The 114,954-nt window shown below is 49.8% G+C and overlaps 1 protein-coding gene and 2 long non-coding RNA genes across 5 annotated transcripts; 1 reads left to right on the top strand and 2 right to left on the bottom strand.

The window, feature by feature from the left end:
* Positions 1 to 2,739: 2,739 nt before the first annotated feature.
* On the top strand, positions 2,740 to 74,099 carry COMMD7 (COMM domain containing 7). 3 transcript variants are annotated; one of them, XM_049100520.1, is made up of 9 exons: positions 2,740 to 2,899; positions 11,821 to 11,874; positions 11,969 to 12,071; positions 21,792 to 21,848; positions 21,931 to 21,968; positions 22,413 to 22,503; positions 22,838 to 22,887; positions 73,500 to 73,574; positions 73,808 to 74,099. In XM_049100520.1, exons 1-9 carry the CDS (start codon positions 2,816 to 2,818, stop codon positions 73,868 to 73,870), a joined length of 615 nt encoding a protein of 204 aa, XP_048956477.1. In that variant the 5' UTR covers positions 2,740 to 2,815; the 3' UTR covers positions 73,871 to 74,099. The 3 variants fall into 3 exon arrangements, with proteins under 3 accessions (XP_048956477.1, XP_048956476.1, XP_025325499.1); XM_049100519.1 differs by having other exon boundaries at positions 73,805 to 74,099; XM_025469714.3 differs by lacking the exons at positions 73,500 to 73,574; positions 73,808 to 74,099 and adding exons at positions 23,662 to 23,710; positions 24,242 to 24,973 and having other exon boundaries at positions 2,741 to 2,899.
* A 7,410-nt stretch (positions 74,100 to 81,509) lies between these two features.
* Positions 81,510 to 87,486, bottom strand: LOC125753561 (uncharacterized). The gene is made up of 3 exons (XR_007405674.1): positions 87,384 to 87,486; positions 82,072 to 82,173; positions 81,510 to 81,640 (listed from the first exon to the last, which is right to left on the bottom strand). It is a non-coding gene; the product is annotated as an uncharacterized LOC125753561 (long non-coding RNA).
* Positions 87,487 to 108,499: 21,013 nt separating this feature from the next.
* LOC125753551 (uncharacterized) lies at positions 108,500 to 114,179 on the bottom strand. The gene is made up of 3 exons (XR_007405642.1): positions 113,965 to 114,179; positions 108,814 to 108,882; positions 108,500 to 108,660 (listed from the first exon to the last, which is right to left on the bottom strand). It is a non-coding gene; the product is annotated as an uncharacterized LOC125753551 (long non-coding RNA).
* Positions 114,180 to 114,954: the final 775 nt, after the last annotated feature.

Genomic DNA, 114,954 nt, shown 5'->3' with positions numbered 1-114,954 from the left:
GTGAATTTCTCTCTCTTTCTCTCTCTTCTGTCACATGGACTAACTCACTTCCGCAAATATTTATTGTGTGCTTCAGCACCAGGCACTGTGGGAGCAGAGATTAAGGAAATCCAGTGGTTTCCTCTAGGATTTTTTTTTTTTAGTGTTAAAAATAATTTAAAGAAACACACTTTTTTTTTTTTAGATTTTATTTATTTATTCATGAGAGACAGAGAGAGAGAGAGAGAGAGAGAGGCAGAGACACTGGGAGAAGCAGATTCCATGCAGGGAGTCTGACGTGGGACTCCATCCAGGGACTCTGGAATCATGCCTGGGCCAAAGGCAGGCGCTAAACCACTGAACCACCCAGTCGTCCCAAATTCTTTAAATTTTTTTAAAATTTTTTAAAAATTTTTATTTATTTATGATAGTCAGCACACAGAGAGAGAGAGAGGCAGAGACATAGGCAGAGGGAGAAGCAGGCTCCATGCACCGGGAGCCCGACGTGGGATTCGATCCCAGGTCTCCAGGATCGCGCCCTGGGCCAAAGGCAGGCGCTAAACCGCTGCGCCACCCAGGGATCCCCCCCTTTTTTTTTAAATGATAGTCATCACACACACACAGAGAGAGAGAGAGGCAGAGACACAGGCAGAGGGAGAAGCAGGCTCCATGCACCGGGAGCCCGACGTGGGATTCGATCCCAGGTCTCCAGGATCGCGCCCTGGGCCAAAGGCAGGCGCCAAACCGCTGCGCCACCCAGGGATCCCCCAAATTCTTTAAAAATACATTTTTTAAATTAAAAATGTCCTGGAGGGATCCCTGGGTGGCGCAGCGGTTTGGCGCCTGCCTTTGGCCCAGGGCGCGATCCTGGAGACCCGGGATCGAATCCCACATCGGGCTCCCGGTGCATGGAGCCTGCTTCTCCCTCTGCCTGTGTCTCTGCCTCTCTCTCTCTCACTGTGTGCCTATCATAAATAAGTAAAAAAAAAAAAAAAAAAAAAATAAAAAAAAAAAAAAAAAAAAAAAAATAAAAATGTCCTGGATGGTGAATCAGGGGGTCTGAGTTCAGTCACTGTCAGAAGACTTACTCTCTTCCAGGTACCCTGGACTTGGCCAAGTGCCCTGCATACATTTTCCAAGTACTTTGTTCTTCTTCTTCTTCTTCTTCTTCTTCTTTTATATATATTTATTTATTTATTCATGAGACACAGAGAGAGAGGCAGAGAAACAGGCTCCCCTTGGTGAGCCCAATGAGGGACTCCCAGGACCTGGGACCCTGACCCGAGCGGAAGGCCGATGCTCAATCGCTGTACCACCCAGGTGTCCCGCACTTTGTACTTCTTGACATCAGTTAATAATTTTACAAGCATGTGAATTTCACATGCGTGTGTCTGCTATCTTTACTAAACTTGACTTTCCCCCCTGGATGCCAGGCACTGCATCCAGTTGTCCTGTGGCGTCCCAGCACCTAGTATGGTATCCACTCCCCAGTAGACACTTGATATTATCTGTTGAATTAGTACATGAATGAAATAATCACCAAAGGAGAGGCGTTTGGCCTCTAGGTAGAAGACATTTTGTTCATACCCTTCCAGAGGGATTTTTTTTTTTTTTTTTTTTTTTTTTTTTATTCATGAGAGAGGCAGAGACCTAGGCAGATGGAGAAGCAGGCTCCCTGCAGGGAGCCTGATGGGGGACTGGATTCTAGAACTCAGGGATCATGACCTGAGCTGAAGGCAGATGCTCAACCACTGAGGCACCCAGCTGCCCCCAGAGGGATCTTTAATGAAGGGTAGAAAAGAAAGCCTGGTAGGGAAAAGCCAACCAATCCTTTCCACAATCCCCCACCCCAGGTTTCTAGGCACCCCCTCCCCACCCTCAAGGCTAAGTGTGGGGTAGGTGAAGCTTTTGGGCTGGGGGGGTCATGTCCTAGATTCCATGGAGTACCTCTGTTTTCTCATCTGTTCAGTGGGGATCAGGGTAATGGTTAACCTGGGGCTGTGAGAGGTCCTTGGAAAAGACAATACAGGGGTGTTTCAGGTTAAAGTGATCATCACTGTCCTGATAATCTCCCTGCATGGATCTGAGCACCACCCTCCATGACTATCCCTGTCCTCACACTTCTTTGGGTCAGAGGTTCTCAGAGTGTGGTCCCTAAGAACTCGTTGAAAATGCAAATTCTCAGGCTCTACCCTAGACCCTTCTAGATCAGATACTCTGGGGGTGGGGCCCAGCAAGATCTCCAAGAAGATGCTAATGCAAGCCCAAGTTTGCGTCCTTCCTGCTCTGCTCTGAATGTAAGCTCTCCTAGGGACGTTTGGCCTGAGATGTTCACTTCTGTATCCCCAGGGCTGGCGTAGTAGGTGTGCAGTGTCTGCTGAGTGCCTCATACTACGTTCCTGGCGGCTAGCCGTTGGCTGAGGACCCCCGCGTGTCAGGCTACCTTCTCAGTTAAGCAGCCACCCCCGGGATCATTTTACAGAGAGCGAAACTGAGGCTCAGGGAGGCCACGCCCGGTGTTGTGGGGTCACCCAGAGGGGATCCCCTAGGGAATCCCACGTTGGGCAGCTGGGCTCCGCCGGGCTCTCCAGCGGTGGCAGCGGCACGCGCCTGCGCGGCGCTGCGAGGGCGCCCCCCCCCCCGCCGGGGGTCCGCGCGCGTCCGCGACTCCGCGAGGGCGCCCCGCCCCGCCCCCGGGCTGGCGGGGGGAGGAGCGCGGCGGCGGCGGCGGCGGCCCGTGGCGAAAGTGCGGCTGCGGAAGCGCGGCGAGGCGGGCGGCGGGCGGCGGCGAGGGGGAGGCGGGGAGGCGGCGGGCGCTGCGGGCCGCGCGGACGCCATGGGCCGCCTGCACTGCACGCAGGACCCCGTGCCCGAGGCCGTGGGCGGCGACATGCAGCAGCTGAACCAGCTGGGCGCGCAGGTGGGCCCCGAGGGCTCAGGGCGCGGGGGGCGCGGGCCGAGGGAGGGACTGGGCCGAGGGCCGACGGGCGTGGGGCGTGGGGCGTGGGGCCCGCGGCGGGGCGCGGGCGGTGGGGCCGGGACGGGCCGAGGGGCTCGGGGGCCTGCGGGGCGCGTGGGGGGCTCAGCGGCGGGACTAAGGGCTAGTCCTGGAACCAGGAGAAATTGAGGTGCCTTAGCAGACGAACTGGGAGGAGTCTCCCCAGGGCTGAAGGGAGTTTGGGGGAGCTGAGGCACTAGTGGGAGTTTGGGGAGCTGTGGGATCGGTGGGCCAGGCCGGGCCGGAGATGTTCCGCAGCGAGGCTGCAGGGGGGGGGGGCTGCGGGGGGTCTTGGCGTCCAGTGGGGGCAGGTGACCCAGGGTGGCCAGGCCGGGGTGGGGGGGCTGTGGGGGCCCCTAATTAAGGGGAGTACCTGGGAGCCCTCCAAAAAGCGAGCCATGTACCCTTCGCAGTGTTGGGCCCCCCTCCGCACACACACCCCTTGATAGTAGGGGAGCTGCTGGCAAAGCCTTTTTTTGTTCATTCCAGCAGCAAATGCCAGCCTGCCAACTTCCTGCCCCTGTGCTGGTTGGGATGCCCTTTTCAAAGCACCCAAGGCAGCCAGAATAAATAGGTTAAAATGACACTTCTCACCACCATGGTAAAGGTGCAGCTGATTCTCCCCACTGGGTTGTGACTTCCCAGGAGGTGGGGTCCTTCTCCTTCATCTCAGCATCCCCCACAACTTACTGTTTTCTCACTAACTGACATATTCTGAAAGCCCCTTTGTCACATAGAAATAAATAAACTGAAAGTCACACGTGTTATTCTACATTTTCTAGTGGTCTCATTTAAAGATCAAAAAGAGGGCAGCCCTGGTGGCTCAGCGGTTTAGCACTGCCTTCAGCCCAGGGCCTGATCCTGGAGTCCCAGGATCAAGTCCCACATCAGGGCTCCCTGCATGGAGTCTGCTTCTGCCTGTGTCTCTATGTCTCTTTCTCTCTCTGTGTGTCTATCATGAATAAATTAAAAATAAAAATAAATAAATAAAATAAAATAAAATCAAAAAGAGAGGCGCCTAGCTGCAATGCTGGACTTTGAGGTCATGAGTTCGAGTTCCACATTGGATATAGAGATTACTTGAAAATATCATCTTTAAAAAGTAAATAAAAGGGTGCCTATGTGGCTCAATCCATTCAGTGTCTGCTTTCTTTCTTTTTTATTTTATTTTATTTTTTTTAAAGATTTTATTTATTTGTTCATGAGAGACCCAGAGAGAGAGAGAGAGACACAGGCAGACAGAGAAGCAAACTGTCCACAGGGAGCCTGATGTGGGACTCGATCCTGGGACTCCAGGATCACACCCTGGGCTGAAGGCAGGCACTAAACTGTTGAGACACCCAGGGATCCCCTTTTTTATTTTTCTTTTCTTTTCTTTTTATTTAAAGATTTATTTATTTATTCATGAGAGACACACAGAGAGAGAGAGAGAGAGGCAGAGACACAGGCAGAGGGAGAAGCAGGCTCCATGCAGGGAGCCCAACATGGGACTCGATCCCGGGTCCCCAGGATCAGGCCCTGGGCTGAAGGCGGCACTAAACCACTGAGCCACCTGGGCTGCCCTTCCTTTTTTTTTTTTTTTTTTTTAATAGCGTCTGCTTTTAACCCAGGTCCTCATCTCAGGGTCCTGGGATCCAGTCCCAGATAGGGCTCCCTGCTCACCAGGAAGTCTGCTTCTCCCTCTGCCTCTCCACTCAACCACTTGTGCTTTCTCTTTCTCTAATAAATAAATAAATAAATTTTTAAAATATCTTACTTATTTATTCATTAGAGACACAGAGAGAGAGGCAGAGACGCAGGCAGAGGTATAAGCAGAATCCATGCAGGGAGCCCCATGTGAGATTCGATCTCGGGACCCTGGGATCACGCCCTGAGCCGAAGGCAGATGCTCAACCGCTGAGCCACCCAGGCATCCCAATAAAGATTTTTTTAAGTAAATAAAATAATAAAGAAACAAAATTAATGTTTTCTTTAATCTATATTAAAATATCATTTCAACATGTAATTGATACAAAAATATAAATGTATTTAATTTATTATTTATTTATTTAATTTTTAAAGATTTATTTATTTATGATAGACATAGAGAGAGAGAGGCAGAGACACAGGAGGAGGGAGAAGCAGGCCCACGCCAGGAACCTGATGTGGGACTCGATCCCGGGACTCCAGGATCGCGCCCTGGGCCAAAGGCAGACGCTAAACCGCCGAGCCACCCAGGGATCCCCTAATTTACTTTTTTTTTAATATTTTTTTAATTTATTCATGAGAGACACAGAGGGAGAGAGGCAGAGGGAGAAGCAGGCTCCATGGAGGGAGCCCGACGTGGGACTCTTTCCCAGGACCCCGGGATCACGCCCTGAGTGGAAGGCAGACACTCAACCACTTGAGTGTGTCCTGATATTTTACTTTTTGATACTAATTTTTCTTTCTTTTTTTTAAGAAAAGATTTTATTAAGGTAGAGCAAGAGAGATCATACATAAGGAGCAGAGGGGTGGGCAGAGGAAGAGGGAGAAGTAGGCTCTCCATTGAGAAGGGAGCCCAATGCAGGGCTCAATCTCAAGACTCTGGGATCATGACCTGAGTTGAAGGCAGATGCTTAACTGACTAAGCCACGTAGGTGCCATGATAATATCTTTTCTGATTTTTTCGCACATTTTACATTTATAGCACATCTCAAATCAGAATAGACTTTTTCAAGTGTTTAATAGCTACATATGGCTAGTGGCCACTGTTTATCATACAGCAATTCTAAGTGCTTTTATGTATATTATTAAGTCATTGAGTCCTTAGAACCACCTTAGGAGGTAGGTGTTATTATTATCCCCATTTTGTAGATTAAGGAAACAGAGTCACGGAGTGGTTAAACAAAAGTAGCTGTTGTTTATTGAGAATGTACCGTGTGGTAGGCATTGTTTTCAGTGCTTTATGTGTAGCACCCTTAAAAGGTAGGTGCTGTTATTATTCCCATTTTACAGATAAAGAAATTGATGTGTTTAAGATTAGGCAGTCAGGAAGTTGTGGAGCCAGGAATTCAGGACCAGATGCTTGACTTCAGATTCTGGGGAGTGAAACATACAGAGTAGAGCTTTGTAGATGTTCTCCCCAGGTAGGTAGCTTAGCTTTCACTTGTTTATGTGGTGAGATTTTCTGGAAGATTTTCATTTGGAGAATAAAAAAGATTCTACTGCTAAAAATCTTTTTTGAAGCTACAGGATGATAGGATCTCTAAGGTTACCTCCAACTTGGTATTCATGGAAAAAATATAAACCGCATCCTTTAAAATAAGATCTTGCCTTCATATTCTAACTTTGAAACACACTCTGGGAAAAAACACACACACACTCTGGGGGCACCAGGTGCCTCAGTCAGTTGGGCGCCTGACTTTTTTAATTTTTTTTAAAGATTTTATTTATTTACTCATGACAGACACACAGAGACAGACATAGGCAGAGGGAGAAGCAGGCTCCATGCAGGGAAACGTGATGCGGAACTTGATCCCAGACCCTGGGATCAGGCCCTGGGCCAAAGGCAGATGCTCAACCTCTGAGCCACCCAGGCATCCCAGGAGCACCTGACTTTGGATCTCAAGTCAGGTCTTGATCTCAGAGTTGTGACTTAGGCCTGTGTTGGGCTCCACGTTGGACATGGAGCCTACTTCAAAACAAAACAAAACAACACTATGAGATCTTTACCTTTTTTTTTAAAGTTTGTTTGTTTGTTTATTTATAGTACTCCATACACCCATTGTGAGGCTCAGACTTACAACCCTGAGATCAAGAGTTGCATGCTTTGAAGACTGAGCCAACCAGGTGCTCCTTTCCTTTGTTTTTTTTGTTTTTTTTTTTTTTTAATTTTTTATTTATTTATGATAGTCACACAGAGAGAGAGAGAGAGAGAGGCAGAGACACAGGCAGAGGGAGAAGCAGGCTCCATGCACCGGGAGCCCGATGTGGGATTCAATCCCGGGTCTCCAGGATCGCGCCCTGGGCCAAAGGCAGGCGCCAAACCGCTGCGCCACCCAGGGATCCCCTTTCCTTTGTTTTTAACACAGAAAGCTTTTGCCTGGTGAGCAATTTACCAGAGTCCTTTCCCTCCCTTTCATTTGGATGATCGGATTTCTCCAAATACCCACTCTATTAGCTAAATTTATTTTGAAGTCTGAGGCCTAGGCATCAAGGAGAAAAAGAATCATTGTATCAATGTGAGCATCACCATTTATTGCTCACTCAGTGTCTATTTTCCTGAATCCCTACTCTACACCAAATAGCCACTAAACCCAGTGAGATATACAAAGGCTTGATGGACACAGTCTCTTATGCTGGATAAGTTGTGATCTGCTAGAACAGGTCAGAAAATGGAGATCCAGCACAGTACTAGCACAGTGTACCTAGAAGTGTTCTCTGATGCCTGTGGCCAGTCCTGGGTAATGTGCATCCTTAAGAGTAGAATTTAAAAAACAACAATTTTTAGAATGGGTATGAGAGAGGAAATTCAGAAAAATATAAAGAAGAAAACAAATGGTCTACAGTCTTTTCACCTAACTGTAAATGAAAGCAACACATACAGTTAGAAAATTCAAACAGTATTCAAAGGTATAAAATTAAAATACCTATTTTGCTTATCTGCAGAAATTGTCATTTTTTTTAAAGATTTTATTTATTCATTTACAAGAGGCAGAGACACAGGCAGAGGGAGAAGCAGGCTCCATGCAGGGAGCCCGATGTGGGACTCGATCCCAGGACTCCAGGATCACACCCTGGGCTAAAGGCGGCGCTAAACCACTGAGCCACCTGGGCTGCCCTAGAAATTGTCATTTTAATAATTTCTTGTGTTCTCAATAGGAAAAAAAAAAGTCTGCATTTGCCTGTATATATATGAGTATCTGTTAGAATTTTTAAGATTTTATTTATTTATTTTTTAAGATTTTATTTATTCATGAGAGACACAGAGAGAGGCAGAGACACAGGCAGAGGGAGAAGCAGGCTCCATGCAGGGAGACTAATGTGGGACTTGATTCCAGGACTTCAGGATCATGCCGTGGCCTGAAGGCAGGCACTAAACGGCTGAGCCACCCAGGGATCCCCCTAGAATTTTTTTTTACACAGAAGGGATTGCATGGTATTACTTGAAATGGATTTACCATAATTTATTAACCAGCCCTATATTAATAGACACTTAAGTTGCTTTCAGTTTTTTGTTGTTATGAACAATGCTTTGTGTAAATATGTCTGGTTTACTTTTTAGAACGTATCTGAAGGGTATACTTCCTGCAATGGAATTACTAGGTCAAGAGATACGAGCATTTAAAAAATTAGATAGGACTATCGAATTGCCATCTGGAAAGGTTGCTCCAATTTATCCTCTCATCAACAGTGTAAGCATGTCTGTTTCCTGGTACTTTCACCAGCACTGGTATCATCAAACTTTTGTTTTAGAAGATCTGATCAGTTAAAAAGTGGTATTTCCTTATTTTGCTGATTTGCATTTCTCGTCTGGAATGATCTTGAACATCTTTCCAAATATTTATTGGTGAGCATAGTTAAGATTTTGGTTTCATGGATGATGATGGGCAGGTGAGCATTCCAGGGAAAGACAGCTATCCAGATACAAAGGCGAAGAATGGGGAAGGTGTTAAGGGAAGATTTATTCAACAAATACTTAACTGCACACGTGACAATAACCAGGTCTCTGTGACCATACAAAGGCGTACAAGGAACCTTCTCTGCTAAGACAAGTCCGTATTTCTTATCAAGATTTAAAATTCTAAGTGCCCTCAGGCAAGGTTCCAAGAGGGAGCCTCAGAAGTTAAGAATCTGGGTAGGTCACTTTCTTGTTGGGAGGGTCATGGAGTCTTGGCAGCAGGGCTTTAAAGGATAAAGGGTGGGTTGGAAAAATTGAGATAGGGACGCCTGGGTGGCTCAGTATTGAGCATCTGCCTTCAGCTCAGGGTGTGATCCTGTGGTCCCAGGATCTCCCACATATTAAAAAAAAAAAAAAAAAGGAAAAGGAGATAGGGATGGGGCTCATCATGGCCTGCAGACCAGATTAAGTTGAGGCCCCTCTTGAGAGGAGACATAGGGGGATGAGGCCTCACGGGGAGATTGAGCCTGAATGCTAGGCTGAGGCTTGAAAATGGAAAAGCCACTGGAAGCCTCCTTAGCTGTTCCATTTCTGAAAGGACCCAAGGTGACATAGGAAATACACTTAGCCAAAGATCTGATGGTCTGCAGATTTCAGGGGGAAAAAAAAGAAATGAAGTAAAAGAAAGCTCAGTTTGAGGATACAGTCTGAAACTAGTCCCTCACTTTTCTTGTTTTTACTATATAGAATCAGCAATTATGCAAGGCTGATACCCTATATCTTATGACACCTAATATCATGAGTACTGCAGAAAGACAACCCCAGGATCAACCTCGGTTAAAATGTTTCCAGGGAATATCCATGAACTTTTGAGAAAGTAGATACCTCTATGCCATTGGCAGGTGGGAGTATAAATCCATGCAATTTCTTTGCAAGGCAGTTTGGCAACATTTTCTCAGAATTTAAAATGCATATATTATTTGACCTAAGATACATTTTTAAAAAAAGATTTTATGTATTTATTAGAGAGAGAGTGACCATGCACAACCAGAGGAAGAGGGAGAGGGAGAAGGAGAAGCAGGCTCCCTGCTGGGTTTATTCCCAGGACCCTCTGATCCTGACCTGAACTGAAGGCAGATGCTTAATACACTGAGCCACCCAGGTGCCCCTGACCTAAGATACATTTTAGAAATGTATGTTATAGACATACATGTCACAAAGAGATATGTGGAAGGATATTCATTGCAGTATTATTTAGAATAACAACAAAGCTCGCACACATGCTAATGTATCTCTAGGGAGCCGAATTACACTAAGTCAATACAGCTGAATGCTGTACAGTTGTTAAAAGAATTGGGTAGGGGGTTCCTGGCTGGCTTGGCAGAGGAGCCTGCTACTCTTGATTTCAAGGTTGTGAGCTCAAGCCCCAAGGGTGTAGGTTCACTATCATCTTGTTTGTATTTAAAAGAAAGTAAATTCAAATACAATTCTGGAAAGGCCACAAAGGTGTTAGCAGTAACCACCTGTGGACACCTCCAACTGATATTGAGGGGGGCGAGCAGGAAGAATCATTTTATTACTTAAAAAAAAAAAAAAAAACTTTAAAAAAATAAAAATTTTAAAAATAAGAGATTGTTCTCTTTTTTTTTTTTTAAGATTTTATTTATTTATTCATAGACACAGAGAGAGGCAGAGACACAGGCAGAGGGAGAAGCAGTCTCCATGCAGGGAGCCCAGCGTGGGACTCGATCCCGGGTCTCCAAGATCACAGCCCAGGCTGAAGGCGGCGCCAAACCGCTGCACCACTGGGCTGCCCAAAAGATTGTTCTTGAACAGTAGATAATAAAGTGTAAACTTTACTGTTTTGTCATATACATAATAAGATTTTATTGTAGGAGAGAAACCCAGAAAATATAGATAGAAGAAAATAAAAATCTGGGGATCCCTAGGTGGCTTAGCAGTTTAGCACCTGCCTTCAGCCCAGGGCATAATCCTGGAGTCCCAGGATCGAGTCCCATGTCGGGCTCCCTCCATGGAGCCTGCTTCTCCCTCCGCCTGTGTCTCTGCCTCTCTTTCTGTGTTTCTCATGAATAAATAAATAAAATCTTATATAAAAAAAGACAAGTTAAAAAAAAAAAGTTAGAGGGCTGCCTGGGTGGCTCAGATGGTTGAGCGTCTGCCTTTGGCTCAGGTCATAATCCCAGGGTTTTGGGATGGAACCCCCAGTGGAATCCAGCTCCCTGCTTAGTAGGAAGCCTGCTTCTCCCTCTCCCTCTGTCTGCTGTTTCTCCTGCTTATGCTCTCTCTCACTGTCAAATAAATTTTAAAAATATTTTTTTAAATATTTATTTATTTATGATAGTAACAGAGAGAGAGAGAGAGGCAGAGATACAGGCAGAGGGAGAAGCAGGCTCCACGCACCGGGAGCCCGACGTGGGATTCAATCCCGGGTCTCCAGGATCGCGCCCTGGGCCAAAGGCAGGCACCAAACCGCTGCGCCACCCAGGGATCCCAAAAAATATTTTTTTAAAGATTTTTATTTTTAAAGATTTTATTTATTCATGAGACACACACACAGAGAGAGAGAGGCAGAGATCCCCTAAAGATTTTTAATTATTTATTCATGAGAGACATGGAGAGAGAGGCAGAGACATAGGCAGAGGGGGAAGGAGGCTTCTCGAGGGGAAGCCTGATGCGAGGCTCAATCCCGGGACCCTGGGATCATGACCTGAGCCAAAGGCAGATGTTCAACTGCTGAGCCACCCAAGTGCCCAATAAATAAAATCATAAAAAAAAAGACAAGGTAGAGAAAAAGTTTATATATAATATGTTAACATTTATGTGGGGCAGAAAAAAAGAAATCACATATTTGGGTTGGCTTAAATTTAAATAATAAATATGTGGATATATAAGCAAAAAGAAAAAAGCAACTACTATTAATCTTCCAGGGATTTTCCTCTCAGGCCGTGTGTATATGTGTGTGTGTGTGTGTACTTGGACCCTTCAGATATATATACTTGCAATGTCTCAATATGTATCCCCACATATGTGTTCCAATAAAATATATGAGTTTTTCAGACAATATGGTGATACTGATATATTGATACTGAGTAGTAGGTGCTGTGAATATTTGAACCTTAAGATGATCAAACAGGTATCCATGCTTGTGTGTTCTCTCTTAAGGGTCTATAGTTGGATGGGATGTGGGAACACAGACCCAGGAATAGAATTTTACTGATATTCTGTGTTGTTCTCTTTACAGCAGTTCTCGGCCTTGACAGAAGTGCTTTTCCACTTCCTAACTGAGCCAAAAGAGGTAAAGTACCTTATGATAAGGAAAGTTCCCGAGTGTGGGTCTACAGCCCTGAGATGCTAAGGAACTGAAGGCCTGGTTTGTTCCCTCTCTGCAGGTGGAAAGGTTTCTGGCTCAGCTCTCTGAGTTTGCCACCACCAACCAGATCAGTCTTGCCCCCCTCAGAAGCATCGTGAAAAGCCTCCTTCTGGTTCCAAATGGTGAGTAGCCTTTCTTAGCAATTGAGGCCAGAGATGTTACTTGAATTCTTCCAGTCCACAGAGTCAGCAAGCATGCTCTGGGCACTGAGCCAGCACATTCAGTAGAAAACCAGACCAGACGTGGGCAGGACTCTCAGTCTAGGGAGGGAAGCCAGGTACACAGATAACTGCAGTAGAATGTAATAGGGGTGCAGCTCAAAGTACAGTCTGCATCCCAGCTTCGGTTCCCAAACTGCTATCTGGTCCTCTGCATGGTAATTACAGAAATCAAGAGTAAGCATTTAGAAGCTTTTATAGCAATTTGGCAAAATCTTTTGAATCCACTGATTTTTTTAATGGGGCTTGTATTTTTTTTTTTTTTAAGATTTTATTTATTCAAGAGAGACATACAGAGAAAGGCAGAGACATAGGCAGAGGGAGAAACAGGCTTCCTGTGAAGCCTGGTGGAGGACTCGATCCCAGGACCCTGGGATCAAGACCTTAGCCACAGGCAGACATTCAACCACTGAACCACCCAGGTGTCCCTGTATTTTTTTTTTTTTTAAGATTTTATTTTTAAGTAATCTCTGCACCCAATGTGTGGCTCAAACTCACAACCCTGAAATCAGGAGTTTCATGTTCTACCGACTGAGCCAGCCAGGCACCCCATGGGCTTATATATATATATATTTTAATGTGGTAAAGCATACATAATGTAAAATTTACCATTTTGACCATTTGGGGCTTATATTTTGTATGCAGTTTTTAAATTTTTTTCATCGTATTTTATAAAAATATCAGTCCACAATGGATTGAAATTTTAAAAAGTCTTTCACTGTAGATAGTTTCAGGAAGTAATTTGCCTAGAGTAATCAGGAAAAGTTCTAGCCAGGAGGAAGGTGAGCACAAAAGCTTAGCTATAGGGATATCCATTGTAGCACTATTTTGATGACATAGAAAAATCAGAAACAAATTGCCCAGTGGTTAGAGATTAGTATAATGCACTATGGTCTGTTTTTACAGGGTAAGATCATGGTCAAAAATTCATGGTCCTAAGTTAGGTAGATGTGGGTCTGTCACTTGCTGAGTAGTGTGGTTTGCACATTTACAAATTAGCAGTAGGCTGATTTTCCCAAGCTCTCACCCAGTGGTGCGCTGAAAGTTGGGGGCTTAATTTGTTTGTTCCTGTTGGGTGCCTTCCCACATCTTAATGCAGGTCCTTTCCTTTGAGTGTCTATGCTCTTGATGTTCTGGGGGCTTGCATCAGAACATCCCGAGGTTTCCAACTGTGAAATTTTCTCACCCCTTTAGGTAATTCTTGCATTTGTTACCCTCGTGGAGGGTTAAAAGCTTGTAAACCAAAGGCTGGAAGAGAATGTGCAGTCTTTGTAACACGGGAATAAATACTCATTGCAAAGCTACAACAGTACAGAGCAATTGGAGAGCCAGAAGTGAAACATCTTCTTCTACCCTCACGCCACTCTTGTCTCCAGACACCATCACATTTTTCTTTTGGTGTATGTCCTTTTGTATTTTCGCATACACTGGCAGATATGCACATAGGCCTTCATGTAGTTCTGTTTTTCATAAATGGCAGTAAACCATAAAAGTGCTCTTGTGGCTTGTATTTTTTCACACATGGTACGTTGTGGAGATTTCTCCACAGCGACTTCATTCTTCTGAGGGCTGTAATGGGCCATGGACTGGATGTCTCTTCAGTTAGTCATCTGTTTCCTGTTGTTGTACGTCTTACTCGTAACCTTTCACTCTTAGAAACAGTGCCGCAGTGGACGTCCTTGGGACACTGTGTGCTCCCTGCTGTGAGCATTTCTGTAGGCTAGGTGCCCGGAATGTAGATCCAGAGTCTTCTCTCTCATTCTCTAGCTTAACACCTGTGGAGATGGGTTTGTCAGTGGGGGAAGACCTGTCTACCCAATAGCTGTTGTGGGCACTGATTTTCTAGGTGGCTTCTGTCTCCCGGTACCCCTGCCTCCCTTCTTTCCTGTCTTCCCTAGCTCTGCTCTCCACCCCCCTCAATCCTGTCAAACTGCCTCAGTCCTCCCCAGCCAGGACACTTGGACCCCTGTGCTATCTTTCAGAAAGCCTTCCTAAATCACTTCAATCTGCAGTGACCTCCCTTCCTCTCAGCTCCCAAGAGATGGTTTTTATCTGCAGTTATCATTTTGGCCTGTAATGGTTTACAGTTTGCTATTGTTCATGCTGTTTTACATGTGTCTCTTTTGTGGCTTTAACAGAGAGCTTGTTCTTTGAAGTCAAGGGAGGATCTTATACTTCTTTCCTGAGCCAAGGTTACAAGTTAAGTAATGACATAAAGCAGATGCTTAGTACATGCTGCATGAGTTGAACGGAACTTGGAAGATCCTGTGACCCTCTCAGGGGACGTTGGGTATATATTTTTCAGGCAGGATTGATTGTCATTGTTTATAGCAGATCATTTTCTATAGGTGCAGAGAACCCTGAGGAGGAACTCATAGCATACCATTTAAGAGGTGGGCTTTGCAGGCTCACATGGATTTGAGTGTTAGTCATATCACCTTTGTAGCTCTTCAGCCTTGGACAAATCAGAATTAGCCTCAGTGGGACGCCTGGGTGGCTCAGCGGTTGAGCATCTGCCTTGGGCTCCGGGTGTGATCCTGAGGACCTGGGATCGAGTCCCACGTCGGACTTCCTGCATGGAGCCTGCTTCTCCCTCTGCCTGTGTCGCTGTCTCTCTCTCTCTCTCTCTCTCTGTGTGTCTCTCATGAATAAATAAATAAAATCTTAAAAAAAAAAAAGAATTAGCCTCAGTTTCTTATCTGAAAAACAGAATTGTAAGAGCAATATGGTTGTGGCTTTAGGAATGAATAAGTTAATATATACAAAGTACTTAATACAGTGTTGGCTAAACTTTAGTTTTATGTATCGATAGTTCAGTTAGTTGTAGTCAAGTGCCTTCTCAGATTATGAGGAATAAGCATCTGAGGGTATAGCTCATAAGTCACTTGTTCTTTTCCTCAGCCCAGAACAAGTTCTTAGTACTTCCTGCCTAATTGTGACAGTACTATCTCCACCTTTACTCTCCTTTTTTTTTTTTTTTAAAGATTTTATTTATTTATTCATGAGAGACAGAACAAGAGAGGCAGAGGGAGAAGTAGACTCCTGCGGGAAGCCTGATGTGGGACTTGATCCCAAGATCCCAGGATCAGGCCCTGAGCCAAAAAGGCAGATGCTTAACCGCTGAGGCACCCAGGTGCCCCTCCACCTTTACTCTTCCATCCCTGGTTACAGCCTGGCCTGGAGTACACTTCTACAGCACAGCTAGCATCATGATGCACTTAATAACTATTTACTCTGCATGGTGAGGTCCATAATCCTCAGTGTGGCATTCAAGCCTTTCCCAATCTCATCTGAAATGTAAAGACCTCCAGGTCTTCACCCACTTCCTTGTCCCTCATCCTGGACTTGCCTTGCCAGAAGACCTCCTTGTAGAAGTACAGTTTGTTAGAGCTGGAGGAGCCTCATCCCTTCAGATCAGTTGTCCTCAAATTGGTGTTTTTATCCAGGAAAGGCTTCTGTGGTCAACCAGAAGCAAGAAATACTGCCCCTTCTCTCTCCCCAGCTTTGGAATCTTGGAGAGACATACTTATTAGCATATCTCAGGCTCTGTAAAGTGCCGCAATAAAGACCTGCTTATCTAGTATCTGAGAAACAGTTAACCATGAAACCCTTCTCCTTCTCCTCTTCCTTGTCCTCCTTCTCCTCCTCTTCCCCCTCCTTTTTCCCCACCTCCTCCTCCTTTTTCAGGGAGAGGATCAGGTAAAAGCTTTTTGTAAGTTCTGACCTAGTCTAATCTTTGTCTTACCGATAGAGACAGAGCCCTAGAGAGGGAAGTGACTTGCTTAGGATCTTAGTGGAAAAGCTGGGACCAGTACCTCTCTTGGTTGGCGTAGAGCCCAGTAACTTGTTTTTGTTTTTTAATGTTTTTCTTTCACTATTTAGTATGTAATTCTTAAAAACACATGACTTCATTTGTTAACCCATAGACAGATTGTTTCATCTATACCTCTCCCACTTTTCACTGGTGTCCAAACTGGATTATTTTATTTAAGTTTATTTATTTATTTTTTAATATTTTATTTATTTATTCATGAGAGACACAGAGAGAGGCAGAAACACAGGCAGAGGGAGAAGGCAGGCTCCTTGCGAGGAGCCCAATGTGGACTCGATCATCCCAGGATCCTGGGATCACGCCCTGAGCCGAAGGCAGATGCTCAACTGCTGAGCCACCCAGGCGTCCCAAACTGGATTATTTTAAAGCAAATCTCAGAGGTCATTCATTTCATTTCTGAATACCTAGTCATTATCTCTGAAAGATAAAGGCCCTTTTTCCCCCTTATCAAACCACAATGCCATTATCATATCTAAAATTAAAATATGCAGTGTTCACATGTCCCCATTGTCTCATGCATTTTGTTTGTCTATAGCTGGTTGCTCTCATCAGGATCCAGGGAGGGCCCTCACATTGCATTTGGTTGCTGGATGGCCTTGTTTGCATACTTGTCACCATGGCTACTTTTAACAGCTTTGAGATCTTAGAGCCAAGTTACTGAACAGGAGTTCATACATCATTATAAGAATAGAGAAAGATATTGAATGTGAAATACTTCAGTGAGCAGTACACTGCTGCTAATACTATGATTGTTTGCTAGATACAGATAATTCCTAGATTGCAGATAACTTGACTGTAGGGCTACTATTTAAGCCTGGTTTTATTTATTTTTTATTTTTATTTTTTTATAATAAATTTATTTTTTATTGGTGTTCAATTTACCAGCATACAGAATAACACCCAGTGCTCATCCCGTCAAGTGCCCCCCTCAGTGCCCGTCAACCATTCACCCCCACCCCCCGCTCTCCTCCCCTTCCACCACCCCTAGTTCTTTTCCCAGAGTTAGGAGTCTTTATGTTCTGTCTCCCTTCCTGATATTTCCCACACATTTCTTCTCCCTTCCCTTATATTCCCTTTCACTATTATTTATATTCCCCAAATGAATGAGAACATACAATGTTTGTCCTTCTCCGATTGACTTACTTCACTCAGCATAATACCCTCCAGTTCCATCCACGTTGAAGCAAATGGTGGGTATTTGTCGTTTCTAATGGCTGAAAGCCTGGTTTTATTTTAATACTTAACAAGATATCTGGCCCCTGTAGGTCCTCAGTAACTGATTGTTCTTTAAGAAAAGCTGCTAACTCCCCTTCTCCTCTCCCAAAGAAGTTCTTTCTGGCTGGGCAAAAACAGAGTAATCAGAACTGAACAGTAGTCACAAATGGTATTTAATCAGCTGTTGAACTGAGTTCCCTAGGATTCCCAGCCTCACCCCACTCTCTTCTCTCTGTGGAGCTTTTCAGTCATTCTCCATATGGCTCCCTTCCTTGTTACCTGCTTGGTGTGGTCTTTTGCTTCTCGAATAGAATGTAAGCCTCATGAGGGCAGACATTGTTGTGTGTTCATTGATGTTTCCCAGCATCAAGCATCGTGCTGGCACCTAGCAGGTCCTCAGTAAATGCATGTCCAGTGACTGTGACTTCTATCTTTACATGAGCCTCAGAGGAGTGGATCCAGCAGGGCAGCCTTCAGGGTCAGTGATCGCTGACTGAATGTGGCTTACCCTCTCAACCACCTGCTTTCTTTTCCTGGAGTTTTAACCAATGCTTAGTTATGTTCCTTGGGTTTCCCTTATAACACTGATGAAGCTTTGGCTAGAAGATAAGATTTTTTGGCTGGAAAAACAATATGCTAATTTTCCAACTTTTCTGGCAAAAGTAAAACCCTCACCCTGGACATACACCTTTGTGTTGTTCCCCATACTATTTGATGGCAATAAGGGTTTGCCTAAGGCAACTGTTCAGTGAGAGTTAGTGCTCAAGGACTTTATAAACCTTGTCAGATGCTTATCCGTGTTTAAAGAAGGACATCCTCAAATTTCCCTAAGTGGCATATTCTAGGGACTCCAGCCCTGGATTTACAGTTCTCTTTCTGTCTGACATAGAGTCAAGGCTTCAGGCCTATCTTGTACTTAGGACAAAGGAATCAAAAAAAAAAAAAAAAAGGACAAAGGAATCACCAAAACAGAAAGCTAAAAAAGAAGAGCTATAGTTAACAATGCAGTATATGTAAACTTCAGAATTGCTAAGAGCTTAGATCTTAAAGGTTCTAACACAGAAAGAAATGATAATTATGTCATGTGATAGACGTATTAGCTAGTGCTACAATGTCAATCAATTGTCAGATATAAATGTATCAGGGCAGCCCTGGTGGCTCATCGGGTTTAACGCCGCCTACAGCCTGGGGCCTGATTCTGAGACCCAGGATCGAATCCCATGTCGGGCTTCCTACATGGTGCCTGTTTCTCCCTCTGCCTGTGTCTCTGCCTCTCTCCTCTCTCTCCTCTCTGTGTATTCTCATGAATAAATAAATTAAATCTTAAAAAAAAAGATATAAATGTATCAAATCAACATATTGTACACCTTAAACTTGCACAATGTTATGGGTGCTCATAAGCAGGGGAGGGGCAGAGGGCGAGAGAGGATCTGAAACCGATGCCCCACTAAGTGTAGAGCCAGAGGGCTCAATCCCAGGACCTGGAGATCATGACCTGAGCTGCCCAACCAACTGAGCTACCCAGGCATCCATATGTCAATTATATCTTTTTTTTTTTTAAGATTTTATTTATTTATTCATGAGAGACACAGAGAGTTAGACATAGAGGGAGAAGTGGCTCCTCACAGGGAGCCCGATATGGGACTTGATCTCTGGACCTGGGATCACACCTTGAGCCGAAGGCAGACGCTCAACTGCTAAGCCACCCAGGCATCCCAGTTATATCTTAATAAAAAGAAGGGAAGATTAATAAATTAAGGGCTTGAAGCCTAGCATGATGTAAATATATTTTTAAAATACGGCTTTGGGGGTAGCCCGGGTGGCTAAGGGGTTTAGCGCCGCCTTCAGCCCAGGGTGTGATCCTGGAGACCCGGGATCGAGTCCCACATCGGGCTCCCTGCGTGGAGCCTGCTTCTCCCTCTGCCTGTGTCCCTGCCCCTCTCTCTCTCTCTCTCTCTCTCTCTCTGTGTGTCTCATTAATAAATAAATAAAATATTTTAAAAAAATAAAAATAAAAAAATATACGGCTTTGGGGGGATGCCTAAGTGGCTCAGCAGTTAAGTGTCTGCCTTTGGCTCAGGTCATGATCCCTCGGTCTCTGGATCGAGTCCCACATCGGGCTTCTGCATGGAGCCTGCTTCTCCCTCTGCCTGTGTCTCTGCTTCTCTCTCTCTGTGTCTCTCATGAATAAATAAATCTTTAAAACAATAAATAAAATATGGCTTGGGAACAACAATGGGCAAAACAGACCAAGTCCTTATTCTCGTAAAACTGATATTCTAGTGGAAAAATCAACAATAAATACATAACATGAAGTTGGATGGTTAAAAATGCATTGCAGAAAAATACAGCAGTAGAAGGGTGCCAGTGAAGAGCAACTCCACTTGAAATAGGGTAGCCAGGGTTCCTTTTCGAGGCAAGATTCAAGGAGAGGCTGGAATGATATGAAGGCCACATGCAGATTTGAGGAAGAGTGTCCCTAGCAGAGGGAATTGCAAGGGCAAATATCAGGAGATAGGAACCTGCCTGGCATATAGGAAAAGCCAAGTAAGCAAGACAGAGAAGAGTTTAGGGGTTCTAGAGGCGGCCAGTTCCTGCAGGGCATTATAAGAGCTTTGGATATTATTGTGAGTGAAGCTGAAGCTATTAGAAGGTTTTGAGCAGGGCAGAGACATGCATGGTCTGACTTAAGTTTTAACAAAATCACCTTGGCACCCAGGCTGTTGTGTGGATGCACCAAACCAGTGCACTGTACCTGACATTTTATCTTTAGTACCGACATTGCTAAAAAGCTTCCTATGGATATTTCAGTGTGCTCTTGGGAGCATATCTGTTGGGTGACTTTTGGCAGTGCAGTTGTTGACTATGTGGCTTTGCCATATTCTCTCCCCAAAAGCTTAATCTTTCTGATCTTTAGTTTCCTGGTAAATTAAAGGTTTCAATAGTAATCCCCACTTCAGAGTATTTTGGGATCATCAAGCAAAATATCAGATTTGAGCTAGATGTAAATGTGGTAGTTATGAATTAATTGAATTGGCTAGGAAGTGGCTCTTGGAGGGCCTTCATGGCCAAGGTTTCCTGGTGTCTTGCCTTTTTTTTATTTCCCTATGGCTTCCTTGCTCAGTCTGATTTTGGCGATAAAAGATTTCCTCCCTTTGTTGACATGGTTTATTTTGCAGGGGACAGCCAGCCTTTAGGATTGTTTTTCAGGAGTGAGCTGGGGTGGGGAGTTGGTCTTTAGCATATTACTCCAGGGCCCTCCCTGGATGGTGGTAAAGGTCTCCTTATTCTTTAATTAGTCATCTTCTGGAAGACTAAGAAGTGGAAAATTTTAAAGCACTTGCCAAATTGTGATTCTGGGCTGTAGCCTGATGTTAAATGTTGAAAAGCCCAGATTGCTGGCAACACTTTGTTTTCAGGAATTGGACCTCAGGGAAACAGAACAAAGCAGCCCCCACGGGGTGTGCTCTTGGGGCTTGCAAGGGGAAGCTTTACTAGACTCCTCTGGAAGTGACTTGTGAATTGTAGAGGCCAACTGTTAGCATCCTTCATTTACTTCCTGAAAGCTGATTCTCTGGCACCGCTGTCCAATAGAACTATCTAAATGGTGGAGGTGGTCTCTGATCCAGTACCCTGGCCAGTGGACCCATGGGGCTATCGACTTGAAACGGTGCCACTGAGGAACAGAATTTTAAATTTTGTTTGATTTTTTTTTAATATTTTATTTATTTATTAATGAGAGACACAGAGGGAGGCAGAGATGCAGGCAGAGGGAGAGGCAGGCTCCCTGCAAGGAGCCCGATGTGGGACTCAATCCCAGATCCTGGGATTAGCTCTGAGCTGAAGGCAGACTCATAACCACTGAGCCACCCAGGTGGCCCAAATTTTGTTAGATTTTAATGAATTAAAATATAAGGGAGTGGGCAGCCTGGGTGGCTCAGCGGTTTAACCCCTGCCTTCGGCCCGGGGTGTGATCCTGGGGTCCCAGGATCAAGTCCCACATCAGGCCTCCTGCATAGAGCTTGTTTCTCCCTCTGCCTGATCTCTGTCCCCCCCGCCCCCCCCCCCGTGTCTCTCATGAATAAATAAATAAAATCTTAAAAAATATATAGATAGATATATATAAGGGAGTGCCAGGAGAAAAATAAAGTTTAAATAACCACACCTCTTAAGTGGTTATGTATTGCCCAGTGCAGCTCCAAGCTGTTGCCCTTATGCCCAGCCTGACATTGAGCTCCCCCACTCTGCTCCAGGAATCCGTGGCCTTATTCTTTTCTCACATCAGGTACCCCCAACCCCAAGTCCATAAAGTCCTTTCTGCTCTCTGACTTCTTTCATCCTTTCTGGAAGGGTAAACACTTGTGTTGTACAATAAATAAAGCATGCTGTCCCATTCTCCAGTTGTTTCCTATGGGCCTTTTCTCCATAGCTGGATTGAGATTTTTCCTGGAGCTAGCCAAGTCTTTTGTGTATCATCCCCTTTGCCCTCTCTGTCATATCAGTTGTGTCTATTGATACTTACTGCCAGTTGATTAACTGATACTGCCTTTTTAACTGATTACTCCCCTGTTTCCCAGGTGCCTTGAAGAAGAGTCTCACAGCTGATCAGGTCCGGGCTGATTTCATAACTCTTGGTAGGTCATCACCAAGGTTGCTCGGGGTGACAGGCCTGGCAACTTTTTTATTATGTTAAAGTCTCTTTTTGTTCTCTTACAGGTCTTAGTGAGGAGAAAGCCACTTACTTTTCTGAAAAGGTATCATAATTCCTCTTAATCAAGGTTAAGATTGTTTGCTTTTATTTCATGAAAAGAAACAAATGAGAATGCTAAGGAAAACCATCAATAATTCTATGTCATTTCCCCAGCTTAATAGCTTTCATGCAAATGACATACATACAGCATTTAAATTGCACTATTTAGTGCATCTTTGAGTTTTTGCCTCTGATTTGATGGACTTTAATCACCACACAGTTTTTGTCCCAACCTGGGACTAAATCTTGGAATGAAAGAAAACGTTGATATCATCTTCTACCCCTCTTTACAGCCCTCATCCCCCAGATCTGTACATATAGGCCAAGCGCTCAGCTGTGCATTCTTCCCCTTGTCTGTATAAATACTGAACATTGCTGTGTTGGGGGCAGAATGAAGAGGGGGTATTTCCCCCATTGTTATGACTTTGGCTTTTTGCTTTTGTTTCAGTGGAAGCAGAATGCCCCAACCCTTGCTCGATGGGCCATAGGACAGACTCTGATGATTAACCAGCTTATAGATATGGAGTGGAAATTTGGAGGTAACTAGTTAGAGCCAGTCCTGGGTCATTTGGGAGATGTAGGGTGGGATTGCAGAGGCTTTCCATAGGGAGGACATGTTGCATAGTTTCCATAGGGAGGACATGTCCTGAGTCCTCACAGGCTGTTGGGACCAACAACTGCTGCCTCTCTGTATTGCCGCTGGCATTTGGCAGCTCATTTCTATCTACGGCTCCCTGTAAGTTGACTTCCTGAAGAGCATGTTTTGCTGTCCTCATACTCATCTCTACATGGCTTCTGCTGGACAGCCTGCAAGATTGGGGTGTTCAGAATAGGTCCATTGTCAACCCGCCCCTTTTCTCTTTTGTGTCACAGTGACATCCGGAAGCAGTGAACTGGAGAAAGTGGGAAGTATTTTTTTACAAGTAAGTCTCCTGATCTGTGAAAATGGGTAGAGTTTTGACTTGGTTAAAAATTATTAAATCAACATTGGATTTTTTTGAATACCCAATTTAGTGGATGTTCACTGAAATGCCTTGTGTATCTCAGAGCAGTGTTGTCAGCCAAAAATGTGGTCACTAACACACCTGCTCTCAGATTAATAGGATCCTGATATTGTTCTTTTTTTTTTTTTAAGATTTTATTTATTTATTCATGAGAAACACAGAGAGAGAGAGGCAGAGACACAGGCAGAGGGAGAAGCAGGCTCCATGCAGGGAGCCCTATGTGGGACTGGATCGCGGGTTTCCAGGACCACGCCCTGGGCCTAGGGCAGGTGCCAAACTGCTGAGCCACCCAGGGATCCCCCTGATATTGTTCTTAAAAGCTAGATTGTTCTGTAATCATGCAGATAGTTAGAAGTTTTGGTGATTGTGGATCCAGAACCAAAAAACCTATTTGTGTGTGTGTATATGTAAGATTTTATTTATTTATTCATGAGAGACATAGAGAGAGGCAGAGAGAGAAGCAGGCTCCATGCAGAGAGCCCCATGTGGGACTCCATCCTCCAATTCCAGGACCACGCCCTGGGCCAAAGGCAGGTGCTAAAACCACTGAGCCACCCAGGGATCCCTCCTGTTTGAATCTCAAGTCAGAAGCTGGATGCTTTGATGTTTAAGTGAAAGGATTTTGAGAATTTCTTTGCCCAGTTGTCATCATTTTAATTAAATTTTTTTATTTCCTTTGTTTTTTTTAATCAGTTAAAGTTGGTGGTTAAGAAAGGAAATCAAACTGAAAATTTGTACATAGGTGAGTCTGAATTCCCACTGGAACCTTTTCACTTTTTCCATGTTCTCTTTAGTCAGTGGGCTTGTGAAGCACCACAAATCATTTTTTTCTGGGAAATAAGTCATACCTGAGCTGTGGAGTAGCCATTCCACTGCCTCTCCTCTCATAAATAATAAGCCATCAGCAGGCTAGAGACCCCACAGTTGAAGAGCCTCTTTGAAAACGGAAAGCTCAGGGAGAAGGGATGACGAAGACTGAAGAGCAAGCAGCTCTTGCTGCAAAAGTCGTGCTGAACATCCTGAATAATGCCCTTTCATGTCTTTGTGCTGTGGAGTTATGCCATTTTTAAATTTTCCGCTTTTGTATGGAGCCGAGAACCTTTCTATGTTCAAGGCTTTCAGTTCTTTATTATGGTCAATTACCCATCAAGAGCTGCTTAGATGTACGAAGTCAAAAAAGAAAAAAAAAAAAATCTCTGGGTGGAAATTCATTTTCTTGGATGATTCTGTGGAGTTGGAAACATTTACCTGAAGCTGAATTTTCTCTCCCCAGAATTAACCTTGCCTCAGTTCTACAGCTTCCTGCACGAGATGGAGCGAGTCAAAACCAGCATGGAGTGTTTGAGCTGATTCCTGGCCCCTTCCCTGCTCCCTTCTCTTCCATGGTGGCTCCTCAGAGAGGCGCCTCACTCACAGGCCTGTGGGGTGCTGATATGGGGCCTGCTTGCTTCTTGGGAGCCCAGGTGCAAAGGTTTCTGGAAAACAACAGGATTAAGTACTTAAGGAGCCCCACACAATTACTCTGTGAATTCTTTGTTTAGGGGAACCTCCACCACCTATCTCCCAGGATGCTTCTTAGCTATTCAGACAGGCTGTTGTTGCATCTCAAATTCAGGGGAGGAAATTCAGAGGTTACCTCCCCATCAAAATTTCAGAGTAAACAGATGGTGCCATCACTCAAGATGCACGCTGATCACCCTCCCCTCAAAAAGGGAAAGACTTATTTATGGCTGACACACGTGGGGAGCCCCCAGCGATTTTTCTACGCCCTCTGCGTTTGTGGTGGTGGTGGTGGTGGTGGTGGTGGTGCATTGCTAATCAGCTTTTAATGGGGCACCTGTGTATAAATACTTGCTTCCTCTGTTCTGAAAAGAACTGAGGCCAACCTCTTCTCATTTTGGGTTGTGCCCTATGTTGTGTTGTAATGAGGCTATTTTCACTTGTTTGGGTTCAGGCTGACCTTCTCTGTTGGTCAGATGATGAATAAAAAAGGTTCTAAAGAAAAGGTCTGAATCCAGTTGTCTCAGTGCATGAAAGAGTCATCCCTTTGCAAAGTGCTAGTCCTCTAATCTTCCAACAATTATTTTCCTGGTTTTGGTGAAGGCCCTGAGTTTTGAGTGAAATTAGCTGTGGTCCAAAGATAGAACTTGCAAGAGCAGTTCAGGGCAGATTCAGGTTAAAACATCATGAAAAGGGCAGCCCTGGTGGCTCAGCGGTTTAGCGCTGCCTTCAGCCCAGGGCTGGATCCTGGAGACCTGGGATTGAGTCCCATGTGGGCTCCCTGCATGGAGCCTGCTTCTCCCTCTGCCTGTGTCTCTGCCTTCTCTGTGTGCCTCGAATGAATGAATGAATGAATGAATGAATGAATGAATGAACAAATAAATAAATAAATAATCTTTAAAAAAAAGTCTTCAAAAAAATTCAAAAAAATAAAAATAAAAAAAAATTTAAAAAAAAGTCATGAAAAGCATAGCATATGAATGCTTCGTGTTCCTATGACTTTAGGCCCCCACCTAGCATGTGATTTCTACTCCTCTTACCTCTTCCCTCCTCCTCAGGAATTTTTAAAACTTTTGAATAGATAATACATGCCCATGGCTCAAAAGGTGCATTGTTTTTGTTTTTTTAAGATTTTATTTATTTATTCATGAGAGACACACAGAAAGAGAGAGGCAGAGACATAGGCAGAGGGAGAAGCAGGGAGCCCGATGTGGGACTCTATCCCGATCCCGGAATTCCGGGATCATGCCCTGAGCCAAAGGCAGATGCTCAACCACTGAGCCACCCAGGCGTCCCCACTAGACAGATTCTGATGAAAGAGCTCCTTTCCCTGCCCAATTCAGGCCTTCCAGCCCCGCCTGGGTCACAACAGTGGCTTCCTGATGGCCCCACCCATCTTCAACCTCATAGCTTCTGCAATCTGACCTGTTTCCTGTGGGAGCATTCTTATGGGCAAGTCTCATGTGAGCAGACAGATCCAAATGCTCATAACTCTGCATGATATCTAGGGTAAAGCTCAAACCTCCCTCTGCCTCTGTGTGTGTGTGTCTATCATGAATAAATAAATAAAATCTTTTTTTTTTTTTAAGATTCTATTTATTCATGAGAGACACAGGCAGAGGGAGAAGGAGGCTCCATGCAGGGAGCCTGACATGGGACTCAATCCTGGATCTCCAGGATCATACCCCAGGCTGAAGGCGGCGCTAAACCGCTGAGCCACCAGGGCTGCCCATAAATAAAATCTTAAAAAAAAAAAAAAAATGGAGCATCCAGAGCACTTCTGAGGGCCTCCCCTGACATCTCCAGGCCATGATAAGGAGATCTGGCCTCAATTAATACATCTGCTACAGAACCCGAGAGTGAGGCTCTGGAGTCAAAATGCTCGGTTCTAGTCCTGCCTCCTCTGATTTCCAACTGTGTGACCCCAGGCAAGTTCCTGACCTCTCAGAACTTAAGTTTCCTCATTTGTGAAATGGGTATATTTCTTGCCTCACAGGGCTATTGGGCAGATCCGGATGCCTGCTCAACTAAGTGAGCTATTCATTATCAAATTGTCATTATTTCTTTCCAGGATTCCCTTCCCCCATAGGCTGTGAGCTTCTTGATAAGATTTGTTTTTCAGCTCAGTAACCCTAACACTTGGCATCAATAAGCTCCACTACTCCCCACCCCCACCTGGTCACTGGTCCTGTTGACCAATGAAATGAAATGAGGCCGTGTGTAGATCCTCCATGGCAGGACTGTTAACGCATCTACCTAGCTTTAGAGTACATCTGGGGAAGTCAGTTTGATCATTGGTTAGTTTTAACAGAGATCATACAGGTAAATCTTGAGTATAAGGCAGCCAGCCACTCTGAGCACCCATCTTCCAAAAGCCATCTTCCACCAGCAGCTGAGTTCCTTGGTCTGTGATTCCACAAACGCTCTTGTGCCAGAGCTCTGTTCCTGTGGGAGTGGGGCGATAAACTGCGTGCACAGATAACTGACACTTTATCTTTTCAGCACCTCTATTTCTGTGCAAAAAGAGAGTATATCCTCACTCCCATTTGCACTGGTTCAGATTTCATTATGAACTCCAGGAACCCCTCCAGTCACTTTTATTGTATTGGAATCTTGTCACAAATATAATCTATTGAATCACGGGTATTGATCAGGGCCTTTAGATGGTTAGGTAGGGATTTTGCTGCAATGCTGGGGGATTTGAGCAGGGTCTTCCTTAGCATGAGCACTTCATCTTCGCATCGATTCACTCTTGTTCCTATTCAGCCTCGAAATCTGTCTGTTAGCCTAGTTTTTGGCTGCAGGTCATTCTTATTTTGTATTTTATTTGCTTTTGGAGCACAGTGTTCATTAAGATGGCAATGGTCAGACCAAGAGAAGATCAACCAGAAATACTTGTGTTCTTTCCCTGGAGGAAAAAGGACTGTCCTGGGGTAGAAGAAATATTTACAACTTGGATCTGACAGAGTTTCTTTTTATTCTGGTGATTTAAACAACAACAACAAAACCAAACTGGTGATGACCAGGAAAATCCCCAAACAGTCCAAGTGGTCAGCTGCTCCACAGTGGGAGCAGCTGCCTCACACAGGAACATTTGCTAGAGTGTAGAAATGGCCTTTCCAAAGGGCAGATAACCCAACAATAGATATCTTCCTTTTTTTTAATATTTTTAAAATTTTTATTTATTTATGATAGTCACACAGAGAGAGAGAGAGGCAGAGACACAGGCAGAGGGAGAAGCAGGCTCCATGTACCGGGAGCCCGATGTGGGATTCGATCCCGGGTCTCCAGGATCGTGCCCTGGGCCAAAGGCAGGCGCCAAACCGCTGCGCCACCCAGGGATCCCCCCCCCCTTTTTTTTTTAACAGATATCTTTTAACTAAAGCATATTTAGTCTTTTCTGGATTGCATTTTTTTTTGCATTTGTTATATTTCACAAAGATACTTCAGAATTTCTATGAAAAGCATTACAGATAATGTCTGATGGATGAAACCTTGTATTTGGATGGTACTATAGTTTTGTGTTGCCTCTTTTTTCCTTTTTTTTTTTCTTTTTTGAGGGGAATCAGGTTTTTTAAGGCATAACTTACATGCAGTAAAACTCTTTTTGGTGGGCATCCTGGGTGGCTCAGTGGTTTAGCACCTGCCTTGGGCCCAGGGCGTGATCCTAGAGTCCCAGGATCCAGTCCCACATGGGGCTCCCTGCAGGGAGCCTGCTTCTCCCTCTGCCTGTGTCTCTGCCTCTCTCTCTCTGTGTCTCTCATGAATAAATAAATAAAATCTTAAAAAAAAAATCTCTTTGGGGCACCTGGGTGACTCAGTCACCCCACTTGTGCTCTCTCTCTCTCATACTCTCTCTCAAATGAATTAAATCTTTTTAAAAACTCACTCTTCTTAAGTGTGCAGCTCAATGAGTTTTGATAAATGTATATAGTCGTGTAACCATTACCACAGTCAAGATATAGAATATTTCCATCTCCCCAAAAAGTTCCCCCATGTTCTTAAAGGGCAGTCCCCTCCCTTTACCCCTAGTTTTGTTCAACCACTGGCCTGATTGCTGTCCCCATAGTTTTTGCATTTTCCAGAATATAAATAGAATCATTCAGTATGAACTCTTGTGCCCACCTTCTTCTGCTTAGCATAATGTTTTTCAGAGTTGTCTGTGTTGGGCAGCCCAGATGGCTCAGTGGTTTAGCGCCGCCTTCAGCCCAGGGCCTGATCCTGGAGTCCCGGGATCAAGTCCCACGTCAGGTTCCCTGAGTGGAGCCTGCTTCCCCTCTGCCTGTGTCTCTGCCTCTCTCTCTGTGTGTGTCTCTGATGAATAAATAAAATCTTTAAAAAATTATATATATAAATATATATATATAAAAGATTTGCCTGTGTTATTGACCATCAGTAGTTTTTTCCTTTTTATGCCTGACTTATATTTCATTGTACGCATACATCCAGGTGTTCTGTTTCATTTTTGTCCTTTTACTGCTGACCCATGGAATGGGTTGTTTTCTGCATTGATGATTATGAATGAAGAACAGTAATATAGTTTCCAGTATTCATTCCTTCCTGTCCATCATCTCATCTGAAGCCCAGGACACCTTTCAGAACTGGGAGTTGTTACACCAGGTCTGAGAAGGACTCCTGAAAGGTTATGCTTGCATGAGGTCCCAGGGCAATATTTGGAGCCTGGGTCATCTAACTCCCAGCTAGAAAGGATTTTTGTTTGTTATTAAGAGAGAATCCACATTCCATAAAATTGGAAAGCTTTTAACAGAACTTACATAAACTAGGAAGTATTATACAAGCTAATTCCTACTGAAACATCTCCAATAATATTTTATTTCCTTTTTAAAAAATATTTTATTTATTTGATAGAGAGCACAAGCAGGGGGAGCAACAGGGAGAAGGAGACTCCCCGCTGAGCAGGGAGCCCTATGTGGGACTTGATCCCAGTACCCTAGGATCCTGACTTGAGCTGAAGGCAGATAGATGCTTAATGGACTAAGCCACCAGGTACCCCAATATTTATTTTAAGATTTTTTTCTGGGGCTATCCCCGGTGGCTCAGCGGTTTAGCGCCCCCTTCAGCCCAGGGCGTGATCCTGGGGACCCGGGATCAAGTCCCACATCAGGCTCCCTGCATGGAGCCTGCTTCTCCCTCTGCCTCTGTCTGTGCCTCTTTCTCTGTGTTTCTCATGAATAAATAAATAAAAATCTTAAAAAAAAAACAAAACGATTTTTTTCTTTTTCTTTTTTTTTTTAAGATTTTATTTATTGGGATCCCTGGGTGGCGCAGCGGTTTAGCGCCTGCCTTTGGCCCGGGGCGTGATCCTGGAGACCCAGGATTGAATCCCCTGTCGGGCTCCCAGTGCATGGAGCCTGCTTCTCCCTCTGCCTATGTCTCAGCCTCTTTCTCTCTCTCTCTCTGTGTGACTATCATAAATAAATAAAAATTAAAAAAAAAGATTTTATTTATTTATTCATGATTGACACACACAGAGGAGACACAACACAGGCAGAGGGAGAAGCAGGCTTCCCGGAAGGAGCTTGATGCAGGACTCAATCCTGGGTCTCCAGGATCAGGCCCTGGGCCGAAGGCGGCGCTAAACCGCTGACCACCGGGGAGACCCTAAAGATTTTTTTCTTAAGATTTTATTTATGTATTGATGAGAGACACAGAAAAAGAGAGGCAGAGACACAGGCAGAGGGAGAAGCAGGCTCCATGCGGGGAGCCCGATGCAGGACTTGATCCTAGAACCTGGGATCACACCCTGAGCCAAAGGCAGATGCTCAATCACTGAGCCACCCAGGCATCTCCCCAGTATTTATTTCTTATTCTGTGATAAAGTGGGAAGAATCATTATTTATTTATTTATAAATTTTATTTATTTATTCATGAGAGACACAGAGAGAGAGGCAAAGACACAGGCAGAGGGAGAAGCAGGCTCCATGCAGGGAGCCAGACATGGGACTTGATCCCTGGTCTCTAGGATCACACCTTAGGCTGAAGGCGGCATTTAACCGCTGAGCCACCAGGGCTGCCTGGGAAGAATCTTTAAACAATTTTTTTCCCAATTGGGTTTTCTTAAACCATGAGTGATCCTATTATGACTAAAAGGTAATAGTCCAAAAATAAACTGAAATTCATAATAGCAACTAATTGAGAACAAATTAGAATAAGTAATAGAGGGCAGCCTGGGTGGCTCAGCAGTTTAGCGCTGCCTTCATCCCAGGGCCTGATCCTGGAGACCCGGAGTCTCACGTCAGGCTCCCTACATGGAGCCTGCTTCTCTCTCTGCCTGTGTCTCTGCCTCTCTCCCTCTGTGTGTCTCTTATGAATAAATAAATAAAATCTTTTTTAAAAATTAGATAATAGAGGATCAGTTATATACATTATGGTATAGGTATAGAATGTGATAGCATGCAGCCACTGAAGCTGACATTAAAGAAGACAATATTATGAAAGGGATCATGGTCATGATGTATAGACAAAAAAAAATCAAGTTACAAAACAGAGCAAAGGGAACTCTTATAAAAAATGTTTATTTTTAAAAAAATATTTTATTTATTCATGAGAGACACACAGAGAGAGAGACAGAGACATAGGCAGAGGGAGAAGCAAGCTCCATGCAAAGAGTCCGATATGGGACTTGATCCCGGGAATCCGGGATCCTGCCCTGAGCCAAAGGCAGATGCTCAACCCCTGAGCCACCCAGGGGTCCCATAAAAAATGTTTACATAGTGGGCAGCCTGGGTGGCTTAGCGGTTTAGTGCCGCCTTCAGCCCAGGGTGTGATCCTGGAGACCTGGGATCGAGTCGCATTTTGGGATCCCTACATGGAGCCTGCTTCTCCCTCTGCCTGTGTTTCTGCCTCTCTCTCTCTGTGTCTTTCATGAATAAATAAAGTCTTTAAAAAAAATGTTTACATAGAATTACAGGTTTTTAAGTTTTATTTTGCTTATTTGTAGTTTCTAAGTTTTTCATTATAAACAAATTAGTGTGTTCTATTTATACAGATAATAACATGAAAGGTGTACAGTTGAAAGTTCAAACAGCTGAAAGTGGTGAAAATTAAAAACAGTTCTCTTCCTTGCCCCCCAGATTGCTCTGAATATCTATTATTTTTGTAAAAAATGTTCCAACCAAAACAGTTGAACTTTCGCCATGCCAACCATCTGAATTAATTCTCAGTGCCTTGTCCCTAATAATTCCATGATGGTTCTCCAGGCTGGTGAACCCATAACCTGGGGATCTTCCTTTCTTCTAGCTGATAGTCCCACTTCTCTCCCATGGCCTCTCTAGAACCAGCTCCTTACTATTTCTTTCCATTGTCACTCCCCTAGATCCAGCCCTGAACTTTTTTTTTTTTAAAGATTTATTTATTTATTCATTCAGAGAGAGGCAGAGACACAGGCAGAGGGAGAAGTAGGCTCCATGCAGGAAGCCCGATGTGGGACTCGATCCCGGGTCCCCAGGATCACACCCTGGGCTGCAGGCGGTGCTAAACCACTGCACCACCGGGGCTGCCTCCAGCCCTGAACTTTTCTTTTTAAGTATGTATGTATGTATTTTAGAGAGCGTGAACCTGAGGGAAGGGAGAGGAACAAGCAGACTCTGGGTTGAGTGTGGAGCCCGACTTGGGGCTCAATATCAGGACCCTGAGATCATGACCTGAGCTAAAAACCAAGAGGTGACATGTAACTGGCTGAGCCACCCAGACACCCCGAACTCTGAACATCTTGACAGTACATTCGATTCAGAACAGCTTTCGTGTAACACTACTGTTAATAAAATCTAGAAGGAAGGGAGGGAAAGAGAGAAAAAAAAAAGTGGGACAGAGAAGGGTAAAGACACAAAGACAAAGCTTTAGTCCTTTGCTTCACAGAACTTGTATGACCTTTAAATGCTTCCGGCTGACGTGGTGGAATGAATTGGATCTTTGGAGTCCGACTTGGATTCAGATCTGCCTCTTACCATCTGTATTCATGGATACACTTGTTTGGTGAGAATATGCTGGCCACCTGCTGTGCACCAGCTCAGGTGCTAAGTGCGGGTGACCTTGAGGATGTTTGCTTCCCCTATGTGCACGTTTGGGTTCATCTGTAAAATTGAGAGTGTCCACCTACAGGGTAATTGTAAGAATTGAATGAAGTAGACACCAAGCACAGTGCCTACTTCAGAGTGGTTGGTGCACTGTCACCACTATCAGCCGTCTTTGGGTTGTTAGCATTCAGAGGAAAAGGGAAATAAAGCAAAATCATTGGCACTGGGTAGCTACACCCCTCCCCTAAAATTTTCATCCTCAGACTGAAGGAATAGACCAGTGGTTCTCGAAGTGTGGTCCCTAGACCAATAGCATCAGCAATACCTGGAAACTTGATAGGAATACAATCTTACCCCCCACTCTAGACTTACTGAGTCGGGAACTCTGGGATGGGACCTAGTGATCTGTGTTTTAACCAGCCGTCAGAGTGTGATTATGATATATACTCCAATTCAAGAACCATGGATTGCATATACCATCCCCTGCCTTTGAGAGACCCCTAAATACATCTTTAATAAAGATGACAGAAGATGACCAGCCCAGTGGGGATCCCGCCGAGATCCTACCTCTGACAGAGATGCCTCTGGAACATTGGTTGTGGAGCCTTGAAATTTAGAGATATCCCTTAGGGGGATCCCTGGGTCCTCAGCGGTTTAGCGCCTGCCTTCAGCTCAGGGCGTGATCCTGGAGTCCCAGGATCGAGTCCCGCATCGGGCTCCCTGCATGGAGCCTGCTTCTCCCTCTGCCTGTGTCTCTGCCTCTCTCTCTCTGTGTCTCTCATGAAAGAATAAATAAAATCTTAAAAAAACAACAACAACAAAAAAAAAACACCTTGCTTGGCTTCTCCCAGGAGTACCTTATAACTCAGTCACCCTTAAATTTAGTGAATAGTTTCATCTATTGGATTAGGGGGTTCAATTTTTTTTTCATCCTGCTATATGAAACAGAGGAGATTTGAGACTGTGGAGTGCTTTGTCTGGATGTCAGAGAGAAGGGGAGACAGATTCTTCCCTTTATACTCTTCTATGTTCAGTTCAATCGATGGTTCTTTGAGCTGCTTGCTGTGTATACTGCAGGCCCAGTTTCAAAATTCTGACCCCTTGTCCCTTTGGGAACCCTTAAGCTTGTGAGATCTTTTCCATAGATTTTTGGTTTGGAAGTAATGGTCTCTATAACTGTGTACAAGACATGATGCTGAGATGGCAGGGGCATGGTGAATTAGGAGACCTGGCCTCTCATCTTTGAGGAACTTGAAATCAAGTTCAAGAAACTCAGATAGTCGTAAACTCAGGAAATCGTAAATCCACGTGGACAGGCTGTGCACAGTGGACAAAGAGGAGTCTCAGCCCCAGAGGAGAGGTAGGTGGTTGGGGAGGCCTCACTGCAGGCTGGACCGGAGTTAGGAGGTGTCACTTGACCCTGACAGACCCAAAGAAGGGGAGTGCCAGGGCCACACTTTCCCTTCTCCTGGCTAGTGTGTTGGGGGAGATCAAGAAGCTGCCTCTGTGGCCAGTGTGTTGAAGGAGATGAAGAAGCTGCCTCTGGCCTCTTCAGAGAGACCATTTACCTACTGTTGACTAAATAAAGGCTTACAGAGGCTTATGGGATAAGGCGGCTTTCACATCAAAGGGCTCTTACAAAACAGCTTGGTGATGAGTTAAGTACAAATGAATCAGAAACAGATGGACTCAATTTCCTAGAAAATACCCCTGGGCTTCAACAAGAAGAGGAAAAGTGCTCAGCCAAAGGCATTGTGGGTTTTTGCTGATCCTAAAATATGCTCAATGATTTTGCCGGAAACAGAGCCAAGATGTTGGGACTCTTTTGGGCTCCAAGTCATTGGAAAGTCCAGGCTGGGATCCTGCCAGCATATCAGCTGATTCCCAGCAGCCCCCACCAGCTCTCCCCAGTGGCCTGGAAGGGGATCCTGTCGACCTGGTCCTGCTCTGGGTACGCGAGGGCTAGACAGAGCTCCAGTGAGACCTTCCCTGCCTCAGTTCCAACTATAAAATGTAGGAGTTCATTTAGATGATCTCTAAAGGCCTTTCAGCATGAGTGTTCCATGAGTAATAATAACAATAATAATTACCCATATTTACTGAGTGGTTCTTTATGCCAGGCACTGCCTTAAGTGCTTTATATACATTAGCTTGTTTTACTGCTTTCTTTTTTTTAAGATTTTATTTATTTATTCATGAGAGACACAGGGAGAGAGGCAGAGACACAGGCAGAGGGAGAAGCAGGCTCCATGCAGGGAGCCCAATGTGGGACTCCATCTCCAGACTCCAGGATCACGCCCTGGGCTGAAGGCGGCGCTAAACCGCTGAGCCACCTGGGCTGCCCTGTTTTACTGTTTTTAAGCAAACCTGACTTAGAGCTATAATGATCTCCATTGTACAGATGAGAAGACTGAGATTCAGAGAGGTTAAATAGCTTGCCCAAAGGCCCACAGCTAGTACAAAATCTGGATTTTAACCAGGTGATAAAGTAATTGGTCATTCCTAGCCTGTCAATTTATAGATTTCCATTCTTATGGCAACCTTCTACTTTTTGGGTTGGTACAGAATAGTCTCCTCTCTGACTGCCCTGCCTGAGGCTCTCTGTCCTCTAAGAACCTGGCCAAAGTAGCCTGAAGCCATATCTACTGCCCCTGCTTACCCTCTGCTTCTCCAGGCCCCTAGGTGCCTGGGTTGGATGCTGGGAATTCCCAACTTTGCTCTTAGGGACAGTGACTCCAGGCAGTGTCACAGATGCCCACTGGAGAAACTTGCGGGGCACGCCCTAGGACCCCAAGGAGACATGTCTGACTCAGACTGGGGAGAGGCACCAGCAGGAGCCAGGCAAGCCAGCAAGGTGGAGTGATGGTACTGCTGAGGGGAACAGTGTCATCTTTGTAGGGGGGGTGGGAAGGGGCCTGGCACTTGTGGAGAGCTAGACACAGTTTAAAATGACAGAGACTCAGGGTTAATGTTGGGCTGGGAAGATAGTAAGGGGCCAGATCCTACCGGGCCAACCTTAGGACTTGGTCCTAATGGTAGTCATGGCCAGATGTTATGCAGGAGAGTGACAGGAGCATCTGTATCCTGCCTTCTGGTCTTGCCCTTCTCCTCGTTGCCTCCTGGCTCGCATGAGAGTAAAGGCCTCAGGGCAGGGGATGTGTCTAGCACGGGCCGGGCCGTAGTAAGTGTTCCGTGTTACCATGAGTGCTGGGCACAGCAGTTGGGTGGTCTTCACCCTGAACATCCACTTCCCACAAGATGACCCAGGGTCCTCTGGCTTGGGTCAGCTAGAACACATCTAGAAAACAAGCATCTAGGCAGTAGTTTTTGTTTTTTGTAAAAGATTTTATTTATTTATTCATGAGAGACACAGGCAGAGGGAGAAACAGGCTCCATGCAGGGAGCCCGATGTGGGACTCAATCCGGGGTCTCCAGGATCACGGCCTGGGCTGAAGGCGGCACTAAACCGCTGAGCCACCTGGGCTGCCCTAGGCAGTAGTTCTTAACCCTGGCTGCACCACAGAATCATCTGAGGAATGTTTGAAAACACCAATGGCAGGTCCCCAGCCCTTGAGGCAGGATCTCTGGCAGCAGACAGGCCTGGCAGCAGTGTTTTCAGAAGCTCCTCAGGAGGTAGTACCAGTGCATGCCCAGGGTTTGGAAACACTTAGAGTCTTTGGTGTGCATCAGAATCCCCCTGGGCATTTGCCTTGCCCAGCCCAGACTTGTGAAATTAGCGTGGGATGGGATGGGGAGCGATTGAGGTATCCTCGTTTTTAACAGACTCCCTGGGTGATTCTCATGTATGTACAATGTTCAGAACCCTTGATCCTACATTTGGATATATTTGCTTTGGCTTCTACCATAGATCTGGGTCCTAGTGGATTAGAGGTTGACCAGCTCAAAACTCTTTTCATGAGGGCAGCCCGGGTGGCTCAGCGGTTTAGCACTGCCTTCAGCCCAGGGCGTGATCCTGGAGTCCCGGGATCCAGTCTCACATCGGGCTCCCTGAGTGGAGCCTGCTTCTCCCTCTGCCTCTCTCTCTGTGTCTCTCATGAATACATAAATAACATCTTAAAAAAAAGAAAAAACAACTCTCATGAAGCTGTGGGTGTTTGACGACTCTCTGCCCCTCTTGGGGCCACAGAGAATAGAACAAGGCCATTTGCTGAGTGTCTGACTGAATACTCTCGCATACCATCATCCACCAGGCCCTGCCGTCCAGGGCATTTGTCTGAGCCTGTGGGTCAGAGTAGCCTGGCACGTGGGCTTCAGGCTCCACCCCCACCCTCCAATGCTCTTTTGAGCCTCACTCTCATGAAGGTCAAACAAGAACAATGGAGGGGAGTGGGGGCTGCGCCTGGCTGGTTAGGTTGGAAGAGGATGCAATTCTTGATCTCCTGTTGTTGAGTGAGTTCGAGCCTGTTGAGTTCAGAGCCCCAGGTTGGGTATAGAGACTACTTAAATAAATAAGTTTTTAAAAAATCAAGATTGGGGGATGCCTGGGTGGCTCAGTGGTTGAATGTCTGCCTTTCGGCTCAGGGCATGATCCTGGGATCTGAGATGGAGTCCCGCATCGGGCTCCCTGCACGGAACCTGCTTCTCCCTCTGCTTGTGTCTCTGCCTCTCTCTCCCTCTGTCTCTCATGAGTAAATAAAATCTTTTTAAAAAAATCAAGATTAAAAAAACAAGAACAAATGAATGAGATGGACATGTTGTGATCATCTAACTGGTCAACTTGGTGGCATGGACTTTAAGCCCATGTCCCTCAAAAATGACAGCCTGAGGAGTTCTGATCACATACAATAAGTCATTCAGCTACTCATATAACGAATATTTACCGAGGGGCTGCTTTACATCAGGCATGGGGACATCATGGTGAGCAAAAGCAACCTTATAGGTTTCTCTATATGTGGAGACAGGTAAAGAAGTACTTTGTAATATGGATTAGGAACCATTTTCAGGCAAGGATAGGGAATAATGTGTGTGTGTGTGTGTCTTGGGGGGAGCTTCTTTTTTTTTTTTAAGATTTTATTTATTTATTCATAGAGACACAGAGAGAGAGAGAGAGGCAGAGGCACAGGCAGAGGGAGAAGTAGGCTCCATACAGAGAGCCTGACGTGGGACTCAATCCAGGGTCCCCAGGATCAAACCCTGGGCTGCAGGCGGCGCTAAACCGCTGCACCACCGGGGCTGCCCTTGGGGGGAGCTTCTTATGGTGGTCAGGGAAGGTCTCTTTGAGAAGGTGACAAGTAACCTAGTTCTGGATGATGTTAAGGAACCTGGCAAGTAACCTTTGCTAGAAGCAACCTTTGATAGAAGCGGTGACCTATGCAAAGGACCTGAGGCATGCTTGGTGTGTTTGAGAAACTAGAAGGCTGGGGTGGCTGGAGGAGAGTAAGAGGGAACGTAATGAGAGCAGAGGTTAGCAGGGCCCAGGCACACAGAGCTGTGATAAGTAATTCAATTCTTCAGGAGACCAACCTGGGTTTTATGTCCCAGGTAAGAGTACATCGGGGTTTAAGTGATGGGAAGTAAGAACAACAACCTGGAATATCCTCTCCATTTGAGGGACATGGGCTTAAAGTCTGAGCGTGTGTGTGACCCAGGGCAAGTCCCCACAGTGGACCTCAGTTTCCTTTGTGGGAGGGCTGGCCCAGTGACCTACATCTATCAAGGTGTCCCAGGAGAAACTGAAGATAAGGAAGTGTCCACCACCGGTGTGGCCGTGACAGTGAAAACCTTTTGGAAGCCATGTCGCTGACGTTTGTTCATAATTGAGTAAAGTCCTTGCTGTTCCTGACTGTGCTGTTGTCCCCAGGGCAAGCAGCCAGTAAATACTGATTTACCAGGCTGAGCTGGCGTTATTTCATGTTGGTCTCATTCCTCTCTATCCCAGGAGGAACGTGTAAAGTGGGTGGGAGAGAGGCAGGAGGAAGGGGGCTGGAAGCAATGTCGTTGTGCTGTGTAGCTGGCTCGGGGAGAGTGGTTGGGGTGAGGCCAGGAGCTGGGCGCTGGGAAGGTGTCATTTTTTATGAATGATTTCCTGACAGGTAGAGAGGCTGACTCAGCTGGCAGCCTCCCGCAGGCTGGTGTGTGGGGCCTGCTTTTCCGGAGCCCAATACTAATCTGCCTGGGGCAGCTGGCTCCAGGGAAGGAAGGGCCCTCCCGCTCGGTGGGGAGGGCAACTGTGCATCTTTGGCGGTTTTTCTTCCCCAGAGCTTTTCGTAGCTTGTCCAGTGCGTGCCCGCGGGGGGCGGGGGGGGGGGGGGAAGCAGCAGGACCCACCAGGCCTCTCCCCTCCTCCTTTCTCTTCCTCCCCCTAACCCCCCTCGCCACCCCTCCCCGCTCCTCCCCGTGTGCTGCTCCTCAGAGGCCTGCTGTCAGCAGCTTTCAGCTCCAGTGCCCGCCTCACTCCGTTGCAGCTCTCAGCAGCCTCGTGCCTGTGGGCGGCAGGGCAGGGGGGCAGGGGGTCGGAGAGGACGGCCCCTCTGCCCAGCAGGCCTCTGCAGCCAGGAGGTTCTTGAGGGGACCGGGGCGGGGGGGGGGGGGGTGTTGCTGAACTCTCAGGGACCCAAGGACACAGAGTGGGGAGCTTTCTCCCCAGAGATCCCCTGACTGCCTCTGTCATCTCCCTGGGGTCAGAGAGAAGCCCTGTGCTTGTGGCCAGCGTGGGAGGATTTTCAAGCCTGCCTCAGAGCCTGAGCTGAAGACGTGGGTCTCTGAGCTTGGGGTAGTGAGGGAGGGAGGGGGGAAGGGCACACTATTAGGCACCAGGAGGGACTGCCAGGAGCCAGGTGGAACATTCCATCCTGTGGACACCTTATTTCATTGATTTCTTACTACAACATTAAGAAGCAGTTATTAGGAGATCCCTGGGTGGCTCAGCAGTTTGGAGCCTGCCTTTGGCCCAGGGTGTGATCCCAGAGACCCGGGATCGAGTCCCATGTCGGGCTCCCTGCATGGAGCCTGCTTCTCCCTCTGCCTGTGTCTCTGCCTCTCTCTCTCTCTCTCTCTCTCTGTCATGAATAAATAAATAATTTTTTAAAAGCAGTTATTGGGAGATCCCTGGGTGGCTCAGCAGTTTGGAGTCTGCCTTTGGCCCAGGGTGTGATCCTGAAGACCCGGGATCGAGTCCCATGGCGGGCTCCCTGCATGGAGCCTGCCTCTCCCTCTGCCTGTGTCTGTGCCTCTCTCTCTCTATGTCTCTCATGAATAAATAAATAAAATCTTAAAAAAAAAAAGAAGCAGTTATTATTATCCCCATTTTACAAATGAGGAAACAGGCTCAGAGAGGGGAATTCATGTGCCCAAAGACACACTGGAATTGAGCAGGAGAGTGAGGCTTCAAACCAGTCTAGTCTGCCTAGCCCCAAAGCCACTCCTCACACTGCACTCCCTCTGGGAGGGGAAACCTGTGCAGAAGGTAAATTTGGAGGAAGAGCCCCTCTTACCGGGTGCCACAGAGGACGGGGTGGGGCAGTCCGCCATCTGTATCTAACTTGCTATGTGGTCTTGGGCAAACTGTGCCCTCTTTCTGCTCCTCCGTTATCTCACCTGTACCAGAAACAGTTTATTTTCTCTTTTATTTTTTAAGATTTTGTTTATTTATTCATGAGAGACACAGGGAGAGAGAGGCAGAGACAGGCAGAGGGGTAAGCAGGCTCCATGCAAGGAGCCTGATGCAGGACTCCAGGATCATGCCCTGGGCCAAAGGCAGGCCCCAAACCGCTGAGCCACCCAGGCATCCCTCAGAAATGGTTTAAACTAGATGCTATTGAGATCTCTGTTGGTGCCAAACATTTTCCTTTTGAAATCACTCCTCCAAGGCCCAGAGCTTTGCAGAGGGCTGGACACTGGCTTGCCTAAGAGTCCTGACTGGCTACCAGAGTCCTTTCCTGTGGGTTTTCCACTCTTTCTCAAGGCTTGTTGAGCTCAGGAAAGGAAAGACATTGCTGGCAAGCGGAAGCTGAGGTCTAAGACCCCCTTTGCCTGAAAGGTCTGTATGACCTTGGTTAAGTCACTGAGCCTGTACCAGAGAATGGGGTCCATGACCCACATCCTGCCTCCGACCTAAAGCTCAGGGGAGATAAGGATGCCAAATGCTCTGGGACACTCTGGAAGGAGGAGCCCCTGGTTCCTCCCTCTCAGGTGTTGATTAGATTGGGCCTGCTGTAATTATCAACATTTGGAAGAAATTTGCAGCCAGCTGCAGGCAGTTGGGGGGGGGGGGGAGCCTCTTGAGGGCCTCGAAAATCTAGTTGCTGAGGAGCATCTGGGTCAAGGTCTTCTCCCAGGCCTGCCCCTTCATCCTGGTCTTGGTGGTACACCCCTGGAAAGAGGCCCCACCCTACTAGCTGAGAGGCCTTGGAAGTGGCCAGGGTGGCTAGTGATGCTGGAAACAAGATGAACAAGTTGGCAAGTTTAAACGTATCTGCTTCCCGGAAGCCCCTGTCAGTGGGGCTGTACCTTGGGGAAACATCTCTGGAACCAGCACGCCGGCTTCCTCCTTCCAGGCCTGTCCTTACTGCCTGGGGCCCCATGGGCAAGTTGCTCTCTCCTCTGTGTGCCTCAATGTGTGTCCATGTCTAAAATGGAAATGACTCCACTGGCTGGCTCAGTCAGTGGAGCATATGACTCGATCTCAGGGTCATGAGTTCAAGCCCCGCCTTGGACATAGAGCTTACTTTAAAAAAAAATTTTTTTTTAAGATTTCATTTATTTATTTGACACACAGAGAGAACACACACACAAGCAGGGGAGCAGCAGAGGGAGAGGGAGAAGCACGTTCTCCTCTGAGCAGGGAGCCCAACATGGGGCTTGATCCCAGGTCCTGGGATCTCAGGTGCTAGGATCGTGACCTGAGCCAAAAGCAGATGCTTAACTGACTGAGTCACCCAAGTGCCCTCGTAGAGCTTACTTTTAAAAAATGAAATAAAAAAATAAATAAATAAAATGGGAGCAGTTCCTACTTTGGGGCTGTTGGGAAAGTAAATAAGCCGGGTGTGTGTTCTTGGCACCCACAGTGAGCCAGTCAGTGACAGCCATCGCTGCTGAGGGTGGCTGTTCTTGTTGGCGGGACACCTGCCCAGCCCAGCCCCCCCATTACACTGGACACTGTCCCCGGATGGATGTGACTATCGTCTTTGTCCCCTCAACACCACCCTGTTGAGACTTCCACTGGAGCAACTGCCCTGTACTTGCTTCCTTCTGTATCTGTCTCCCAACTTGACAGTGAACTCCTGTAATCCTCGGGCTATGCACCCCACTGCTGACACCCATTACTGTTGGATGGATGCTTTGACAGTCTGCAGGGGGAGGAGGGGAGGCAGGGCTCTTTCCCCCTGCTTCTGAGCCTTGGGGTACTACTCTATGCATCCCCTCACTTTCCTGAGTTCCCCTTGGGAGTGTGGGGCTGATGTGCTCATTTCAGAAAGCCCTGGCACCAGGAGAAGCAGAATATCACCCAGACTGCCTTGGGAAGGAGCCAGGCTGCAGATCATGCACTTCCTCTTACAGTCACACCTGCCACATCCTGAATTGGGGGTTTCTGTCCCTCTGTGAGAGCTGATAAACGGGCCTGTGGGGATGCCCAGAGCCACTCCCCGTCACAGCCCCCCAGCATCCTAGAAGGCCCCAAACCGAGGAGGTGCTTGATATGTGGTTGCTGGATACATGTTCATGGCTGGGGTTTTCTTCCCCAGGCACCTGCTTCTCCTCTTGCCTCCTGTCCTGCCAGCCTCTCCGTCACCCTCTCTGCTGCCCTGGTGTCCTGTGGCCCCTCAGGCTGGTTAACCTCCTTCTTAGGCAGGTGTCAGCTCAAGTGTCCTCTCCTCCAGGAGGCCTCCACATCTCCTATTCTCCATGGCTCTTTGTGACCTTTGACATCAGATACAACAATACATTGATGTGTTTGCACCTTTTACTGTCTCTCTTTCCTCAGCCCAGGACTTGGTGCTGAATACATAGTTGATGAATGAATGAATGAATGAATGAACGAGTGAACGAGCAGGTGGGCCTTGCTCACTACACCAAGTACTGCTCCTGAGGGTGAAAAGGCTGGAAGGATTTTTTTTTTTTTTTTTTTTTTTTGGTCAAAAGGCCTTCCTGTCACGCCTCCATGAGGGGTGAGGAGAGAGGGAGGCAGGAGACCAGAATAGAGGCTGTTGCAGCCTCTTTCCTCTCTGAACTCCCTCCCCTTCAAGTCTCACTCCTTCCAAAATGGAGTGTTTTCAGCTCCGAGCCCAGTTCCTCATGAACTGTCATTACAAACAGCCTAGAGGCCAGGAACAAGAAAGATTGTTATTTTTTTTTTCCTCCTTAAAAGTTTACTTAAAAGTAAAAAAAAAAAAAAAAAAGTTTAGCATCATGTAACACTGCTGTATGGGGGGAGGGAAGAATAAGGCATGCCTGAGCTAAGAGGGGCATAGGGTCCTCAGGACTGGGGGCCAGGGCCCAGAGAGAGACACCCCAAGAGCCGGAGAATCCCTGTGCCTCTTGGGACAGAGCTTGATGCCCAGTGCAGCAGAAAAGTGAATGTAGTGAATGTTCTCCCGTGGAGCAGTCTGGCCCAAACTGGAAGGGAAGGTGCTGTCGGAAGCACAAGAGGAGTCTTTGCAGTAGGGGAGAGAGAGGGGTGGGAGGAAAACCCAGGGGCTCCCCAGAAACTCAGAAGGAGTATCTTGTGGGAGATTGGGTCCTGAGAGGGGGCACCCCTGCTCCTGTCACTGGTGGGGATAAGACAGATTCCCAAGGCAAGCAGCAGGCCCCATTGTCTGCTAGCTCATCTCTGAGCCCAGGGAACTGGGGCTGTGCAGTGGGGAGGGTTTGCAGCAGAGGGTACAGGGGTAGGAAGGAACCTGTTGGCTGGTGATTTTTTTTTTTTATTTTTTTTTTATTTTTATTTTATGATAGGCACACAGTGAGAGAGAGAGAGGCAGACACAGGCAGAGGGAGAAGCAGGCTCCATGCACCGGGAGCCCGACGTGGGATTCGATCCCGGGTCTCCAGGATCGCGCCCCGGGCCAAAGGCAGGCGCCAAACCGCTGCGCCACCCAGGGATCCCTTGGCTGGTGATTTTATCTCGATGTTTCTGAGGGAGGCAAGGAATCTTTGCCTGGACTCCTTAAGGTAGAGACACAGTGATGTGTGCAGTTAGGGGCAAGGTGATGGGAACTGTAGCCCATTGAGAGGGCGCCCCCACCTGAGGCAGACAGCAAATGCACAGACACTTTCACCCCAGGGAGAAGGATAAAAGGCAAGTTCCCACAGGACTAGAAGACAAGATTGCATTACCAGACATGGAAACGGCGAAAATACAGGGAGCAGGGGAGGCAGCAGGAGAGGTTCAAGGGTTGAGGATGCACCCAGAGTCTAAGTCCATAGTCTAGATTACTATGGGGCCCCACATCCTCTCCTCTCGGCCATTGTGCAGGGCCGTGGTTTCCCCACCTGTTCATAGAAATCAGATTTATAGCATCTGTTTGTCTCCAAATCCATGAAAGACCTTGTGCAAGTCAAGTTCCAAATTCTTATGAAGTGAATTCTGACCGAGGAATTTTTTGTTTTATTTTGTTTTTAAGTAAGCTCTAGGCCCAATGTGAGGCTTGAACTCACAACCCTGAGATCAAGAGTCACGTGCTTTACTGACTGAGCCAGCTGGGCACCCCCTGACCAAGGAGTTTTGAGAGATGGAGGCCTGGACAGAAATAATCCCAGCAGTACAATAGAAGAATAGAAGAGTTAGAATTGCTTTCTGTTTGTTTAGGGTAAGGGACATTGTGAGGAAGGATGGAGAGGACATGTAGGTACTGTCAATAACAAAAGCTCTGAGGATGAGATGAAGCAAGACTGGCCTGTTTTTTGAGAAGGTCTGGGTATTGTCATTTGTTTTTGTCATTTAAGTCTGGGCGCTGTGGGCTAACCTGACCAGATCCCCCTGACCCAGAGGTGCCTCCTGGTGGTTGGTTCTAAAAGCACTTAATGTTTTCTGGCTTGCCTTTTCTCCCTTATTATAACAATGCACTGTATTTTCTTCCTGAGTCCCAAACAAATAAATCCAAATACAACATATTTTATAGGGGATCCCTGGGTGGCTCAGCAGTTTAGCGCCTGCCTTCGGCCCAGGGCGCGATTCTGGAGTCCCAGGATTGAGTCCCATGTCGGGCTCCTTCCATGGAGCCTGCTTCTCTCTCTGCCTCTCTCTCTCCCTCTCTCTCTGGGTCTCTCATGAATAAATAAAATCTTTAAAAACAAAGCAAAACAAACAAAAAAACATATTTTCTAGGGGATAAATTCCTAGAAAAACAAGGGCGGGATTGGTGGAAACGAGCATTTTACACGTAGGCAAGTTACACCTAAGCCTTTTTCCAAAAATGTTTGCATCAGTTTGCACTCCCTTTTTGGTTTCATTTAAACATAAATAAGATGAGACTGGGTAGATCACTTCCCTGAAGTTTCCTGACCATAAAACGAAAAGGTGGTTTTTTTTTTTTTTTTTTTAATTTTTTATGATAGTCACAGAGAGAGAGAGGCAGAAGCAGGCTCCATGCACCAGGAGCCCGATATGGGATTCGATCCCGGGTCTCCAGGATGGCGCCCTGGGCCAAAGGCAGGCGCTAAACCACTGTGCCACCCAGGGATCCCAAAAAGGTAGATTAAAAAAATAAAGGAACCAGTCTTCTTTGGACAGCATGGCTCCTGCTTATGCTCAAGAGGCAGGCGTGTTAGACCCACGGGCAGCTGAGCAGGCAAAGGCTGGGGGAATGGCCCCTGGCAAAGGCTTGCCAGGCAGTGACCTGCCCAAGGTCACATGGCTAGTGGGTCTCAGCTGGCTCTGCTTCCCAGACCTGTCTGATCTCCAAACCCTTTGCTGCCCCTGCTCCCTCCTTGCCCTCCCCTTCATTCATGCCACCAACAAACAGATCTAAGTGGCTAAGATGACCTGGCTCTCTGCTTCCTGTTGGGGTCCCACAGGGAGCAAAAGCAGATGCATCCATGCAAATTTGAAGAATCTCACAGAGAAGCATATAATTGCAAACAGAGCCACAGGGCCAGAGCAAGAGGCACAGATGAGTGCAGAGTGAGGAAGGGGCCTGCAGTCGGCCCAGCACAGCCTCTGAGCACAAGGTGACCCTGAGGGGTTTTCAGCAGGGGTGGGTGGCTGAGGGAAAGGGTGAGCAGAAAGATCACCGTGTGTTTTTGAAGTTGCTGTCTGAGTCTCCCTGGCCCTCGCATGTCCCCTGGAGCGCCCCCCCGCCCGGGCCCACGGGACCTGTTGTGGCCGGGCTCCCCGGTGTGGGGGCACATGGCCGTTGGGCCCATCTCCGGCAGCCAGCTAGGTCTTCCTAGCCACTTCCGCCCTTTGCTCTCCATGTGGTTGGCTGGTGGGGCTGAGGCATCTCGGGCGGCGTGGAGGGGAGCTGGAGGAGCAGCCGACTGGCCCGGGAGGCGCCCAGGGCCTCCCACCTCCCAATTTGTGGTCCTGAGGGCCCACGTCAGCCCCTTAGTGCCCTCTGTCCTGGCCGTGGGTCCGGTCAGGAGGGCACCTTCCCACTCTCCCCACCTCCCTTCCCCACCTTCCCCCCAGGTTGTGAGGCGGGACTCCTCACTACGGAGGGGTGTGGGGCAGCCGGCTTCTTTTATGGACACTCCCTTTCGGTCCCTGCTGGTTGCTCTTCCCCTCCTCGGGTCCTTTCGTGGTCTCCCGGCCGATGCCGGCTTCGCCTCCCCAATCTCTCCGTGAAAGTCCACCTCCCACCAGCAGTGTTTGCAGGCTCATCCCCGCTGCCGGTTCTGGGTAGATGAGGGGTACAGAGAGTGGGACACCCCCTGCCCTGCCCGCTGGAGCTCACAGCCGAGTGAACAGACAGCAGAGCCAGGCCTGAGTGAGCAAGAGAAGCAGTTTTCTGCAACAGTGTGTGCAGAGGGCCGTGGGCTTGGGGGAAGAAGGGGAGGGAGGGGTAGTGGTCAGAGTCCATGGCTTCCTCCCTGGGATTTCCAAATAGAAGGCCTGGTGTGCTGAGAAATTGTTGATGGGACAATATGAAGAGAAAGAGAGCAATAGATCGAGACACACACACACATATTATGCTTATTTAAAAGCTATTTAATTTGAAGGACTATTCTTTATTCTGAGATGATCTTTTTTTTTTTAAGGTTTTATTCATGAGAGAGAGAGAGACAGAGACATAGGCAGAGGGAGAAGCAGACTCCATGCAGGGAGCCCAATGTGGGACTTGATCCAGGGACTCCGGGATCACGCCCTGAGCCCAAGGCAGACACTTAACCCCTGAACCACCCAGACGTCTCCGACGATGACCTTATTCTTTTGTATTTTATTTTTTATTTTAATTTTTATTTTAATTTTTTTAAACTTTGTCCTTTTTTTTTAAAATTTTTATTTATTTATGATAGTCACAGAGAGAGAGAGAGAGAGAGAGAGAGAGGCAGAGACACAGGCAGAGGGAGAAGCAGGCTCCATGCACCGGGAGCCCGACGTGGGATTCGATTTCGGTCTCCAGGATCACGCCCTGGGCCAAAGGCAGGCGCCAAACCGCTGCGCCACCCAGGGATCCCCCTGCGGTGGGTTTTTTGTGGCAAAAAGCATACAACATGAGATGAGATCTGCCCTCTTAACAAATTTTTAAGTGTATGGTACAGTACTGCTAACTAAATGTCCAATGTTGTACAGCAGATCCCTAGTACATACTCATCTCCTGTAACTGAAACTCTGTACCCATTCCTCTTCCCCTGAGTCCCTGAGAACCACTACTCTACTTTCCGTTTCTGTGAATTTGAGTCTGACCACTTTAGATACCTCCTATAAGTGGGATCATGTAGTATTTGTCCTGTGACTGGCTTATTTCACTTAGCATAATATCCTTAAGATTCATCCATGTTGTAGCATGTGATGAGATTTCTTTTTCTTTCTTTCTTTCTTTTTTTTTTTTTTTTTTTTTTAAGATTTTATCTGGGCAGCCCCGGTGGCTCAGTGGTTTAGCACTGTCTTCAGCCCAGGGCCTGATCCTGGGACCGGGTTTGAGTCCCACGTCGGGCTCCCTGTGTGGAGCCTGCTTCTCCCTTTGCCTGTGTCTCTGCTTCTCCCTCTCTCTGTGTCTCTCATGAATAAGTAAATAAAATTTAAAAATAAATAAATAAAATCTTAATAAATAAAGATTTTATTTATTTTTTTATGAGAGACACAGAAAGAGAGTCAGAGACCAGAAAGAGAGTCAGATCCAGGAACTCCAGGATCATGCCCTGAGCCAAAGGCAGACACTCAACCACTGAGCCACTCAGCCGTCCCGATTTCCTTCTTTTTTTATGGCCAAATTATATTCCATTGTATGGATAGACCACATTTTCATTATCCATTCATGTGTCAGTGGGCAGGTACGTTGTTTCCACCTCTTTTTTTTTTTTTTTTTTTTTTTGTTTCCACCTCTTGGCTATTGTGAATAATGCTGCAATGAACATGAGAGGGAATATACCTCTTTGAGATCCTTCCTTATTACAATTCTTTTGGATAAATACCAAAAGTGGGATGGTTGGATCATATGGTAGTTCTAGTTTTGTTTTTTTGTTTTTTTTTAAAGATTTTATTTATTCATGAGAGACACAAAGAGAGAGAGACGCAGTGACACAGGGAGAGGGAGAAGCAGGTTCTGCGCAGGGAGCCCGATGTGGGACTCCATCCTGGGACTTGATCCCAGGACTCAATCCCGGGACTCCAGGATCACGCCCCAGGGCCAAAGGCAGACGCTAAACCACTGAGCCACCCAGGGATCCCCTATTTGTATTTTTTTAAGAGAAGAAAATAGGGTGGGGGGGAGAGGCAGAGGGAGAAGGAGAGAAAGCATCAGTGTGGAGCCCGATACGGGGCTCCATCTCACTACTCTGAGTTCATGACCTGAGCTAAAATCAAGAGTCAGACATTTAAGAGACTGAGCCACCCAGGCGCCCCTATTTATAATTTTTTTGAAGAACTCCCATACTGTTTTCCCTAGCAGCTGCACCATTTTACATTCCCACCAGCAGTGCACAAGGTTTCTTTTTTCTCTACATCCTCCAACACTTGTCTCTTGTCTTTTTGATAATAGCCATCTAACATGTGTGAGGTGATATCTCATTGGGGTTTGATATCTATTTTCCTGATGATTAGAGATGTTGAACATCTTTTCATGTACCACTCATACGTCTTCTTTGGAGAAATGTCTATTCAGGTCCTTTGTCCATTTTTTAAAAAGATTTTATTTATTTGAGAGAGAGAGCAAGTAGGGGGAGGGGAAGAGGGAGAGGGACAAGCAGACTCTGCACTAAGCTTGGAGCCCCACATGGGGCTCAATCTCATAACCCTGAGATCATGACCTGGGCTGAAATCAAGAGTCTGGTGCTTAACCTACTGAGCCACTCAGGCATCCCTCCCTTTGCCCATGCTTTTTTTTTTTTTTTTTTTTTTTAATTTTTTTAAAGACTTTATTTATTTATTCATAGAGACATGGAGAGAGAGAGTGAGGCAGAGACACAGACAGAGGGAGAAGCAGGCTCCACACAGGGAGCCTGACATGGGACTCGATCCAGGGTCTCCAGGATCAGGCCCTGGGCTGCAGGCGGCGCTAAACCACTGCGCCACTGGGGCTGCCCCCTTTGCCCATTCTTTAATCAGGTTTTTTGTTTGTTTTGCTATTGAGTTGATAGGAGTTCCTTATATATTTTGGATATCAACCAAACACCAGATATATGATCTGCAAATATTTTCTCTCATTCTGTAGGTTGTCTTTTTATTTTGTTGATTCTTTTTTTTAAATTTTTTTAAAAGATTTTATTCATTCATGAGAGACACACACCGAGAGAGAGAGAGGCAGGGACACAGGCAGAGGGAGAAGCAGGCTCCATGCAGGGAGCCCGACGTGGGACTCGACCCCAGGTCTCCAGGATCAGGCCCTGGGCTGAAGGCAGCGCTAAACCGCTGCACTACCCAGGCTGCCCTTTAATTTTTTTTCTAAAGTAAGCCTTACATCCAAGGTGGGGTTTGAACTTATGACCCCAAGATCAAGGGTCACATGCTCTACTGACTGAGCCAGCCAGGTACCCCCCAGCTGATTGTTTCTTTTGCCTGGTAGGAGCTTTTTAGTTTGATGTAATCCCACTTGTCTATTTTTGCTTTTGTTGTCTGTACTTTTGGTGTCATATCCAAGAAATCATTACCAACACCAGTGTTAGGAAGCTCTTTCTTTCTTTCTTTCTTTCTTTCTTTCTGTCTTTCTGTCTTTCTGTCTTTCTTCTTTCTTTTTAAAATTTTTAAGTTATTTATTCATGAGAGACACACAGAGAGAGAGATAGAGACACAGGTTGCAGGTTCCACACAGGTAGCCCAATGTGGGACTTTATACCAGGACTCCGGGATCACACCCTGGGCTGAAGGCAGACACTCAACCCCTGAGCCACCCAGGTGTCCCATCTTTCTTTCTTTTTTAAAGATTTTATTTATTTGAGAGAGAGATGGTGAAGCAGACTCCCCCCAGGTGAGCAGAGAGCCCGACGCAGGGCTTGATCCCAGGACTCTGAGATCATGACCTGAGCTGAAGGTAGACACTTAACTGAGCCACCCAGGTGCCCCTGAGGCTTTTCTTTTATGTGTTCTTCTAGGAGTTTATAGTATCAAGTGCTACATTTAAGTCTTCAATCCATGTTGAGTTGATTTTTTTTTTTTTTTTATTTGAGATAGAACAGCAGAGGGAGGGTCAGAGGGAGATAGAATCTTAGGCAGGCTCCATACTCACTGTGGAGCCCAATGCAGGGCTTCATCTCACAACCCTGAGATCATGACTTGAGCCAAAAATCAAGAGTCATGGGATGCCTGAGTGGTTTAGCAGTTGAGCACCTGCGTTCGGCCCAGGGTATGATCCTGGAGTCCCAGGATCGAGTCCCACATCTGGCTCCCTGCATGGAGACTGCTTCTTCCTCTGCCTGTGTCTCTGCCTCTCTCTCTCTCTCTCTCTTTGTGTCTCTCATGAATAAATAAATAAAATCTTAAAAAAAATTAATCAAGAGTCAGACGCTCAACCAACTGAACCACTCAGGCGTCCCATGTTGAGTTGATTTTTGTGTGTGGTTACATAAGGGCCCAGTTTCATTCTTTTGCATGTGGATACCTGGTTTTCCCAACACCATTTATTTGGTTTTAAGGGCCTTCCTTGGCAGAATAACAAATGTTCCCCATTGTTTCTTTAGAAATGTTACTGGTCTGTGAAATCCTGTGAACCAGACCCTCATAACTTTGTTGTAATGTCCAGTTATAGTGTAAAAGTTAGGATGTGTAGTCCAGTATGCACATAGCTCTTATGAGATGAATGGGTCAGTCAAGAAAGCTCCAGAAAATCTGGGTTATAGGGTTCATGTCCTTGGACGCCACATCCTGGCCTGCCCCGGCAGTTGGTTCCTTTTCCACACTTTAGAGTGGGGACTTCACAGGGTAGGTGCTCAGTTAGCATTTGTTCACTTCCGTGCAGCCAGGAATGCTTAGATCAGAGAGGCCCACGTCATGGAGCAAGGCAGGCCCAAGTGGGCTCGGCCCAGGCTCTCCTAGTTCTCAGGCCAGCACTGTTTCCTTTTTCTTTTCTTTTCTTTTCTTTTTTATTTATTTATTTATTTATTTATGATAGTCACAGAGAGAGAGAGGCAGAGACACAGGCAGAGGGAGAAGCAGGCTCCATGCACTGGGAACCCGATGTGGGATTCGATCCCGGGTCTCCGGGATCGTGCCCTGGGCCAAAGGCAGGCGCCAAACAGCTGCGCCACCCAGGGATCCCTCTTTTCTTTTTTTTTAAAAACAGATTTTTATTTTTATTTTTTTTAAGATTTTATTTATTTACTCATAGAGACAGAGAGAGAGGCAGAGACACAGGCAGAGGGAGAAGCAGGTTCCATGCAGAGAGCCTGACATGGGGCTCCATCCTGGGTCTCCAGGATCACGCCCTGGGCTGCAGGCGGCGCTAAACCACTGCGCCACCGGGGCTACCCCAGCACTGTTTCGACTATACTGTAAATGCATGTGGCTCTGCCTGTATTAAATAAAATTTCTCCCATGGGCCAGAGTGATTGAAAAAGAGCTTTTTCTTTCCGAATGCGAAAGCCTTGATTTTGGAGAAATGAGGCTTGTACCATTTTTTTTTTTTTTTTTACGATTTTATTTATTTATTTATTCATGAGAGACACAGAAAGAGAGGCAGAGGGAGGAGAAGCAGGCTCCATGCAAGAAGCCGGATGTGAGACTCGATCCCGGGAATCCAGGATCACGCCCTGAGCCAAAGGCAGACGCTCAACCGCTGAGCCACCCAGGCATCCCAAGAAATTCTCTCTTTTTTTTCTTTAATTTTATTTATTTATTCATGAGAGACACAGAGACTGAGAGAGAGGCAGAGACACAGGCAGAGGGAGAAGCAGGCTCCATGCAGGGAGCCTGACATGGGACTCATCCCAGGTCTCCAGGTCACGCCTTGGGCTGAAGGCGGCGCTAAACCGCTGAGTCACCTGGGCTGCCCAGGCTTGTACCATCTTAGTGTCTCCCTCAAGCTGCCAGCACCGCGTCTGGCACATGAAGAGAACCTGGTAAATGTCCGAATGAAGGAATAACGAGCAATTTCAATTGTGAGGCAGCTCTAAGAGCCAGAGATTAGAAAATTTAGATTCTGCTTCCTGCTCTGCCTTAGGTTAGCTGCGTGACATTGAGCAGGTCCCTTCCTGTCCCTGTGCCTTATTGTCTCATCCATTAACAACAATGACAACAACGACAACAATAATAGGATAACGTGTTATGAGCGCCTCCTATGTGTCAGGCACCGTTCTAAGCACTTTTATTTATTTATTTTTTATTTTTATTTTTATTTTTCTAAGCACTTTTATAGGGTATAAACCCATTAACTCCTCCCGATTGCCCCCAGAGATAGAGATTATTCACATAGCCAGTGTGTGATGAGGAAACAGAAGCCCAGAGGGGTCAAGTATCTAGCAGAGGTCACACAGGTAGTTAGAGGGTAGCAGGGATTCAAACCCAAGCAGTTCAAGCCCAGACACCTAATTGCCATATGATACTGAGCATCTAGAAGGTTTATCTTTTCTTGAACGATTCTATGAATGAAATACAGAAAGTGGCAGCCATTTCAATTCCGGGCCCTGGGCAAAATGTTTCTGGTTGAGTTCCTTTAGGCTTTGTTAAGTAGCAACCATGCATATCTCTTCTTGGAAAGGAAGCAACTGTTGAGACAGGATTACTTGGGAAGAATTTTGGCAGAGAGGGAGGAAAAAAAAGCAGGTGGTAAGGCCTATCTCCTGTCTCGCTGCCTCTCCATGGCCTCTTCTGTGTTCCCTGAAGCTCCCCTGTGGCTGCCCTCACCTAAGTACAGGCCACCTTTGGCCCTGACCTGGGCATTTCTCTGAGCCAATCTCATCTGCTCTGCAGCATTCCACATGGCTAGAGTCAGCTTCTAAAGACAGCAATGGATCACATTACACACCTGCTTAAAGCCCTCCTGTGGCTTCTCAGAGCTCTGTGAATAAAACCCAGTGTGACCCCTGCCCACCTCTCTGATTTCATCTCACACCTCCCCTTCACTCAGCACCCTGTAGCCCAGCTGTGCTGTCCCAGCCAGTGGCCACTAGCCATATGGGGCTGCTGAGCACTTGAAATGTGGCCAGTCCAAATTGAGATGTGCTTGTCCATATAAAATATACACAGGCGGGGTGCCTGGGTGGCTCAGTCTGTTTATTGCCTGACTTCAGCTCAGGTCATGATCTCAGGGTCCTGTGATCCAGCCCTGCCTCCAGGCCCACATTGGGCTCTGCCCTCAGAGGGGATCCTTCTTCTCCTCTCCCTCTGCCCCTCCTTCTGCTTGTGTTCTCTCTCTCTCTCTCTCTCTCTCTCAAATAAATAAATACAATCTTAAAAATAAAATAAAATAAAATACACACTGGCTCTTGAAGCTGTAGTCCAAAAGAGGGTGTGAAATATCTCATTAACAATTTTATATTGATTATATGTTGAAATGATAACATTTTTTATATATTGGGTTAAATAAAATACATTATTAAAATTAATTTCACTTCTATCTTTTTTTGTCATGACTAGTAGAAAATTGTCAATTCTGTGCGTGGCTTGCATTTTATTCCCACTGGACAGTGCTGCTGCAGCCCCACACCTGCTTCCCTCTGGTCCTGGACTGCCCCAAGCTCTTCTCAGCCTCAGGTGGGCAGGGCCTATGTCCCCCGCCCCCCCACCCCTGCTCTCAGTGCCCCACCATAGCTGCAATCTCTCTCTTGTTTGCTGCCTTTCTTCCCCAGGTAGAGTGGCAGTCCCCCGGTGCTCTTGGTTTAGCACCTGACCCTGGGCTAGCCAGGAAGAGCCTGTGCTCAATCAGATGCCCGGGGGAGGGAAGGTTGGGAACCAGGCCACGTTTCTCAGCCTGTAGCTACGGGAGGGGTCTTCAGCCAGAGGGGTCCACACGCTGCTAATAAGGCTATAGCTGAAGCACGTGATCAGAACCCTCAGAGGCTTCGGGCATAACACACATGGACTATAAGAGAGGGGCTTTGGGCTTTGTGTGAGGTTTTGGGAGCCTGCTGTGTCAGTAGGACCAGGGATGTGAAGCCCTGGGTCAGCGACCATGCGTGCCAGGGGAAGTGCCAGCACAGCTGAGGTGGATTTGGGCTTTGCTGGGGCACCCCAGAGTCCGTCTCAGCCTTCCTGCTTACCATACGATGACCTTCAGAGGTTGCTCAGTGGGGATTGGCTCCCTGCCGAGAGCCTGGGAGGACCAGAGCGAGGGCTGTGTGTCTAGCATCAGCAGGGTACAGCACGGGGACACATAGTATTCAGGCCATCTGAACGTCCTTGTGACCAGCTCCCCCTTTGTACTGTCAGCCACCTTTGCAAGGCACTGGCCACCGTGGCGATGGAAATAATGCACGGCCTCAGCTCCTGAGTAAGTGCCCCTCTGCTAAAGAGGATCACCAAGCCATCACCTCGTGTGTTTTCACCCTGAGGACCCCGACTTCGGCAGCATCTGGAAGAGGAAGAGATATCACCATCTCTGTGAAAAGGGCCTGTGGGTTTTAATTGACCGCAAACTCAGAGTGAGCCAACGGGTGACCTGATTGCTAAAATAGCCCAGGAGGAGGGCGGAAGCTTCCAGAACAGAGAGGGGGCGGCTAGGATCTCAGCTGGAAGGAAGTGAGGGCACCATTTTTGGAACCTGCCCAAATCCACAGCTCCAGGGAGCAGGGAGGCCTTTCTCTGGAAACTCTGCCTTAGTCCAGCCCCTGTGGGTGAGAATGGGGTGGGGCAGGAGGTGGAGCTAGTGGTTCCTGGAGCACAGAAACCCCGGTGGTGGGTGAACACAGGCCTGCACCTTGGGCTTTACCTACTCCTCAGGTTAGAAGAAATCCCAGGCCTGGAGGTTAGAAGGGCCCAGGGAGACCAGTTGGGCCAGGCACTCCGGTCCCATGCTGGGAAGCCGAGAGCCTGCCTAAGCCCGCCGTGGGAGGGTGACAAAGGTCAGCTCTCCTCCAGCTTTCCTGCTGCACTCAGCAGCTCTGAAAGAAATGCAAGGAACAAAGATGACTGCTCTCATACAGCAGATAATGAATGTTCTGATTCTCAGCCCCCAAGAGCATCAAATCCTAGTGTCCCTGGCCAGGAAATTTACAGCCTGCCATTGACCCTTGCAGGGCAGTGTCCCCTTGCTGGCTTCTCCATGGGCAGAGATGGCCCGTGAATCCCGCGACCTCCATACTGGCTGTCCTCAGCGTCCAGTGGCCTGGCCAGGGTCCCTCAGCTCTGCTGGTGCTGGGCTGGGCAGTGAGGACAGAGCACAGAGGCGGCTCAGCTCTGTGTGGAGGGTGTGTGGAGGTGGTGGGGATGAGCCTGAGCCAAGGGCAACCCCGCCTTTCTATTTTATATCTAATTATAAAAGCAATTCATACTCATTGTAAAATTTGGAAACTACAGAAAGGTACAAAGGAGAAAATGAAAGTCGTCTGTTATCTCGCTGCCCAAAGATAAATGTCACTACTGTTTTGTTGTATTTCCCTTCAGTTTCATTCTTCTATATCAATCATACATATGCATATAAGTGTATATTGTATTTTATTTATTATTTAAGTGTATATTTTTGTTGTAATAATACTCTGTAACTGGCTCCCCCTCACCTTTCATTATATGGTGAATATTATCTCACAACGTTCAAATTTTCTTTAAAGTTAATGGCTTTGTAATATTGTCTTAATAATTTACTTAGCCATTTTCCTACTTTTTTTCCATTCTCCTATTTTATTTAGCTTTATCTCTTTTTTTAAAAAAATTTTAAAAGATCATTTATTTATTTATTTATTTATTTATTTATAATAATAAATTTATTTTTTATTGGTGTTCAATTTGCCAAAAAACAGAATAACACCCAGTGCTCATCCCATCAAGTGCCCACCTCAGTGCCCGCCACCCAGTCACCCCCACCCAAGATTTTTTATTTATTCATCCATGAGAGACAGAGAGAGAGAGAGAGAAAGAGAGGCAGAGACATAGGCAGAGGGAGAAGCAGGCTCCATGCAGGGAGCCTGATGTGGGACTTGACCCTGCGACTCCAGGATCATGCCTTGGGCCAAAGGCAGGGGCTAAACCGCTGAGCCACCCAGGGATCTCCTCTCTCTCTCTTTTTTAATAAGGGGATTTGGCAGTTTTTAAAATTCCACTTAGGGACATCTGGGTGGCGCAGTGGGTTGAGCATCCAACTCTTGATTTCTGCTCAGGTCATGATCTGAGGGTCGTGAGACGAAGCCCTGCATCAGGCTCCACACTGTGTGTGGCACCTGCTTAGGATTCTCCTTCTCCCTCTGCCCTCCCCACTGCATGCTCTCTCTGGCTCTGGCTCTCCTTCAAAAAAAGACCCTGAACATTTAAATTTCCACTTAAAAATATAAATCCAACTTTTTGGCTGCTGAAATGGAGCAGTTCTGGCATACGCTCTCTGCCATTCACACTGAGAGGGGCGCCTCTGTTTAACAGCTCCAGGTGATAGCAAAGGTCGAGCATTTAGAAACACAAACACAAAAACAGGAACCAAGAGGGTCGCTTAGGAAAGGAGCTATCCTCTGCCTGCAGCTCATGCGGTGCCCCCGTTGGAGACATCCAGCATCGCCAGCCTGGGTGTCAGTGTGTACATCCTTGCGGGTGGCATCCTGGCGTGTGAGCTGGTGGAGAGGCCTGCAGTCCCTAGTTCACATTTTGCCTATGCCATGAGCTAGTGGAATCTTGGACGAGTCCTCCCACTGCCCCGTTTCTCCATTTCCTAGGCTATGAAATGGACCTGATGTTGCAGCGGCTGGGACCCAATGCCATGACGCTGCCTCTGAACCAGGATCGATGTCTTTCAGTGGGGAGCAAAGGAACAAAGATAGAGTAAGGCCCAGGTGGCCTTGGGCAAGTATCGTCCATTCAGCGAGAGTCATTGTGTCCCCAGCCCCAGGGGTTTGTGGCTACAGCCTGCATGGGTGGCCCTTGTTTGCCTTCTAGTTGTTCAGACTGGATGACTGCAGACCCCTCTGAACAACTCTGGCCTGCCTGGGGCCTTGATTTAGTTCCTAGGGAAGGTACTGATTGAGATTTCCTGCCATTTCTGGATCCCTGCTGAGCAGCCCAGAACCAGGCCAAGTATGACTCTGGTGTACCCCTAGAGAAATGTCCCATCGTGTTCAGGGTTCTAGGGGTGTGCAGGCTGGGTTTCTGGAGGTTTGGGGCCAGAAACCCCTAGAACTTATGCTTCCGAAGGGCACGAGCCTTGTGCTTTGTATTTACTTGCTGCCCTCAGTTCTCCTCACTGGGCCTGGCCCACAGTAGGCGCTTAGTAAATACTAGCACACCCAGGCAAGTGGTGGCCTCTTCCTGCCTCATTTTGCCTTTCTCTTCTGCTTGGCCATGAGTTCTGTGAGAACACAGATGAGCCTGGTTTACTTGAGTCCTCAATGCCCAGCAAAGACACTGGCATAAATGCACAAACAGAACAAATGGATTGGTGAATAAGTCACCTCCCTCAAGAGTCACAGCTCATGATGCAGGCTCTCGCTTCTCCCCACATCCCCTCCAAAGTAGGTCCTTTCCCTCCCTCTGAAGGGTCCTTCCTCTGTCCCTCCTTGGTTGAAATTGGCCACCAGGAACCTCTGAGACTTCCTGGCTGTGTGATTTTGGACAAGTCACTCTACCTCTCTGAGCCCCATTGCCTCTTCTGTAAAAAGAAGCAGATATGATGTATTGAAAGGGCTTTGTGAGGCTTAGTGCTAGATTACATAGCATAGCTGGTGCCTGGCAGGTGGGGGGTACCTGAAGAAGCAGCCCCTCGTGTTGCCAGTGGCCTGGCCCTCTGTCCACAATGTGCGCTCCGACATGAGCTAGCTGACCACTTGACTGTCGGAGAGGCATGGGATAGTCTTGGGCTGGGGCTACCGCGGGAGGCAGTGAGGGTTACAGATCCCCTGAGACCCCAGCCGCTGTCCCTGGCATTTTGCCCTTGGCTGTCATTCAGTGTCTTTTCCCTGCTGGGAAGGCACATACTATAGCTGGGGGGTCGGGGGGTGGGGAGCGGGCTCTGCTGGGGCAGGCCCACTGCTCTCCGGAGAGTTGCTCTCCTGGCGCCCCTGTGATGGGAAGAGGAGCTGGCTGCACTGCCAGGAGAGCTTTCACACTAGGCTGCCCTGGACTGTGCAGTGGAGGCCCTCCGTGCCCTCTCTACCTATCACTCAGCTCTCTCTGGGCCTCCAGCCCCCAGGCTTTAAAAAGGGGAGAACAGTCAGACTGAAGATTTACAGGTTTGAGGAAAGGAGAAGTTAAATGACACACTTTGCCTCTGCCATGCATGCTCCCAAGTACGGTAACTACTAACTTTATGAAGAGCCAGTCCACGGAGTGGAGTGTGCCATGGGCTCTCGCGCTGGGAGGGGCTACCTGGCAGAGCTGCTGAGTGTCTCTGGCTTTGTATCTGGCCCTGCCACATAGTCGTTGTGGAACATGGACAGGTGACTCCTCTGTCTCAGCCTCAGTGTCCTCATCCACAAAATGAGGGCAGCCACCCTCCTGGATTCCTGGGAGAAGCCCCTAAGGCTATGCCTGTGAAGTCTAGCCTCAGCTGTAGTGACTGCCCCAGGCACCTGGGCTTCCCAGCACTTGGGCCCTGTCACCTAGGCTCCCTGGACCTCAGTTTGCCCATCTGTACTATGAAGATGATCATACCCACGGTTTCAGGTCATTGGGATGGTTCCATAAAACCAACCACATAACCCACCTGTGCAAGTGGCTAGCATATAAAAAGTGCTTCTTAGCTCCTTACTACAGGGTTTTGTGCTGCTAGTAGCAAAGCTAGTTGGGGTGAGACCCGGCCCCTACCCCCAAGCCCCTTGCCCAGGGCTTCTCCCTCAGGTCTGCCATAGGAGGCTTGTGTGCTTGGGAACAGAGTTACCCGCATCAAGTTTTACCAGGTCAGAACCGCATTCCCAGTGTCTGGAGCACGGGGTGGGACAGCTGTGCAGCAGCTGCCACCAGCTACCTGACCGGCTGAGTCTCCAGGAAGCTTCGATGGAGGCTGGGCCTCGGGGTTTTGGTAAGCTCTGGGTGGCTGAGCAGACGATGAATCCTGGTCTGGAACGTGCCCTTGTGCCATCTCCCAATGCCCCAAGTCTACCATTCTGCCCACACAATGTCAGAGCTCCAAGGAAGTGCCCCAAAACACAGCACATAGCTTTATTGTTGTTGTTGTTGTTGTTGTTTTTTTCTGGCTGTAAAAGTATTTCTTGTTCATCGCAGAAAAAAAATGCAAAAATTGTGAAATATATAAATTAAAGCACCCCAAATCCTAAACTTCCAGGTATTTTTGTGCATATACACATATAGAAGTAGATTGTTTTTACAAGAATGGAATCTTATGATACTTGCTTTAAAAATTAAAATGAGGGCTCCCTGGGTGGCTCAGCGGTTTGGTGCCTGCCAAAGGGCCCAAGGCATGATCCTGGAGTCCTGGGATCGAGTCCCATATCGGGCTTCCTGCATGGAGCCTGCGTCTCCCTCTGCCTATGTTTCTGCCCCCCGCCCCCTCTGTGTCTCTCATGAATAAATAAAATCTTAAAAAAAAATGAAAATGAGTATATTTGATTTTTAACTTTTTTTTTTAGTGTTTTTTTTTTTTTTAAAGATTTTATTTATTAATTCATGAGAAACACAGGAGAGAGAGAGAGGCAGAGACACAGGCAGAGGGAGAAGCAGGCTCCATGCCGGGAGCCTGACGTGGGACTCAATCCAGGGTCTCCAGGATCACGCCCTGGGCTGCAGGCGGCGCTAAACCACTGCGCCACCGGGGCTGCCCGATTTTTAACTTTTTTGTTACAAAATATGACACGGAAAGACCATATAAAACAATTGTTCAGTTTGACATATTATTATAAGGCAAACACTCTTGGAACCACTGCCCAGTGAAGAACTCTGCCAGAACCTAGAAGCTCTCGGTGTGCCCCCTCCTCCTACTTCCCCAAGAAAGGTTACTGTTCTCCTGACTTTTTTTTTCCTTTAAAAAAAAAGTCTCTACTCAACATGGGGCATGAACTCATGACACTAAGATCAAGAGTCACATGCTCTACGGACTGAGCCCGCAGGTGCCCTACGGCATTATTAATTACGGTTATTGAGACTTACAAGGTCATTACTTTCTTGCTAGTTATCACCTAGTGTGAATCCCTAGATACTATAATTTTGTCCTTAAAAAAATCTGTCTTAAAAAAAAAATCTGTCTTTTAAGACCCTTTTAATCTATAGATTTATTCTTTAATGTGGCAATGTATCCCAGACCTTGTCCATGTTTGTAAATGTGCTTTTCATTTTTAATCTTTTGTAAATGATTCCAGGTTTGAACATAAATGACTGGTTCCCCTACCAATGGACACTTAGGTTATTCTCACACTTTTGCTATTATAAACAATACTGTGATGGAAATTTTTATACATATGTTTTTTGTTTTTGTTTTTAAGATTTTATTTATTTTTTCTAATTTTTTTTTAAAAATTTATGATAGTCACAGATTGAGAGAGAGAGAGAGAGAGAGAGACAGAGACAGAGACATAGGCAGAGGGAGAAGCAGGCTCCATGCACCGGGAGCCCGATGTGGGATTCGATCCCAGGTCTCCAGGATGGCGCCCTGGGCCAAAGGCAGGTGCTAAACCGCTGCGCCACCCAGGGATCCCAGATTTTATTTATTTATTCATGAGAGACACACGCACACACAGAGAGAGAGAGAGAGGCAGAGACACAGGCAGAGGGAGAAGCAGGCTCAATGCAGGGAGCCCGATGTGGGACTCCAACCCAGGACTCCAGGATCACACCCCGGGCTGAAGGCGGCGCTAAACCGCTGAGCCACCTGGGCTGCCCTATACATATGTTTTTATGCGCTTCAGTAATTCCTAGAAGAAATTTCTAGAAGTAGCATCATGGGACCGAAGAATGTTTTTTGTTAAATAAATAATTAATTGGGACACCTGGGTGGCTCAGGAATTGAGCATCTGCCTTTAGCCCAGGGCGTGATCCTGGAGTCCCGGGATCCAGTTCCACATCGATCTCCTTGTATGGAACCTACTTCTCTCTCTGCCTATGTCTCTGCTTCTCTGTGTGTGTGTGTCTCTCATGAATAAATAAATAAGATTTTAAAAAATAATTAATTTACATTTTTAAGAGATTTTATTTATTTGACAGAGACAGAACAAACAGGGGGAGCAGCAGAGGGAGAAGGAGAAGCTGAGCAGGGAGCCCAGTGCGGGGCTCCATCCCATGACCTTGGGATCATGCCCTGAGCAGAAGGCAGATGCTTAACCAACTGAGACACCTAGGTGCCTCTAATTAACTTATTTTTTAAATTTTATTTATTTGAGGGAGAGATAGAGCATGAGTTGAGGGGGGAGAGGGAGAAGGACAGCATACTCCTTGCTGAGCAAGGAGCCCAGTGAGGGTTGGGAGGCCTCAATCCCAGGACCCTGAGATCAGGGCCTGAGCCAAAAGTAGACGCTTAACCAACTGAGCTACCCAGGTGCCAGGTTTTTTTTAAACAGCTTTATTGAGATATGATTCACTTGCCATACAGTTCAGCCATTCAAAGCATACAATTCAGTAGTTTTTAGTATAGTCAGAGTTGTGCAATCATCACCACAATCAATTTTAGGACATTTTCAGCATTAGAGAACCCCACCCCCATTTCTCCCTAGTGGCCCCCCTCTCCAGCTCTAGGCAACCACTGCTATAAAGGAGTCTTCTTACTGTCTGTATAGGTTTAAGCATTATGGAATTCTCATATAAATGAAATCATACAGGGACACCAGTGTGGCTCAGGGGTTAAGCATCTGCCTTCGGCTCAGGGCGTGATCCCGGGATCTGGGATCGAGTCCCACATCATGCTCCTTGCAAGGAGCACACTTCTCCCTCTGCCTGTGTCTCTGCCTCTCTGTCTCTCATGAATAAATAAAATCTTAAAAAAAATGAAATCATACAATATGTAGTCTTTTGACTGACTTCCCTCACTTAGCACATTTTTAATAGCTTTATCCATGTTATAGCATGTATCGGTATTTAATTCCTTTTTTAAAAAAATTTCTTTATTTGTTTGAGACAGAGAGAAAAGGCGAGCAGGGGGTGGGGGGAAAGGGAGAAGCAGACTCCCCACTGAGCAGGGAGCTCAACCTGGGGCTCCATCCCAGGATGCTGGCAGATGCCCCAGTATTTAATTCCTTTTTATTGCTGAATAATATTTCTGTGTGTGGATGGATAGACCACATTTTATTTATCCATTCATCAGTTGATGGGCATTTGGGTTTTTTACTTTCTTTGGCTATTATGAATAATGTATCTGTGAACATTCATGTAAATTTTGGGGTAAACATATTTAATTTCTCTTGGATCTCTGCCTCCCAGGTGTGGAACTGCTGGGTCACCTGGTAATTCTATTTACTTTTGGGGAACAGAGTTTTTCAAGGTGGCTGCACCATTAATATTCCTACCAGTAGTGTGTGAGCGGATGACTTCATTACATCCTTGCCAACATTTGTTATTGTCTTTTTTGATGATAGCAAACCTAGTGTGTGATTTGCAAATATTTCCTCCCATTCTGTGTCTTTTCACTTCCTTTTTTTTTTTTTTTTACGATTTTAAGTAAGCTCTACACCCAATATGGGGCTTGAACTCACAACCCTGAGATCAAGAGTCACATGCTTCACCAACTGAGCCACTAGGGGCCCTGTCTTTTCACTTTCTTAACAATGTATTTTGCATCACAGAAGTTTGTTATTTTGATGATGTCCAATTTACCTATTTTTTCTTTTGTTACCATGATTTTGTGTCATATTATTGACTGATCCTAGGTCATGAAGATTTAGGCCTATGCTTTCTTCTAAGAGTTTATAGTTTGTTTGTTTGTTTTTTTTATAAGATTTTATTTACTTATTCATGAAAGACACAGAGAGAGGCAGAGACTCAGGCAGAGGGAGAAGCAGGCTCCCTGCAAGGACCCCAGGATCACGCCGGGAGCCAAAGGCAGATGCTCAACCGCTGAGCCACCCAGGCGTCCCAGTTTTTTTGTCTTTTTATTTTTTAATTATTTTTAAAGATGTTATTTATTTATTCATGAGAGACACGGAGGGGGGGCGTGGCAGGCAGAGACACAGGCAGAGGGAGAAGCAGGCTCCATGCAGGGAGCCCAACATGGGACTCGATCCCAGGACTTCAGGATCACACCCTGGGCCGAAGGCAGGTGCTAAACTGCTGAGCCACCCAAGCATCCCTTTTTTGTTTTTTTTAAAAAGGATTTTATTTATTTATTCATGAGAGACACACAGAGAGAGACATAGGCAGAGGAAGAAACAGGCTCCCTAAAGGGAACCTGATGTGGGACTTGATCCCAGGACTCTGCGATCAAGTCCAAAGGCAGACACTCAACCACTGAGCCACCCAGGCGTCAGTTTTATAATTTTAACACTTATATTTGGATCCGAGATTCATTTTGAGTTAATTTTCGTGTTGGATGTGAGGAAAGTGCCTAGCCTACTTTTTTTTTTTTAGGTTTTATTTATTTATTTTAGACAGAGAAAGAACATGAATGGGGAGGGGGAGAAGCAGACTCCCCACTGAGCAGGGAGCTTGACCTACCAACAGGTCTTGATCCCAGGACTCCAGGATCATGACCTGAGCTGAAGGCAGACACCCAAACAACTGAACCACCCAGTTACCCCTCCACCCCCGCCAGCCTCCTTTTTTTGCATGTGGATATCTAGTTGCCCCAGCACCATTTGTTGAAAAGCCTGTCCTTTCCCTACTGAATTGCCTGGGCACTCTTGTTGAAGATCAATTGACTATAAGTGTGAGGGTTTATTTTTGGACTTATATTCCATTAACTCCATGTCTATCCCTATGCCGGTACCACACTGTCTTAATTACTGTAACTTTGTAGAAAGCTTCCTCTGGGTCCTCTAACAATATCCCTCTTTTTTCAATATGTTTTGGCTATTTGTGGTCAGTTGAATTTCCATAAGAATTTTAAGATCAGCTTGTCAATTCCTGCAAAGAAGCAAATTGGAATTTTGATGGGGATGGTGTTGAATCTGAAGATCAATTTTGAGAATCTTGCCATCTTAACAATATTGGGTCTTCAGATCCATGAACATGGGATGTTTTTCCATATATTTAGGTCTTTAATTTCTTTCTTTTATTTTCTTACCTTTTTTTTTTTAAGATTTATTTATTTGAGGGAGAGAGAGCACACAGAGGGAGAGGGAGAGGAAGGGGGAGAAGCAGACTCCCCGTGGAACAGATAGCCCAATGTGGGGCTCTGTGTCAGGACACCAGGATCATGACCTGAGCTGAAGGTAGATGTTTAACTGACTGAGTCATCTAAGTGTCCCTTCTTTAATTTCTTTCAACAATATTTTGTAATCTTAAGAGTAAAAATTTTATACTTTTTAAATTATTTGTAAGCATTTTATTCTCTTTGATTGCAATATAAATGGAATTATTTTCTTTCTTTTCTCTCAAAAAGATTTTGTTTATTTATTCATGAGAGACACACACAGAGAGAGGCAGAGACACAGATAGAGGGAGAAGCAGGCTCCTCATGGGGAGCCCGATTCAGGACTCAATCCCAGGATCCTCGGATCATGCCCTGAGCTGAAGATTGACCCTCAACTGCTGAGCCACCCAGGCATCCCTGGAATGATGTTCTTAATTACATTTTTGAAGTGTTCATTGCAAAGTGCACAGAGATACAATTGACTTTTGTATATTCATCTTGTATCCTGCCTTTCTGAACTCATTTATTAGTTCTAACTTTTTGTGTGTGGATTCTTCAGGATTTTATATTTATAAGATCATGTCATCTGAAAATAGAGGTAGTTTTGCTCCTTCCTTTGCAATCTGGATGCCTTTTTTTTTTTTCTTGTCTGAGTGCCCTGGCTGGGACTTCCAATACAATGTTGAATAGAAGTGGCAAGAGTGGACGTTATTATCTTCTTCCTAATCTCAGGGGGAAAGCACCCAGTCTTTCACCATTAGTATGATACCGAATAGCCACTGTAAGAAGGCTCAGTTTAGGATTTCCTGAAAGGTTGGTTGGTTATAGCCTCACTACTAGCAGTGTATAAGAAGGACTCCAGTCCCCATAGCCCTTGACAGTAGCTCCAGGTTTTAGAGGTGAGGAGCCCAAGGCCAGAGAGAGGAAGTGCTGTGTACCTCATCACATAGCTGCTCAGCTGCCTACCATCCAATTGTCCATGGTCACTGGGGAGTGAGCCTTCTGGACACTTAGTCTTCTCTACCCCATCAGGAAGGGAAGACATATCAAGAGTGACCACAGGTGCAGAAGGAGGTCTGGGTTCTGTTCTGGACTTGGCCACTGACTTGGGCAAGTTACTTGCATGACCTTGGGCAGCTTACTCCCTCCCCATCTCCCACAGCCCCCAGGCCTTTTCCTGTCTGGGCAGTGGGAGAAGTGGTCCACTCTGAAGTCTCCAAGTCTAACTAACCATCCACCCTTAAACCCACAGCTGCTTCTGCCACTGCCCTAATTGGCCACCAGAGGGCGCCCCAGACCAGCATTTGGCCCAGCTAGGGCACAGGGGGCCCTGGGGAGGGTTAAGAGGCAGGGTGTGTTTTTTAAGGAGCTGCTAGCTTTGCTTGCACAGGCTTCCTTGTAGCGAGATCTGCCCAGGCCCTTTGCCCCATTTCTCTGGCTGAGTCTTAATCTCTGAGGAGGGAAGATGGAGACATCACCCCCCCCTCCCCCCGAGGCCAGTGACCTTGTGCTCATTCCTGCTTGCTTTGGGTTGGCTGCCTAAAGTCCAGGTGTCCAGCATCAGGGCCAACAGCCTTGAGTATCTCACCCTAGAAAGGTTTCTGCTGTCTCTGGGCCCCTTATGGGCACTGCATCCTTCTACAGCATTGTATGGCAGTAGAAAGCCTCCATCCTGGTGAGAGCCTGGCCACCTAGAAGGGACACATTACAGCCCCTTTAGGACATGGATGGATTCTTGCTGGGGGTCCCTGGAGGTATAGTTGCAGATACTGTAACGACATCATCCGGGACCCCCAGATACCTCAAGTGACAGACCCCAGACCTCAGAAGTAGGCACCATAGGCGCCAGGGACCATCTTGCACTTCCCAGAGCAGAATATCTGACCCCCTTTGTGAAGGACTCTCCAGGGAGCACCAGAGGGGCTCTATCAGCCCTCTCCAAGCTCCCCCACGCTGATTTTACTCTTCTGATAGAAACAGAACCTTTGCTTTCAAATTGAGCTCCAAGTCAAAGGAGCTCTCACTCCTTGCATGGGTAGGCACAGGAGCACCTGCCCACCCAGATGCCTGCCACCTTTGCCTTGCATTTCTGTTACCTGTGTGTTTTCCTTCCTTCCAGACTGGATCCCCCCTTTTTTGAAAAAAAATATTTTATTTATTTATTCATGAGAGACACACAGAGAGAAAGAGAGAGGCAGAGACACAGGCTCCATGCAGGAAGCCCGACATGGGATTCGATCCCGGGTCTCCAGGATCACACCCTGGGCTGAAGGCGGCGCTAAACCGCTGAGCCATCCAGGGATCCCAAGACTGGATCCTCTTGAGGGCAGAGTGAGTGTCCAGTTCCCCTAGATCCCCTCCAGGGTTGCTGATTCAGGACTTGGCATTCAGGAGAAGCTCAACATGTTACCATGGGAACCGTGATCCCATCTTCTGCTCCGGCTCAAGGGACCAGGGCTGTCTCTGCCCCCTTTCTGAGCTGTATGACTTCAGGCAGATCACTTAGCTTTTTGAGCATCCACTTAGTTTGCTTCTTTGCTCTTCTACTTCACCCAAAAGGTTATGGGGGTCAGAGAGGGTGTGAGAGCCCTGGTATGAAGGGTGACATGCTCTCCCTGAGTCTGATAAGATTGTCCTGAGAGGGCTGCAGCTGTGGCGTCAATAAGGAGGTCACATGGAAGAGGGGTGGGCACTGGGCCACACCTACCCAAGTCCCCCGAGTTTTCACATAATAATGGCTGACATTCTCTGGGCCTGTTCCATGGAGCAGACATTGCACTAAGTACCTCACCTGGATTATCTCTCTCAGTCCCCTCAGTGACCCTTTGAGTAGACAGCATTACTATCCTCAGCTTTGCAGATGAGGAAACGGAAGCATGGAGCAATTACCTACCTCGCCCAAGGTCACCCAGTAGGCAGTGGTGGGGCTGGGGCTTGGACCTCTGGTGCCTGGAGGTCCCTAGCCACTGAACCACTCCCTGCCTTGAGTAGATGTGGAGCAGGGATAGGCAGTTTGGGGTCTTGTCCATTATCTAGGAATCTCTGAGGACCAGAGATCCTTGGTTTCCATCTTCTCTTTTCTAGATGTGCGTATGGAGACCAGAGAGGAGCACTGTCTCTCAATCTCTCACATGCACCCCAGAGCATGTGGGGCCAGAACAGGACCACAGCTAATATCAGGTGTTGTTACAGCAAGGAGATTGAGTATTGAGTAATGCTCAAAGCCCCGATGAGTCTCAGAATCTCTAATTCTAAAAGTCATCTTGGGGGCCTCATTCACTCATTCACACCAGCCAACTTCCCATTTTTTTTTTTTTTTAGATTCATTTATTTATTCATGAGAGACACAGAGAGAGATGCAGAGACAAAGGCAGAGGGAGAAGCAGGCTCCCCGTGGAGAGGCAGCTGTGGGACTGGATCCAGGGGTTCCATGCTCAGTCACTGAGCCAAAGGCAGATAGATGCTCAGTCACTGAGCCACCCAGGTGTCCCTAACCTCCCATCTTGATGTAGCTCATTTGCCAAACACCCAGATTCTTGGGAGTGGGGTGAAAGGAAGTAGCTCAGAGGTTCAAAATGATGCCCACCCACCAGCCCAGACCTGGGACGCCAGCAGGCTCCTCCTCCCCCATGCTGGGCCCTTATCAGGAAAGCAATTTGGGTTGGTGGGGAGGGGAAGTCCAAGGCCCCAGGCTCTGGCAAGGTGGGTAGGAGAGATAGGGAAGTGGGGAGGGGGTCACAGGGCCCTGCCGGGAGGGCCCAGGGAAGAAAGAGATGCCCAGAGCCAGTGCTGTCCTTGCTGGCCTGGCCTCTTGACATTGTTCCAGAACTGCTCCTGCCTTCCCTCCTTGGCAGGCAAGCCGCCCGCCCGTACCTTTAATTAGCAAGCAGCAGCCTCTCCCCGATTCATCACAGTCACTGTTTAATTAGCCGCGCACAAGGCTCCCCTACCCCCCAGCTCTGGGTGGAGCAGCCTGCCTCTCTCACGGAGGCTGCCTCCACCTCGCGGTGTCCCCTGTCACCCCCCCATACTTCTTCTGCTCCCCAGAAGGGGGGATGGGGCGGCACGCCTGGCTGAAACCTCAAGGAGATTCTGGGCACTGACGCTTGTATTCAAAGCATCCAGCAAACATTATTAGGGCTTGGAGTCTGCGCCAGCCTGGCGCTGGGCGGAACCCAGGCGGGATGGGGGCGGCCTCCGTCCTGTCCAAGTGCTCCCTTGGGAGGTGCCCCGACACCTCTCCAGCTGGTCCCAGGGTGTTGGGAGAAGCCTAATAATCCTCCCTGTTGCTCCACTGCCCCCGCCCCCATCCAGACAGGGATGACCCTGTCTTCCCTGTCCCAGAGCCCAGCAATGCCCGGAAGGCAGCAGCCTCTGGGATGGAGAGGCACCCCCTTCCACCCCTGCCTCCCCAGGGTCAGATCCTGGAGGCGGCGGTAAGGCTCTGGGCAAAGGGAGGTGGTGGGGGATCTCAGCCCCGCTCTGGGAAGTCGGGGGCCCAGGAGAGAGCCCCAGACTATGGCCGAACCACCTGCCCTCTGTCCCCCCAGCAGGGTGGAGCCGGCCGCCCTGGGAACGGTGCCTCACAGCTTCCGGGCAGAGCCAGGGAGCCACCGCCTCGGGGCAGCCAGCTGGAGGCAGGAGGCTCAGGTTCCATCCCAGCCCTGAGCCCGTCCATCCTGTGGCTTCAGGCAAATCAGCTGCACTGGGGCCTCCGCGTCCTGCTCAGGGAAGGGTCTGGCCCCCTGCTCTGGCGTGGACCAAGGACACGGAAGGATTGGCACTTATTCTGATACTGAGGGAAGTGCTAGAGTCCATCCACACCATTTGTGTGGCCTCAGCTAGGCCCTGAACTGTACTGTGCCTCAGTTTCCCCATAATTAGTAGCCTTGTGGGCTGTCCTGAGGATTAAATGATTTACAGTGTTTCGTGCACTCAGAATGCTGCACGGCAGAGGGAGTCCTTAGCAATCACTGGCTATTTTTACCAATACTTCCCCTCCTTTTACCGATCAATATTTATGGCCAGGTATGAGGGGCTTGGTGGTGAGTAAGTATGGCAACCTCCCCACCTTTCAGAGTCTTCCTTCTAGGGGCAGAAGCAGTTGAAAGCCAGTAAATAAATTAAGGAAAAGTACAATTTCATCTGAACAAAGTTTAGTTAATGGTAATGTACCGGGTTAATTTCTTAGTTTTGACAAATGTACCATGGACAGGAGAGGAGACACGGCGACATGAGGAAAACTGGATGAAGTGTGTACAGGAACCCTCTGTACTGTCTTTGAAACTTTTTTTGTGAATCTAAAACTGCACCCCCTACCCCCCAAAAAAGTTTATTTAAAAAAACATAATTTCAGGGACACTGGGATGGCTTAGTGGTTGAGCATCTGCCTTCGGCTCAGGACGTGATTCCGTAGTTCCAGGATTGAGTCCCACTTTGGGCTCCTGCATGGAGCCCGCTTCTCCCTCTGCCTGTGTCTCTCTCTCTTTCTATGTCTCCCATGAATAAATAAATAAAATCTTTTTAAAAATAAATAAATAATTTAAACAACTTAATTTCAAGTAATAGTAAGTACTATGCAGAAAACAAACAGGAGTAAGATAGATGGGGGTATGGGGACCACTTTAGATGAAGTGGTCTAGGAGGGCCTCTGTGAGGAGGTGACTCTTGGGAGAAACTGACTGATGGGAAAGAGCCAACCGCAGAGAGATGAGGGAAGGGCCTGCCCAGAGGGGACCAGCAAGTGCAAAGGCTCAGAGGCAACCATTGCCTTGGTAGGTTTGCAGTCTACTGGCAGGGTGGGAGAGATTCTGTGGGGGAGATGAGCCCAGAGGAGGATGCAGCTTCCCTTCAACATCATCATTTTGCCCTTTCAGAGGACAGGAAGGTAGGAGACTCTGCAAGGATCTGTACTTAGCACTCTAGTACCTTTTTTTTTTTTTTTTTTTTTTTTTTTAAATAAGCTCTATGTCCAACATGGGGCTTGAATTCATGACCCTGAGATCAAGTCACATGCTCCACTGACTGCACCAGCCAGGCACCACTCTAGTACCTCATTTTAGTCCTTACAGTTACCCTGTGAGAGCAGTGTGGTCACCTCACTTACAGGTGAGCCAGTGGACCAGTGGAGGAGTGAAGACTTGGCCCACGTCACAGGCCTGTGCTTGGAAGGAGACACCTCCTGGCACAACCTTAAGGTTGTGCTGGGGTCTTGCTGGGAGACTTGGAGTGGGCTAACAGGCAGGGCCTGGGCAAGGCCTGGGTGTGGCTATGGAGGGTTGGGGAAGCTGGGACTAGGGGCACCCAGCAGATATGGTCTCTGGCCGCCATGAGACCACGTGTCAGGGCAAGGCAGCACCTTTGTATGATAGTTATGTAATCCGCTTTGTAATAGTAATACCACATGTATGCAATACAAAATTCTGAAAGTACAAAATAATATATAGGGTCAATTTGGGTCCCCGACCACCCACTTTTCCTCCCCAGAGGTACCCTCTAAGACCTTTCCCTGTTATCCTTCCAGAGCTGGTCTAGATGGTAGCACCTTGACCATAACATCGGCAAACAATCAGCAGGCGCCATGGCACCACCAGCCAGAAAGCTCTAGATGCACAGTAGTATTTTTTAATCCTCATACCAGCCCTTGCTGTATGTATATCAAGCTATTTTAAGTCAGAATAAACTGAGGCACAAGCAGGTTAAGTCACTCACCCACGGCCGCACAGCTCACTCAGGGCTCAGACTTAGGGATTCCCTGACAGCATTGTACAGATGAGGATACTGAGGCACAGCGAGGTCGTGTAACCAGCCCCAGGTGACCCAGTGAGCAGATTCTAGAGCCAGGACCTGAGTCCGGCAGTCTCACTCCTCAGACCCGGGAGTGATGCCCACCTCTGCCTGGCTACACGGCCTCGGGCAAGTCACTCCTCCCTGCGACCTGGCCCCCACCAAGGACAGAGAGAAGGAAGCCTGCCTCTGGGATGGCTGGAGGATGAGTGTGAGCAGTGGGAGAGGTCTGGTGCGGGCACACTCCAGGCACCACTCTTACCCCTTCGCCAGTGGCCACTTCCCATGAGGTACAGGAGGAAGGGCGCAGCCAGGAGGGTGTCTCAGGGTGCTCAGGGGGGGCCTTCCTTCTCTGCAGCCAGGCAGACACAGCAGGGGGCCTGCCCTGGAGAGGGATGGGGGGAGTTCTCTCCCCTACCTCCCGATATGGGCATGCCACATGCCGTCATGCTGCTGACCCAGGAATTCTGGGGAGTCAGGAGACGGGAGAGGGGTTTCCCAAAGGTTCATGTGATGCCTCCCCCAACCCCCAGGCTGGGTGCCAGCACCTGCAAGGTGAGTGGAGGGCTGGGGCAGGATGCAGGGGAGGAGGCTACAGCCAGGGGCAGGCAACAATGACAGAAAGGTAAGGGGCTTAGCCCATGTGCCAACTTGGGCCGGGTTCCTGGGGGTCTTCACGTTGGCAAGGTCACCTCAGGCTGGTGGCTGGGCTTCAGCTAGACAGGCTCAGGAAACTGATTTATCTATCTGCCCTGCCCCTCAAGGGTGATCAGATTGTTGAACCCACATGCCGGTTCTGTCGCCCACAATGTGGGCCAGACCGATAGGGGCCAGACTACATTAGTGTCCCGTCGGATTCCCCTCCTCGCAGGCCGAGGGAACAGGGGTTAGTAATGAGAAAGGGGCCCTGAGGTCAAGGCATAGACCAGGTCTTGGAGGGGTGCCAGCCAGGCTGGCGCAGAACAGCACCACGGAGTGGGGAGTGCTGGGACCATGGGGGCAAAACCAGGCTCAGATTTGACTCCAGCTCTACCATGCCCCTGGGTTTGTTAATGCATCACTGTGAGCCTCAGTTTCCCCATCTGTAAAATGGGGTTGTTATCAGAACTGGAATTTCATCATAAAGTCAGAGCTTTTGTAGGGCACCTGGGTGGTTCAGGCGGTTATGCCTCTGCCTTCAGCTCAGGTCATGCAATTCATCTCTGGGTCCTGCAATCGAGCTGCTGCGCATCAGGCTCCCTGCAGGGAGCCTGCTTCTCCCTCTCCAGCTACTCCTACCCCTTGCTCGTTCTTACTCTCTTTCTCTCAAATAAATACATTTAAAAAAAAAAGCTGGAAAAAAAAAAGGAGCTTCTTTGGGATGCTTGGGTGGCTCAGTCAGCTAAGCATCTGCCTTCGGCTCAGGTCATGATCCAGGGTCCTGGGATTGAGCCCTGCATCGGGCTCCCTGCTCTATGGGAAGCCTGCTTCTCCCTCTCTCTCTGACCCTCCCCCCTGCTTTTTCTTGCTCTCTCTTTCTCGCTCTCTGTCAAATAAATAAATATTTTTTAAAAATAGAGCTTCTGACACAATGTACAATCGGTAGTAAGTGCTCAATAAATGTTACTCTCCTCCACTGACTAGCTGAGTAATCTTGTTTTTGAAACCCTACAGGGCCTTGAGACAAACTTTGGTGCTTGTCCTGTGTTCACACGGCCGTCTGGGATATGTACTTTAGTTGCCAAATGTTAGAATTACTGGAACATTTACAGGGCGGTGGAAGAGACGGTTTGCAAGTGGTGCTGTCCCTGCTACTGGAGCCTGGTGGCCCAGGGCCTCCTCCACAGGGGCCAGGAGACTCCTGGGCCAAGACACCTCTCTCTTATCTGAGGCTGGGCTTGCCCAACACACAGAGGCTTCTTTTTGGCAGCTCCTTTTTCTAGAAGACTCCTGGAAGATGCTGCCTCTGTCCCGACAACGTCTGGGCATTGTGTGTGGTCTGTAAGAGCCAAGGGTGCTGCAGCGAGTCGAAGGGAGCTGGGTCAGTCCTTGCTGGGCGTCCCTGAGGGGCCTTCACGCTCCGACCCTCCTTGACCCATGGAGCAGGACCGAGAACACATGGCAGGGCGGCACTCTCCTGTGAGGCGGTGTGACAGTGCTTGAGAACCTGGAAGGGGCTCCCCAAATGCAGGGATGATGATTTTTAGAAAACCTTCTGTCTTTTCTGTAAGGTGGAAGCTGTGAGCTAGAAATGACCTTGATCATCAGTGTTTTTCCAGGAAGATGCTAAATTGATATTGGGCAGAAAAGGGCATTCGTGGTCAAATAAATTTGGGAAAACACCAACATGAACATCCGCTGGGTTTCCTCACTGCAGGGTTTCTCGGATCCGTTCCTGCACTTTGGTGAAGGGCACTGGCTCTATCTACCCAGCAACCAGGCCTGTTGGACGGTGAGGTTCTTTTCAATTATCTTTTCAAAAAACATCTTGTGAGTTTAGAGAGCTATGGAATTCACTTTGGGAAATGCAAAAATGGTTGAAAACCTCACACTCCTCCACCTAAGGAAGCTGGAGGAACCTTGGGGACTCTGGAGACCACGAGGGGAATATGGGGGCCAAATAAGTTGAAAGGACTTGGAGGATGCACTAACCTTTATCTTATATATCATCTATCTATCCAGCAGGCTCAACACCCAGCACGGAGCCCAGTGTGGGGTTCGATGCGGGGCTTGTACTCAGGACCCTGAGACCAAGACCTGAGCTGAGATCAAGAGTTAGATACTGGGACGCCTGGGTGGCTCAACGGTTGAGCATCTGCCTTTGGCTCAGGGCGTGATCCTGGAGTCCTGGGATTGAGACCCACGTTGGGCTCCCTGCGTGGAGCCTGCTACTCCCTCTGCCTGTGTCTCTGCCTCTCTCTCTCTCTCTGTGTGTCTCTCATGAATAAATAAATAAATAAAAATCTTAAAAAAAAAACAATTGCCTTCTTATTTAAAAAAAAGTTAGATACTTAAGTGATAGGCTCCCCTCTAACCTTTATTTTATTTTTTTAAGATTTTATTTATTTTTTCATGAGAGACACAGAGAGAGAGAGAGAGAGAGAGGCAGAGACACAGGCAGAGGGAGAAGCAGGCCCCATGCAGGGAGCCTGATGTGGGACTCAATCCCGGGTCTCCAGGATCACGCCCTGGGCTGAAGGTGGCGCTAAACCACTAAGCCACCCAGGCTGCCCATTATTTTATTTTATTTTTAAAAGATTTTGTTTATTTGAGACAGATTTTGTTTATCTGAGCTAGAGAGAGAGAGAGAGAGAGAGAGAGAGTATGTAAGTGGGGGTGGGAGGGGTGGAGGAAGAGGGAGAAGCAGATTCCCCACTTAGCAGGGAGCCGGATGTGGTGATCATCCCAGGACCCTGACTTGAGCTGAAGGCAGACGCTTAATCAACTAACCCACCCAGGCACCCCACTAACCTTTATTTTAAAGCTAAGACTTTGGGGCACCTGGGGGACTCAGTCAGTAGGAGCATCTTGATCTCGGGTTCCTGAGTTCAAGCCCCACATTGAGTATAGAGATTGTTTAAAAATAAATTAAGAAAGAATGAAGCTGAGATTTTAATCTGTATTTTACTGCATCGACCCATATAATCTTCACAGCCATTCTGTAGGGTAAACATTGCTGTCATCTTCATTCTCCAGAGGGTAAACAGAGGCACAGAGAGGCAGACCCTTCCCCACAGTTCACAACTTTAAGTGGGATGTGAACTCAGGCTGCCCGAGTAAGGGGCTACACTCGTAATCCCTGCATGGCCTGCCTTCACATGAGGCTGGGCTGGTGACACAGCCCTCACTCAGCAGCCACATGCTGGAGCTCCTGTCTGGCCCTTAAACTTCCTGCACGTGGCTGCTCCTCAGAGTTCTTGGGAGAGTCTCTGGTTCCCATTTCGTAGGACGACCCCTGGGGGCGCCCAGTGGAGGAGCCCTGCAGTCCACAGCTTCCCCACCAGGAGGCTGTGTTATGGTCTCATTTTATCCACACCCTGGTTCTCTTCATTCTTACAGGAGAGGCTCAGAGGGGAACCAAGACTCAGAGATGGGAAGTAGTTGCCCCAGTCACCCAGCAAGGAGATGGTAAAGCTGGGGTTCCAACCCTGCAGTTGGGTTCCAGAGCTGGGTGTTGGGGAGTCAGGTGCTTTTCGTGATGAAGCGGTGGGTTTCTGGGGCCAGGGCAGTGGCACAGCTGCAGGACCACACCCCACCAGGGCCCTGGGCTCCTCTGACATGCCATGGCCCCTGCAGGTCCATGACAGTCCCCCTCCAGACAGATATGCTTTCCAGATATGCTAATGTTGCTCGGCCTCCCCTTCTCAGCCTTATACAGGCCAACAGTTAGTAGCATAAAAACAGGCAGATAGCTCACCACCACCAAGAAGAAGTTGCCATGGAGGCCTCTAGGCCACCAGGTTTTATCTCCAACTCCTGGAGTAGGGCCTCGGCCATTTCCTCCTTCTGCAGTGTGGACTTTTTGTTCTGGGTGTTTTTTCCTCTCCTTTGGTTCACCAATTCCTAGAGATGGACTTGTGTGTCTACCTGTCCATCCACAGACACTGGACACCTGTTGTGGGCCTGCCCCAGCTGGGCTGGCCCTCACGTGCCTGGAGGGTAGGCAGGACTCCGGGGTGTTTCCAGATCTCCTTGGAGGCAGGGGTGCATGACTGCATGCAGGATCTATTGCTTGACAGCAGAGCAGGACCTGGGTTCAAATCCTACTTCAATAATTTAATAATAAAACACCAATGACACAATTTTCTAAATGTGCAAAAGATCTGAATAGACATTTCTCCAAAGAAGATATGCAAAGAGCCAATAAGACATGAAAGATGCTGAGCATTATTAGCCATCAGGGGAATGCAAATCAAAATCACATGAGTTATCACTTCATACCCACTAGGATGGCTTTAATCAAAAAGACAGATAATAACAAGGTTGGCAAGGATGTAGAGAAATTGTGGCCTTCATGCTCTGCTGGTGGCACCATAAAATGGCGCAGTTGTTTTGGTGAACAAACTAGCAGTTCCTCAAAAGTTTAAACACAGCGTTACCACAGGACCCAGCAATTCCACTCCTAGGCATTTACCCAGGAGACTTGAAAACACATGTCCGGGGTGCATGGGTGGTTCAGTTGGCTAAGCATCTGACTTCAGCTCAGGTCATGACCTCAAGGTCCTGGGATCACAGGGTCCCGAGATCAAGCCCCTTGTGGGGCTCCCTGCCCAGTATGGAGTCTGCTCCTCCCTCTCTCTCTCTGCCCGTCCCCCTGCTCATGCTTGCGTTCTCTCTCTTTTAAATAAATAAATAAATTTTTTAAAAAAAGAAAACCCATGTCCACACACAAATATTACACAGCTGTTATTAGGATCATTATTCACAACAGCCAACAAGTAGAAACAACCTAAATGTCTTTCAACTGATGCACTGAGAAACACAATATAGGATGTTATTTAGCCATTAAAAGGAATGAAGTCCCGACACCTGCTAGAACATGGATACACCCGGAAGATGGGCTAAGTGCAAGAAGTCAGACACAGAGACCACGTACTATAGGAATCCACTTCTATGAAATGTCCAGAATGGGCACATCTGTAGGGACGAGAAGACAAGATAAGAAGAGCTGGGGGTGGGGGTCTGGAGAAATGGGGAGTGCCAATGAGTAGGGTTTTGTGGGGTTGGAATGGTGACCATATTAGCAAGCATGGTAATGGTTGCACAACTCCTCGAATATGCTAGGAACCATCGAATTGGACACTAAATGAGTGAATTGTATGCTGTGTGAATTCTATCTCCCTAAGGCTGCTATAAAAAGTTAGGAAGTAAAAAAAAAAAAAAAAAGTTAGGAAGTATAGATAAGCCAAAGGAAAAAAATGGTAAGGTTCATCATCCTATCACCTAGAGACAACCCCTGTTATGCTTTAGTGACACGCTCCCAAATTATACTCTGTTGCCCTACATGCTGCTTTTTCATTTAATAACACATGGTAAACATCTCTGCATGTCAGTAAACCTACCTGGACATAAAGCCAAAATCTGCTTCCACCCTTTACTGGCTGTGGGCGTGGGTAAGCCGCCTCAGCTCTCAGACCCTGGCTCTCTCCATCTGTAAAGTGGGGTAACCCAAGGACCTGTCTCCAGGGGAAGCCATGAGGACCAGAGGGAGATGGCATCCCTAAGGCATGCAGTGCAGATACCAGCCTAAGGGAAATGCTCTGAAGGTGGAGGCCCTGTCTGGATTACATTCTTGCCCGTCTCGAACACTCCCACCAGGCTCAACTCATTTCTGTGCTCTTCTGTACGTTTCTAATATATCATGGTTTAAAACAGCCATGGTGGGGCACCTGGGTGGCTCAGTGGTTGAGTGTCTGCCTTTGGCTCAGGTTGTGACCCCAGGGTCCTGGGACTGAGACCCACATCAGTCCCACAGGGAGCCTGCTTCTCCCTCTGTCTGTGTCTGCCTCTCTGTGTGTGTCTCTCATGAATAAATAAATAAAATCGAAGGAAAATACTAAAAAATAAAATATCTACCATTTACAAGCAGGCAGGGGGATCAGGGACAGACCCTGGAGGTTGTCGTGACCCTCAATGGAAAGAAGCTACCCTCCCACATACCTACTGTGTGCCTGGCCTAAGCTCCTGTTTTGTTTTGTTTTGTTTTGTTTTTTCCTCACAATGATATTATTGGCCCCATATGACAGATAGAGAAACTGAGGCTCTGGGAGGTGCCGTCACCTGCCCTTTGCAAACAGCTGAGGGTGGAGCTAGGTTCCATTTCCAGTTTTGTCTGGTTGAAAGTCAGTGTCCTTGCTTTTCTGTCCTCCGAGGAGGGTACAGCTTTGAAAAGTCTTGAATCTTCTCCAAATGAGGGATTCGGGTTATTATTTCCCAGACCTGGAGTGTAGGTACCAAAGGGGGTAGTCACTGCTCCTGGATTTATTTATTTTTTATTTATTTATTTATTTATTTATTTATTTATTTATCTATTTATTTATCTTTCTTTCTTTCTTAAGATTTTATTATTTATTTGAGAGAAAGAGAGAGCGAGTGCGGGGCGGAGGGCAGTGGTGGAGAAGCAAAGGGAGAGGGACAAGTAGACACGGGGCTCAATTCTGCGACCCTGAGATCATGACCTGAACAAAATCAAGAGTTGGATGCTTGACTGAGCCACCCAGGTACCCTATCACTGCTCCTAGGTTTCAAATCATAAAGATGTGTTCACGTGTGGCTACTTGCCCTAAGCCCTCTGCTGGGCTGTGGGGACACAGTAGGGGCTTAAATGTGGTTTTGCTTGAATGCACAGGCTGGCGGGGTGGCAGCCAGGGTGAGCCAGGGCCATACTCCTGGGGGTGGTGGTGAGGGGCACAGGCTCTGGAACCAGACAGTCACGGTTGGAGCCCCCACTCTGCTGGTGACGTGGGCAGTAACCCCACTGTGAACTTGATTTCCCTGTAATAGGTGGGTGTAAGCATGGAATAAGTTAGAGTTCCTGGAGTCACTCCTGACATGGGGTGAGCTTTGGTGTCAGCAGGGTGAGTCAGTGGACCGATGCAGGAAGCCCAGGAGGAGTAGCCCGGGGTGGGGGCCGCTGCCCATGCTGGTGTTTCTGCCCCCATCTCCGCAGCCAGGCCAGGTCCCCCCGTCCCGCTGTCCTTGGTGGTTGCTCTGCACCTCTTGAACAGCGATCCCACCCGGCCTGGCCTGGTCTCTGTGATCGTCCCCTGATTCCTGCCCATCTCCCTTTGGTCGCCTTCAGCACCAACTCCAGGACAGCCACCCACTGAGACCTGAGCTGCCTGTGGAGTCCCGTGGACATGCTGCGGAGCCCAGAGCCCAGCCCTGCCTCTGAGCAGCAACCTGACCTCAGAGACTCCACCTCTCGGAGCCTCCTTCCTTCCCTGTAGCACCAGGGCTAGCAGCTGACTCTAGGGCCTGATTCCGCCTGCCTGTCCCACTTACTGCCTCCCTAGCCTCAGTTTCATCATCTGCAAAACAGGAACAATAACCACACCTCAGAGATTTGAGAATTCACTGAGAAAATACCTGTCAAGTGCTCAGAACAGTGGATGAGACATAGCATGTGATCAAGATCTGTTGGCCCCTATGATCTTGGCCCTTTAGGCCCAAAACGTCCTGCCCCAGAGACCCCTTCCCCAAAGCCAGATCCGTGGTCTCCCATCCAGCCTGGCCTCTGCCCCACCCCCCAGCAGCCCGTTGGACTGGGCACTCTGCTTGGCAAGCCTCCCCCCAACCAGCACAGATGTGGTGGCTGCTGATGTCTGTTGAACAAATGAAACAAAAGACAAGATGCAGAAAAAGAAGGCCAAGAGGCTCCACCTTTGGCGGGAAAATACAAGGTCCACTCATTCAGCCATCATTCATTCATTTATTCAACTAATATCTGCTGAGCAGCTGCTGTGCGGGGCCATGGGGACACAGCAGCAAACAGCAGAACCACTGCCCCGGGAGCCCTGGCACTCTGGTGTGGGAGACAGACCCCAAAGGAAGCAAATAGTGACATGACACGTGGAGAATGCTGGCTTGTGATAAATGCCACAAAAACACCAGGGAGGGTGCCGGAGAGGTTGTCATTTGAGACAGGGCAGCCAGGGAAGGCCATGGAGAAGGGGACATCTGAGCAAAAAGTTCAAGGAGGTGAAGTTATTTGTTCATTCACTCCTTCCCTCCCTCCTTCCTTCCTTCCTTCCTTCCTTCCTTCCTTCCTTCCTTCCTTCCTTCCTTCCTTCCTTCCTCCAGGCTCCAGGCAGTCAGCAAACATTTCCCTGGGCCTGTTCTGTGGCCTTGGCCAGGTGGGTGGGGGCAGGTGGACTTGCCCTGAGCGGCTCTCAGGTGGGTGTCTCCCAGCAGTGGGCTGGGAACACACTCACCCACCCTGGAAGAGTCACAGGGTCTGCCCCAGACGGAGGTGTTCTCGAGACTTGGGCCTTTCAGCGCTAAATCGGAAAGTCTTGTGCAAACCAGAACAAGTGGTCATCCTCTCACCGACTGCCCTCATCCCAGGGGCCCAAGGAAAGGTCAGCAGAAGCATCCACTTGCTTCTCTGAGGATGGGACTCTTGTGAGGGACCGGGAAGGGAGAAGCTGGGTGCCCTTGCCACGTGAACTAGGAAGGCAGAGGCTCCAAAGCCCAAATGCACCGCATGTGGGGGCTGCAGGTATGAGGACAATGCTGCCTCCCAGGGTCAGTGGGCAATGGGTGGGAAGGGATGACGGGGTCTCAGGGCATCTGTGAGTGGACTGCATTGACCTCGGGCAGCAGGCCACCGAGCCGGTGGGTAACTGTATCTGTGTTGTAGCAAGAACTGTGCTTCACTGTGCAAGGTTTCTCCCCAAGGCAGAGGATAGAGAAAGAGCAATACCATGTCCTTGTCCTTTCTTTCCTTCATTCTGGTGAGCACTGCTGTCTGCACTGGGTCAGCCAGACAGGGAGAGAATTATAGAGCAAGTAGTGGAGAATCTATGGAAAAGGTATATGTGGGTGTTTGTTGCATTCTTTTCTGTAGGTTCAGACATTTTCAAAAAACATCATGGGGAGGAATAAATAAAAATTAATTCTTGGCCACGTATAAAGCATCCAGGGAGAGCATGGATGAGGCAACGTCCTTCCCTCCAGCAGCTCAAGCTGGCATGGATGCTCTGTGTGTGCGAGGTCCTCAGAGGAAGGACCTCGAGGCAGGCCTGGGAGGCCAGGGGAGTTGTGCAGGATGGAGGAGAAAGGGAAGAGCACTCAGACAGAGGAGCAGCAGAGGCAAAAACCCGGAGCCTGGGTGTGCAGGGATGTTGAGGCAACAGGTCGTTCTGTGTGGCTCAGTGGAGGGTTGGAAAGAGGCTGAAAAGGGAAGTTGTGGCCTCGTGAACCTTGTCTCCTTGAATCGGTCTCTGAAAATAAAAGTGAGACTGGCCCACTGTTGCAAAATCAGAGAACACAGGAAATTATTTTAAAAAAGGAAATACAACCCCCTAGGTTAGCCCATCACCAGAGATAACCACTGTGAAGTATTTGATGCATTTCTTCCTAATATCTTCATATACTTGGATATGTATGGATATATATATATATCTCATAACTTAGAATAATAAAATAGTTTGCATCTTGTTGGTTTTTTTTTTTGTGTGTATGTTTTTAAAGATTTTATTTATTTAAGAGAGCAAGCAAGCACACGCAGAGGGGAGGGGCAGAAGGAGAGGGAGAAGCAGGACCCCTGCTGAGCAGGGAGCCCGACATGGGACTTGATCTCAGGACCCTGGGATCATGACCCAAACTGAAAGCAGAGCACTTAACCAACTGAGCCATCCAAACACCCTTGTTTGTTTGTTTGTTTGTTTGTTTTAAGATTTTATTTATTTATTCATGAGAGACACAGAGAGAGAGACAGACATAGGCAGAGGGAGAAGCAGGCTTCCTGCAGGGAGCCCGATGCGGGACTCGATCTGGGGTGTCCAGGATCACGACCTGAGCCAAAAGCAGATGCTTAACCACTGAGCCACCCAGGTGCCCCATTGTTTTATTTTTTTAAATATTTTATTTATTTATTCATAAGAGACAAAGAGAGAGGCAGAGATATAGGCAGAGGGAGAAGCAGGCTCCCTATGGGGAGCCCAAGTAGGACTCAATCCCCAGACCAGGATCACGCCCTGAGCCAAAGGTAGACATTCAGCCACTGAGCCACCCAGGCGTCCCTTGTGATTTTTTTTTTTTTTTTTTAGAGATTTTACTTTTTAAGTAACCTCCAGCCCCAACATGAAGCTTGAACTCATAACCCCTAGATCAAGAGGCACATGCTCCCCTGACTGAGCCAGCCAGGGGCCCCTACATGTTGGTGTTTTTTACTTAACATTACATCAGATGCATTTTTCTAGGGCCATTAAATAGTCTCTGCTAACCTGATTTCTAAGCCGTTTGGATGACTCCAGCCAGTGGTAGCTTCTTGGCTAACGTGGTGATTCTCCTGGCTGGCCCCTGCCACTGATGCTGTTTGCACTTGTCTGCTGTGACAGAGAACACCGTGATTAACAGCCCCCATCCATCCACAACTCCATGTCCACATCGCTGATTATTTTGGGTTTCCTTCTGACCATTCCTAGACATGAGATTCTTGGAAGCCCTGCTCAGTGCAGAGCTGGCTGGGTAACCGGGAGAGGGGGTGGGTTTCCCGGGGCACATGCCCCCACCTGAGGACAGCCTGGGCCCCAGCTGGAAGGAACAACTTGCACTTTCTGAATGCCTCATGCTCTCTCCTACCTCCAGGCCAGTTTGTCCGGGTGTTATAAACTCCCGCCCCCAGCTTTCTCTCTTCCCTGTTTTCTCTGTCTTGCTAACTCTTCCTCATCTTTCCAGATGCCCACATAACCTTCTCCAGGCAGCTTTCTGAGCCCCTGCTGCCATGCCCTCAGCGGCCGTGCCTGGGCCACCTCCTTCCCGGTGCTTTCTCGCTGGGTTACAAGAACTACTCCTTTGTCTGGTTTTCCTTGTCCCCTGAGAACAAGGCCCAAGCTGCATTCATCTCTGAATTTCTAGTATCAGGGGGTTGAGCTGGCTGCTTTTGGTTTCAGTAAATGTTTGTTGAGCAAAGGAACGGAGAGTTGGACAAATGATTTGAACAAATGAAGCAAAGTCCATGGGGGAGGCTAAAGCGCAGACGCTGGACTTCAGAGGAGCATCCAGTCTAGGGGGACACCATAGAGCAGGGCCCCTGAGCCAGGAGCAAGGAAGAGGGGAAGCAGGGCTCTTGTGAAAGGAAGCTGGAAGGAAGCAGGGGCCCGGGCAGTGCTGTGCAGGGTAATTCAGGCAAGAACATTCCAGAAGAGGGCAAGGTTTCATGCACTCTGGAACCCTGTGTCTGGATTCAAATCCTGACTCTGCTGCCTAGGAGCTGTGTGACCCTGAGCTACTGACTTAGCTTCTCTGTGTCTCAATTTTTCCAACTATAAAGGGATGCGTGGGTGGCTCAGCAGTTGAGCATCTGCCTTTGGTTCAGGGCGTGATCCCGGGGTCTGGGATCGAGTCCCACATTGGGCTTCCTGCATGGGGCCTGCTTCTCCCTCTGCCTGTGTCTCTGCCTCTCTCTCCCTCTCTGTCTCTCATTAATAAATAAATAAAATATTAAAAAAATTTTTTTCTATCTATAAAATGTGGATGACAAATTCTAGTACTTCATTCATTCATTCAGTCATTCATTTTCTCCTTCACTTTACACTTGTTGACTGTTCTGGGCTCAGGATCGGAAGCTGAGAGGGAGCTGACCAGCACGGTCACTCACGCAAGCAAGCCCTGCAGCCGAGATGGAACCTGGGTCTGGCAGCCACAGGTTCCATTCATGATGCCCTGCAGGCCACCGCACAGGCTGCTGTGGGACCGCAGGAGGTGCTGGCACACAGGGGACACTTCCCAAGCAGGAGCCGCTGTCACTACCCTCCTACAGCATCGTTACCGTCAGGTCTTGGAGAACGTTCCTACCCCTCTGAGCTTCAATCTCCTTTACGGTGAACACCATCTTGGTTTGCCTAGGAAGGAGGGTTTTCCCAGGATATGGGATTCTAGTGTTAAAATGGGGACAGTCCCAGGCAAACAGGGATGGGTGTTTCCTCATCTGTCACCCGGGGAACCACCTGCCTCCTGTGGCTGTTGTGCAGAACAGAAGCACACCCATAGGAAAGTCAGAGAACCAGGGGAGAGGAATTCTAGGATCGATTACATGAATATTGAAGAATTCTGTGTGCAATGGGAGTCCAGTCATGAGAAAGAAGGAGCCAGCTCCCAGGTACTGCTGTGGAAGAAGCTCTACGATACATATTCTCAGTGAGAAAAGCAAGGTACAGAACATTTTGTGTGGAGTGCTTCCACCAGAATCGAAGGAGGGGTATGAACAGACACACACATGCTCACGTGTGTGTGGATTCTCTGGGGAGCGAACTAGGGGCTGGGGAGAAAAGGTGGGGGAAAGATCTGCTTTTTCAGTCTATATCCTTTTGCGTTGTTGGAATTAGATTAACCTTTTGCTGTCATTATCAGGTTGAAAAACTGTCTCAACTTCTGTGTGTCCAGATTTAAAACACACACACAAAAAACCCCAAAACTATTCTAAACCATGAAAAGGCCCAAAATGCAGAGTAGGAAAAGTGCCTAACTCAGGGTCCCACACCCAGGAGGTGCCTGAATGGCCTTCTCCCTTCTCCCACCTGTGAGCTCGTTGACCACTGGGCTGAGTGTGCAAGGGGCACCATTTTCTAGGGGCTCAGGTGCAAGTGTAGTTTGGGAAGACACGTGTGGGCTCCATGAGGCAGCCTGCCTGCAGGCCTGGGGCCCACGGGAACCTCACCCACTTCTGTGCATGCGTGTCCAAAGTCACCGTGTGCCCGTTCCAGGGCCTTTCCCTGCCTCTTGGGATTGAGGAAAGCCCATCTTGCAGGCTAAATGGCTCAGGTCTCACATACTTCCAGACTAGGGAACCCACATCTGCTGCTGCAGCCACTATAGCCAGTTCTTTCTGCCTCTGGCCTTGGGGAGAAAGGGCCACGGCTGGTTTAGGAAGAGGCTCTAGGCTCAGCCTGAGACTACCCAGCGGGCCCGACCCCCCGCTGACCAGCCTCCCCTGAGTTCCCAGTCCAGCCCTGCCTTGAGCTTCTATTTTTTTTTTTTTATTTTTATTTATTTATGATAGTCACACACAGAGAGAGAGGCAGAGACACAGGCAGAGGGAGAAGCAGGCTCCATGCACTGGGAGCCCGACGTGGGATTCGATCCCGGGTCCCCAGGATCGCGCCCTGGGCCAAAGGCAGGCGCTAAACCGCTGCGCCACCCAGGGATCCCCGAGCTTCTATTTTTTTTTAAAGATTTTATTTATGTATTATTTATGTATTCATGAGAGAGAGAGAGAGAGAAAGAGAGAGGCAGAGACACAGGCAAAGGGAGAAGCAGGCTCCATGCAGGGAGCCTGATGCGGGACTCGATCCCAGGACTCCAGGATCACACCCTGGGCTGAAGGCAGATGCTCAACCACTGAGCCACCCAGGGGTCCCTGCCTTGAGCTTCTAGACATGTGGCCAGGCTCTTTTCTTTTAATTTTTTAGCATTATGCACATATTTCAGAAAAATGTTCTCACTGTAATATCTCAAACATTAATAAAATGTAGCAAATAAAAGCCCGAGTAATTCCTCTGCATTTCCTGCACCACATTCCCCTCAAACATGACTGGCAGTTAGTGGGTATTCTTTTGAACCTTTTACCATCATGCGTGTGTATCTGTATCTAGTCCTCTATCCGTACCCTTCTGTCTGTAACTACCCCTTTATCTGATCTGTGCCAACTGTATATGTAACCGTGTAAGTAGAGGTGTGTGTGCTCCTCATGTAAATGGTAACATTCTGTAACATTCCAGGTGCCTTATTTTTCACTGAATGTATCATGGACATTGTTTTGGGTCAGTACATATACAACCACCTCCTTTTAACAGCTGAGCAGTATTCCAGCACATGAGCTGGCCCCTCATTTCTCTGTCCAGTCCCCTATTGGACATTTAAATGGTTTCTATTGTTTTGCTTCTGCAAGATCAAAGCCCTGGGCAGGCCTTATCATGCACTGACCGATTTCTCCAGGATAGGCACCTGGCTCGCCTCCCAGCACTACTGAGGGAGCTGGGTACTGCATTTGCCGTGAGGTACTGACAGAGGGGCTGGGTGCTGGGGCTGGGTCCCGACTTTTCACGAGGTACTAACAAAGTGCAGCCCGGGGAAGCCGAGCTAACCACACTCCCAGCCAAGGACATAGACCACCTGTTTCTGTGCACACCGCCAGCACTGAGCTGCCCAGTGTGTCACATCTCTATATCAGACCGTCTCCCCCCCAGCAAAATCCTCACCTCCCAAGCCTCCAATCATTCCACCTGGAATGGTTTTGAAATGTGCATTACAGGAACTTCCCAGCCTTCTTGGTTTGTCCTGCTACTGAGTGACTTCCCACCTGGGGTGATTTTAGGGAGAAGGGGAAATTCCCCAGTCCCCAAATTTCTCCCCCACTTAAAGGAAGAGGCTCTTGAAGGCCCTGCCTCCCTTTGTGAACTCTTTTTCCAAAGGCTTCCTGCCACATAGGCAGCAAGGCACAAAGAGGGGTGGGCTTGGGAGGTAGAAAGCATGAGGGGTGGGGGGCAAAAGAAATAGAACCATACTAATGGCCTATTTCTTACAAAGTGCCTCCCCTGCCCCTGGCACACGCTCTGCAGTGGGTGCTGCAATTTTCCCAGCCTTGCAAATGAGGGAGCTGAGGCTCGGAGGGAAGGGGAGCAGGAGTTGAACACAGGCCTATGCAGCCCAGGTCCTGTGATGGCAAGGTGCCAAAATGTATGCCAGAAGGTACTGGTACTGACTCCCTGGGGAGCCCGAGATAAATGAAGGCTGGAGAAGCGTGTGTATATGTGTGTGTGTTGGTGAGGAAAGGGATCTGGAGAGATGAGTGGGATTTGGGAGGGAGGGGAAGGGCCTACCAGCTGAGTTGACAGTCTGGACAACAGCCCAAGGCAGGAGGACACCTGGCATGCTGATGGTAGAAAGGCCTGGTCTGGGTCATCGTGTGAGGTGCGAGCTGGAAGTTGCGAGAGGCCGGGCCTGCCCCGAGGGCCCTGATGCCAGGCAGGGAGTGGGCTTATAACTAATTGCCACCGTCCCTGTTATCTATGGTCAGTGACATCTCCACACCAAGACAGCTGCTATCACGCTGGCCGTCCATGTGTCAGCTGATTCTTCCAACTATTCCAGGCCATGGCCACCATGGTGCCCATTTCACAGATGAGGAAACTGACTAGGGAGGCTCAGGGGGGCAGGATCAGGGCTGCTGACTTACCCTGGGATGCCCTGGACCTGCCCTCCTGGAGGAGAGGAAGGGGGAAGGGAGGGAGGAAAGCAGGTGGAGGGGTGAAGGATGAGGGACGTGGGGCCCCCGACCCTACCATCATCGCTGCTTGAACTGTCTAGGTTTCTGAACTGGATGGTGCTGGCGGTGGTGGGCCCATCTCAGCCCTCCTGACCTGAGCTGCTTGAACCCAGTGACCTGTGCATCCCCAGGGCTGATATTGCTGCAAGGCTGGCCCAGAACTCTCTCTCCTGAATTTGCATCCAGAGTTCTTTCTCCCACACTCCACATGCAAGCGCTGCTGGACCACTGGATCCCGCAGAGCTCTGGAAATCCATGGGATTTACCCACCCAGTTCCAGCTACTCCAGGATCTGGAAAACAGTAGGCTCTTTGGGTCTGGCCCGAGCCAGGACCCCATTTTCCTCCTGTGTAAGATAGAAGTATTCACTGTCAGACTGTACAATTGCTCTTGGTGTTTGTGCTTGTCTTGGGCCCCTGCTCCTCTGGCTTCTAGTCTCAGAAAACAGCCTGGCTCTGGCTCAGACCCTTGCTAAGCCTCAGTCTCAGGAAGACAGAGCAGCTCTGGACCAAAGGGTCAGCCATAAGCTCAAGCTCTGTTCCAAATGCCTTGTCGCTGCAGCCTGAGTGTGCCAGGTGCCCACCACTCAGGGAGCACTTGACATCGCCATCCCTCCTTTCCCTGTCCGGGCAGAGCAAGTCCTTTCTCCAGGCCTCCGTCTCTGGACATCTGCAATGGCTGTTCCTCCCTGCCCGGCCTAGCACCAGGGCTGTTTGAAGCCAGTGTAAGGCACCGGATGGGAAAGAGCTTTGCAGATGGAAAATTTGGCCCACTGGGAAGATTTATTGCTGCGACTGTAAGTGTGAGGTCCAAAGGCCATTGGGGCCTGATGGCCCCTACCCAGAAGGCTGTGCTGGAGCCCAGGCCTCTTTCCCTCCATCAGTGATGAAGGAGCAGACAACCCTCTCCCCAGGGCCCTGGCATCTGGTGGCACGCCAGCCCGCCAGCCGGGACTGGGCTCCTTCAACCAACATTTCGCCTCTTATTTTGGTATGTGCATCCCCCATGCAGGGTTAGCACCTAGATGGCCCAGGTCTGGAGAAGATACACAGGTAGCTGAAACCCCTGGATAAGCCTGGAGAGGCAGGCCAAGCCCCAAGAGAAAAATCTCCCTTTTCTCCTCTAACCTGCTATCCCGGGTGGGACTTGCCCTACCTAGGGCCCCCTGCCAGCTTCCCCACCTCCCGCACATCCCCTCCATTTCCACTCTTGCCACCAGAGACCTCTGGAAGTCAAGGACTCAGGCAGGTGTCTCCTGCTCGGTGCCCTCTGCCAAGCGTCCTGGCTGGTGTCGAGCCCCAGGGGCAACAGGGCCCAAAGGAGAGGAAGAGTGTCCCTATGCTCTGTAGCCTGCCACCCCTTGGCCTGCTGGAGTGGCCTCCCACTGCTCCTGGGCCCTGGGCCATGACTGGGACGCACCCCACACTCCGGCCCACAGGAGGCCGTCCCAGGTGCAGCGGGCCTGGACCCCATCCCTCCCCTCACACCTGCCATCTCCTCACCTGCATCCAGCCCCCCTCAGGCCGTCTTCCCATGCTGCCTCCAGCCTGTGCGAGGGGACACAGACCGGGTCGACAGAGGGAGCTCCTCCTGCCCTGGCTGCAGGTCTCCCTAAGGGTTCCATGAGCCCGGAGGGAAAGGCACACGGCCTCGGGCTGGCCTTCTGAGCCCAGCACTGTCTGGCTCCTGAAATGTGCGTCTGATGCCCAGACGAGCGGACGTCCCTGGCCGCCCTGCGCGTGGCCACCCCGGCGGCTGGGAGTGTGGATGAGCTCAGGCTCAGCCAGGCTGAGCTATATTTAGACACCGGGGCCAGGGGGAGCTTCTGGGCCCGAGGCGGCGGAGCCCACAGCGGGGGCCCCAGGGGCACCTCCTCATCTAGGGGGACGGTCCCTGTGCAAGAGGCCGTAACCCAGACCGGGCGCTGTCGGCTCCCACTGCCCCCAAAAAAGGCCAAGGAAAGATTCTGTTTGAACAAAGGAGGCTCTCTGGCTGGTGCTGTACGCGGGGTGTGTTTATAGTTAGAAAAAACAAGTTCCGGGCTGGCCGGTCGCTCCAAGGGTGGGCCGCAGGCGCGGGCGGGGGCGAGCGAGGGGCGGCGGGAGAGCCCCTGCCCCCCCCCCCCCCCCCCCGCGGCGGCGTGCCAGGCCGGGGTGCGGCCGGCGCGAGGAGGGGCTGGCGAGCGGCTGCCCTGGCCCGGCGGTGGCTCCCCTGCTCCCCCGGGCGGGCAGGAGGCAGGATGGATGTTCGCAATAATTACCCAGCTGCAGCTTCCCGGCGCTGCCGCCATAGCAACGGTGCCGGCGCCCCGGCCGCGGCCCAGGCGGGAGGGGGCGCGGCGCCCGGGCAGGTCGGGGAGGGGCGCGGGCCCCGGGCCGGCGAGCCCCGCGGGCAGCTTTGTTGGCTCCTCTGCCGCCTGCCCCCTCCCCGGAGGCCTGGGCGCAGGGAGCTGGGCACGCCCCCGGGGAGCGCGCAGCAGACGCGGGATCCGCTGCCAGGCCCCGTGGGGCACGGGGAGCAGGTGTCGGGGCCGGGGGCGCAGGGGGGTCCCTGTGGCTCAGGGATGCACTCGGGGCGTGGGGCTGCCACCCCCCGCCGACGCCCGGGCCCCTTGGGTGTGATCCGCCCCCCACGTCGCCTCCCCTCTCCGGGGCTAGTGCGTGGTCACTGGGCGCCCGTGGGGGGGGTGTTTATGACTCCAGTCCCGCCGTCCCTGCTGCCTGGGGCAGGACTGGCTTTGTGTGAGGTTGCCTGGGGGGACCCAGCGGAATTCTCCGGGACCCCTAGAATCCTGCCCCCATGGCACCCAGCCCCCTCTGCTCAACAGTAAAGGTTCTGTAGGTCTCCCTCCTGAGAACGTTTGCTCTGATGAAAGGGGCAGCGTTTACCTCCGTTTTACAGATGGAGAAGCCGAAGCCAGAGAGGTTATGTGGCCTAAGGTCACACAGCTAAAAACACGGACTCTCAACCCAGTCCAGTCCTGTCACTGCCCTGCCATGGCTGTGGCATTTGCTATGGCTATTCCCCAACCGGCTGTCATCTGGCGGAGTATCCCGATGGTTAGCTAAGAGTGCAGACTCTGGCCTGGGCGGGGAAGGGGGGGGGTGATGTGAGTCAACCTCTCCCAGCCTCGGCTTTCTCCTCTGTGAAGTGGGGATATAATGAACCTTCGCTTATGGGGTTGGTGCACGGATCAAAGAAAACAGTGCATGGAAAGAGCAGCGCCTGGCACGTGGGAAGTGTTAGCTGTTGTTATTGTTGGAATTATGATTATTTTTATTATTGTTACAACATGAGGAGGTGGACCTACACTCTCACCAAAGCCCCTTTTGGCTGCGGCCTTCCGGGGCTCTCCAGGCAGCTTTCTGAAGGCGAGGCCTCCCTGGCAGGCAGCAGAGAGGATGAGCGGGCTGGGAAGTGGGGAGTTCACAGCCTAGTGAGGAGGCGGGTGCTAATCGCCTAATCCCACAAGTGTGTCTGGGGTGTGGGCTGTGAGTGTGAGGAAGGAGACACATGGGGCTTAGATGGGGCACACTGTGCAGGGCTGAGACCCTATTTACACAGCACGAGCAGGGATGGCCTCTCCTGGGGGCCAGGCTGGAGGGGGCAGGAAGAGGATGTTTTAGAACATGGCCTTGCTTGAGGAACTGAATGGGGGCAGGGGGCAGAGCTCTGGAGCAGAGAAGGACAGGAAAACTGAGGTCAGGAAGGTCACACGGGGCTGGATCTCCAGGGCTTCATGGGCTGTGGAGGAGAGTTTTTGGATGTGATTCTAGAAGCTGTAGAAAGTTAGCACGTGGTTTTAGTCAGAGAAGGAGATCAGTCTATATTTGTTAATGGATGAGTGAATGAATGTGTGATTAAATGAATGGAAGTTTTATTTTGCCTTGGCCGACCACAGAGACCCTCTCTTTTCACCTTCCCCCCTCTCCCCCTCCTCCTCCCATCATTACCTCAGCCCTTCCTTGCTGGTTCAGTTCAGTTATTTGTCAGCTGCTGCCCTGGGAGCCCATGGTCATATGGTGAAGGATCAGCAAAAAAAAAAATAGAAAAATTCCAGATCAGTTGCTTTGACAATATGGAAGAGTATTTTGGGAAAGGAGGAGTTGAAACTGGTCAGGGCACTGTCTGAGAGGGGTGTTGAAGGATCAATAGGAGTTCACTATGTTGCCAAGGCAGAGGACACAGCATCTGCACAGGCTCAGAAACAGGAAACAGCACAGCATTGGTGGGTTTTTTTTTTTTTTTTTAAGTATTTTCATAGGGCCAGTGATAAATAAGGATAGTTGCCTTTACAGGGCACTCCTATATGTCTAGTCCCCGGCCACAGACATGAGCTCACGGGGGATCACACAGTTTAAACCTGGCTCCCTTTGTGGCAGAGGCCTGGTTCACCTTTCAGAATGAAGAATCGAGGTTCAGACAAGTCAGGTTACTTGCCTGTTAAGGTCACACAGCCAAGCCGAACCCATGCCCTCTAGCACTCAGGGGTGGGGTTGGCCTGACGATCCTCGCTGGGTCATAAAAGGCCCTGAAGGCCAAGCTAACATCAGGACTCAGTCCTGGCGCTTGTGGAGAGCCACAATGGGGTGAGAGAGGGTTGGAGCTTTGTTTCAGAGGGAAGACTCTGTGGCCTCTGGGGAGGGTAGATAGAGCCACCGAGCCTGGCTGAGAGGCTGCTACCGCAGTGCAAATGAGGGATGGTGAGGGCTTCATCCACAGCGGGGCCCTGGGGCAGGACAGAGGGAGGCCTTTGAGGAAGGCCCAAGGGCAGAGGTGAGGCCAGGTGAGCAGAGAGAGGCCCCTGGCACGTAGGCATGGCTCGTGGCTAGACCAAGTGTGATGAGCCTAACCTGAAGTTGGTGCTCTTGCCTCCCCTCTGGCCGGTTACTATTTCACTAATACGTACAAGAGTTGGCATTCTCTGCCTTGTGAGATTACAGGTGGATTTTTTCTCTAAAGGTGGCTGGGACAAGGCATTTCTTAACCCAAAGTGATGCTGGCTGATGGTAGTGTTTCAGGCATAGGGCCATCACTGGGGTTTGCCCCAGAGTCTCCAAGGCCCCTAACAGGCCAAGGGCACAAGGCACCATGCTTGGGTGGTAGTGACCCTTGAGTGTGCTCGTGGGAACCCGCATTTAGGAGGGGTCTGCACAGGGGTCAGACCACCCTGGGTCCATTCCAGAGGTTGCTGCAGCTACAGAAATTGGAGAAGCTTCTGGAAGCCCAACAACGGCATTCCTGACCTCCCTCTTTGGGCTTCCTGAGGCTGGGCCAGTGAACTGAAGCCCTTGGGCCGCCTGCCCGCTGCTCTGGGAATATTGTAGCCGGTAGGCCAAGCAGGCGGTGGCTCGAGCTGCAGGTGCTGTGTCACCTGAGCCCAGGTCGTGGCTGCTCTATGGGGAGGAGTGAGCCTGTTCCCACACAGCCAGCTAGCTGGCTCGCTTCCTCATAACTCAGAGGAGTCATGGCCCGGGGCCTTCCCTGGCCCAGAATCTGGGATGAAGGCCATGCTTTGTCAACCCCCAACCCACACCCTGAGCCCCTTCCATGTGTCTGCTGCCAGTGAGGAACCAGGACTTGGTAGAAAGTGCTGGTCTGGAATCTAGTCGCCTGAGGTAGAATTCCCGGCTTTGCTTTGAACACTTGGGTGGCCTTGGACAAGCCACCATTTTCTCTGGGCCTCAGTTTCTACACCTGTAGAGGGGGGTTGGTAGAGGACAGGGTGAGATGATGAATGGCCAGGCCAGCCGGCTTCTGCCCGGAGCAGACCGGAGTGTGAGCCCTGTGTCCCCTCCCATTCCCCAGCCGTACAACCAGGAGAGGAGAGGGGCCAAAATGCAAGACAACACAGAGTCCCTGGAAGCCTGATGAGTCTGGGAATGATTGTTTGTAAGAGGCCCTGCCTGCGCCGGATGTGCTGTCAGCTTGGCGTCCAGATGGGCACCCCAGAGCAGGGCACGCCTGGCCAGCCGTGGCGCACAGATGGCAACAGCACGGGAGGCCAGACCCGGGTCTCCCGAGCCAGAGCCAGGACTGCGGTGGGACGGGCCACCGAGGTGGCCGAGGGGTGCCCTCAGCCTCCAGGCCCTCCCCTCCTCCTGGCGGAGCCTCAGCTGCCCAGGTCAGTCTTTCCCGGTGGTGGTCACACTGCTGATCGTGGCGCTGATCTCACCAGCCTTCAGGAGCCCCTCTTCCTCTGTGACCTAGTCTCCCTGCGACAAGGCAGACAGCTGAGTCCCCAGGAACGTCACTGGCTTCTGTCCATAAGACCTGGCCTTTTCCAGCACAACCCAGAATCCTCGAGGGATGGGACAATCCCTTCTGGCCTCACCACTCTGGGATTTTCTTCTCCCAGAGTCTCTTATAAGATGGGCCGGGCAGCTGAGGCCACACCATCCCCATCCCACAAACAGTACAGAGGGGACAACTGCATATATTGCAAAACCCACTTGGAGCATGTCAAGTCCCCACTCAGCAACTTCCAAGATGGCTCTGTCATCCTGGAGTCACTCAGCTCCTGCAAGCTTTGCACGGCTACCCCTCCCTCGGGCCCACTCTGCTCCACCCTGTCTGCGTCCCTCAGACGCCCCAAGCAGCCCCTCTCACTCCTTTGCACTGACTGTTCCGTCTGCCTCCAGTGCTCTTCCCCCAGGTCCCTACGAACTCCTGCATGCCCTCGAAGCCTCTGCTCCAATGCCCCCTCCTCAGAGGAGCCCTTGGTGACCATCTAAGGGTGCCTCCCCACTATTTTCCCTAGTTTTCTTCCTAGTGAGTTTATTATACATAGCTCCATGTAATCGCCTGCCTCCCCGCACCCTGCCCCCCAAGAACACCAGTGTCACCGCGGTGAGGGCCTGTCTCACTCATGGCTGAATCCCGGGGCCTAGCGCAGTGCCTGGCACAGAGAAGGCACTCGATACGATTGTCGAATGAATGAATGAGCGAATGAACAAGAGATGGAATTCATCACTCAGCAAATATTTATGGGCATGTACTTGGGCAAGATCATGCCATCGCTACAGGGCCTGGGAACCAAAGCCCTCACACCCGACCCTGAGGAGGACATCACAGGGCCACTGATCCAAAAGCAGAGAACAGAAGGAGGCAGAGAGGAATCCCAGGGAACCCAGGCATGGCTTCTCATCTGGGGCCATCTTCCACTTCCTAGCTGTGTGCCTTGGGGGCTCAGCGCTTGCCCCCTCAAGCTCCATGGTCCTCACAGTAAAGGGGAGCCAAACATCCTGACAAGGGGCCCCACCTGGCCTCCTCCTCAGCTCTGGGCCACCACCATCTGGACACACCTAAAATCCATTATCCACATGGCAGCCAGAGGGGCCTTTCTTTTTCTTTTTCCCTCTTTCTTTCACTTCCAAAAAAGTATTTATTTTTTGAATAGGTGACAAATTTGCACGGCTCAAAATTGGAAAGGTGCAAGAAAAAATGTAGAAAGAAGAAAGTATCCCTCCCACCCAGTCCCAGCCAGCCAGAACTCCTCCCCAGAGGCAGGCGCTGTTTCCTCCTATTTTCATCTATCATGCCACAGATAATTTTATGCATATAAAAGCGAATGCAAATCTTAATCTCCGTTTTTTTGTTTTGTTTTTTTTGTGTTGTTTTTGTTTTTAAGCAGACAGTAGCATACCATGGACATGGCTCTGCCCTAAGCTGTTTTTTTACTTGACAATCAATTTGGAGATTTTTCAAGGGTCTTTTAAAAATAGTTCAACTGGTCCCTCCCCTGCAAACCAGCCCTCTGGTGGATCCCTAGCATTCTCAGAATAAAATCCAGACTTCCACAGGGTGCTCTGTGATCTGGCCACAGTCAGCATCTCTAACCTTGACACCTTCTCCCCCCAACTGACTCACTCTGCCCCAGGCACTGTGGCCTCTTCACTGTTCCTCCAATGTGGCAGGCACAGTCCTACCCCAGGGCCTTTACACTTGCTGTTCTCTTTGCTCTCTGCCTCCACAAATTCTCTCTCTCTCTCTTTTCAGGTCTCTACTCAATTAGCACCTACCCAGAGAGTTCTTCCCAATCATCCTAACCAAAGCATCCACTCTCCCACCCTATCCCTTCACTGCCCTTTCTTTTTGATAGCATTGATTACCATTTGTGGTGGGATGTAATTGCTCAGCATCTGATTCTTCTACCTGACCAAGCTCCACGGAGTGGGGCACTGGGTCTGTCTTGGTCAAACGCTAAGCCAACACTTGGACTTTAACAAATGCTTAGCAACTACAGTTGTCTGGTGAAGAAACAGATCCCCATTTTACAGAGGAGGAGATGGAAGCATGGAGGAGGGAAATCCCTTGGCCAAAGCCAGTGGGGAGCCACTGCAGTTCATTCACCCCAACCCAGGTTCTGCTCCGAATCCCTCCTCCATTTCCCAGCTGTGTGGTCCAGGTTGGCCTCTTGCCCTCTCTGAGCCCCAGCTCACCTTCCATCCTGTGAGGGAGGGTGAGGAAAGTGAGACGGGTGTCCATGGCACCTTCCCGGGGAGCGCAGCTTGACTCACGCCACAATGGGTCCCTGTCCTCTGTCCACTGGGAACGCCACCCAGCCTGGCCCATTATGGCCATCTAATGCAAGGAGAAGGTTCCCAGCCATTAACAGTATTTTTAAACAACGATCCCAAGGAAATATTTTTAAAATCTTGCGTCGTCCTGGGGAACAGCTCTGAATTATTAACTATCAGGCAGCCCAGCTATATTTCTTGACAGAGTTTATTCCAACACATACAATTTTCCTCCTGGTAATTTATGAAAAGTGCATTCCCTTCTTCAGGAAATCACACCCCCTTCTCAGCACCGCCTCCCCCCACCCCAAACTGGAATGTTTACTGGGTAAAGGCAACAAACTTTTATCTTAAAGTGCGTCTGCTTTCCTGCCTGATATTGGAGGACATTTCCCAGGGAGTCACTGCAACCATATTTTTTGAAATGTCCAGCCTGGGGCCTTTTAGGAATTCAATAAAACCCCATCAATTAGGATGAATTAATCATCCCCCGACCCAGCAATGCCCCCTTTCCCTCGGCCCCACACTGTGACACCTGGTAGGGAGATCACATATGGGGTTCATAGCCAGGTGGTTTTGGGTTCAAGCCCCAGGGGAGTCCTGTTTCCTGGGACGCAGCTACTCTGGCCTCCCTCTGCATTGCCTACCCTGTCCCAGGCATCGAAGGCACACACACAGTAAAATAAGCCCAGATTTAGCGGCAGAGGCCTTGGATTATCCTGGCATCACAGATTTAGCTGAGTGACCTGAAGTAAGTCACCAAACCTCTCTGATCCAGTTCCTTTTTATTTTTTCCTGATCCAGTTTTCTCATCCCAAAATCAGGGGCCGATGGTCTGAATTCAGATATGCACTCAACAAATACATAGACCACATCGTGCTAGCCACTGAGATCCCGAGCCAGCACCACACGAGTGAGCTAGAGAAATGTTGAATGCTAGTGAGTGCTGAAAATAAGGCCGGGGTAGGGATGAGAAGTGCTGGACAGGTTATATTCAGAAGGACATCCTGGACAGTGTGGGTGGGGCAACAAGGCAGATCCCCAACCCCAGCAGGGAAGATCTTGCCCCTCACTCCCCGGAAACAGACATTTGACAGCGTCCAGAGATTTGGGGTTGTCGCCCTGGTGGGCGGGTGCTGCTGACATCCTGGGGCCCACGGGGCAGCCCTGAAACAAAGGGGTGACTGAGGGATCCCTGGGTGGCTCAGCGGTCGGGCGTCTCCTTCAGCCCAGGGCGTGATCCCAGTCTTGGGGATCAGGTCCCGCATCAGGCTCCCTGTGAGGAGCCTGCTTTTTCCCCTTCCTATGTCTCTGCCTCTCTCTCTCTCTGTCTCTCTCTCTCTCTGTCTCTCTCTCTCTGTGTCTCTCATGAATAAATAAAGTCTTAGAAAAAAAAAGGAGTGACCAGACTCCCAACATCACTAGTGCCTATTGGAGAAGCCCTGCTGGGCCACTGCAAAGCCTTTGGCTTTTGCTCCAAGTGATCTGGAAGCCGAGGGAGGGTTTTAAGCAGAAGGAAGGTATGACCCGACTAGGTGGAAAATGGGCTGTATCAGGGCGAGAGATGGCGGATGTCTCCTTAGATGCCTGCATAAGGACAACTCAGCTGCTCCCCCAGCCCACAGCTAGTCCTGTGAGTGGCCGCAGGTGCCACATACACAGCAGCAAGCAGGGCAGACCCGGGCCTGCCCTCACTGGGCCTATATTCCCCTGCGGGGGGCAGAGGGGGAAGGAACAAGTGGACAAAGCCACGCTCTGTTCAGGGCACAAAAGGCTCCCCCCATCACACTTGGGACAAGCTGCAGAGTCCACAGGCCCTGCCTGGCCCCTCACCACTCTTTCTGGTCCTGTGCTCCTTCTCACTCTCATGGCCTTGGAACACACTGGGGCAGGGCAGGGTGTGCTGGTGCTGGCCTCTCCTGGGGGGGGGGGGGGGGAGGTGGCAATGCTCATCCCTCTGCTTAGATGCTTCCCTGTTTTTGTGACCCTTCCCATACATTACCTCCTTACCAAGGCTTCCTTGGCCCCCAACTGCACTGTCTAAACAGCTGTGACTTCAACCTTTATATTCTGACTCCATTTGCCCATCTTCCTCCCATCCCTTCTTCCTTCCATCTATTTATTTGTTCATTCAGAAAATCCTCTGTAAGTCTTACCTATGTGCCAGCCCCTGTGCTGAGTGCAGGGGGCCCAGGAGGGAATGAGACAGGGCCCCACCCACTCAGGTCCACTGAGGACAGATGGTATTAGTCACACAAGCACATTCCTGCAGCTGGAAGGGGAACTGTAAACTCAAGGTTCGGGAGCTGTGGGAGTATACAGGGGAGTGCCTGGCACCGGCTGGGGTCCAGGAGGGCTTCTTTGAGGAAGCGGCTGCTTAGCTGAGATTTGGAAGGGAGTAGGAGGTAAGCTGGTGAAGTGAGTGTGGGTGCTGTGATTAAGGGGCTGGACAGTGGACTGGAGCCCAGTCAGTGTGGAAGAGCATGGAGAGATTGGGAGGTGTGTGTGGCGGGGGCAGGAGGTGAGGTCCAGAGGTGACTGGGAGCTCAATCATGTGAGGCCTGTGGACCAGGGTGAGGAGGGCAGGGGGAGAGTTGAGGCAGGGGGTAGTGGGAGCTAACTTCTATCCTGGCTCTTCTTGCTCTTGGAGAATGAGCTGAAAGGGGTAAAGAGGTGAGGGAGGCAGCAGGGAGCCCAGTGAGAACTGTGCTATGGTTGTCCAGGATAAAGAGGATAGTGTCCTTAGCCAGGAGGTAGCAGGGGAGATGAAAAGAAAGTTAGAGGTTAAATGGATGGCCCTGAAGGTAGAGTGAATGCAAGGCTAAGACCAAGGGAGAAGTCAAGCATTCATTCACCCACTGAGTTGTCCTTTGTTGGGTACTGAGGAGTCTGCTGGCCCAGGGGTCCCTCTCTCCATCTGTTCATCCATGAATCCACTTATCCATCCATCTATCCATCATCCATCCATCCAACTACCCACTCATCCAACCATCATCCATCCACCTGCCCATCCATCCATTCATCCATCCATTCACCCATTCACACATCCATCACCCATCCATCTTTCTATTCTGTGCTTCTCAGCACCCACTGTGTATCAGACTGAGGTATCAGAAAGCCCAGCCTTCATCCAACTCTCACTGGGAATCCGGAAGTCTGGTTTCAGTTAGAGAATCTTAGCAAGGCTGGAAGGGGCCAGAGAGGTCAGAGGCCCGATGCCCTTGTTCCAGGAGCATCGTGGCCAGGAGAAGCTCAGGTCCCCGTCCATGGTTACACGGCTAAGAAGCAGGAGGATAGGGCCTGGAACCAGAGAGCCCCCATGCCTCCCACCACAGCCCCTTCACAGGTCTCCTAGAAGTCCTGCCTGGGACCTGTTAATTGCTAAAGAGGCCCCGCAGCTGGGAGGGAAGTAACCTTCCTGGGCCCACAGGCCCCTCCTTGCAGCCTCCTTGTCCCACCCCTTACCCACCCCAATGGCTGCAGGAGGGGCCTGACTAGGAAAATGCTTCTGTGATGCCCAGAAGGCCCCTGGGATGCTGATTCATGGCTCACAAGAGCTGCCTGTTAAATATGCAGAGCTTGGCTATGGCCTGCGCCTGTCTCTTTAAGGAGGGCTTGGGCCTCCCAACCCAACCAGCATTCCCTGAGGACAGGAACCAGGCAGGCCTGGTGTCTCCCTGGGGTAGACCTAGTGACTCCAACCTGTTACAGCAGTCTGGAGGGGGACCACAGGTCCCTGGGTACCTGGGAGGCACCCCCAGCTCAAAAGGGCCTTCCTTTTCCCAGGATCAGACCCCCAGGAAGGAAGGGAGCCTGGATTCCAGACCAGGCAATTGCACTCCAAAGCTTGGGTCCCTGGCACCTAGGAGGTCCTGGGCAAGGGTGACTTACTGTCCAGTTTGCCTGAGGCCAAGGGGGTAAACTAGGACAAGTTGGCCACTCTATTAGAGCACTCTATCAAGGCCAGAGCAATCCCCATGCTGATAGCTCTGTGGGGTGCAGATTCCTGGGTCCTAGGGGCTTCCCCACCTGGGGCAAGTGTGACCTTGGGCAGATCCTCTTCCATCTCCACAGCTGTGAGCCCAGGGCCACTGCTCTGCCTCCCTCCGGCCAGTGGGAGCTTCCAGGCTGCCCGGACTGATCCTTCATTTGAATTAGTTTCTGTGCACTGAGGTCAGATGTCCTTGGGGACCTCAGGATTGGCCAATGTGAGGAAGGGGATCCATCTATTCACCCAGCACAGGGCGTGGCACATAAGGGGTGCTCAGGGCATAGTGAATGAATGCATGCATGCGTAAATGAATGAACAAGAAAGTATGCACAGAGCTGGCAAAACTGAAGCACCAGACCCATCTCTGACATCAAGAGGTCATCCTCAGGGGGAGGGGAGACAGAAGAAGAGGCGGTGCCCAGAGTGGCCCCGTTTTGACCTCCTGGGTTATCCTACTGCCAGCCAGGGGAACTTGGGAAGATCACTTTACTGCTCTGTGTCGATATTCCCGATCTGAAAACAGCATTCGAAATGACATCTTCCTTACAGGTGTTGAAAGAAGTAAATAAGCAAATGCACGGAGAGCCCGGCACCTGCACAATGGCAGTTCTTATTATTGCAATTGTTATGTGAGGGAAGCAGATGGGGGAGAGGGGAGAAGTTGCCAGGAGGAGGGGGCAGTGGCAAAGGGAGAGCCAGGAACCTGTAAGGGTGACCTTGGGGAAGACGTCTATCCTCTGTCTCCAGCTGGCGCAGAGGAAGTTAGAGGCAGTAGCTCTCGGGCCTCTGGGGTCTGCTGGACTGAGTCTGCACAGAATCTGCAGGAAGCTGAGATCCCTGCCTTGGGGACAGGATAGAGTGAGGGAGTCTGGGAAGGGCCCTTCCTGGCAAAAGCCCGTCTGCCCTGCCCACAGCTCATCAGGGCCAGGGTTGGATCCAAGGGCAAATCACGCAACTGGTCACTGCTGAGCAGCCTCCAGCCTTGGCGTGAGACCACACTTTGCAGGTGATAAATCCGCAGTAGCCGACGTTCACCAGCTACCTGAGCAGGCCGGTGGGGCAACCATTTCCTGTCCCAGAGCCACCTCTGCCCAGGCCCTGTCCCACATAGAGCTCCTTAGCCTCTTATCCTCCATAGGCAGAGGGGAACTGAGGCTCAGAAAAGCCAGTGGGCCTCAGCAGAGCAGTCTCCCAGGGACACACGGGGACAGGGACAGATGACAGGGCTCCTCCCCAGGACACAGAGGCATTGGGCCTTATCACAGCCCACCACTCATGCTGGCTGGCCGACTGCCCTCAGGCTCCCAGTGCCTGCCCTGTTCCGGGGTTCCCAGAAGCCCCATGGCCTAGCCTATTCATTGTGCAAAGGCCAAGGTGGCTCTGGCTGACTCCCCACACCCGGCCTAGGAGCTGAAACCTGGGGACAGGGCTGACGGTGAGCTGACCAGGCGCGGGGCCTGCTGCCGCCCATGCTGGGCGGGCAGGGGTCCTGAGCCACTTCTGGGCACCTGCTCACTCACTCGGCCTCGCTTGCCATAATTATCCAGCCATCCCCTTCAAATGTACGGCAACCATAGCAACAGACAGATGTTCTGTCCCAGGCACAGTCCAAGTGAGCCAGGAGGCAGCACAAAATTTAACCCCTTCCAGCTCAGGCAGGCAAGGACAAGAGTGGACTGTGGGCCCACAGGCCCTGGCCAGACGCTCAGCCTTACCGGACCCCGTCAGGTGGGACTAGGTAACTCCCGAAGGCCCATTCTTCTTAGACACTCACTTCCCTGCTTGCTCCCTTCCACCCTTTCTACTCACTTCTCCCTTCTCCCCGGAACCAAAAGGTAGTGGGGAGGGACAGAGGTCCTATATGAGAGGCTGGGCCACGACCTGATCCTTGAGTGCTAGCTCTGGTGCAGGCTGGAGAGGGGACACAGCGTCAGGTGAGCCAAGCTGGGGTCCTGCCTTAGTTCTGCCTCTGATTTGCTGTGTGACCTTGGGCAAATGACTCACCTTCTCTGAACCTCAGTTGCTGCCTCTGTACAATGAGGGGGGTAGATTCTCATTCCATAAATATTTATTGATTGTCTATTGTGCACCAGGCCTTATGGCAGGGAGGAGACTCCAGGGAACACGATACCAGGGGTGGGGGGGAGTTCACACCCCAGTGTCGGGATGAGGACACTGACAATAGGAGGGAACAGCACCTGGGCTGGCTGCCATTTTTGTTAAGTGCCGTGAAAGACCTAAATGTGCCCTCTAATGCAGGGTAAGAGGGAGTGGGGGCTGACCTGCTTCACACAGGGGGTCAGAGAAGGCCTCTGAGGTGACACTTGAGTTGAGGCCCCAGGTGGAGTAAGAGCCAGCCATGCAGCACTAGGGGGAAGAGAATCCCTGGCAGGGGGACTGTGGGGGTGGTGCGTGAGTATGGCCTCTGCTGTCCGGGAGCAGCAAGAAGGCCCCAGTGGCCAGCAGGACATAACTGCCGAGGCAAGGGGACGGGAGACAGTCCCACAGTGCCCTGCAGGTGCACCCGCCCCAGGAAGGTTCTGAGCTGGGGCCACCTGGTCTGACTTCTGCAGTCTCAAGTCCTGGCTGTGATGTCTCCTGTCCCAGCCAGTCACCCTCGACTCCAGCAAGTTGGGCCTCTCCATGGGGCAGGGGACAATGGCTCCAGCTGCCCCCACAGTGGGCCCCTTGTTTGGTTGCTCACTCATTGAGCTTGGCCCCGGAGGCTGCTGGGTTGAGCCAACACCTCTTGGCTCCTGACCCAACAGGGCCCCACCTGGGTTAGCTATTAATGAGCAGAGCACAGGTGAGCCCCAGGAGTGACCGAGAGGAGCCCCACCTGGGGAGGGGGCCCCACATCCCAGCAGGCCTGAATCCAGTGCCACCTCTGGCACTTCCTTGTGTTGTGGCCTTGGATAAGTCACTTAGCTTCCCTGAGCCTCCGCTGAGCCTCCTGGAAAAGGGTGTAGGAAGGCTTCTCCTCGGGCCCCTGCCCAGCCCACTCTCTGGCTCACTCAGCTCTGGCTTCACCTGCTTCTTGGTGACACCTGGAGCTCAGCCTGTCTGGGGGCCTTTGCAATTCACTGCTTTCTCCACCTGAAACATTCTTCCTCAGGCTCAGTCTTCATATCCTGAGTCTCTGCTCTTGCTGCCTCCTCAAAGAGGCCTCCGGGACCACTCCAGCCAAAACAAAGCCACCCCATTACTCTGTATCCCTGTGGTGCTTGATGTGCTCCTACTCCTTCTAGATTGTACTCCTTCATTCAACGCATATTTCCTCTGTGCCTGGCACTGTCCTAGGTGCTGGGGAGAGAGCAGAGGGCAATCACTGCCTACCCTTCCCAGAGGGTACAATTCTAGCAGGTGACACAAAGACAAAGAAAGTGGTGAGAGGGTGGGGAATTCGGGGGCGGGGGACTCACAGAGATAGGAGCAGGACCTGAAGGAGAGGCAGGGTCTGCAATCTGTGGGAAAGGTGTGGGGGCGAAGGCCCCTGAGGAGGCATGTCTTCACCATAGCTCTGTTCTTGGTACCTCGCACACAGTAGGTGCTTAACGGAAGCCTGGCGTTGCTGTCACGGCGAGTAGCTGAAGGAATGTGCTCTGCTGGGGAGCCCTTGGCCCACACAGGGGTCTGATGGCCCCGGTACAGGAGGAGCCGGCTGGAGAACCTGTCTGTGGGCACAAAGAGGTGGTGAGAGCCAGCAGGGAAGGAAGAGGCAGGCTGGTGGCCGGGGCTAGTCTTCAGGGGTCTTCCGTGCCATGCAGGGAATGGGGACATTATCCTGAGGGCCAAGGGCGGCCGTTGAAGTTTTGGGTGAGTAGATGACATGATTAGATCCAAGCTTTTGATTTCTTTTTTTTTCAAAGATTTTATTCATTTATTCACGAGAGACACACAGAGAGAAGCAGAGACACAGGCAGAGGGAGAAGCAGGTTCCCTGTGGGGAGCCCAATGTGGGACTCCATCCCAGGACCCCAGGGTCAAGACCTGAGCTGAAGGCCAGGACTCAACCACTGAGCAACCCAGGCATCCCTAGATCCAGGCTTTTTAAAGCCCTTCTGACCGCCTGGCCAGACCCTGTTCGAGACCCAAGGGAGGAGGCCTCAGGAGCGTCTGAGCCCAGGACAAATCCCTGCCCACCTGGGAGGGGACGGCTATAAACACAGTAAGTAAAGTGCACAGTCTGTGAGACTGTGGTAAGTACTAAGGGGAGAGAGAGAAAATGTGGAGGAGAAGGGAGTGGCAGGTGGCAGGTCGAGATTGTGGCTAGGGCCCCAGAGAAGGCCTCCCCAGAAGGAGACTTCTGCCTGCGTGAATGCTGCCTGCTGCCACGGGAGGAATGTTCCAGGAAGCAAACACCCAGCAGCAGGAGCTGGAGTGGGGCAGACCTGGGCGAGAGGAGGGAGACGGCCCGAGGGCCGCACAGCTTGCAGGGCCTGAAGGTCTTCATGAGGACTGGGGCTTGTCTGCGTGCCCGGCCACTGTGGGGCAGCGAGCTCCCGAGGCTCTGTGGGACTCTCCTTGGAGCAGGGTCCCTCTGGCTGCCACGTGGAGAATAGACTGCAGGCAGCAGGACAGGAGCAGGCCAACAGCAAGGCGGCTGGCGGGGGGAAGATCCAGATGAGGCTGGGCCAGGGGGAGGTGAGGGGCTGGCGAGGAGTGCTGGAAACAGAGATGAATCGAGAAATTGGAGCCAGCAGGACCTGCTGGTGCTGCCCATGTGGGGTCACACACACACACACACACACACACACACACGCACACGCGCATGCACACACGCAGATGGAGCCAGAGCCCGAGTCCGGGAGGAAGGAGTTCAGGATGTCAGCCAGCGTTTGGCGTGGGCCGTGGGAAGGCTGGAGTTGCCATTCACTGGGGTGAGGAAAGTTGCAGGTGGAACAGGTCAATGTGCAGATGTCAGGAGATCGGATGGGAACCAAGTCAGCTAGAGAGGCACCGAGGAGCTGCGGGGCTCCGGGGAGATGCCCAGGTGGGCAGTCTCGGCGTGGGGGTCGCCCGCAGAGAAGCCCGGGAAGGTGGATGGAAGAAGCCTGACCGGGGCCCTCCACCCACAGAGGTGGGGGGCAGATGGCAAAAGAAGCAGCAAAAGGGCCGAGGAGGAGCAGCCAAGGAAGTAGGAGGCAGATAGAACATTCCGACTGCCAGCAAGTAAAGCGGTGAAGGAGGTTTGGCCTCGTCGGCTGCTGCTGGCCGGTCCTGGGCAGCGAGGGCTGAGTGAAGGCACTGGTTTAGCCACATCGAGGTCCTTGGTCTCCTGGGAGGGGAGGTGAAAGGCTGAGGGGAGCGAGTTCGAGGGAGGAGAAGGGGCCGGCAGGAAAGACACACTTTCAAGGAGCTCCCGTGGGAGGGGGCGGGAACTGCAGGGGAGGCAGTGTGGGCTCCAAGAGAAAACCCAGCAGATCGTGTGACTCGGTTGGTGTGTTGCCTGGGTTGAGTGGGCAGAGAGGGAAATGCTGATGAGTTCTAAGAGGGGAGAGTTGCTGGAGCAGGATCTCCGGGAACATAGAGGGGACACATCCCCGAATCATCCCGCCGACCCCAGGAGATGAGCGATGCTACCCTTTCCGCTTTACAGGTGTGGGAACTGCAGCCCAGAGAGGGTTGGTTGCCCTGGCCCAGGTCACACAGCTAGGAGAGATGGCGAATCTCCACAACTCTGCCTTCCCCTTGATAGGTCGGGCTGTTATCCTACTTGACAGATAAGGCTCAAAGAGGTTCAGTCATTAGAAACAGCTCACAGAGCAGGTTAGTGGCTGGGTTAGGAGGTAGGTTTGATGTGAGGTTGAAGAAGGGGCAGCAGGAGGTGTCAGGAGTGACTCTGGCACCCAGAGCAGAATTATGGAGAAAACGAAGCTGAAAGAGCGGCTTCTCCCAGGGCTGGGGACTGGGAGAGAAGCAGGTTTTCAGAAGCTGCTGGGTTCAGTCTGGGAGGTGCACGGGTTTTCCCAAGCGTAAAATGGGACATGGTGCTGACCTCACTGAGTCATTGACACTCAAATGAGTAGAGGTAGGTAAAGCCCTTCGAAGAGGGCCTAGCACCCAATAAATGCCAAGTAGTGTGTCGGCCCTCATTACTCTGGGTCTGGCTGGCTGGAAGCACAGTGGGACTTCCACCCAGAAATATGCACCAGCAGCTGGCTCACGGGTGAGCCTAGTAGGGCAAGAGGGCTGATGGGAAACTCAGGGCCACACAGACCCTTTGGGGTCCTTCCCGGACAAGCTCAGCTCCTGGATCATCCCTGGGTTTGAAGGCACAGCCTTCAAGGGACCCGAGGGCCTTTAAGAAGCTCCAAGGGTGGAGCCTTTGGGGGAAAGACCTCTAGGAGCCACTAGAGGCTTTGGAGCAGGGGACGGATGGTTTTACTTCTCGAAGCCTGAGGTCTTTGTCTATAGGATGGGTGGCCGGACTCTTGCCTTATAGAGATGCGGGGACCATAACATGTGCTGACTGAATCCTGGGACCGGAATTCAGGCAGGCAGGGTACCTACCTGCTCTGATCTCATTTGCTGTGTGGCCTTGAACTAGTAGCCTAACCTCTCTGGGCCTTAGCTGTAGAACCTGGATGATATAAGTGTTCCTGCAGACTGATGACTCCATCACCATTTAGAGCTTTCCAATTTCATTAGCTGGCAAATCTCCAGCTGCACCTGAGGAGTTTTTCAGCTTCGAAGGCCTGCTTCTCCCCAGAGCCAGCAGAATGCAAGGCACCCTGGGTCTGAAGGATCCCACTTTGGGGCAGCTCTGAGGTGTTGGCCTGTGTTTCATTGATCCAGGACAGAGAAGTTGTGGGGCCTATTTTCCAAGTGTCCTCATTTTATGGATGAGTAAACTGAGCCTCAGAGGAAACATAACTCACCTTACCCTCAGAGCCCTCCTCTTTTTTTTTTTTTCAGAGCCCTCCTCTTGCCACAACTCTCGGGCCACCCTGAGCTGCTGGCTCTTCGGGTGCAGATATCAGACCCTCAAGGGCATAGAGAAGCCTCTGCCCTGGTCCCCCCCACTCAATCCCAGGCTGTGGCATCTCCTATGTGCCAGACCCTGTCCTGAGCACTGGGGACCGACCACTAAGAGGACTCAGATGGGGTCCTCACCTCCTCTGGTGGAAAAGATCATGTGAACAGAAACACAGAAGTTAATGAGAAGAAGAGATTCATTCTGACCTAAGGATCCGGGGCAGCTTCCTGGAGGAGGAGGCACTGAGATGCATCTGGAATACCGGCCATCTTTAGAGCAACAGCCTCGGGCTTCAGGACATGGTCTTACAGTACCTTTCCAGTCCCCATTACCTTAGTCCCATTTTAGAGATGAGAAGAGTGAGGATCAGAGAACTGTGACAGGTCCAGGGTCACATGCTTGGGAGAGGGGCCTGAGCCATTTCCTGGGCTGAAGAGGCAGGAGAAGACTCAACCCCGACAGCCTCAACCCAGGAGGCCCAGGTCTTCCCCTGGCCCGAGTGTCCCCAGCACCCAGTTTCACTTCCCAAAACACAGACCTATTTTGGATCCTGCTGACTTCCTTTCTCACTCATGGCCGTTCAGGCGCCGAGGACTGGGCAACCGTAGAATGGACCTGGTGCCCCTGGGCCTTTCTCAATGCCCCTCTTACACCACCGTCCTGGAGCCTTCTCCCTGCCGGGCGGGCGCGGGCACGGGGCTCCTGGGGCGGGCCGAGACCGCAGGGGGCTGGCGGGAGCTGCTCCCCCGCCGCCGGCTCCCAGCCCGCGCCCAGCCCGAGGCGCAGGGGTCCCAGCCCCACGGTGTCCCGGCCTCGTGACCTGGGCCAGCTCGGTCCTGAGCCTCCGTCTCCTCAACCTGTGACAGGAGGTTAAGGCGGCCTCTCACCTTGTTAGAACCCCACGAATCTAATCGCGGTGGCCCGGACACCGCTGGTGATTCCAAGACTCTTGCCCTGGGGAAGCCGAAGCCCTGATGTGGGGTGAGACCGTCCAGAAGGCGGAGAACGAGCAGTAGGGTAGGGCAACCAAACAGTGGCTTAGAAAGTGAGGTGAATTACAGGGAAAACGAAGCTGAGAAAGAGATGTGTGTGAGGTGGGAAAGGGGTTGTCATTTTTAAATAGAGTGGTCACAGGAGGCCTCCTGAGAAGGTGACATCTGATGACCTGGAGCGGGTGGTGGAGCTGGCCCTGCAGAATCCTGGGAAGGGTATAGCATGTGCGAATGATGTGACGCATGAACACCGGCTCAGTGACACTCTGGGGGCCAGGGGGCCGGACAGGCACGGGGAGGCCAGGGCATGAAGGCCTCCAGGGTCAAGGTCAGGACTTCACTCAGAGCCTAGGTGGGGAGCCACTAGAGGCTTCGGAGCAGGGGAGGGATGGTTTCCCTCCAGCTGTCTTATGGAGGGTACGCTGTGGGCCAGGGTGGGGGCGGGGAGAGGTGGGTGTAGCCATCCTTGTGCTGGTGTGGGCAGCAGCAGGGCCAGGACAGGTGTGGTCAGACTCTGCTTATATTTTGAAGGTGGAGCTGAAGGGATCTGCTGACAGATCTGGTGGCAGGGCAAGGGACAGGAGGGGGAAGGTAAGGGTGACTCTAGGCTTTTTGACTGAGGCTGAGCAATGAGAAGAATGGAGTTCCTGTTTGCTGAGATGGGGGGACCTCCAGAGGACCAGACTTAGGAGTGGAAATCGGGAGCCCAGGCTTGGAGTGGTGATGTGGAGGCGGCAGATGGGCACTCAGGTCTGGAGGGCGGGGGATAGAAGCAGGTGCCAGTGCCACCTCCCTGGCCTCCCGATCGCCCTCCGGCAGGCCCCTGTGGTGGATAGACCTCTCCAGTCCAATAGTTGCCTGTTGCTATGGCCTAGAGCCCAACTCCTGGCCTGGCCTGGCTCCAGCCCACCTCTCCATCCTCATCTCCCTTCAGCCTGTGGACCTTAGTTCATATCTTGGGCTGGCCTCGGGGCTTTGTACTTGCCCTGCTGCATTCTGGTCTGCTCCCTACCTGCTTGGTGCCCTGGATGTGGCTCATCCTTGTTCTGGGCCTCAATTTCTCCATCTGTAAAAAGGGGGAGCATGGAGTCCTTGAGCCCTAATGAGGGTCCTTAAGTTTCCACACTTTGGAACTTTGGGAGCCATAGAAGCTACCCTTCTTTGCTCTGGTGAGACCCTGGGCAAGATGCTTCATGTTCCCCACCCACCTTGGTCTTACCTGCCTTCCAGGGTCTGTCGCAGGTGCTGGCTGCTGGAGGAGGGACACATGGTCCCTAGGACCATGTTCCTGGAGGAGAAGAACATTTCAGATGGAGCTATGCGGCCTGGGGCAAGACCTTCCCCACTCAGAACCTCACCTGCAGACTGGTGCTCATGCCTGCTGAGAGGTGCGGGGAGAGCAGGACACCTGGCACACTACCCACTTGACAGTGTAGCTGGCCCAGCCGGCTCCCTGACAGCCAGGATGGGAGACTCAGCCCTGCCCTCACAGAGCTTGGCCAGCAGGCACCAGGCAAACCAAGTCAGGTACACCTCGGACCCCGCCCCAAGGGAGATGAGGGCTCTGGCGGTGTGTTCCACTGGCACCCACTGTCCTCAGCCTGCAAAGCCCACCTGTCCCAGGGCTTCCCCCCAGGACTCCACTCTGGCTAACAGCTCTAAGGATGAGTTGGAATCAATCAGGTGAACTCATGGCGAGAGGAGAAAGGTTTGGGCAAAGGCCTGAGAGTGGGAGAGAGTGACTTGTCCAGGATCACATGACTTATGGGAGGAGCCTGAGCCCATTCAAATTCAAGGCAAATTCAAGGAAGTAAAGGAAGATCAGTGTATCTGGAATCTCCAGTGATGGCTGGTGGGGAAGGTTGGGGAGCCCGGGTCAGACCTCCTGCGTTAGTCATGGGCTTCCCAGTCTCAGGAAAGAAGTGATCTCAGAAACCATCCAACTTCTCATGATAGATGGGAAAACTGAAACTCAGTTGGGTAAGGGACATGACCAAGGTCAAAGCAAATTGAGGCAGACGCAGGGTTAGAATCCGGGCTTTCTATCATCTGCCTGTGGCTCTTCCTGCATCTGGTGAGTGGCCCAAGAGAAGGGGGAGAAAATAAATTGTTGACTTAGCACCTGTGTAACACACACACACACTCACACCCTTTACCGTGGGTCCCTGAGCCTTAGGCCAGAGCCAGAGCCCTGGGAATCCCTTCCAAACAAGAAAGGAACAGGAACCTAGCAGGTCATTTGATCCAGCCTCCTGCCACTGACCTCAAGCCTTCATACCACCGTCTCATTTGAAATCCTCTGAATTCTATTATAGTGAATAGAAACTATAATCCCCATCTTGTAGATGAGCAAACCAAGGAGTGAAAATGCAGCACTGACCTAAAGCCCCACCATAATCATCAGCCAAAGCTGTCTTGACTCCTAGTGTAGTGCTCTTTCCAAGGTCAGACATAGCACAGGTTTGAGCTATCTGGAGGAGGAAGTCCTTCCTATTGTCTAACTGAAATCTCTCCGGCTTTACTAAGTCAGCTTTCCCTTGTTTGGATGGATGCCTAAGGATGTGCAGAAGCACTGGGAATCTGCCTCATGGTCCTTGACTATTATTATGGAGGTGACTGAGTAGGAGTAGGAGACTCGGAGTAGGAGACTCAGAGACACCCCCTGCCCCCCATGAATCGAAACCCAGGAAGCCCCTTTGCTTGGTGGGGTGGGGGAAATAGCCAGGCCATTTGCCGTTAGGGCCTTTCCTCTAAGGGAAGGTTCTGGGAAAACCCTGGAAAGAATTCCCCAGGGAAGAAGTCCTTCTGGATCACCCCAAGGACACACACTCTCCCCAGGACGCAGCTGCCCGGGAACTGAGCTCGCGGCTGGCAACCGGCAGAACCCAAGGCCTCAGATCCACCCCCGTGGCCAGAGGCGGCCTTGCGTTTCCTCCACACACATGCCTGTTCGACTTGCTTGTCAGAAACCACTCAACAAAATCCAATTTATGGAGCCAATACGAAGTGGGGGGGAAATGCCTCTAAACAAAAAATATCTTTTTCAAATCAAGGAGGAGGAAAGCTCGAGACCTGGACGTCTGGATGAGCAGGCCCCGTGCTAAGACCTGGACTCAAACCCCATGGAGGTCAGCCCGGGTGGGCCCTGGCATCTAGTTGGCGTCTTTCTCCAGAGAGATCTACAGCTCAGTGTGGCCAATATTTCCTGAGAAAGCTGAGGTCATGGGGATGCTGGCAGCAATGTACTGAGGGCCCACTGTGTGCCGGCCACTGTGCAAAGTGCCTCTATGTGGCTTGCTTCCCTTGAACCCTCACAGCCGCCCCATGAGGTAGGTGCTGCTATTGTCAACACCATATCGATGAGGAAACAGAAACGCAAAGAGGTTAAGTCATTTGGCCAAGGTCACACAGCTAGTGAGAGGGGATAGAACACTCGAATGTAGGTGGTGTCAAGACCCTCACCCTTGACATTTTGCTACAGAGATGACTGGCACCCAGCGGGGGCCTGAGGTGTGTGGAAGAGAGGAACAGAGGGGCAGAGGCAAGGATACTGGTTGAGGCAGCAGGAGGCTGATCCCCAGGCCCTGTGCTGCTGCCAACAGCCTGGATGAGTCCTTATCCCTCTCTTGTCCCTTGTCATTCCTGAAATGGGCAGTTGGGTAAGATGATTTGAAGCTGGTACAGAAGTTCACAGTGGCCATGAGCACATTAAAGGTTCTTAGAAGTCCTGAAGTAAAGAAAACCCAGTGAGGGGTTCGTTGGAAGAGTTGGCCAGCAGAAAGAGTCCCCTAATGATCCACAACCTTGAGTTGAACTCCTATCGATAAGTCAGGAAGTTGACAACTATTAGTGGGCCCTTTGGGAGATAAATGAGCAAGACAGGATCCTGTCTATGAGGAGCTCCTCCTCTGGAGAGAAGGTAGCCAGCCAAGCCAGAGATAAGGGCCAGCTGGGGAGCTGGAGGTGCTGGGGGAAGACGCATCTCACCCCGCCTGAGGGTCAAGGAAGTATGGCAGGGAAGTTAGCAGTCAAATAGGGTTTTAAAGGATGAGTATGAGTTTTCTAGCAGAGAATTAGAGAGGAAGGACAGTCCCAGGGCTGGAAACAGCGTATACAAGTCAGTCATGTGAAGTGTTTGTTGTTCCAGGGGATGGAGAACTCACTGTGATTGGAAGAGAGAAGGGCTAGGGGTGTGGGGCTGCAACAGGACAGTGAAGGGCCTTGAATGCTGAGCCAAGGAGTTCAGACTGTATGCTGCAGCATAACAGAGGTCATAACTGAGAGAAGAGACCCTTTGGGTTGGGGTGGAGGGAAAAATCTATAGGCCAGGAGTCCAGTGAGGAGGCTGGTACTGCTGTCTGGGCCAGACCAGAGGAGGCCCATAGTGCACCGAACAGATGGTCCATCTGACAAGGGATCTTTGGCTTGTAAGAAATCCAGCACAAAGAGACCTAGATGAAAATGAAGAGGACCTCAAGCATGACTGAATCCAGGGGCTCAAGTGGTGGTGTCAGAAATCTGGCCACACTCACATGGGTCAAGGGGGTAGGGTGTCTTCCATGGCCAGTGTTGGGGTCAGTAGTGCCCCAGCCACATGCCCTGAGTATGGGGAAGGGGCAGCTTTTCTAAGGAACTTCAGATGACTGGGAGAAGGATGCCACTAGGCAGGTGGGTGGTGCCCACGTGGGTGGTGAGTGCTGCAGGTTTAGTGGAGGGTGGACCCTTGCCTCGCCCAGGCCTCTGAGGCCGATGCATGCACCTAAGGGCCAGGGTGGCCAGAGTGGGCTTCACGGAGGAAGGGGCCTGCAAGGGAGACTGGCATCATGAGTAGGATGGTGGTGGGCAGAGCGGGCACTCTGGGAGGAAGGATCTGTGAGAACAAAGATACAGAGGTGAGAGTGAGCAGGATGTGTTCCAGAGCCAGTGAGCGCGCCGAGCCCAGAGGGCTGATGAAAGGAGGTGGGGGGAGGTGAGACTGGACCTGACATCAGAGGTACTTACGTGCCAGGCCCCCTCTGGCCCAGCTGGGTGGCCTCTGTGAACCAGGGGGGAGACAGATGCTCCATGGTTCAATAACCTTTCATGGCTCCCCACGGCCCACCTGCCAGGCCAAAAGCCTGACCAGGCATTCAGGGCCCCAGCATGCCCATTGCTCCCTGACAGGGAGCCTACGCTCACCCAGGTGGCCATGCCCACCACACTCCAAACACACCATTTCCCTTTCTACCTTCCAGCCTTTGCTCTGGATGCTTCCCTGCTCTCAATCCCACTCCCTGTTTGCTATTTCTATCCATCCTCAGAAAGCCAGCTAGAGGCCTCAGCCTCCAGGAGGCCTTCAGTGGGCCTCCACTCACTTCTCACTTTTGAGCTCCTGGAGCCCTTCATTTTGATTTTTTTGTTTGTTTGTTTTTTACACACACCTTAGCCCAGCCAGCCTGGTGGGGGCAGGGTGGCAGTCACCCCTATCTGGGCTTTGGAGCTGGTCAGATCTGGGCTCAAATTTTCCCTGTGTGACCTTGAGCACATCATTGGACCTCTCCTTGACGACAAATAGAGAATACAAACAAGGCCTCATATGAGGCTTAAATATGGTCACATGTAAGAAGTTCCTAGCATGTAGGTTCTCACGCAGCTCTCACTCCCAATTTTCTTGTTGCTCAAATTGGAAATTATGTCCATCTCACCCTCTGTGAGCTCAGGCCAGCTAGGAACCACACCTGGATTTTTTTTCCCAGTCCCCCGGTGCCTGGCACATAGTAGGGGATTCATAAGGGCTGACCTCTCAGTTTTCCTGGGCCACACAGATCCATCCTCGCCCTCCTGGTCCCCCTGGGTGAAGCTAGGTGTAGGCCTCGGTGGCCCCACACCTGCTCCCTGAGGCTGACCCGGCAAGCTGCTAGGTGCCAGCATCCAGCATCAATAAATTACTGGCAAGTTCAAGTGACGGGACAGATCTAGTGTCAGCTTCCTCTGTGTCATGCAGGAAGGCTCAGGCCCAGGGGTTCCCCTCCATGAGCCTCTCCCACCAAGGGCACTGTCCGACTAATAGAATTGTGCCTACTGTGTGCCAGGCCCCACCTCGCCACTTTGCACCACATTTGATTGACGCCTCACAGTGATTCTGTGAAATAGGTACTGGCTCCATTTTACACATGGAGAAGCTGAAGCTTGATGAAGGGGAGTGACTAGCAATAGAAAAAAATTAATAACAGAAAGACAAGCCAGCTTCCTTTCTCATTTGACATACATTTTCTTGGATCTCATTGCAATTTTAGTTATAATGCAAACACACATGTTCACACACGCGCACGCACACACGCTCTTGGGGTTCTTCATTCATTCATTCAACAGCTATGTATGGAACACCTACTATGTGCCAGGCCATTCTGGACTTGGAGATATTGCTGTCAGGACACAATCCCTGTCGTTTCGGAACACGTCCCAGTGCATGAGATGAACAGAACCAAGGAAACAAATAAATCCACAGACTGGAAGGTGATGCTGGGTCTGCGGAGATAAACAAAGCAGGGCAAGGGGATAGAATCACTGGGGAGCTATTTTGAAAAGGGCAGTCAGGGAGGGCTTCTCTGGGGAGGTGACATTTGAATGAAATTCCTTCTCTCAGACAGCCCGGGTGGCTCAGCGGTTTAGTGCCACCTTCAGCCCGGGGCGTGATCCTGGAGACCCGGGACCGAGTCCCATGCCGGCCTCCCTACATGGGGCCTGCTTCTCCCTCTGCCTGTGTCTCTGCCTCTCTCTCTGCATCTCTCTGTGTCTGTCATGGATAAATAAATAAAGTATTTTTTTTTAAGAAGAAATTCCTTGTCTCTTTATGCTTTCATTTCTGGAGACGGGAGATGCTGGACTCAAAAGATTTGCAGACTCTGTGAGGTGGGCAGAATGCTTTCCCAGGGGCTTGTGGGTCGGTCCCCAGGCACCACGGCATGGGCTGCTGCAAGTGTGGACACTTTATTCTCCTTCCTCTGCTCTCAGCCCCGAGTGCCTCCATCCTAGGAGCCTGTGGGTAGGGCTTCTCAGAGATGCTCACCCGAGTCTCCCCACCGTGTGTTCTCATGGCACCTTTTTGTTTTCTAATTCTCAACCCATTTGTCATGATCTTTGAGAAGTCAGCTATTCCCTGAGCTCCGTGAGGGCTGGGCCCGCTCTGTCTTGTTTATTGCCGTGTTCCCAACACCACGCGTGGCGTCCGACACGGAGAGGACACTCCCGACAGAAGGTCGGGATACTTGGTAGACAGACACACTCATCGTAAGAGCTAATATTCATTGAGTACTTCGTCTCACAATAGCTCTGTGAGTTAGGGATAATTATTATCACCACTTTACCGCTGTTGCAAAAC

The sequence above is a fragment of the Canis lupus genome, chromosome 24 (genome assembly GCF_003254725.2).
Source record: "Canis lupus dingo isolate Sandy chromosome 24, ASM325472v2, whole genome shotgun sequence".
Lineage (NCBI taxonomy): Eukaryota > Metazoa > Chordata > Mammalia > Carnivora > Canidae > Canis > Canis lupus.
The sequence above is the reverse complement of the archived record's forward strand: the minus strand, read 5'-3'. Positions and strand labels throughout refer to the sequence as shown.

Coding starts and splice junctions, on each gene's coding strand:
- COMMD7 (XM_049100519.1), top strand. CDS start 2,816: ATGGGCCGCCTGCACTGCACGCAGGACCCCGTGCCCGAGGCCGTGGGC. Junction 2,900..11,820: donor TGAACCAGCTGGGCGCGCAG/GTGGGCCCCGAG, acceptor TTCTCTTTACAG/CAGTTCTCGGCCTTGACAGA. Junction 21,849..21,930: donor GGCTGATTTCATAACTCTTG/GTAGGTCATCAC, acceptor GTTCTCTTACAG/GTCTTAGTGAGGAGAAAGCC.